General features: G+C 35.2%; 6 protein-coding genes and 1 pseudogene across 11 annotated transcripts; 4 read left to right on the top strand and 3 right to left on the bottom strand.

The window, feature by feature from the left end:
- Positions 1 to 16,083: 16,083 nt before the first annotated feature.
- Positions 16,084 to 20,213, top strand: LOC143194887 (trypsin-1 pseudogene; annotated as a pseudogene). The gene is made up of 2 exons (XR_013005402.1): positions 16,084 to 17,214; positions 20,076 to 20,213. The product of XR_013005402.1 is annotated as a trypsin-1 pseudogene (transcript).
- Positions 20,214 to 23,920: 3,707 nt separating this feature from the next.
- Positions 23,921 to 29,633, top strand: Erk7 (Extracellularly regulated kinase 7). The gene is made up of 5 exons (XM_076401662.1): positions 23,921 to 24,323; positions 24,380 to 24,586; positions 27,586 to 27,726; positions 27,782 to 27,921; positions 28,769 to 29,633. Exons 1-5 carry the CDS (start codon positions 24,064 to 24,066, stop codon positions 29,515 to 29,517), a joined length of 1,497 nt encoding a protein of 498 aa, XP_076257777.1. The 5' UTR covers positions 23,921 to 24,063; the 3' UTR covers positions 29,518 to 29,633.
- A 1,959-nt stretch (positions 29,634 to 31,592) lies between these two features.
- Positions 31,593 to 33,384, bottom strand: LOC143194875 (ribitol 5-phosphate transferase FKRP). The gene is made up of 2 exons (XM_076401636.1): positions 32,637 to 33,384; positions 31,593 to 32,580 (listed from the first exon to the last, which is right to left on the bottom strand). The coding sequence occupies exons 1-2, from the start codon at positions 33,345 to 33,347 to the stop codon at positions 31,798 to 31,800; spliced, it is 1,494 nt and encodes a 497-aa protein (XP_076257751.1). The 5' UTR covers positions 33,348 to 33,384; the 3' UTR covers positions 31,593 to 31,797.
- Positions 33,385 to 33,720: 336 nt separating this feature from the next.
- RpII215 (RNA polymerase II subunit RpII215) lies at positions 33,721 to 53,743 on the top strand. The gene is made up of 10 exons (XM_076401627.1): positions 33,721 to 33,864; positions 36,847 to 39,765; positions 42,936 to 43,161; positions 44,967 to 45,181; positions 45,238 to 45,484; positions 47,691 to 47,902; positions 47,956 to 48,138; positions 50,059 to 50,314; positions 51,472 to 51,714; positions 52,335 to 53,743. The coding sequence occupies exons 1-10, from the start codon at positions 33,787 to 33,789 to the stop codon at positions 53,447 to 53,449; spliced, it is 5,694 nt and encodes a 1,897-aa protein (XP_076257742.1). The 5' UTR covers positions 33,721 to 33,786; the 3' UTR covers positions 53,450 to 53,743.
- A 221-nt stretch (positions 53,744 to 53,964) lies between these two features.
- Positions 53,965 to 64,446, bottom strand: SMC1 (Structural maintenance of chromosomes 1). The gene is made up of 21 exons (XM_076401628.1): positions 64,058 to 64,446; positions 63,851 to 63,971; positions 63,686 to 63,791; positions 63,357 to 63,505; positions 63,129 to 63,297; positions 62,896 to 63,071; positions 62,735 to 62,843; positions 62,534 to 62,683; positions 62,229 to 62,473; positions 61,704 to 61,917; positions 61,414 to 61,644; positions 61,218 to 61,361; positions 61,009 to 61,131; positions 59,186 to 59,317; positions 58,940 to 59,123; positions 57,921 to 58,235; positions 57,734 to 57,861; positions 57,559 to 57,680; positions 56,999 to 57,360; positions 56,618 to 56,937; positions 53,965 to 54,169 (listed from the first exon to the last, which is right to left on the bottom strand). Exons 1-21 carry the CDS (start codon positions 64,167 to 64,169, stop codon positions 54,107 to 54,109), a joined length of 3,675 nt encoding a protein of 1,224 aa, XP_076257743.1. The 5' UTR covers positions 64,170 to 64,446; the 3' UTR covers positions 53,965 to 54,106.
- On the top strand, positions 64,242 to 70,109 carry Nsun2 (tRNA (cytosine(34)-C(5))-methyltransferase Nsun2). Of its 3 annotated transcripts, XM_076401634.1 has the most exons (14): positions 64,242 to 64,280; positions 64,988 to 65,128; positions 65,181 to 65,261; positions 65,313 to 65,687; positions 65,738 to 65,977; positions 66,030 to 66,142; positions 66,195 to 66,382; positions 66,432 to 66,576; positions 66,692 to 66,841; positions 66,897 to 67,196; positions 67,256 to 67,422; positions 67,481 to 67,648; positions 67,707 to 67,806; positions 69,897 to 70,109. In XM_076401634.1, the coding sequence occupies exons 2-13, from the start codon at positions 65,066 to 65,068 to the stop codon at positions 67,802 to 67,804; spliced, it is 2,088 nt and encodes a 695-aa protein (XP_076257749.1). In that variant the 5' UTR covers positions 64,242 to 64,280; positions 64,988 to 65,065; the 3' UTR covers positions 67,805 to 67,806; positions 69,897 to 70,109. The 3 variants fall into 3 exon arrangements, with proteins under 3 accessions (XP_076257749.1, XP_076257747.1, XP_076257750.1); XM_076401632.1 differs by lacking the exon at positions 64,242 to 64,280 and having other exon boundaries at positions 64,641 to 65,128; XM_076401635.1 differs by lacking the exon at positions 64,242 to 64,280 and having other exon boundaries at positions 64,641 to 65,128; positions 69,894 to 70,109.
- On the bottom strand, positions 68,207 to 82,832 carry LOC143194873 (centrosomal protein of 104 kDa). 3 transcript variants are annotated; one of them, XM_076401630.1, is made up of 13 exons: positions 82,696 to 82,832; positions 82,473 to 82,637; positions 82,198 to 82,421; positions 78,996 to 79,212; positions 78,730 to 78,941; positions 78,389 to 78,672; positions 75,592 to 75,939; positions 74,669 to 74,806; positions 72,244 to 72,375; positions 71,907 to 72,120; positions 71,518 to 71,843; positions 69,794 to 70,041; positions 68,207 to 68,511 (listed from the first exon to the last, which is right to left on the bottom strand). In XM_076401630.1, exons 1-13 carry the CDS (start codon positions 82,733 to 82,735, stop codon positions 68,354 to 68,356), a joined length of 2,706 nt encoding a protein of 901 aa, XP_076257745.1. In that variant the 5' UTR covers positions 82,736 to 82,832; the 3' UTR covers positions 68,207 to 68,353. The 3 variants fall into 3 exon arrangements, with proteins under 3 accessions (XP_076257745.1, XP_076257744.1, XP_076257746.1); XM_076401629.1 differs by having other exon boundaries at positions 82,473 to 82,831; XM_076401631.1 differs by lacking the exon at positions 72,244 to 72,375 and having other exon boundaries at positions 82,473 to 82,831.
- Positions 82,833 to 118,396: the final 35,564 nt, after the last annotated feature.

Raw genomic sequence — 118,396 nt, 5'->3', positions numbered from 1 at the left:
TATAATCGCCATGTCTCCAAAAATATGCGAAAAGAAAAAGAAAAACGATATTATATAATACGATTACGATAATAATATAAAAATTTAGTATTATGCTGTATTTTTCTTTTTACCTCCTCTAAAATGTTTCGTAAATTAATGTCATGTTCTTACTGTTTTTTGTTAAAGTCATTTTTACTATATATACATATGTATGGTATATATAGCTTAATATAAAACTTATGAACATTACCCTTTATTTTAATAACTGATGTATGCCGATATCAAAAGTTTGGTTATAGATAAGACACAGCCCTACTCATTACGTCCCAAGCAATAGTGAGAACATTCAAATATTTCAAACACTGGGGACGCGCACGAAAGCACAGTATAGTCAATCTATCGGACCACGATGATTTTTAATGTATCCCGTTACAGTCGGTCCTTGACGGAGCAACAATAAAGCTGTCCGAACAATAAGACTAAGCCATAAAGACATAAAAATCGGTCGCTGGTCTTAGAATCGGCTACCGTTTGGGCCCTACGGCTTAGTAGATTGATGAGATTTTTTTGAAATGTTTTTTTATGGCACAAATATTTACAACTATTCGGAATATTTTCGTTCATGCTTCATATTAGGGCTAATATAGTTTATTATTTGATACTTACATTCGAAATGGAAGTCTTACATAGTCCGTTCAATAACACAGTGATAATTTCGTTTTAAACGAAGTAGAATTACATTTATATTTGAATGTTCTGTGGATCTGCAGAAAGGAATGTAATTTTTCTATGAAATGAAATAATACCAACACATGTTTTATCGTATTTTAATGTGTTAATTGATATTTTGAAATAATATACTATAATAAATATAGACAATACAATATAACTTAAAAAAAATAAAAACTAAAGATGTACAATAACCGTAAATACTAAATAAAAATTAAATATATATCTAATCATAGAAAAATCTAATTTATGACATAATTAAAAATGATAGCACAATAACTACTTCAGCATTTTTAAATAAAGTAAATGCTTTATTTATTATTTTTTTATGGTATAAATATTTACAACTCTTCGGAATATTTTCGTTCATGCTTCATATTAGGGCTAATATAGTTTATTATTTGAGACTTACATTCGAAATGGAAGTCTTACATAGTCCGTTCAATAACACAGTGATAATTTCGTTTTAAACGAAGTAGAATTACATTTATATTTGAATATTCTGTGAATCTGCAGAAAGGAATGTAATTTTTCTATGGAATGGAATAATACCAACACATGTTTTATCGTATTTTAATGTGTTATTTGATATTTTGATATAATATACTATAATAAATATAGACAATGCAATATAACTTAAAAAAAATAAAAACTAAAGATGTACAATAACCGTAAATACTAAATAAAAATTAAATATATATCTAATCATAGAAAACAACTAATTTATGACATAATTAAAAATGATAGCACAATAACTACTTCAGCATTTTTAAATAAAGTAAGTAGTAAGTTCGGCATATTTTTGTCAAGGTCGCGGCTAGGGCGACAGAGTTAGAACGTAAAAAATCAGTCGAATGAAACTAGTAGAACCAAAAATAGTAACTAAAAGTACACGACTGAAACAGCCAATAGTAAATAGTAGCAAAATCAGTAGGACCGAAAATAGCGACTGAAAACTGTCGGCTGAAACAGTCACTGGTAAAAAGTAGTAAAATCAGTCGAACCAAAAATAGCGACTGAAACAGTCGCTAGTAAAAAGTAGTCAATGAATAAACAATCGATTGTCGATTTCGTTCGATAGTTCCCAACACTAATTATAGTACATCTAATGTATATATTATCGAAAGACTTAAAACTACAATTAATTACACACAGTGTTTTATTATATTTACATTGAACTCTTTTCCATACCACCTAGGAATATGAGTTCTAGGTGCATTTTTTATGTAGTGGTATCCTCTAGATGCCTGTTCTACTTAATTCAAGATAGTTATGTTGTCGCCGAATTTATATACATCATCATAACGCTGTGATATAATTTCGCAACATTGCTAAAGGAATGGAGTTATAAGAGATTACTGTTGTACAGGATTTTGAAGGCATAAAAGAAAGAAAGCCGCAGACATGTTAACGACATATATTTTTCAAAAAATACAATATATTTTGAGTATATATAATACATATAATACAATGAATTCCGAGATCGAGATATTCTTGACAAAAAACCGACGATAATTTTAATTTCAAAAATATAATTATAAATATATACTTTTATTTCCGTATATTTCATAAAGTTATATAAAACGTATACCCTTATTGTGTTTGTTCTTAAAATATTAGATAATACTTTGCAATATTGGAAATGATCGGAAAGGAAAATAATATACATATCAGATATAGGTATAAAAATTTGTTGATAAAATGGCGAAGGAAATATTAGTATTACTAGTTTTTATTAGATTTACAATTTTACTTTACAAGAATAATATTAATATGTAATTGGCAAAATTCTTTATTATAATTATGCAATTTTAATTTTTTTTATCATTATATATTTATTTAATTAGGACTGTGATATATATTTTAATTTATAAAATTTAGTGGACAAATATGAAATAAATATCTGCAAAATAAATATACGATCCAAACACAAATTGTATTTAAAAACTAAAATATAAAATCAAATATATATTGATAATAATATAAAAATATAGTTCATTGTATATAATATATTAATATATTCGGACAAAAACAGTAGGTAAAGTATAATGTAAATGTCATAAAAATAAAAGAGTCTGGTTCCTCGAAAATAAAATGAATTATAAGATAACTTGAATTAAATATAATATTTAATTTTTTTGGTTTTGAAATTTCTGAGTACGTTATTACTAGACCATATTTACTGGTCCACAATGATCACACAAAGAAGGAACATCGCCAGTCCTAAGACCTATTTATTTTAGTTGTAATAATAGTAGGATATATAGTCTATTGAAAGTTTTTTTTGTACATACGTCATCAAGATGTTTAATGTATTGCCTGTCGTAATTTGTAAATTTGTTTTAGAATAAGGCAATATTTTTCTTCTCATTTTATTCTAGTTAAAAAGAGACACAATGCTGCCTGATTAGTTCGAACGCGTAAACGAATGAGTCTGTCAAAGTCGTCCGGTTGTCAGATGTATGCAAAATTATTGAAAACAATAGTGATAAGAGGTTATATCCCTAACCTATAAACTATTGTGGCTGTATAATTAACTGTGGTTTTTCGATGTACTATCATGTTAAAATTAATTATAATTGATAACATTTTTGTTCAGTTATTTTATTTAGGTTAGAATTTTGTTGTATTTCAAAGCCAAACTGAACCAAAATTCATAGTTGATGCGGCAACAATGCGATGTTTTGAGGTCACAAATTTAGATGACGTATGTATAAAATAAGTTTGAATAGACTATAGATCCTACAATATGGGAAACTAGGAATGTCTCTGCTCTTTAGAGTCGCTTCTTTAGCTGCGGAATCCACTCGTTCATTATCTTCTCTACCCACATGACTGGAGATCCAGACAATTGATAGTCTTCTTTTCCATCCAATAAGAATGTGGTAGATGTTATAGATGCGGATGATAAGGAGATGGGGTGTATGAAAGTTTAAGTGGTGTGTATTTATACATTCTATGAATATTCCGTCTTAGTCCTGCTCATTCCGTTTTTTTATATTTCATTCCGTTTTTAATAGGCACGCTGTTATTTATTTCCAAATTAAACAAGATATAACCGCAAAAGTCGCAAAATATAATTTTTCCAAAATTTGTTTATTACATTGTTACTAGTTACATTTACTAGTTATACTGTTACGTTGTCTGTTAATAACCTACAATTGGTCTTTACAATAACTTAAATCTAGGTATTCATCTAGGGGGACCCATCGGCCCTATCTCAGTGTCTTGTGTAATAATGTATATGTATTAACACTGTTATATTTTTGACTCGTGAATGGAGTTTGTCCCTATATCTCCTTGCAATTCTCTTGATTTCTTGAGTGACAGTCGGTATATGAAGGTCTTGGTGTATGTAATCAGTCCTGCAATATCTGGGAGCACCTACAATACTTCTCTGGACTTTGTTCTGGAAAATATGAATTGTATTTATATTACTTTTCGCGAACTATCTCCATAATTGTATTCCGTATATCCATACAGATTTTAACACTTGCTTGTATAATGGCAATTTATTATGTACTGATAATTATGATATTCTTCCAGTTAACCATTACAGGGAAATGTATTCGAGCTCCAATTCTTTCCTTTTCTTTTTAACATGTTCTTCCCAGCGAAGTTTTGTATCAAGATTCATTTCGAGATACTCAGCATTGTTGCTGTATGGAATGATATTACTATTTATTATTGTTGGTGCTTGTGTGTTTACTTTCGTTAATTTTTGTTTGCGAAGGTTTTCATCGCAATTATTTATATTTATATTGTTGTAGAGTAGTCTTCCTCTTGTTTGACTCTAGACATTCTAGCTGTAATGTAAGATTTCAGTAGCTTATGAATAGGGTCGTAATGCCACTCCTGTTACATCTGAACATACTTTTTTATCTTCAGAGACTTTTTCAATTACAGTCCTGTTCTATGAACCTGGTCAGTTGTTGAATGTTTGTTACTAACACGAAACACGAACTAGTGTGTAGGTATTAGGTATTAGGTTGTTTCTATCTATAAGAATTACAAAAATAATCAAATATGTCTTAATGAAATGCATATTGTCTCTAATAATATAGTATATTAGTGTATAGCTAATATACAGTATAGTACGAAGCCCAAATCAGAAATAAAACTGCCGGCTTGATTGACGGAGTGGTAAAGGCGACAGGACGGTCCTCCCGCTGTTGCGATAGTCGCGGGTTCGAATCCTGCTGGGGAATGGTCGTAAATTTATATTTGTGATTTTCCTTAGGCAAGACTGCAAAATCCGACAAGGAAAATGATCCCAATCACGCCAGTAACCAGGCTGTGTAAGAGCGGATGTTTTTTAGGATGGTTCCTAAGTTGGTCATTCGCCACACGGTAGACTTAATGCCGAGGATCTTTGTTCGGAATCCACCAGTCATGATAATTCTCGTTGGTAAAAAGAAGAATTTAAATAAAATATTTTTAACAAAATATTGAACCAACTTTTTTTAAATTTTTAGTTGGTTCCTTATTTATGTTTTGAAATCAGTTCAATTCTTTTATAAAAAATATTGTATTTTTCTCTTTTTAGTGTCAGATGTTTAATCAATAAATTACGCAGTTATTTTATTAAGTATTACAATGTGTAGACCAAGTAAAACTGCAGCCTGTATCAGGACAAATAGGGATAAAGAAACAATGATTCAAAATAAGGAGCTCAGGCCCCGGGGTTAGCTGCCTAGCCTAGGTGATTTGACAAATGTTCTAAACGTGTCTAACCAATTAGAAGATAAAGGCTTTAACAATTACATCTTAGAAACAATTATCTGCAATATTTCTACGACATCTTATATGTTATAGTTAGTGCTTAAAAAGCAAATTGAATGGCTTTTGCACTGAATGATTTCTGATTTTCCATCATCCATGACATCAGCTCAGCAATAACATTATGCCCAAATATCTGATTATTTTAGATATTAAATTGAATATTGTCCTCGATTTCTCCCCTTCCCCCCAACAGATCCAGATATATGTATTTGTGTATCACACAGATACACAAATACATATATACACCCGAACATGGAACCTTCTCCTTTTTCGAGTTGGTTAAAAAAATTACAAAGTGACGAAAAATCATCAAAACTGATTTGGACAACCAATAGGTTCGCCATCCCTGGTGCTCCATAATATGACAATTACTTCCAATAGATGGCATTGTTAATAAATTATTTCTAGTCCTAATATATTGACGTTTGTTAATTCTCGCAATTATCCGTTAGGAAACGTGTTTTGTTTGTATTCACCCAACGAGGAAAATCAAATTAATTTATCGGCAACTGTTTCTTTTGAATATTCAGCTTCACATCATCGAGGATGCCAGCTTTCTACTATAAATGATTCAAGACACAAACGCGCTAAATATGTATGGATAATTGAAACTGTCCAAAATTAAATCGTCCTTTTGATTATCGGCGCTTTTTTAACGAGTATACAACGATGAGAAATCGACTGTTTATTTAAATTTGGCTCGATTTGCATACAGTCCGACAACTTCCGACCTTACGATTTTTAGCGAAAATAATAAACTGGTCGTTTTATGGTAGAACGAAAGAACTTTTACTTTTCGGTGTTGTTTTAACGGAGAAGTACCGGATTGTGACCCATAGCCGCGGCGCTGTCGCTTCTATAAAAATAACGGAATAATTCGTAGAAAAACTGAAAGTCTTTCCGGAATGATCAACATTTCTTTTTGTTCGATCTGTTTGTTACAGGATGAACGTAATACGAATTCTAGTTAATAAAAATATTGAGATTTCAATCAACTTTTTGTGTAAAATTGTATTTATCTTGTCTTTATTATATCTCGATTATACTGAATGATTTCTTTATCTGTTTCTATAGAAATGAATTGATGTTTTTAGTCTCCTCTAGGGAAGGTATATGTCGTGACAAAATATGGAGTAGCCAGCTTGGTGGCACAGTGGTAAAGGCAATAGGACGTTCCACCTATTGTTGCGACAGCCCTAGGTTCGAATCCTGCTGGGGCATGGTCGTAAATTTATGTTTGTGTTTGTTGTTCATCCACGCCACTAACCGGGCTGGGTATGATCGGATGTCTTCTGGGATGATTCCTAAAGTTGGTCACTCGCCAGTCAGTAGGCTTAACGCTGAGGACCGTGGTTCGGAGCCCACGTTAAACTGTAGGTCCAGTCCAGATAAACCCATAGTTGGTAAAAGGAGACTTTTAAAATATATATATAAAAAAGGAATAATCTTTAAAAATTAATTACATCTTACATTAGTTATGCTTAGTACAATTTTAATTTATTACTACTATTATGTTGTACTTACATCATAACACAAAGAAAGCGGGTACGGGATTAATACATTAGTACGTACTTCCCAAATAAAATAAAACCTAAACTACTTAAACTAAGTTAAAAGTGATACTTATAAGTAACACACTATACAAGTTCGTGTAATTTGATTTGCTTCAATCTTATGGTTTCCTAGTTCGTGTAATTTGGTAACCTTATCTAGTGTTTTAAGGCTAAATCTTGGATAACTTCGGAAATCCATTTAATTCCGAGGTCATCATGCAGCATTATGAATGACTGATAAACTAAACCATTTGATTTTAGCTCAAGTTGAGAGTATCTTCCGACTATCCAGTACAGTTGCTTGATTTTGAGTTTAATCTATTCTGCTTCTTGTCTAACATGATGTTTACAGTATTTAGTTAATTTGACTTTTAAATTGATAATAGATAATATAGTTTGTAATTTTTTTATTTACACAATAATTAAACAATAATTCTTATTACAAACAATAACAAAAATAGTAAGTAAGAAATACATAACTCCGTTTTATTTTATTTAATTAATATCGTTTTCCATTCTTTTACTATTTATTTATTTACATTATTTTATTTATTATGATACAGTGCCATATACAAATTGAAGTACATTAAATTATTTCGTACATCCTTCACATGTCGTGGTTGTAATACAGTGTTCGTCACAAATAGGGTTCTCACATACCCGAATATATTTTTCTAGTTTTGCGACGTTTTTTAAATTCAGTTTGGAGACATTCATAGCATACACCAGTAATCTTTTTCCTCTCAGTTGAATCGAGCTGCGTCTGAGGTGTCAATGATACAGATGTTCGCTGATGCGCATTCGGATTGATAGCTCGACCAAGAAGAGATTCAATCGCCACTTTCGTTGAGAAATGCCTCATAATTTGTGCATTATTCGAACGACTTTCAACGAATGGAGTACATAGCTCTCTGCCCAATTGCCGATAAAATAATCGTCGTTCATACGATTTTTTAACAATCATTTTATTATTCTCATAATACAGAATATATGATGCAAGGCAGGCAACATCGAAAATATTGTAAAAAAATGCTGGAGGCCACCTTTGAGTTGATCTTTTTATAGTATATCTACCAAGCATTTTATCCATCGTGTCTACTCCAGCTTTAGACCAGTTATAAAACTCAATAATTTCGGGTTTTTTCTTTGCACTATCACTAATATTAGCTTCATGATGCACTGATGATAGCATAATTACTACCTTGTTTTCTATTGGAACATAACTACATAGGGTAACTTTTTCATGAAAGCCAAACACAGTGGATAATTCTTCTCGCGTTTTTGATACAGCCATTGCTGGTGGAATGTATGCTCTATATTTCTTCAAGGTGCCAACAATTGTCAAGTTCCAAGATAGTAAAAATTTTGCCAGTGAAAGAGTAGTGAAGAAATTATCCATTGTAATGTTTTTACCGGATCCTCTATACGGTGCCACCAACGTTTTTCTCACGACCATCTTTCGATTTTCCAGTGTAAAGCTGTCCAGTATGTGGTTTCAGCATCACATATCTACCATACTTTAATTCCATATTTAGCTGGCTTTGACGGAATATATTGAGTGAATCTAGTTACCTAAATATCGATTGGCTTGGCATTCCGCTATTGTTATTTCTATGAGGATTATAAACTGTGTCCCTATAGCTATTTGATATGCCACATAGCCAGTTTACACAGAAAAAAAAAATTCAGTACACTATTGACTTGCACATCTGCCACGCTATAGGTGGGTACCAGGGTACCCGGTAATTGAACGAATGGTGAAAGTTTGGTCAGTGACCGGACTGTTAACTTGCGAGATGTATGCCGAGGTATTTAGCTAATTCTGCTTGAGGAATTGATTTGCCATGATAATTTTGTCATTGGCAAATACTCCAAGAACTGTATCTTTTGTTGTTGGTATATCAGCAGTGTAGAGCTGGTCCCAATAGAAGTGGTCCCAAGATACTACCCTGAGAAACTCCTGCTGAGATAGGTTTAAGTGTTAAGAATGTCTCTTCATACAATACTCAAAATTTTCCAGCAGTTGACAGTAGTTCCGATGTAGTAATTTTCTCATCTTATAGATTAGTATCAAATGCCATACCCAGTACAAAGCTTATGAGACGTCCAGTTATAGTGCGGAGCAGTGTTTCTATTTTTCAATTAATCTTTTCACCAACCATTGTTACTCTGTACACTTGGTCGATTGCTGAGTGGTGATTTAGAAATCCAAACTGAAAATTTGGTATTGTTATAAATGGTTAAATACGTTTTAACACCCTTTTTTTAAATAATTTTGATATCGCAGGTAGCAGTGAAATAAGCCCACAAGATCCGACTTATTCTGGCGATTTGTCAGATTTTTTTAGAATCTCAAAGAACTCTAAAAAAGGCATTGTATATGTATGTCAGAATGATGATTGTTTTTCGTGGCAGCTCTTTCGATAACCCAGGTAAAATATCATCAATACGAGCAGCCTTTTTGGGATTGAGGTTGAGTAAACATTCAACAAGAATAAGTTGAATTTAATTATCAATGTGAATTTAATTTTGATCTGTCATTTTATTCTGTGATTACAAACAATTTTAATTTTGCTCACACATTTTTTAAAATGCCCACCACAAAAATAACTACTGTGGCAACATATGCAGACGATACAGCAATCTTAGCATCCCATGAAGATCCAGTCACAGCATCAATAAACCTACAAACCCACCTGGAGCAAATACAATTATGGTTGAAGACATGGCGCATTAAAGCCAATGAATCAAAATCCACGCATATAACGTTTACCCTGCGTAGAAGAACATGTCCACCAGTAAATATCAATCATCGTCAACTCCCCCAAGCAGAGCATGTTAAATATCTTGGTATGCATTTAGATCGACGCCTAACCTGGAAGAAGCACATACTCTCTAAACGGAAACAACTAAATGTATTGGCTCATTGGGCGCAAATCCAAGTTATCATTAGATAACAAGGTATTGCTGTATGAGTCTGTACTCAAGCCCATTTGGACATATGGAATTCAACTATGGGGTACCGCTAGCAAATCTAATATATCCATCATTCAACGGTTCCAAAATAAGGTGTTGCTTGCCATTGTTGATGCTCCATACTATATTTCAAATAAAGTGATACAACGCGATATTCCTCTAGAACCTATAACGAGTGTAATCCAACGTGTTTGTGTGAAGTACTTCGAAAGAGTGTCAGTGCATCCCAATGTACTCGCTAATCAGCTAAATATGCGACGTGATAGTGAAGTGCGTAGACTAAAACGTTTAACACCACCTGATCTGATTACTGGACATATGTAGAGTTTAGAATAAGCATTAGAATAAGACTAATTAATTAAGATAATATTTTATACAGAAGATTGCTTAATGAAGTGATTTTCTACATGCCATGTATATATAATATAAACAGAAGAAATACTTATTGCCAATAGGGCAGATTGTGGACTCACGAAGAGTAATAAAAAAAATTTAAAATGAAAAAAAAAATTAACAAATGAAACAAAATGAAAAAACAAAACAGTAATTACGCTGTTTTTTTCATTGGATATCCAAACTCATACCAAAATAGCCTTCATCATTATCAATAATTCAACCTCTAATACAACAATACACTCAGGCTAATAATTAATAGATTTTTCAGCAATATTTTATAATTTATGACTTGTTCATTTTTACTTGGTTCTATCCCAGCACCCAAATTTTTTCTTTTTTTTTAATTAATCTCCTAGAATCTTTTTATTAATCTCCTAGTGGGCAATTGATAGTATTATATGATTTCAGTTCTATATAACTATCCTAATATGTAGAAGATCAGTAAGTGATCTACTGTAAAACTTATAATCCAAATCTTATTCTAGATAATATTCTGAACTTATTTTAAAGTTTATCTACTATTCTAACTTATTCTAGAGATTATTAAACTAACTCTATGTGTCTATTAATCAGTTCGTATGGTAATTTGCGTTAGAGCCTACGCACTTCACTGCCATCACGCACATTTAACTGTTTGGTGAGTGCATTGGGATGCACTAATAATTTTTCAGAGTGCTTCGCACTAACTCTCCTTATGGGTTCTATGGGGATATCGCGCTGGATCAGTTTGTTGGACACGTAATATGAGGCATCGACGATGATTCGCAACACTTTATTCTGGAACCTTTGGAGGATATCTATGTTAAATTTGCTAGTAGTATCCCACAGTTCAATACCATAGATCCAAATAGGCGTAAGTATTGACTAATACAGCAAAACCTTGTTATCTAATGATAGATTTACGCCCTATCAGCCAGTACATATGGTTTAGTTTAACCCCAAACTGTTTGCGTTTGGTCGCTATATGTATTTCCCATGTCAAAAGTCGATCGAAATGCATTCCCAGATATTTAACGTTGCGGAAGTTCATGATTATTCAATTTTACTGAGGGACATGTTCTTCTACAAAGGGTGAATGTCACATGGGTAGATTTTGTTTCTTTGAGCATACAATGAAAAGAAAATTGTTTATTTCCAACCCGGTATTGTTATTAACCGAATATCCTTTTCTCAAGTCAGTGGTCTGAAGATGATTCAGTGAAAGTTGTATTGTATGTTATAAAAATTTGATTAATAGAATTAGAATAATTCGTAGAAAAACCGAAAGTATTTCCGGAATGAGAGATATTGTTTCTCATCTAAATAACATATTTCGTCTAACGAAATGTTTGCTTGGACTTTTGTAGTAATGTTTAATAGATAGGAATCATGTGACTATACCCCGATGGTAATATTGTTTATCAGTTTTATCAATTTTTGGATAAGAAATTTTAAAAAGTTTACGTTGCATGTGAACTTTTGCAAATTCTTCGATTATGGGTATTATTTATGTTTATTTTCAGCGTTAAATTTCTCTCGCTGTTATTTTTTATCATTCTCCTACTGTCCACTTGACATTTTATATTGTTTTTGTCCTTGATTTTGTAGTTGGTCAGAATTAGTGTTGGGAACTATCGACTGTTTAGTAAGTGACTACTTTTTACTACCGACTGTTTCAGTCGCTATTTTTGGTTCGACTGACTTTACCACTTTTTACCAGTAACTGTTTCAGTCGACGGTTTTCAGTCGGTATTTTCGGCCCAACTGAGTTTGATACTATTTACTATCAACTATTCAGACAGTCGTACTTTTAGTTACTATTTTTTGGTTCTACTTGTTTCATTGGACTCATTTTTAACGTTCTGGCTCTGTCGTCCAAACCGCGACCATGACAAAAATGTACTCAATTTATGCTTATATAGATTTATATGTAATATATATAGTTTTATGATTTTTTGGTAGTTTGCTTGTAAAAAACAATGTATTGTATATTAATATTATAGCATTTTGTTACAATATTACAGTATTTATGGTTATTGTACATTTTTAGTTTTTAGGTTTTGTTTAAGTTCTATTATGTATATTTATTATAGTATATTATTTAAAAATAGCAATTAAAATACGATAAAACATTTCTGAGGTATTATTCCATTCTATAGAAAAATTCCATCCCTTTTTACAGATCCACAGAACATTAAAATATAAAAGTAATTCTACTTCGTTTAAAATTGAATTATAAATTGAATGTTATATATTATTGTTATTATAGTATTCAGTAATTATTTTTTCCTTTACTTTCTTGGAGTTAATTCGTAAAGGAATTTATTCATCTCCGTCTCGCTTATACTACTTTTGGAAAATATAACCACATTTAAAATTAACTGCAATTATCTCCGTTCTTTCCTCTCTCTCAAATTATACAGGAAACGATTCGTACATCTTCGCCTGATATTGCAAATTGACAAAAAAAAGTCGAACCATACAAAGTACCATACAGTCGAAAAGAGTAATTACTATTTTCAGTAGCTAGTTTTTTGACTATCGACTTTTTCGACTGTTTTGCGACTGTTTTCAGTTTATAGTTCCCAACGCTATTCAGCATGCACTGAAAAGACGGCAGTGCTGTCAGCGTTGATTGCTGTCATTGTGTCCTTACTAGTTGTGTTAAACAGGATCGATCTTCTGCCTTGTCCTAGCCCTTCTTATATTTTGAAGGTTTATGACTTCATGTTGTTTACAATGGCGAAATTAGTCAGTATCCTGTATATTCTTTTAATTATTCTTACAATTTCATCACTTACCACTGCTTGTTATATATATTATATTATATATATTTATATATATATATATATATATATATATATATATATATATATATTATATATATTATATTATAATATAACCCATAATGTTGCCTTTCTACTCTGTCAAATGCATTTTCCAAATCGATAAATGTTATGTATGTCTGTTTTATTTTGTTAAACTTTTTCCACTATTTGACTTGTACCAAATATATGGTCTTGTATACTTGTTTCCTTCCGTAATCCACTTTACGCCTTTGTAATCCTCTTATTCACTACAGATCTTAATCGAGCTTCTATAATTTGCTTGTAAATAGTGAGTAACAGCTACAATGCTGGGTCTCACGCTGTTATATAAATAAGACGGTTCGTTTTCTCCTTACACAAGAAATTCCTCAGCAGGTTGTATGGAACTCTCCACCAATTCCCATATCAGATCCCTGTCAGAGGTGTTCTCAATCAGGTAACCCCGAAGACTATCCCCCCAAAAGCGGTTCTTCATGCCACCAAAGGTTCTCATACCCCAAAGAAAGCGCCTTCACGGGCAATTCTCTCTTATAAATTGAGTTAACATCAGCAAGGAAACCTTTTCAGCTGGCAAATAAAGTGCGTAGTCTCAAAAGCAAACTACCAGACGAAGGGATTAATAGTCACATAGAACGAGGTATAATTATCTCTATAATAAGTTAAAATAGTCTTTAGAATATCAGATCACTTCTGAAGCGATCTTCTACATGTAATAAACACACTTTTAACACAAATTGATCAAAATACGTACAAACACCTATTAAATAAATTATACCATTATACCAATGCGTCTTTTTAAGTTCTAAAATTCAGGTGGCCCCTTAAAGCTATAGCATCCTTGAGCTACAGTCGATTAAGCAAAAAAGAATCTATAATCATTGTTTATAATTTCACTGACAATTAGTGCATAAAATTAACATATCCGAAGAGCTGTTGCCTTGATACTCATTGGCGCACACCAGCACTTAATATTCGTTTAATATTCAGAAAAAAATACTTTCCCAGTCGTCAACGATAACCCAGTTCTACTACCATTAAGCTGTCATATATTATAGATGAGACGTGACGTAGTGGCCTGAATGTAACCTTGGCCACTTTCCGATTGATTTTCCGACGGGCTAATTGAATAGTTGGTCCGAAACGTTTCCATTCCCTACGAGACCCTTTTAAATTATTTAAACGTTTGTTAAACAGCTGTCATTTTTCCTAGTTTTGCCTACCAGGGAAATGTTAAAAATGTTGAGTTAGTAACGAAGCAATGGTTCTAGTTCTGACACATTTTACTGAATATCTTTATTATACATTAATTTGTATCCCAACAACAAAAGAAAGAGTATTTGGAATATTTGCCGACGACACAGTTATAATGGCAAAAGATGTAACATGTCAATTGAAAAGTCCCCGGCCTACCATAGTAAAACATATTTTTTGGCAAAGTTTTTTTTATTCAATATAATTCCCTTCAAGGGTGATACACTAATTATAGCGACCCTCCAACTTTTCGATACCATTTTTGCAGTACGATTGCTTTGCTTCAAGACAGGCCTCAGTTTCAAAGATCACCTCTTCATTCGACGAACATTTCTTCCCAGAGAGCATTCTTTTGAGAACTGAGAACAGGAAATAGTCGCTGAGGGCCAGATCTGGAGAATACGGTGGATGAGGAAGCGATTCGAAGACCAATTCATGGATTTTTGGCATAGTTTTTACTGCCTTGAGATACGGTGCATTGTCTTGGTGAAGCAGCACTTTCTTTTTCTTCAAATGCGGCCGTTTTTTGGCAATTTCGTCCTTAAAACGGCCCAATAACGCTATGTAATAGTCGCTGTTGACGTTCCTTCCTTTTCAAGGTAGTCAATAAAAATTATTCCATGCGCATCCCAAAATACACACGGCATAACCTTGCCAGCCGATTGTTGCGTTTTCCCACGCTTTCGAGCGGGTTCATTATGTGCGGTCCACTCGGATGACTGTCGATTGGACTTCGGAGTGAAATAATGGAGTCCATATACATTGTCACATATCGACGCAAAAACTTGGGTTTATTACGCTTGATCAACTTCAAACACTGCTCCGAATCATCCACTCGTCGCTGTTTTTGGTTATTTTAATCGGGTTAAAATTTAAAATTTTCACAATAACAAAAGTTGCTTCACTCAAAATGCTGTAATTCACAAACTAATGATCCGACAGCTATCAAATTTATACACGCATCTTTTGAGCGTTAGGGCTAACTAAAAAACAAGTGAATTTAGTTCTAGTAGCGCCATCTATATGTTAGGCCTAGGAGTTTTCAATTATACTGTTACTTATATTCATTATCATTAATATCAAAATGCTTCTGTTTCCATCTATTATCTGTTTTCTGTGGATGCTGTGTGGGTGCTCATCAGTTGATTTTATTATATATTCTCCTTTTTCCCAATATATTCCTTTTAAAAGGTGAAAGAATGTGCTCCGAACACATGGGAGCACCTAATATTGATCCCTAAACCAAAAAATCTCAATTTTATTGCCGATTTCTAATAACTAATGAAGCTTTATGACCGCCAACAATGTAACGTGTTATAGATCACTCGTTAACAGAGCGAAAGGGGTCGCCAGTCAGATTTATGTACCACCTCTGCGAAGATTCCGACAAGGCTCGGCGGTTCTTTTTTTTTAAGTAAAATCGGTGAAACGCTCACCATATTTAACGATTTTCATCGCGTAACCTTCTCGATTTTCTCGCCAATCCGTGGACCGCCGCCGTCGACGCGATGTTTCTCGTCCCGTATGAGATAAGAAAGTGCCTCCGAATCGGTAGAAACCGAAACTTATTGCAAAACAAACCAGTTTCACGGGACGAATTATGTCGGTTCGACGTATTTTTCGACGGTTCCGTAGAGAGTTGGATTTACTTTCTTTGAAGGCCAAGTGAAAGAGAGACGCGCACACACAAACAAACACACATACCGACCGTCGGTGAAATCAGCCGATAGCACGACAGTCAGTTGAAGCCAATCATGCGGTCGGGCGTCGCGTTCCTCGTCTACGTGCTGCTCATCCACCAGGTCGGAGCGCGGCTTCATCACGACAACAACAACACGACGACGGCGCGTCAGGGTCGGATCTTCTTCAACCAACTGTTCGGGGGTCTCTTCGGCGACGGCGGCGGCTTGATGACGGAGGTCCAGGACGGCGGGCTGATCGACGACGACGACGATGAGGACGACGGGGCCCGGGAGTGTGCCTGCGAGTGCGGGGTTTCGAACCACGAGAACCGGATAGTCGGGGGACGTCCCACGGGAGTCAATCACTATCCGTGGATAGCCAGGATAGTGTACGACGGTCATTTCCACTGCGGCGCGTCGCTTGTGTCCGAGAACTACGTGCTGACGGCGGCCCATTGCGTCCGCAAGCTGAAACGGTCGAAGATCCGCGTCATCCTCGGGGATCACGACCAGTCCGTCACCACGGACGTTCCGGCGAAGATGCGAGCGGTGTCCGCGGTCATCCGACATCGGAACTTCGACACCGACACCTATAACCACGACATAGCGCTGCTGAAACTTCGAAAACCCGTCGAGTTCACCAAAAACATCCGCCCCATCTGTCTCCCGACATCGGGAAAAGACCCCGCCGGTAAAATGGGTACTGTAGTTGGTTGGGGACGTACCAGTGAAGGAGGAATGTTACCCAACATCGTCCAGGAAGTCGACGTCCCGATATTATCCCTGACGCAGTGCCGAGCTATGAAATACAGATCGTCCAGGATCACTTCCTACATGTTATGCGCGGGGAAAGGTGCCATGGACTCCTGTCAAGGCGACAGCGGTGGACCCCTGGTGGTGCACACCGGGGAGAAGTACGAAATCGTCGGCATCGTATCGTGGGGAGTGGGCTGTGGCCGACCTGGTTATCCTGGAGTATACACGCGAGTAGCCCGCTATGCGAACTGGCTGAGGATCAACCTCAGCGACAATTGTTTGTGTCGCTAAAAGATCCCAGTAAGTAGTTATCATCGAAAGCGTCTTATAATCACAAACAAACAAACATCATCACTATTTAAACCACTTTCTATTATTATTTTTTTATTTTGAGAAAAACAAGAACTCTCTAATAATTAGCAATTTTTATTTTAAAACATAACCGAATTTACTTTCTTGTCAATACACCAGAAGACAAACATATCTCGATTATAGAGCTCATAGATTGAATAATATTACTAACCTAATAAATAATTGAAGAATGTTTTAGCCAACTTGAATTTCGCAGGATTGAAATGAAAATTTAAAGTTGCAAAAATTATTTTACTTTTCCTGGAACTATTAACTCCTTGCTTTGATGAAACTCTTTTTCCCCGAAATATTTTTTTTTAAATAAGAGAAGAGCTGGAAGTTAGAGGAAACAAAATCTGGCGGATATTGAAGCAACAACAAAAAATATTTTGTCTTGTTAAAAAATTGTTTTCTCTTCTCTAAACTAGGTCTTTTTCAGCTAATTGGCTCAAGCGGTTATAATAACATTATTTTACCAGTTTTTAAGTAATCCACGAAATGTTCTTCGCATCTGCTTCTTTTAGCTTCCCAAAACGCTTTCTTCAGCAACCACTAAGTTGCTAGAACTGAAGCCGGATGGGCAGCACTCTTTTAAGCTCACTATTTTAGTTCAGAATCATGATAATATACTATCACCGCCAGAAATATCATTCATAGTGATAATATATTAAAACAGTGGCAAAAAAATTGTTTAGTTCTACTATTAACAGATGGTACTCCTCGAACATACTGAATAAACTAAAATCCAAATTACAATAAAACTATGACTAAGTTATAAAATATTTTAACACTAACATATATCATTATCATATTTCATAAATATACACCTTAATGATCGACAATCTACTAAACATATTTCTTGAAATATTGGAATAATGTTATTGCTTGTGCTTTAAAATGTAGGATTGAACGAAATATATGATGACCAAAGAAGTACGTCACATAATTTTTTAAAAAACTATTTTGTTGTATTATTTACTTATATTATTGATGAATGTTATTAAGCCATCTAGAATTCTAGGAGATACTCAAAAAATGTTCATAGATATATCACTTAAAATGATTCTTGAAAGTTTTTGCTTTTCTTGTTTGGTGAAAAAAGATGTATCGATTTTTTTCATTATTTTTCAAAACAAACTTGTTCATGTAAATTTCAAATATTAATCAATGATGTATGTGCTATAATTGATGACCTTTTGTCACTCTTCTGGTAAAACCACAATTAGAAGTAATTATAGAACTTCTGAGATATTGAACTAAACCAAGTGATTTTCACAAGCTTCTTTCGAAACCGACTTTGTCTCTCTCTCAATCTGTCCCCAATTCTGACTGGCATTAATTTAAGCACACATAACAATAAAGATCATATAATTTCAATGGGTCTACACTGTATTCTTCACTTTCGGACGTTGACAAACAAAATATAAACATAATGAAATCTTACAATCTCTATTTTCAAAACCCAATAACGCTCTAACAGGGCGATACTAGAATTAAATCCATATGCTTTTCAGTTAGCCCTAACCCTCAAAAGGTGCGTGTATAAATTTGACAACTGTCGGATCATTAGTTTGTGAATTATAGCATTTTGAATGAAACAATTTTTGTTATTGTGAAAAAAATGGATAAAAAGGAATTTCGCGTGTTGATAAAATATTGCTATTTGAAGAGAAAAAATACAGTTGAGCAAAAACTTGGCTTGATGCCGAGTTTCCGGATACTGCCCCAGGAAAATCAACCATCAAGGATTGGTATGCTAAGTTTAGACGTGGGGAAATTAGCACCGAAGACGGTGAACGCAGTAGACGCCCAAAAGAGGTTGTTACCGACGAAAACATTAAAAAAATCCACAAAATGATTTTAAATGACCGTAAATTAAAATTGAATGAAATAGCAGACATTCTAAAGACATCAGCGACTATTACATCGCGTTATTGGATAGTATGAAGGACGAAAGCACCGAAAAACGGCCGCATTTGAAGAAAGAGAAAGTGCTGCTTCACCAAGACAATGCGCCGTGTCACAAGTCACTGAAAACGATGCCAAAAATCTATGAATTGGGCTTATTTGTTATTCTCAGATGTCAAAAAAATGCTCCCTGGGTAGAAATTTTCGTCGAACGAAGAGGTGATCGCCGAAACTGAGGCCTATTTTCAAGCAAAGAACAAACCGTACTACAAAAATGGCATCGAAAAGTATGGAAAACGCAACAGTCGGCTGGCAAGGTTATGGCGTCTGTATTTTGGGATGCGCATAGAATAATTTTCATTGACTACCTTGAAAAAGGAAGGACCATCAACAGCGACTATTACATAGCGTTATTGGACCATTTGAAAAAAAAGAAAGCGCTGCTTCACCAAGACAATGCACCGCGTCAAAAATCCATGAATTCCTCATTCACCGTATTCTCCAGATCTGGCCCCCAGCGACTATTTCCTGTTCTCAGATCCCAATGAAGAATGAAAAGGTGATCGCCGAAACTGAGGCCTATTTTGAAGCAAAGGACAAATCGTAGTACAAAAATGGCATCGAAAAGTTGGAGGGTCGCTATAATCCGTGTGTCACCATTGAAGGGAATTATGTTGAATAAAAAAAAAACAATTTTGGCAAAAAAAATGTTTTACTATGGCAGGGGACTTTTCAATTAACCTGTTAAGTTAAACTTGTTGAATAACTAACACAAAAATTTACTTAACAAGAAAGTATTTTCGATTATCACCCAATAATTTGTATGTAACTAAACAAAATCATAATTATTTTCTTACTAGCCATATAATGAAGATAATTAACATACATTTTGAATTTTACAGGAAAAAATCCGACTACAACAGCCTCATTACTCCTATAACTTAGTGAGAGGATAACAAATTTGTATTTATTATATATTATAATACACAGTGATAAATGGAGATGTTAATACAAAAAGAGAATGTGAGTGAAAAATAATTAATATAATTAGTTGTGTAAACGATATCGGACATCGTTGTATCTGTTTCATAACTATTAACACATATCCACGCCTATGCTGAAGATGGTTCAGTGAAAGTACTGTTACATGTTTGGCGATCGTTAATCATACGTGCTGAGTTTTTATATTGTCAATCTATGGTTGCGTTTAGTTGTAGTGCCTAGAGCTAGATTAGATCAGACCTGACAGTCACTGCATATTTATATATTTATTTATTATTATGTTAGTTAGCTAAACGACAATGTAAATATATTTGATGAATGTTGTGTCTTTTATTTCTTCCTATCAACCATGTATCATTTATGTGAGTCGTGAATATAACGTCTTTATGTGATAATACATAGAATATCTAAACCAACAAATGAAAATAAGAAGGAATTATATCTGCTAAATATAGCGTTCATTATAAGCCCCATGTAGTCTTCACACAAATAAATGCAGGAAGCAACGGAATAGCAATATGTGCATTATGCAATTTTAAAGGGTATTTAGTATACCAGAAAAAAATTAAAGAAATTCAGCCAAATAAAATGACGGCGGTACAATGGTTAAGACCACTCGGCAAAGCCCAAAACTCTTCAAAGTCGTTTGCTATTGAAAATAAAAAAAGAACTTGAAGAAACAGCTAACGGCAAAAAATATATGCGACAATAAATATAGCGATAAACAAATGAAAATAAAAAAGCAGGAATCTGTAACCAACGAGCCAACCAACGTCGACATGATGAAATAGCTCAGTAAATTTCAGACACATAAAAAGATTAAAGAACAACAGATTTGCTTCCAAAAATATGTAAGTAAATTGAGCTCAGAAGCAGGCAAAGATTACTGGCTATGGGAAGTAAGATATTTCAATGTATCTCCAAAAGACGATACTTCACCTGGATTATTAAAAGATCTGCCACGAAAAGCAATAATCATGTTGGCATACATATTCAATGCTTGTTTGAGAGTGACTCATGTCACAGAATATCTTAGAGTTGCTCGAATAATTATGCTTAAAAAACCTGACAAATCGACAGAACAAGTTGGATCTTACAATTTTAAAAACATAAATATTGCTTTGCAATATTCCCGGACATCTCACTAGCTTTTGACCGAGTATAGCACTTGGGATTGGTCTACTAAATGAACAAATTATTACCGCGTAATTGCTGCTAACTGCTGGAATAATATATTTTCGGAAGAAAATTTAGAAACAGTACTTGACAGGAAGTACTGGTCGCACAGTAGAGATTGGAAAATACAGCTAAATCCAACCTATCCATGTTAATCTTGCGTTTAGACAAAAAGACAAAAACCTAATTATATCACTTGATGGATGCGCGATTCCTCAAGCAGAATCAGCTAATCATCTCAGCATCCATTTGGTAGTAGGTTAAATTGGAAACACCATGTTAGACAAAAATCAAACATATTGGTTTATCACTCAATCATAAAGCCAATTTGGACCTATGGGGTGCATATATGGCATTGAACTAAACTATCAAACCACCTAGTAATCCAACGCGAACCAGAACAAACTTCTACGATTAATTGCCAATGTTTATTGCTACGTAATCAAGGAGGAACTGCACGATGACCTCGAAATCAAATGGATACACGAAGTGACTCAACATTTCGGCTTAAAACATGGTAAAAATAGTAATATATCAACGTGTAAATTAAGATTATAACAGGTCAATTGAAAAGTCCACGGCCTGATACATAGATGGCGCTACTAGAATTAAATCCATATGTTTTTCAGTTAGCCCTAACACTCAAAAGATGCATGTATAAATTTGACATTAGTTATTCATTAGTTTGTGAATTATAGCATTTTGAGTGAAGCAACTATTGTTATTGTGAAAAAACTGGATAAAAAGGAATTTCGCGTGTTGATAAAATATTACTTTGTGAAGGGAAAAATACAGTTGAAGCAAAAACTTGGCTTGACGCCGAGTTTCCGGACACTGCCCCAGGAAAATGAACCATCAAGAATTGGTATGCTAAGTTTAGATGTGGTCAAATGAGCACCGAAAACGGTGAAAGCAGTGGACGCCCAAGAGGTTGTTACCAACGAAAACATTTAAAAAATTCGAAAAAAGGATTTTGAATGACCGTAAACTGAAGTTGAATGAAATAGCAGACACTCTATCTCACACTATCAACTGAACGTATACATCATATCATTCACGAATATTTGGGTATGAGAAAGCTCTGTGTAAAATACGTGCCGCGCGATCTCATTTTTGACTAAAAACAACGACGAGTTGATGATTCGGAGCAATGACAATGGATGAAAGCCATGTTAGCGATCATTTCACTCCGAAGTCCAAACGACAGTCTTCCGAATTGACTGCACACGATGAACCCGCTCCAAAGGATGGGAAAACGCAACAATCGGCCGGCAAGGCGTCTGTATTTTGGGATGCGCATGGAATAATTTTCATTGACTACCTTGAAAAAGGAAGGACCATCAACAACGACTATTACATAGCGTTATTGGACCATTTGAAAAAAAAGAAATCGCTGCTTCACCAAGACAATGCACCGTGTCAAAAATCCATGAATTCCTCATCCACCGTATTCTGCAGATTTGGCCCCCAGCGACTATTTCCTGTTCTCAGATCTCAAAAGAATGCTCGCTAGGAAGAAATTTTCGTTCAATGAAAAGGTCACCGAAACTGAAGCCTATTTTGAAGCAAAGGACAAATCGTACTACAAAAATGGTATCGAAAAGTTGGAGGGTCGCTATAATCAGTGTATCACCCTTAAAGGGAATTATGTTGAATAAAAAAAAAACTAATTTTACCAAAAAAATTTATTTTACTATGGTAGGCCGGGGACTTTTCAATTGGCTTGTTACTAAGCATATCTAATGTGAGATATAAAGAAGGAAAACCATCCCAAAAGACGTTCAGTTTTACCCAGCCTGGTTACTAGCGTGAAGCACAATCACAAATACGAACATACAGTCGCGTTCATTTTTTCAATTAATATTAACGAAAATAAAGGTGATTTTTCATTCGATGAGCTAAAACACAAACTTAAATTATTCCCAATCGGTAGCTTCGTGTGCCAATAAAGTACGTTCAAAAATAAACGAGATGTACACAAGACAAGTCATATATTTCTCCCAGCAATGACAATTCTAAATCCACATCCCCCAACCCCATCGACAGCCCCGATGAAATAAAAATCAACCACCAGACCCCGAATACTTAAACTCACCCTTTCCATCGGCTGTACGTGACTTTTTCATAGGCAACCCCCGTACACGAACCCGGCGTCTAATAAATAAACAAACGCCGACCCATTTACCCACATACGCGGCGGCAGATGTCGCCCCGCCGCTCGGCGCCGCGACTGTCCAGCCTGACACCGGTACAAATTCGTCCGCGTCACCATGGTAACGCAGTTGCATGCCTACCGCGATTAATAAACAGGACGATTCATAATGATAAAACATTCGCCGGCCCTCTTCGATGTCCCGTGTACCTGGAACGTCATTCCATCGACTACTAGATCCAGTTGATATCTGATGAAACGGCCGATTGGTTGTCGATCGCCGTTTGACATTGTTTTACGGGAAATCGTGGCTTGTTTATTCGAATCTTTTTTGTATCCGTGTCGTCACGCCGCTGAATACATATTCTCGATTTTAACGTGGACGTTTCGTTCGAGATTGGGGTTCATCATCAGTCACCGTGTCGAGTGAATTCGAATTGTCTCGCGACCGGGACCGTCGTGTGACAATGTCAGTGACAGTAGTGTCAATTGTCATGTTGATGTAAGATGCACGTTTACAACGGTTTTATATAAGAAAAAGAGCGGTAATACACAAGACGATGGCACAGTCGAAGGACAGGATGTCGGAGATCGACGATCACATAGCGAAGCGTTTCGACATCCAGAAGAGATTGGGGAAGGGAGCCTACGGGATCGTGTGGAAGGCGATCGACAGGAAAACCAAGGAAGTGGTGGCCGTGAAGAAGATCTTCGACGCCTTCCGGAACCAAACGGACGCGCAGAGGACGTTCCGCGAGATCATGTTCCTGCAATCGTTCAAGAACCACCCGAATATAGTGAAGCTTCACAGTATACACAGGTATTTGAACCGAGCATCGTTCCCCGTCGTTATATGACGATTCTTACGATATTTAGGGCTGCCAACAACAAAGATATATACTTGGGTTTCGAGTACATGGAGACTGATCTACACAACGTGATTAAGAGAGGGAATATCCTCAAGGATATCCACAAGAGGTACATCATGTACCAGCTGCTGAAGGCGATGAAGTATATACATTCCGGGAACGTGATTCATCGAGACCTGAAGCCTAGCAACGTTTTGTTGGATAGTTTGTGTCGGTAAGCAATAAATAAGCTCCATATGAGGTGTTAGATAGGCGAAATAATGTTAAAGGCTTGCATGTACTCATTTTAAAAGAAATATATTGAGAAAAATTAGTAGATTATGTCTCGATCAAAATATTCGCCATCATATCCTGCGTTTCTCCATATTTCTAGAAATTTAGCGATACCGTGAGGAAGAACGCCTTCTTAAGAACTTACTTCTTCGGCGTTTCAGTGGTTGTCAGGCAAGAACACCTTTGCTTGCTGCAGTTCATGGTATCTTTCGAGAAAAGTTTCGCTACATCCAATTGCTATATGAGGTTATAGTGGCCCAATCTACTAATTCTATTGGTCAGTTTAAATCTCCATTATAGGCACCTGGAAAGTAAGGAAAGGAAAACATTTTACGATGAACGCATTTGATAGGTTCTTTGATAAAGTAGATACGGCGCTATGACAGCCCTGGCGTTTCATTGACCAATTAAATTCAAGTAAATTTTAAAAAATTAAATACAATATTGTCAATAGGGCAGATTGTGGACTCACGAAGAGTAATAAAAAAAATACAATATAAAAATAAATATATTTATTAAAGAAGAATCTTTGATATATGGCAAATACAATTCAAAATGTTCATATTCATATTTTTCATATTTGTTTAATCAATATAATTCAATTTAATAATTTACTCTAATATGTCTAGAGTTCTATCTTCTTGTTTTCTTATACTGAAAGCAAACTTTGAATCGTTCCCTATTAAAATTAAAAGTATACGGCGCATGTTGTTATTATTTTTAATATTTTATCTAGAAGATCATTATGTACTATGCAATTAAAAGATTTTAGATTCAATTTTTTACGATATCTGACCAAATGTGTTATCGACGTGTTAACTCCTAGTTTATTTAAATAATAGGGGTACACATAAATGTATAATAAACTAGCGACCCGCCCCGGCTTCGCACGGGTGCAATGCTGATACTAAATTAAATAAACTACAGAAAAAATATGAACGTTCTATATAAAAACATAGCGGCCCGCTCCGACTTTGCACGGGCATAAAATATATATGCCTATGTCACTCAATGAAAACATGATTAAAATCGATCCAGTATTTTTGGTTCATTCATTACTGCTCTTGGCCTGCACGCATTAAATTTGGAGTAAAACAATTCCTCTTCCCCTATACTTACTATGAAGATTTCCTGCTATCTTTGGAATATCTAAATTCATACAATTTTTATTACATTACACATTTTTAAACGCAAATTTTAAATTTGTAATATCTCCGAAAATATTTCTTTAATTTACATGCTGTAAGGAACCATATTGATCTATATTAATTGCACACTGTATTTAAGGTACTTAATTCGATAAGGATTAATGCCGTATTGCTTAAAATAGCTTCGTAAATAAGCCATTTTCTCACGTAAAAAGTAAACAATAAAAATGGTTAATGTGGGTTATCCCTAAAAGATAAACATATACCATCGCGGACTTTTTTGTAGACCTTTTTATGGTGTACAATACTGTAGTACATTAATTTGATCTAACTCGTAGGGTTAGGCAGCGTTTTTGCTAATTGCTAAATAAGCCTAAAAATAGGTTAATTTACAACATCACGTTAGAAACCTCTAAAATTAGCAATGTTGCCTTAGTATATTATGCATGTATTATACATATAAACCTTCCTCTTGAATCACTCTATCTATTGAAAAAAACCGCATCAAAATCCGTTGCGTAGTTTTAAAGATTTAAGCGCACATAGGGATATAGGGAAAGAAAAGGCGACTTTGTTTTATACTATGTAGTGATAATACAGTTTAAATATTCACCGGCTTTGTTGGCGCAATGGTCAAGGCAACAGAACGGTCTTCCTCCTATTGCAATAGTCGCGGGTTCCAGTCCTGCTGGGATATAGTCGTAAGTTTATGTTTGTGATCGTTCTTAGATAAAAGTGCAAAATCCATAATGGAAAATGATCCCAGTCACGCCAGTAACCAGTTTGGGTCAGACCGGATGTTTTCTGGCATAATTACTAAGTTGGTCACTGGGCAATCGGTACGCTTAATGCCGAGGACCGTGATTCGGAGCCCACGTTAAGCTGTAGGTCCAGTCCAAATAAAAACCCTCGTTGGTTAAAAGAGGACTTTAATTATTTTTTTTAGTTCAAATATTCGATATGGTCTTGTCCATTTTCAACGAATTTACGGATTCTTCCTTTGCAGAATTTGATTCATCTTCAATACAACAACTGATAAAAACAAATGATGATCTGTAGACGCAATGTTTGGTTGATATGGTGTCAGGTTTCACTTCTGATCTGCTTGATATTTTTGAACAAGTCGTATATTGGAAGATTTAAGGTCGTCATGATAACGATGTATCCTCGTCCTTTTTCCTCTATAACTCACTTCAAAATCATTAAATGTCATACATGGTGTCCAAAAGTAACATAATACTTTCAAAAACTCTTAATAGATCATCAAATACAGCTTTTTCCAATTATTATTTCATTCAATTTATCTAGTTATCTGTAGCCCATCAAATAAAACAGTTGATGTGTCGCAACTTTGTACAACTTTTATCGCTTTATAACATTCTTATTTTATATAATACTAATTATAATCACTAATGTTTTGAAGAATTTTGGAAACATTTGGCAACATGACCCACAATCCGCTGCGAGTTTAAAACGAATGCAATGAATCAATGATGTATATTCATAAATTTATATTTTTAATATTTTTTAATAGAGAGTAATGTAGTTCATAAGATATTAGAGTAATCGATATAATTGGAGAAATAAATAAATAAACGAAATAAACTACTAAAAGAAAAAGAAGAATTAACACATGACGTATATGACAGATAATTTCGATCACTAAAATCGATATATCACATATTTTACCATAATAATATGTCATAATCTCATCACTCCGAATCGATTAAAACTAATACAAAGCCTCACAGCCGCCTACTTTTATTAATTTAGAGTTTCCGAACGTTTCTAGATGTAAAATAGCCGATTTTGGATTAGCACGATCCCTGACCCAAGGATCGGAGAGTGCCTTGAGCGACAGCGACCCCACACTGACTGATTACGTGGCGACTAGATGGTATAGAGCTCCGGAAATCCTCATAGCGAATAGAAGGTAACTAAGCCGGGCAACCAAGATTATTTGTCGATATTCTCGGTTATTTTTCCAGATACACTAAAGGTATTGATATGTGGAGTCTTGGGTGTATATTAGCCGAAATGTCCGGAGGTAAGCCTGTTTTTCCTGGTTCCTCGACGGTTAATCAAGTGGAAAGAATTATGGCAGCCATACCGACGCCATCATCTGAAGGTTCGTAGTTTTAACTTTAATCATACGTACTTAATTTACTAACTATTTCATGCATTCTATAATAAATATCGCATTTTCAATATGACAATAGTTTTTCACAATCTCACATTTAGGTTAGGTACAAGTTCCAATAATAATTTTAATGTCAAATGAAAAGAAGCAAAACGAATTTATTTCATTCAAAATAGTCTCGCCGAAACTTTATATGGCCGGTCACACAGTGCACATCATAAATGACGTCGAATATAGTGTCAATCACAGTATAAACTCTCACAGTAAAAACATAAAATTCGTTTTATATCCGGAGCGGATTATTCCTTCTCATTTTATCCTTGTTAAAAAGAGATAGAATGATGTATGATGCTTCCGAACATGTAATTGAACGAGCTGTTGCCAAATATCTGCAAAATTATTTAAAACCTTACCTAACAGGTAAATTCAAAAGTCCCCGGCCTGACACATAGATGGCGCAACTAGAATTCAATCCATACGCTTTTTAGTTAGCCCTAACCCTCAAAAGAAGTGTGTTTGTCAATTATAGCATTTTGAATGAAGCTACTTTTGTAATAAAATCAAAACAAATACAAAAAAATTCAGTTGAAGCAAAAACTTGGCTTGACGCCGAGTTTCCGGACACTGCCCCAGGAAAATCAACCATCAAGGATTGGTATGCTAAGTTGAATGTACATGATGAAATGAGCACCGAAGAAGGTGAACGCAATGGACGCCCAAAAGAGGTTGTTACCGACGAAAACATGGGCCAGGGACTTTTCAATTGACCTGTTAACAAAAACCATAACAAAGAGTGTTTAAGACAATCACTAATTCATCCAATGTCTTGTTTCAGATATCAGCCAAGTCTGCATATCGGGTGTCGGTTCCTCGATGATCAAGAACGCCTCATCCGTTTCCAAAGTGCCTCTACAGTCCATGCTCGGCTCGAGCGTGCCCTCGGATGCCATAAGCCTCATCAATCAGCTACTAGTGTTCAACCCCCACAAGAGACTCAAGGCTGACGAGGCGCTCGAACATGAATACGTGGCCAAGTTTCACGACAAGGATCTGGAGATAGCGATGGCTTCGAACGTCGTCATACCGTTGAACGACGACATCCGACTCTCCGTGGACGACTACAGAAACAAGCTGTACGAACTGATGTCCGGACACCATCCCAGGACGCATCCCAAAGCCGTCATCAAGCAGAAATTCATCATGCCGGACGTTTACTCCAAGGTGACTAAGAACGCGGAGAAGTACATAAGATCCCACGTGAACCAGCGCGAGAGATGTCAGATAATGTCACAGTCCGAACCGAAGATCAACCACAAGAACACGAACATCGTGCAGATGGCCCACATGAACAAATCGGACTCCAAGGTGATTTTATCGCGAGGCCCTTCTGTCGTCGACAGGAGCAGCACGACAAAAGCCGGAGGCGACTGCCGGATACCCATGAGGTCAAATTCGGAGGTGCCCAAGCGAAGAATCACTCCGCCCAAAACGAAACTCTACGAATCGTTCAATAGCTACAACAAATCCCACGGAATTATCACGCAGAGCGCTCTGATGGAGCTCAGAGCCGCCGGTTTACGATAAACGAAACAGTATTACGTTTTTTCTATGTCATTTTCTATTTTGATGATTTTTACGATATATATTTATACACAACTTTATGTACGGTATACTTTAAATACAACAAATTGCCAATCACATGCTCCTATCTACTTATTTTAAGTTTTCGTTTTGGTAATAATAGACTAATACTCTATTATATTACAAACTCAATGTGTCGGTATACTGTCCACTACACATACAGATATTCGTTAAAATAGTAATATCTATGGTGGCGCCATCTATTGGCAAACAGTTATACATTACAGATGTACGATGCAGGTGCTTTTAACAAATCATTTTTCTAAATCCCTAAACAACAGAATATAATATATAATCTATTCATAATAAAATATTACAGTGCCAGAATACTCCATTAATTTAATATTTTGGAGAAGACTCTGTATAATAAATGTATCTTAAAAATCAAAACCTGTTTTACAATTATGAATTATTTAATTAACAACTACCAAATTCACCCATTTATTGACTAAACTATTACGTACAATGCAAAAATTTTAAGGATAACAACTAGTATCTGAAAAATTTGAATGAGAACATCTAAAAAGAAACTTTGCTCATAAAAAAATGTACAGAAATTTTATTTGCTAATAATACTTTGTGACTAAAACTAATTCATGTATTTAGTAACTTAATAATGATGTGCAACGGATTATGCCATCCATTGGTGAATAATTAATAACATACATACTTAAACATAGAAGAGTTGTTGCATATCTAACAACTATTATCTAACAATACCTAAATATGCATTTTAGTTGTTCTATCTGAATTCAATAATTATAGAGTACACAATAAAACTTCAAAAAACTAGCAACGGGAAATGATGTAACCATAAACATATAGCATTTCATTAACTGTAGTTGTTGAAATCCTGAATATGGAAGAGTGTTTGCATAACAAGTGGTAACGACTGAAGTTTACCTTCTCTTTTTTATGTACGCCTGTTATTAGACCGAATTTTCATAGAATATAATTTTGTATTAAGATCCTATAAATTATAGGAGAAATACGTTATTTATTTAATTCTTAAAAAAAACAAACTTGTAAAAAGTTCTTTCTTTCTTCCTTCCTTCTTCACACAACATCTTCATCAACTACATCGTAGAGATTTTTTGAGTAAATTAGCTGCACTCAACCTTTGGAGCCGTCCATTTTGGTAGGCTTCATAAATTTACATTGTGGAAACAATCGAAACCATATTTTCTACCAGGAGCGCATAAATCAGAAGAGCTATTATAAACCTCGCCATAAGATACGGCAAGCAACCAAGCAAACATTATATACCTCTTCACAATAGCAATCAATTTTGTTTCGGCAATGAATAAAATAAAATAAAAATCACTATCAGTAAATAATTGGTAAAAAAGTGTTCGAATCTTTATCGTTAATGCCGATAAAAGAAAACCAGTGGAAAGAAATTTTGATATAACTGATATTATGAGTATATAGTAGAACTGGAGAATATGATTTTGAATCAATCGCACTTTTATTTTAGAGGAAAAAGTCCAGATAGTAATTTAATTTAATATGCATCTTTCTTAAAAATTAATATCATTGTAGGGTTAAATGATCTACAATTATTTTAAAACAACATTAATTTAAACTGCTTTATTAAGGATCAGACAGATTCAAACAGAAACAAATGAAAACTTTCAGGTATCTGGATTACGTAACTTAAAAATAATTCAGTGAGAAAACTTTAAACTGTAAAGTCTAATTTCTTTTGGCTGAAAAATTAGAAATAAGTTTCTTATAAATATTGATTAGTGCAAATGCAGGATTAAATTAAATTCATTTACTTTAAACCAACGTTTATTTAAATTGCTTTAATAATAACAATGATTAGAATTTATTTTAAATAGATTGATACACTTTGAAAAATAAAAAATATTTTATTACAAATGAAAAATAAGAAATGAGAGTGTTCAGGTATCTAGATCATATATTGATCAGGATTTGAAACAATTTATCAAGATTAATCTACATACATAGTTTATTGGCACAAATTTAGAGATAAACCCGTATATAACTACACAATAATTCTATTTATACAGGAATTTCCAAACTGAATAATACTGTTCGCCATTTAATACTGTTTTTTTTTTATTGAGATTTTGTGCTTTATTAAATTTTTGTAGGATCAAGTACAAAGCTCTCTCCATCTTTGGCATCGTCTCACTGTCACAACCTTAATTTTTTCTTTTTATTAAATGAACATGCTCAATTGTTGATTCAAACTCTCTATGGAAATTTTATTTTATTTGGATCGGGATATTCGGGGTTTTCTATACAGCCTTTGCCATATTTTAACTCTAAGAAATCCCTGATATTATTCGGACTGGGAACACTACGACCTACAAAATCTATACTAGACATGGGATGTAGAAATGATTCTGGAAATTCCATATTTCTGTGACTGGTGAACCATGCATCTTTGGCCATGGTGCCATTTTTCGAGTAAAACGGAAATAGATTCACATTAATCCTGTTTATCTTACTGTAAAATACTCTGAATAAGTTTCCTTCAGTACCCTTCTCCCATAGGAAACCCTTCTTATCCACAATAGGTTTGGTTTGAGCTTTTTTCAACCACCTACATCTATTTATATCTTCACGAACAAAGCCAATATCTACATTGTGATCCCAGGGAAGAATATCACCACTCCTCATGGCACCTAACAAACTACCTGCTTCCAACCAGTATCGTACACCAGCTTCATCTAGCATTGAGAACACATGGCGAGCTGTTTTCCTCAAGTTGGAAATGCAACAAGGTGGTGTCCATTTCTTTTCATATAAATATGAAGGTATGGAGTCTAACACTGTCCCAAAACATCGTGGAGTATCCTTGGAACAACCATACCATTCATTCATCCCATTTTCTTTAATTACCTGTTTGATTTTAAATATTTTGTAAAACTTTCTCAGCAGCTCTTGATCACTCTGTTTCTTCTTGAACTGGCTATGATGAGATCTTAACACTGGCTTGCCCTCATGTAATGAATTGGCTTTTAAAATTGTGGCCTAAGTAATAAAAAAAGATTAAACAAATTATCAACATTACACATCTATCACATTACCTCAACTTTATGCACAGAAGTTTGAACATAGAGTGAATGAGGAAAGGGATGTAATAAAGGGTCATAAAGTTTTGTTAATAAATCTTTTTCGACCATAATTAATTGTTTCCCAGACACTTCATCACAACGATTCTCTCTAGATAAACTGTATTTAATAGTCCATTCTCTTTGATTTATGTTGAGCTTTAAACATTTTAAATTCTTTGACTGTCCTACAGGAAGCACCGCTATACTATTCGGCTTTTTGCTTAACTCATTTGTCATGACATGTAGGGGATGTTGGGACGTTATCCTACTCGAGTCTGGTACAAATAAAACATATTTCGTCTTAATTTTAGCCAGAAGATCTTCCTGATGTTTTAAATTCGGTGACAAATTATACAGCTTTACATTTGATAAAGAATTGTTAGTGATGGCGAGATCCAAGGGAGGATAAGGTATTTCATTATACACAATCCACAGCATAATATTTGGGAACATATTTATGAATGACTGGGCGGTTAATGTTACATCGTTCTCGTATAACTCAAATTGTCTGAGAACGATTGTTACCAGCTGACTAGTTCGTAACTTAGGGGGTTTGGTCACTGCCCTGCTAGCAGTCAACCGATTCAATTCATGATTCAGAATTGTCACATTAACATAGAATCTATATGTTAAAAAACACAAAACAACAACCAAAAACATAACCCTTCCTAATCTGTATCGCATTATACAAAAACGTCCAAATTATTAAAATAAAAAAAACAAAAAACTTACATGATGAATAAATAAAAATCAAACAAACCCAAGCACTTATTCATTTCTTTTGATTTTGTATTAATAATTTATCTTTTTATTCAATTAAACTTTGTTGGTCTATATACGTTATATACATTTGAACTACTGCAACTGTCATTGTGAAACAATCCACGTTTAAGATATTTATCTAACTTTAAAAAAAATAAATTTTTATTATTTAAATGAATTTCTTAAAGGCAGAAAAAAACATCTTTCATCATATAATCTTTTACTTTGTAATAGGCGTGATACAAAAATTATAATTTGGCAACGCTGTGTAATAGGCTCGTGACGATAGCTATGAGTGTTGCAGAAAGATCGCGGTTTATTTCGACCGCGAGCGCAGCGAAATACAGATGGGGTGGCCAAGATGGCTACAAGTGATAGTAAAGCTCCCCTTCGAACGGTTAAAAGGGTGCAGTTTGGTATACTTAGCCCCGATGAAATTGTAAGTAAAATGCAGCTATACCACTTAAGCTTTAGTTGACTGCATTTTCTTGTTTCCCCACAAACAAAAACAGAGTAGGTATTAAATATTCCCTCATTTCATACATCCCCATTGTTCGAAATTAAAGGATTATGTTTTAACAATAAATATTTTTCATTATGTATGTTATGTTGTTTTTTTATCACGAAAAAAGGTTTTAACAAACATTGTGTTATGTTTCAAAATCATTCGCAATTCATCCGAATTATCATTGAATTCTGTGTTGGTAATAAATTATATTCATTATAGTATAAATGTTAATATAGGTACGACTTTGGTTAATATCTTCAGGTTTAATGTTAGTCATTTTTAGTGTTAATAATTAGTATATTTTTAATTTTGCTGATATGTAAAGGGTATATTTTAATGTGTATAATTGGTTGCGTATTCAATTTACATATCAATTATAGAATAACCATATTATTAAAACTAATTTAAATTACAGTGTTAATATTTTTTTACAAAAAATATTTTATTTATAGATATAATGAAATCTATATAAATTAGAAATTTGAATGTCCCTAAAAAATGTCTAATATTATAGATATTTTATTTAAAAATGTGTAAATAATATTATTCGATGTTGCCATATTTATTTATTAGTTACCAAAAAAATATAATTTTAAAAATGCTGAACAATATATTGTATATTTCATTTATTGTGTATTGCTGTTTTAAAATATTTAGCAAACAAAATTTAAAACATTCAGTATAAACATCTATAGTAATATAAATACAACCTTGGAAATAGTACAACTTGGTAAAAAAACAAAAAATTGCGTTGATTGAAAGTTATTAGTGTAATAGTAATTAGTGTATTACTTAAAGCATAATAACTACATTCTGTAGTATTAAAAAATATATATATGTTAAAGCTTGGGCCTTTAATCAGAATACTTAGAATCATGGAAATAGAATATAAGCTCGTCTAAAAAAACGCCCAATCCGTACGTCTCAATGTTGCCGCATCAAATTTTTGGTTTGCCATTTTATAATCTCTAATTATTATCACTAATGTTTTGAAGAATTTTGCAGACATTTGGCAACATGGCACCAGTATAAACTAGAATAAAATGAGGAGGAACAAATCATCTGGTTTAAAATGAATATTACATTTTTACAAATTGCAATTGGTAATATATTCGACGTCATCTATAAGGTGCATTTGATGTTTAATTGGATGGGGTATAGGATTTTGGTTTGATATAATATACATGATTAAGTTCCATTCAAATCTCCATACTGTTAGACTAATAATAATCTAAGAATTAGTTTTCATCGTTTCTCTCGCTGAAATACAGATTTAATGGGAAACATTGATTTTATTCTAACTTTCTGTATGAAAAATAAATAAAATTTATTAAGGATGTATATTGTCACTTATGGCAGAGAAATGTCAAAACTATTGAATATAACAATCATGCTTAATACTTTTACATGGAAAGGTTAAATTTACGAACACTAACATGTCAATAGTGAAATAACATGAATTCATTTTCACTCTTATTACTTACAGTTTTTTTAATATATATGGTTATTATTGCGATAAATTAATTATACCTAATTATTGTTGAAATAGAAGCGTGCGGTATATGATTGCAAAAATGTTCTTCTTATAGTGCTGTTTGTCAGATATTATTGTAATATATTAATTAAGCCCAAATCTAATTGAAAATTTTGTGTCGTATACACGGTTGCATATAGTTTCTTTTTATAATACCGGATGTAAGTTATTATTGTAATATATTAATTAAGCCCAAATCTAATTGAAATTTTTGTGTCGTATACACGGTTGCATATAGTTTCTTTCTATAATACCGGATGTAAGTTATTATTGTAATATATTGATTAAGCTCAAATCTAATTGTAATACCTGCTTCGTGTCATTCGCCGAATGTCACTTATCATTGAAATATACCAGGTGTACAGGAAAGTTATTACAGGTTTTTCTAACAGTCGCTAGGCTGAAGTATGCATTGTTATGATTTGACACATATGTCATCTTATTCTACTGACATCAAGCTTCAGACTTATACATGTTATATTTTGCGAAATTACACAATAACACCGTCACTGATTTACACCTGTTTGAAATTTTTAAATTTCGTGTCTAAAAAGTAAGAATTAGTATTCTTATTTAATCAAAAGAAAAAAATTGCCGAAAGTTATTGTTTGCTGGTAAAACCGTTCTGGTAGACCGAAAAGTTTGAAGATGCGAAACTGAAGGAGTTATTGGATGAAGATCCAACCCAAGTTCAATAACAATTGACAGAAGTGATAAATATTACCCAAGGAACGATTGGCGGCCGATTACGAGTAAAAAAGAATATTCAAAAAATAGGAAGATGGGTGAAAATGTGATTATCGGAAGCCATGTGATACCAGAGTCGCATGGTGTATTATGAACTGTTAAACCCCCAGTAAAACAGTTAATAGTGATCGCTCTAGACAATAAATGATAAATTCGTACCAAGCATTGATCGAAAAACGTCCAAAATGTGGCCGAAGACACGGTAAAGTGATTTTACAGCATGATAACGCGCCGTCTGATAAAGCAAAACCGTACAAGAAAACGTTGCAAGCACTTGGAACATATTATGGCACCCGCGGTACTCTCCAGACACTGACTAGTCTCCAGACTATCAACTTTTCGCGTCAGTAAGGCACGCGCTTACAGAGCAGCACTTTGCGAATTTCGAAGTTAGAAAATGGCTCGATGAATCGTTTTGCTCAAAGGAGAAACAGTTTTTTTTTTGGATAGCATCCATACATTGCCTGAAAGATGTATAGAATTAAATGGCCGGTACTTTGAATAAATAAAATTTTTCCATTTTCTTGAAAATCATGTCGCTTTTTGTACTTTCCAGTACACCTGGTATTGATTAAGCCCAAATCCAATTGAAATACATGTGTCGTATGGTTGCATATGTTTTCTTTTTATAGCGCCGGATGTCAGTTACGGAGGGCGGTATCCGCTTCCCGGAGACAATGGAAGCTGGCCGCCCCAAACTGGGCGGGCTGATGGACCCGCGTCAAGGCGTCATAGACCGTCACTCCCGATGCCAGACTTGCGCGGGCAACATGACCGAATGTCCCGGTCACTTCGGCCACATCGACCTCTCCAAGCCTGTGTTCCACGTTGGCTTCATCACCAAGACCATCAAGATCCTCCGCTGCGTCTGTTTCTATTGCAGCAAGCTGCTGGTCAGTCCGAACAATCCGAAAATAAAGGAGATCGTCATGAAAACCAAGGGTCAACCGCGACGTCGTCTGGCCCACGTGTACGACCTCTGCAAGGGGAAGAACATCTGTGAGGGTGGTGACGAGATGGACGTGGCCAAAGACGGAGAGGAACAGATAGCGAACAAGAAAGCGGGTCACGGCGGTTGCGGCCGATATCAGCCCAACATCCGGCGAATCGGTTTGGATCTGACGGCGGAATGGAAACACATCAACGAGGACTCGCAGGAGAAGAAGATTTCGTTGACCGCCGAACGGGTATGGGAGATCCTGAAGCACATTACCGACGAGGAGTGCTTCATCCTCGGCATGGACCCGAAATTCGCCCGACCCGACTGGATGATCGTCACCGTGCTACCGGTACCACCGCTACCGGTTCGACCGGCGGTCGTCATGTACGGCTCGGCTCGAAACCAAGACGACCTCACCCATAAACTAGCCGACATCATCAAGTCCAACAACGAGCTGCAAAAGAACGAGGCCGCGGGCGCCGCCGCTCACATCATCACCGAGAACACGAAGATGCTCCAGTTTCACGTCGCCACCCTGGTCGATAACGATATGCCCGGCATGCCCAGGGCGATGCAGAAATCCGGTAAGCCCCTGAAGGCGATCAAGGCCCGTCTGAAAGGGAAAGAAGGGAGGATTCGAGGCAACCTCATGGGTAAGCGCGTCGATTTCTCGGCCCGAACCGTCATCACCCCGGATCCGAACCTCCGCATCGATCAGGTAGGGGTTCCCAGGAGTATCGCACAGAACCTGACCTTTCCGGAGATCGTCACGCCGTTCAACTTCGAGAAGATGCTCGAGCTGGTACAGAGGGGCAACTCCCAATATCCGGGGGCTAAATATATAATCCGGGATAACGGGGAACGTATCGACTTGCGGTTCCATCCCAAACCCTCGGATCTTCACCTGCAATGCGGTTATAAGGTCGAACGACACATCCGTGACGGCGATTTGGTGATTTTCAATAGGCAACCGACGTTGCACAAGATGAGTATGATGGGTCATCGAGTGAAGGTCCTTCCTTGGTCGACGTTTCGGATGAATCTGTCCTGCACGTCACCGTACAACGCCGATTTCGACGGGGACGAGATGAACCTCCACGTCCCCCAAAGTATGGAGACCAGAGCGGAGATCGAGAACCTCCACATAACGCCGCGTCAGATCATCACTCCCCAGGCCAACAAACCTGTGATGGGTATAGTGCAAGACACGTTAACTGCCATTAGGAAGATGACCAAGCGCGACGTCTTCATCAACAAGGAGCAGATGATGAATCTGCTGATGTTCCTTCCGATCTGGGACGGTAAGATGCCAAGACCGGCTATACTGAAGCCGAAACCCCTCTGGACCGGTAAACAGGTGTTCTCGTTGATAATTCCCGGAAATGTCAACATGATGCGTACCCATTCCACACACCCCGACGATGAGGACGACGGGCCCTATAAATGGATATCACCAGGTGACACCAAGGTCATGGTGGAGCACGGAGAATTGATCATGGGGATCCTGTGCAAGAAAACGTTGGGTACCTCGGCCGGTTCTCTTCTGCATATCTGTATGTTGGAATTGGGTCATGAAGTGTGCGGTCGCTTCTACGGTAACATCCAGACCGTGGTCAATAACTGGCTGCTGCTGGAGGGTCACAGTATCGGTATCGGGGACACCATCGCCGATCCCCAGACCTACCTGGAGATCCAGAAAGCGATCAAAAAGGCGAAGGAGGACGTAATCGAGGTGATCCAGAAGGCCCACAACATGGAACTGGAACCGACGCCAGGTAATACCCTGAGGCAGACGTTCGAGAACCAAGTGAACAGGATCCTGAACGACGCTCGTGACAAGACCGGCGGTTCCGCGAAGAAATCCTTGACCGAATACAATAACCTGAAGGCTATGGTGGTGTCGGGCTCCAAAGGTTCCAACATCAACATTTCCCAAGTTATCGCCTGCGTGGGTCAGCAGAACGTCGAAGGGAAAAGAATTCCTTTCGGATTCCGGAAACGTACGCTACCCCATTTCATCAAGGATGACTACGGTCCGGAATCCAGAGGTTTCGTCGAGAACTCCTACCTGGCCGGACTGACACCGTCCGAATTCTACTTCCACGCCATGGGAGGTCGTGAGGGTCTCATCGATACCGCCGTGAAGACCGCCGAGACCGGTTATATCCAACGTCGTCTCATCAAAGCTATGGAATCCGTCATGGTGAACTACGACGGTACCGTGAGGAACTCCGTGGGGCAGCTCATCCAGCTGCGTTACGGCGAGGACGGTCTCTGCGGGGAGATGGTCGAGTTCCAATATCTACCCACCATTAAACTGAGCAACAAGACGTTCGAGAAGAAATTCCGGTTTGATCCGAGCAACGAGCGATATCTGAGGCGGGTGTTCAACGAGGACGTCATCAAACAACTCATGGGATCGGGCGAGGTCATCTCCGAGCTGGAGAGGGAATGGGAACAGTTGCAGAAGGACCGGGAGGCTTTGAGACAGATATTTCCCAGCGGCGACGCGAAAGTGGTACTGCCATGTAACCTCCAGCGGATGATATGGAACGTACAAAAGATTTTCCACATTAACAAGAGGGTTCCTACCGATCTCTCACCGATCAGGGTAAGTTAATAGATGTACAACTGTGCTTCCAGCGTTTTCCGAGTTTTTAAGTCATCGATATTGTACTCAGTTGCGTCAGTTGTAATCCTCAATCACTTTCATATCTTTGGTGTAAAAATAATAGTTCTCTAAAGGGAAATAAGATGTAGTACATGACTGGTTCGTTTATTTCCATAACTAAATATGGTTATGTTTGGTATTGTCTGAATTCTTAGAGAGCTATATACAGTTGTGAAATTTTTATTCTAGTTTTTGAGATCAAATTTTTTTATTGGTAATAGAGGAAATTAATAAATTATGGCGAAGGCGTGAGGACAAATTGGGTTTATGAATATATTAGTGTTGGGAATTATCGACCGAAATCGACTATCGACTGTTTAGTAATTTACTACTTTTTACTATAGACTGTTTCAGTCGCTATTTTCGGTTCGACTAATTTTACTACTTTTTACTAGTGACTGTATCGGTCGCTATTTTCGGTCCGACCGATTTTATTACTGTTTACTATTGACTGTTTCAGTCGTTAACTTTTAGTTACTATTTTTGGATCTACTAGTTTCATTCGACTGATTTTTGACGTTCTGGCTATGTCGTCCTAGCCGCGACCTTGACAAAAATGTACGCAATTTATGCTTACATAGATTTATATGTAACATATATATATATATATATATATATATATATATATATATATATATATATATATATATATATATATATATATATATATAGTTTTATGATTTTTTTGGTAGTGTGCTTGTAAATAACACTATATTGTATATTAATACAGCAGCATTTTGGAACGATAGTTCTCAAGATTGTTAATGTAATAGTAAAATTCTTTTGACTGTTTTTATAGCAATAATAGGTAATATTTAGATTACTCTCTCGATTTTTGTTCAATCATTTTTAATTATATTTTTTTCTATGATTAGGTATATGTTTAATTTTTATTTACTATTAATTGTTATTGTACATTTTTAGTTTTTAGGTTTTGTTTAAGTTCTATTATGTATATTTATTATAGTATATTATTTAAAAATAGCAATTAACATATTAAAATACGATAAAGCATTTGTAGGGTATTATTCTATTTAGAAAGAAATTATCTACATCTTCGTGTGACATCAGGAATTCATAAAAACAGTCGAATCGTGCATTTGACTGAAAATGGTAATTACTATTTTTGGTGGCTAGCTTTTTGACTATCGACTGTTTTGTGAGTATCGACTGTTTTCAATCGATAGTTCCCAATGCTAGAATATATATTAATCCCAATAAATATATATTAGTATACTAAATATAATTAATACAAAATTCATTTAAAAATCCATCTAAAATTATAACATACCTTAGATATGTTAGTAGCAACAAAATCTTGATTGATACAATTTTATTTTTCAACTAATTATCCTAAAATATTCGAACATTGCGATGAATGAAACAATATCGTTAGCTAAATTTACTTCTCAACAAAATAAGAGCCTGTTAGTTATCAAAACGTCAAACATAACCAAACTAAATTGAAACTTCATTTGAGTGCGCATGCTCTGAACTATTTACTCATATACTACATCTTGTTTTTCACTGTAGTCTCTCGTTGAACGTTAACTACAAATTCTTTCATATCAAAGTAGCAAATTAAAACTTTAGGCACAAACTCTCATTTTCACCCAAAATATCAAAATTTATGAGGAACAGAAACTTTTACGTTATTTATTGTCTGTGCTTGTCTGGCTTTACGTTATTTATTATTTATATTAGCATATGGTCAATGAAGCGATGATAGGAAAGAGAAGGAATGGTAAAGAACAAAAAGGTTCATGTTGAATATATTTGTGAAAGTGGCGGAGGTATTATTGTTGTGATTTAGTTCAAAACTAGGTAAACATCTTATGAGCCACAAGTTATTTTAGCCGTTAAATATTTATTCTAATGAATAAATAGCATTTAAGCTCATATTTTTTAAGTACACATAAGAACAACTGAATAAAAATCATCAAAATATCTAATATCAATTATTTGTTAACTTTGGTAGTACACACGTAGATTAAAAAAAAGATAATTGTTAGGTTATGTTCTCTGTATTCTTTATAATATTTTATTACAAATGGGGGCTGAAACACGCCAATACAAAATTAGTTCTATTTTGGCTGCCATTTTGACTTTGTGGGAAAGAAATGGGATAATGATAACACTAATTATCTATCAGTGTTTTAATAACATTTGAAAAGCGGAGAAGTACGCAGATTAAAATAAATCTTACATTATTAAAGAAAATCGATTTTTTCAGTTTTGATTTTGATAAACAATGAAATTTATTTACCATCTCTAGGAAAAGCTTTTATAAATTGTTTCATTAAGCTGAAATGTATATGTAGTAGTGATAAAATCTTTTTGGGATCTATTGTATTTATGTAAGAAATATGACATAGATTCTAAGACAATTCATTTATATAGTCTATTCAAAGTTTTTTCGTACATACGTCATCAAGATGTTTAATGTATTGCCTGCCGCAATTTGTAAATTCGTTTTAGAATCAGACAATATTTTCCTTCTCATTTTATTCTAATTAAAAAGAGACACAATGCTGTCTGATTAGTTCGAACACGTAAACGAATGAGCCTGTCAAAGTCGTCCGGTTGTCAGACGTATGCAAAATTCTTGAAAGCAATAGTGATAAGAGATTATAACTCTAACCTATAAACTATTGTGGCTGTATAATTAACTGTAGTTTTTAGATGTACTTTTTTTAGATTATATTTGATAACATTTTTGTTCAGTTATTTTATTTAGATCAGAATTTTGTTGTATGTCTAAGCCAAACTGAACTAAAACTCAGAGTTGATGCGGCAACATTGCGACGATTTGGCGTCACAAATTTAGATGACGTATGTACAAAATAACTTTGAATAGACTATAGATAGAATATCATATATAAGATGAAACATTCAAATGAATTGATTCTATACCTTTGAATCAATCGATATTTCGCAACATTACTAATTTAAAGAATTATTAAAAAGTGTATTTAAAAAAATATATACAAAAATGACAAAATTAACTTGGAATTATATTTGCATAGCCAACGCCCCGGTTGGTATTGTTTGTTGCATAACCGCGGAAATACTAAAAGTAAACAGATAATCTCTTTGTATGTGTTTTTCAGGTAATTCGCGGTGTCAGAGATTTGCTCTCCAAGTGTATCATAGTAGCCGGCGAGGATAGATTATCGAAGCAGGCCAACGAAAATGCTACCCTGCTGTTTCAATGTTTGGTGAGGTCTACTCTTTGCACGAAAGCGGTATCTGAAGAGTTCAGGCTCAGCACCGAAGCCTTCGAATGGTTAATAGGTGAAATCGAGACGAGATTCCAACAAGCTCAAGCTAATCCAGGTAGTACGGAGTTGTTTTAAGATCGTCTGTTGGTTTTGTTTGGTCATAGATGATTTTAACCAAGTTGGCTGCGCTGTGGCCCAACAAACAAAATGCGTCATATTAATATTTGCCTTTTATCCGCCAGCAAATCGAAAATGACTTAAAATAAATCGAATGACACGATGTTAAAGTCATAAAATAAAAAAAATGGCTTTATGAAAAAGTTTATCTTTCAGAACGGCAGTCTTGTAACCAACTAAATCTCCCTATAAATCAGAATCGTTAAGAATTATTTATTTAAGATAACAAATCGCTAGTCACACTCTAACTAAAACTAAACAAATAAGCATCCCATAACTTGTCAATGTTGTGAACACAAAATAAAAAGTTTTATGCTTCTATAGTACTAAAGATTGATTCACTCTCTGGATGGGTGAAATATTTATAGCGGGTTATTTAAAAAGAGTTTTTCATATCAAAAGCCGTATTTAATTTGACAAATATTGGACTTAACAAATATGAAAAATGTAGCCTAACAATATCACATAATTTGAAGTGGATATATTGACATTTTTATTTTTTGAAAACATTAAATAAAGGATGCGGCAAAAGTCCCGCTACCATTTTGCTTTAACCATTGTGTTGCGCAGACGTCCAAATGTTATTATGGATAAATATACGCCACAAGAACGAGCAGAAATAATGATAATATATATTGAAAAGCGGAAATTGCGTCAAAAATATCCTAATCGTCCAGTGCCTCACAAAATCACAATTTACCGTTTACATGAGAGTTTTCGACAGTACGGTATGACATCAGACAGGCCTCGTTCTGTAAGACAACGGACGTCTCGTAACGTTGAAAATGTGGCTCAGGTGCGTTTGGTGACGTGGTTCCTAGTTACACATTTCTGCACGCAGTTTAAGGCGAATTTTGAAAGCTGATTTGAAATGTTCCCGTACAAAATTCAATTTCTCCAGATCCTGATCAATAAGTTGAAAAGATTATATGTTCCAATTAAATTATACACATCGACCATAACAAAATACCAATTAAATTACTATTAAAAATTACGTGTTGTCTAAGCAACATTTTTCAACAACACATTCATTGTCCAGTTTTGAAAGCAAACAAAATCATCATTATTTACTTTTAGAACAGTGTTTGGTCTTGTGCACCATTCTTTACCAATAAATGCACTCTATATGACGTCAAAACATTGCAATGTTGCCGCATCAACTCTGAGTTTTAGTTCAATTTGACATACAAAAAATCAAATTCTAATCTAAATAAAATAATTGAACAAAAATGTTATCAAACATCTAATACATATATTATCGAAGGACTTAAAACTACAATTAAGGACACAGTTATAATAGTTTGTAGGTTAGATTTGTTTTTTTTTACATTGAACTCTTTTCCACAGCACACTTTTTTATGTAGTGGTATACCCTACCAACAACTAAAACTCAGAGTTGATGCGGCAACATTGCAATGTTTCGACGTCACAAATATCCATGACGCATTACTGAAAAAGCTTTGAATAGATTATAAATCATATCCCAAAACACATATTTATTTCATTTTTATATGCAAATGCTATAAAAATATCATAACCAAACGAATATTGATAAAATTATACACCAAAAAACAATTGAAACTAAAGATATTCTATGAAATTTCAATCCAAAAAGACCAAGTCGCAAAGCTTGACCATACAATTACGCGCATCTCTGCTATGAACATCAGCAAGTACGGACACTTCATCTGAACAGCAGTGAGTACCATAAATTATCCAATTATGATTAACCACGTGTTTTAGGTGAAATGGTGGGGGCATTGGCCGCCCAGTCATTGGGAGAACCCGCCACCCAGATGACCTTGAACACATTCCATTTCGCCGGTGTCTCGTCCAAGAACGTAACCCTCGGAGTGCCTCGTCTTAAGGAAATCATAAACATATCGAAACGCCCGAAAGCGCCATCACTCACGGTGTTCCTGACCGGTGCCGCAGCAAGAGACGCGGAAAAAGCTAAGGTAAGTTCGTTTTTTTCTAACTCTAGTTCGGCAGTGATGGCGATTTCCTTTCCCAGAACGTCTTATGTCGTCTGGAACACACGACCCTAAGAAAAGTCACCGCCAATACCGCGATATACTACGACCCTGACCCTCAGAATACCGTCATACCGGAGGATCAGGAGTTCGTTAATGTATACTACGAGATGCCGGATTTCGATCCTACAAGGATTTCACCCTGGTTGTTACGTATCGAGCTGGACAGGAAACGAATGACTGATAAGAAGCTCACCATGGAGCAGATCGCTGAAAAAATCAACGCAGGTACTTGAATTCTGCATAACTACATGCAAAAATAATTGTTGTAACTCTGTATTTATACCACGCGACAAAACTTTAGCACACTACGCGTTTACAGCTTGTAGACTTTAGATTCTACAATAAAGACGATAATACATATAATAAATAGTTCTAGAAGTCATCGTGAATTAATTAAAATATCCAGAAAATTATATTTAAAAATGTATTTTTAACAAAACAATTGAACCAACTTCAAAATATAAATAAGAAACTAACTAAGAAGTAAAAAATAACCAAACTTAGGCTTTTAACAAAAAGAAAACGTTTTAGAATAAAATATGTACATAATAATGGTTGTAATAACTAAATAAAAATAAATAAAAACCATATTTAACCTATTTACTATACGTATTCACTTTGATGTCGGTGCCAAGCCCAAATAATACAAAAATAATAATATAATTTTGTGACGTTTACAAAAAATTTAATTACCAACAAAACAAATCTAAATAGTTGTATTAAAACTGTTCGGGTTCGGCAACGACTTCAAAGTAATCAGTTGGTAGTAGTTAAAATAAAATTGTAAATAGAAAATAGTAGCGTTGGGAACTATCGACTGAAAACAGGCGATAGTCAAAAAACTAATAGTCAAATGCACGGTTCTATTGTTTTGTTCAATTCGTGATGTCAGACGAAGATGACCGTACCCTCTATGGTATAAATTGTGAGAGAGGAAAGGACGGAGATAATTGCTCGGAACAGTTAATTTTATATGTTCTTATATATTCTAATGGTAGTATAAGCGAGACGGAGATGCACATATTCCTTCACGTACTAACTTTAAAGAAAAAAAGTAATAACTGAATACTGTTAATATGAAATTAATAATTTAATTTTAAAGGAGGTAGAATTACTTATATATTTAAATATTCTGATCTGTAAAAAAGAATGGAATTTTTCTATGGAATGGAATAATACCCAACAAATGTTTTGTTGTATTTTAATATGTTAATTGCTCTTTTCAAATAATATATTATAATAAATATAGACGATACAATTAAACTTAAACAAAAGCTAAAAACTAAAGAAGTACAATAACAATAAATACTAAATAAAAATTAAGCATATACCTAATCATTGTTAAAAAAAATTGTTAAAGACATAATTAAAAATGACCGCACAATATCTACTAGAGCTTTTTTAAATAAAGCAAATGCTGTATTTATTATTGAACGGAAATGTTTTTTAACAAAAATCGAGAGAGTAAGAAAAAGAGTCAAAAGTATTTTACCAATCGTTCCAAAATGCTGCTATATTAATACACAATATATTGTTATTTACAAGCAAACTACCCAAAAAACATAAAACTATATGTATTACATATAAATCTATCTAAGCATAAATTAGGTACATTTTTGTCAAGGTCGCGGCTAGGACGACGGAGCCAGAACGTTAAATATCAGTCGAGTGAAGCTAGCAGAACCAAAAATAGTAACTAAAGGTATACGACTGAAACAGCCGATAGTAAATAGTAACAAAATCAGTTAGACCGAAAATAGCGACTGAAACAGTCGATAGTAAAAAAGTAGTCAATTACTAAACAGTCGATATTTCCCAACACTAATAAATAGTTTTAGGCAGGTATTAAGCTAAATTGTGTGTATATAGTAAAATATAAAATACGTGTCGTAGTAGATACGTTACATAAGGTTTTTGTTTGTTTTTATTTAGTTATTGCAACGATTATTATGTACATATTTTATTTTAAAATATTCTTTTTGTGTTAAAAATCTTTGAAAAAGTTTCATTACTTTTAAGAATCGTAAAGAAAAATTTGTAGTGTGCTAAAGTTTTTTTGATGGATTGTATTACATGATACACAAATTCATTACCGCACTAAACATTATTTATTGAGAAACAACATTATTAGATGATACAAGTTTACAGATTTTTTTACAATGATGAGCGATTACTGTTGGATCCTAAGGCTTGAAACAGATCCAGCAATATAAAAGGCTTAGTTTAACCTTTGTTTAATATTTTTTAATATAATAAATGGCTCTCAATGGTCAAAACAGTAAAATAATGAATTTATTGTATATTTCGAAAACTAGAAGCAATTAAAACAAAACAGACTGATGATTTGGATAAACAGCTTTTAGTTACTCAGGTGTAATGCATAAAAAAATTACTTTATATATTATAAAATAATCATTTTGTATATTCCAAGGGTTTGGAGATGACCTGAACTGTATTTTTAATGATGACAATGCCGAGAAGCTGGTGCTTCGCATCAGAATCATGAACAGCGACGATGGTAAATTTGGAGACAGCGGTGGAGACGAGGACGTGGATAAAATGGACGACGACATGTTCTTGAGGTGCATCGAAGCCAACATGCTCAGCGACATGACCCTTCAAGGAATCGAGGCCATATCGAAGGTTGGTACCGCCTTTTTTTCTTCGCGGTAATAGTACCGTTTATTTGACTTCAGGTGTACATGCATTTACCTCAAACCGATTCCAAAAAACGGACTGTCATCACCGAAACCGGCGAGTTCAAATCGATCGCAGAATGGTTGCTGGAAACTGACGGCACCAGCATGATGAAGGTACTATCCGAACGTGACGTCGATCCTGTACGGACGTACTCCAACGACATCTGCGAGATATTCTCGGTAAAACATGTTAACATAGAGTAGCGCTGGGAACTATCGACTGAAAACAGTCGATAGTTAAAAAACTAGCTGAAATAGAAATTATTATTTTCAGTCAAATGCACAGTATGAAACAGTCACTGGTAAAAAGTAATAAAATCAGTCGAACCAAAAATAGCGACTGAAAGAGTCGATAGTAAAAGGTAGTCAATTACTAAACAGTCGATAGTTCCCAACACTAATATAGAGTATGGTGGGCCATCTGTAAATTTTTATTTAGAGTATTAGGAAGATCAGGCTGGTACTCATTTAATTGATCGAATCTCTATAATATAATTTGAATTAAAGTTACAAGAATTTACTCATAGGAACGCAAGACATGCGCACGTTGCCAGTTCTTATATATTATAGGTATATTTAAAGAATATAACAATATCCTTTCTTTCAGTTTACCTTTAAATTCAACTTAAATTAAATTATGATAAGTTTATTGGTGATATCAAGAAAACTTTTGTCTAAAATATAACGAATTGACCATAATTGATTCCATTTTGCAAAACTAAATTAAATAAAAGAATAGGAAGTTGGATAGAGTTTCTCCAAATGTATGTTCGAACGTACTGGTACAATAAAATAATACTAACTATATTTCAAATAAATGAATATAAATAACATAAACCGTATATCTATTCACATCAAAACTTCTTAACCCTACTTACAGATTAAAAGTTAAAATAAATAATAACAATATAAATAAACGCAAGTAATATGAACCTATAGTCTGTTCTTCAAAGTTATTTTACATATACGTCATTTAAATTTCTGACATCAAAACGTCGCAATGTTGCCGCATCCACTCTGAGTTTTAGTTCAGTATGGCTTTGACATACAACAAAATTCTAATCTAAATAAAATAATTGAACAAAAATATTATGAAATATAATTTATTTTAACATTATAGTACATCTAAAAACTACAGTTAATTATACAGCAATAGTTTATAGGTTAAAGTTATAACCTCTTATTACTATTGTTTTCAAGAATTTTGCATACGTCTGACAATCAGACTAATCAGACAAAATGATAAGTAAAATATGGTGTAATTCTAAAACGAATTTACAAATTGCGGCAGGGAATACATTAAACATCTTGAAAAAAACTTTGAATATACTATATATGCAAAATAACGATAAACTGATAACACACAATATTGAACATAAACAAGCTAATAGTATACAAATCACAATTTTAGCGTCAAAACGAAAACGACGCGAAAACTGCCGAAGTTAACCGAGTACTAACAATGCGCCATTAAAAGTGATTACTATAGTCCTTCCAATAAAACAGCCACTGCACGTCATCAACACAGTCGAACGTATTACCAAATTCATTTTATAAAAACATAAAATCCCTTTTGAACTCGGAGCATTTTAGTAATCGGCATTACACCAGTTAAAAAGAGTCAGAATGAAGTCTGATGCGTCCGAACATGCAACCAAATTGGTTTATAACATTCGATTTTTGTTGGTAGTGGTCGATATGTCATATGTCAATACAATAAAACAACTCTAACCTATAAACTGTTTTGGCTGTTTAACTAACTGTAGTTTAAGTCCTTCAATACATGTGCATTAGATGTTCCGTAAAGTTAAAGTAAATTATATTTTATAACGTTATTTTTGTTTCATTATTTTATTTACATTTGTATTATGTTTTAAGGTATAATTTGGTACAGCAACGTTGCATTATAAATTTTGATGACGTACATTGGCTGTTTTATTCGAAGTTTACAGTTTCTGTTCTGCGTTTGAACTTCATTTGAACATGATTTTCCAACGTTTTCAAAAAAGCAAAAGAGAGATTTTCAGAAATAAATACACAGTTGATCCACTCTATATGTTTATCATTTCTTTTCACAATATATCGATTGCTTTTTTCCAGGTACTTGGAATCGAGGCTGTGCGTAAATCCGTAGAGAAGGAAATGAACGCTGTTCTTCAGTTCTACGGCCTATACGTGAACTATCGCCATCTGGCGTTGTTGTGTGACGTCATGACGGCTAAAGGCCACTTGATGGCCATCACGCGTCACGGCATCAACAGGCAGGATACTGGCGCCCTCATGAGATGCTCCTTCGAGGAAACTGTTGACGTGTTGATGGACGCTGCGTCTCACGCCGAAGTTGATCCAATGAGAGGTAATAGTCATTGACTTTTACTTTTATAAACATTTATAGGGTATAGAAATAAGTGCTACGGGTTAGTCTTTTGAGGCGATCCAATGATTTCTTGTAACAGCTAAAGTAATACACCATCAATTACATTATATTATATCAATGATTGGTTTGTAACTTTCTCCAGTGATGATTTCGTTAGGCAGGCTGTTGTTCGTCAAATATTATTGGCCTCTCCTCGAGCTTTTTATCTAAGACTCATATGATGATAATTCACTAATGGAGCATGTTCTCCATGTACTATACATAGCAATCGAAGTCCATCGGCCGCACTTATCTTCAAATTAATTAATGTAAGTTTGACATTGTTAGAGCATAAAGAAGATTTTTCTTCTCATACAGCGAAAAGACATTCGTGTCCCGTCACGTATACCCATCAATTTCAGTCTTCACTACCAATACCATCAGATGGCCGTTTTTCCGCAGAGTCGATGAAATAATGCGAAAAATCTTTAACACGTTACTTGAATTGCATTTATTGATAGAATAAATTAGGTACAATCAAAAGATGTTCATGAAGTATCCATCATCAATAACTTAAAGAAAAACAGTATCAAGTCCGGTAAGTATGCTGGATGCGCGAGACCTTCCCGTGATTCCCACAGACTAATGTGATTTTTTCGCCTAGTAGATCCAGTGTTTATCATCAGTCATAAACGTTACTCTTCTTTTTTATCTGATGAGTATAGAGACTGTAATGGTGAACCAATTAGTGCAGTGTTGTTATCAGCCATGCGTGTAGTAATTTTCCTTACTTTCTCTTTTTTGATTATTGACTGACTAACTCAAAAAATCGGCAGCTTATCAACTCAATGATGCTTGCCTTTATGTGCTTCTCTTGCTCCTTGAGATAACCAATAACCAAACTGGATTGTTAATATATCATGGTGCAGTTTCAAGGGCCTGATGAGCTTACATCATTGATCAGAGCTATTGTGATCAAAATATTAGAAGTATGACATTATCTGCAGCGCAGGTCTATGCCAATAAGCCATAATGGATGGATGCCCTTAAAATCAACATGGCTTTACTGTGACAAGCAGTAGCGGACATTGGAACGATCTTATAGTTACATACAAAATCACACGTTCTTTGTTTTTAACATCATTTCAATATTTCAGGTGTTTCCGAAAACATTATTTTGGGTCAGATGCCGAAAATGGGCACCGGTTGTTTCGATCTCCTTCTGGACGCCGACAAATGTAAACTCGGTATACCGATACCGCAAGCGCATGGCGGCGATATCATCTCCTCCGGGATGTTCTTCGGATCGGCCGCTACGCCTGGCATGAGTCCCGGCGGCGCCATGACGCCTTGGACTCAGGGATCGACCCCTCACATCGGCAGCGCATGGTCACCACACAGTAAGTATAGTTTATCCAAAGTAGCAGTGAACTCACGTCATCAAGATGTATAATGTATATAAATGAAGACGATATTTCCCTTCTCATTGTATTCTAGTTAAAAAGAGATACAATGCTGTCTGTTCGAACATGTAACCGAATAAGCCTGCAAAAGTCGTTCGGTTGTCAAATGCCTGCAAAATTCTTCAAAACATTAGTGATAATAAGGGGTGATAAACCGGCAAACGTTGTTTTCGCGCTTTGATTGTTTTGAGAAATTTCAAATCGCTAGTTAAAATTTTTAATTACCCTGGTTGAAAATGCCCAGGCCAAATAAATGGTCAGCAAGAAAGAGATTACGTCTCTAATGAATAACTTCAAACAGGAACGAGGTACTGGGAGCCCGTTCTTACCACCAAAATGCGTTAGGGGTAAATATTGATACTATCAAAAGTTAAGCTGCTGGTATTTTTAGAAATATGTATATCGTGTTGCAGCCTCAATGAATATTAGTATGGACACTATATAAATTGATATGACACACACATAAATTGAAATGACGTGAGTTTACTGCTACTTTGGATAGTCTATAGTTAATTTTCTACGCGATAATATTAAATTGTACATTATGTGACTTTTAGATTTGTTGGGTAGCGGAATGACGCCAGGAGGACCGGCGTTTTCTCCCTCGGCGTCCTCCGACGTATCCGGCATGTCTCCAGCATCGGGGATGTCTCCAGGTTACGGCGCTTGGTCCCCGACTCCGCAATCTCCCGCCATGTCGTCGTACATGGCTTCTCCGGCATCTATGCACGGGACATCGCCCTCGTATAGTCCCTCGAGCCCGGCTTTCCAGCCTACCTCTCCCTCCATGACTCCCGTGTCACCGGGATACTCACCAAGCTCCCCCGGGTACTCTCCCACCAGCCCGAATTACAGTCCAACGAGTCCAAGTTATTCCCCGACCAGTCCGAGGTATTCCCCCACGTCGCCGTCGTATAGTCCAACGTCGCCGAGTTACTCGCCCACTAGCCCGAACTATTCACCAACTTCGCCGTCTTACAGTCCCACTTCACCCAGTTATTCGCCCACAAGTCCGAGTTACTCCCCCACGTCGCCTTCATACAGCCCCACGTCCCCTAGTTATTCGCCCACGTCTCCCAGTTATTCTCCTACGTCGCCTTCTTACAGTCCCACATCGCCAAGTTACTCTCCAACAAGTCCGGGATACTCGCCGACGAGTCCTAGCTATTCTCCGACATCCCCAAACTATAGTCCATCCTCGCCGAATTACTCTCCGACATCTCCCAGTTATTCTCCCTCGTCGCGAAGATATACACCCGCGTCGCCAAGTTATTCGCCCACATCACCTAGCTACTCGCCGTCTTCCCCACAATATTCCCCAGCATCCCCCAGTTATTCACCCTCATCGCCCAAATATTCCCCAACGTCTCCCAGTTATTCTCCAACGTCACCGTCATTCGTCGGTGGCAGCCCTCAATATTCGCCAACATCTCCAAGTTACTCACCGACTTCACCGAATTACTCACCAACTAGTCCACAGCACACACCCTCAAGTTCGAGGTACTCGCCCACTTCACCGCAATATTCTCCTCACAGCACCAAATATTCACCCACATCTCCCACCTACACACCGACCAGTCCCAGTTACTCTCCAGCCTCACCCACTTACTCTCCACAGCCTCCAAGATACTCGCCATCGTCGCCAAGCTATTCCCCAGGCCCCGACGAGTGAATTTTAACATCTCACTGATTATTAAAACTTATTTTTAGTATAAACTATGTTATTTTGATGAAGGTTAACATTGATTTGGAATGCCTGAAATGAGACTGAGGTTCTTTTGAGCCAAATACTGAAGCTGCGATATGGAAAAAATATACTGAACGGAACCAAAGAATAAAAAATGACGGATAGGGAAAGGATATTTACTGTTATTACAGAAATATTATATACACGTATTTTTAGATGATTTTAGTTTTGAGTAGTAACGTTGTCTGTTATGATTTGAAAATAAACTATAATTTGGAACTGTTCCTTAGTTTTATTTCATATACTCTACTCGTATGTGAATAAGGCCCGAATGTATGAGTCAAACTTTCGTGTATCAATCTTGCTTCCATCATACACCGACCCATGTCCCGCTTGTTTCGCAGAACAAGATGAATTAGAAATTTAGTCTACTAAAAATATAGTAGTATAAAAAGTTAGAATTTATCGATTCTGTTTTCTGAACACAAAATAAACTATAGTTTAGAACTATTGTCTAGTTTTATTTCATAAACTCTTACAGTTCAAGTATAAACATTAATATTAGCACAAACAGTGTTTTTTTAATCATCATAACTTATAACCTATGATACCCTTTTCAAAATATGTCGTTTGGACTAAAACTTACGCTATATCATATTTAGACAAGTCCACGGTTAATACTTGACTGATGAGACAGTCTCCAGGCTGGAAACGAAAGCGAAAACTGTTAATATCAGAAATTGCAAACAGCTGCTATACGAAGATCAAGCTACATTTATTGAAAAAGATAATATAAGTAAATTTTTATTCTAAATTGATCTAATGTAATTACGGTTCACCATAATATAGTTTAATAGAATCATAAAGCAGTTACTGAACTGGGATGTAGTTACATGTCAATAGGAAAATCAACTTATAAAACTCCAGACCTGGTACTATTTTTCATAGCTAGAAACAAATATAATCTATTCAAGGTTTTTTTTTACATACGTCATCAAGATATTTAATGTATTGCCTGCCGCAATTTGTAAATTCCTCTTAGGATCAGATAATATTTTCCTTCTTATTTTAGTCTAAATAGTAAAAAGAGACGCAATGATGTCTGATTAGTTCGAATATGTAAACGAATGAGCCTAACAAAAATGTCCGGTAGTCAGACGTATGCAAAATTTTTGAAAGCAATAGTGATAAGGTTATAACGCTAACCTATAAACTATCGTGGCTGTATAATTAACTGTAGCTTTTTTTTATTGATTTTATTCGATAACATTTTATTTAGATTATAATGTTGTACATCAAAGCCAAACTGAACTAAAACTCAGAGTTGATGCGGCAACATTGCGACGTTTCGACGTCACAAATTTAGATGACGTATGTACAAAATAACTTTGAATAGATTACAGATATTTTTGATCTAGCAGCTCAGATCATTTAGCAGTGATTCAACCAGAAATATTTTACTAAAAAACTATATTTGCTTCTTAAATTCATTCTTAGTTTACTGTTAGAGTTCTTGTGGTTCATTCTATTCTTCTTTTTCTTCGTGTTTGAATTGTAGGTGCCTTTTCTTATTCTTTATTTCTGTGTCTCAGTTTCTCTCTTGTTTTATGATTTCCATGATTTTGCTTTTTATTGATTCTTGGTTTTTCATTTATTGTTTCTCTACTTGAAAATTATCATAAAAATATCCTTTCTCTTTGTACTTTTATGTTTCAAAGAATTAATATTACCAATATTTTTGAATATCTTGGATTTATAGCTTCAATCAATGGAGACGAATAAAAGTCAAATTTATAACAATAGAATATATGTAAACAAATGATAAAATTATGATGAAAACTAAAGAAACTAAAGGTTATAGAAAGAAAAATATTAAGATTGGTAATACTGGTATTAACAAAAAATAATTAATTAGGAATATAGAATAAAAATTAATTAAGAAATATAGAAATAGAAATAAATATAATAAACTAGACACAGAAAAGAACAGGGTTGATGCCGGGAGCTGTCACGAAAAGCAATAATCATGTTAACAAATATATTCAACGCCTGCTTGAGACTGAAGCATATTCCTAAGTGTCTTAAGGTTGCTCGAATAATTATACTAAAAAAACTTGACAATCTGGCAGAAAAAGTTGGCTCTTACAGGCCTATTTCGCTGCTACCTACGATATTAATATTATTTAAAAAACTGTTGTTAAGACGTATTAAATTATTTATAGAAATACCTGATTTCCACTTTGGATTTCGAAACCACTACTCAACAATCCACAAGCGGTTGTTGAAAAGGCATTTGAAGAAGAAAAATACTGCACATCTCACTAGATATTGACCGGATATGATATTTGGGGTTAATCTACAAAATGAGCAAATTGCTGTAGACTGCTGATATCATATCTTTTCGAAAGAAAATTTAGTCTGGAAGGGTAGATTTTTGGGACCACTCCTGTATCTCCTCTACACTGCTAATATCCCAACAACAAAAGAAATAGTACTTGGAACATTTGCTGATGATCAGTTATCATGGTAAAAGATATATCTCTGTTGTAGGCTGCTGAAGGTTGTAGAAAAAGTACAAGTAGCAGTCAAAAAGATCTACAAACGGACTAGACACTAGAAAATACAGCTGAATAGCACCAAATCTGTCAATGTTAATTTTGCATTATGGGGAAATGATAAAAACCTATTTATTTCACTTGACTTGATTAATTACCAATGCTTATCGCTATATAACTAACGAAGAGCTGTATGATGACCTCAAAATCAAAAGGAATATACGAAGTGATTGAAGATTTCGTCTTAAAACATGAAATAAGGTTGATAAATCACAGCAACATGGAAGCAATACAGCTACTAGACAACACGCAGGAAATAAGAAGATTGGAGCCAATCAAATCACATGAACTTGTATAGTGAATAAGTTTATTCTTAACTTTAGCTTAAGTAGTTTAGTTTTATTTAAATGTCGGAAAGACATGCTGATGTATTAATCCCGTACTCGCCTTGCTTGTGTATTAATGCAAGAACAACAGAACAGTAGTAATAAATTAATTTGTAAATTAAGATTGTATTAAGAGGTAATTAATTTTAAAAAATGTAACTTGATTATCATATAGTTTAAAAATATATAACGGTAGAGGGATTCCCGCTTACCTGTGGACATATTCCTATCAAAGCATCCGCATGGGAGTAAAATTCTTCTTTCAAAGATATCACGATGATCTGTAACGATTCCGTCTTTTCCGTTATGAACTTGGCTACTTTTCCGATGTTGGTATTGTCCAGAGCCGCGTCGACTTCGTCCAGAACGAAAAACGGAGATGGTTGATAACTGTGAATGGCGAACAGCAACGCCAGGGCGGCCACGGTTTTCTCCCCACCAGATAAATTGGACATAGGCTGGAATCTCTTTCCCGGCGCCACGCAGTTGTAATTTATACCGTCCAGGTAAGGTTCTTCGGGATTCTCCGCACCTGAAACCGACACCACACGTTCAAAGCTCGCTCGTTTTACCGTCAGTCGGATTAGTCTCACCGAGAAACGCCTGAGCCGACTGATTCTGAGCCAGCGACTTATAAATGGAGTCTATCTCGTTGACGACGTGATCAAAGCAGGCGGAGAATTTCTGATATCGCAGCAGTTTAACCTTCTCGAACGCGGCCTTCGCTTTCTTATTTTGTCGTCGTAGGTTTTCGAATTCCTCATTCGTGGATTGTAGCTTCCCTTGGGCCAGCTCCAATTTCTCCAGTGCCTTCATGTTGGGCGCTTGGATCTTGGTCAGGGTGTCCTGGAGCGAGTTGATACTCTTCAATAATTTGTCTTCTCTTTTCTTAATTTCATCTTTACCCTCAAGACATTTCAGGTCATCCGACAACATATCATAATCCAACTGGATCCTAGAACAGATTAGTAAAGTTATAATAGCTCCATTGATACTATAATAAGTTATATGGTTATAAAGTTGTAGAGGATGTGTTCCAAGGCCCAAAATAAATAATAAAATCCGATTTTGGTATTCAAAAAACTTGGTAATTTTTTCAAATTTGATTGATATTCAGTTATGACATTAACAATATGCCCTTTCAGGTATTTACCTCGCTTCCTTTTCATATTGCTGTATGGTGCTGTTGGTATCACTTGAGGTGGATTGGGAAGGGTCAGCTGCAACAATATCCTCAATGTTACCTACTAACATCGGTATAGCGATATCGTCCATCTAAAACATAAAACTGTATAACCTCTATGTTTATGACTTTCAATGAATCTTACTTTACACTGCATCAGAACATTGTGACGGTCTCCTTTCAGACTTTCAATCTTCGATTCTATGGAGACGATCGATTTCTGCGCTGACTGCACGTCTTTTGCTACAGCTGATACTTCTTTGCGAGCCTTGGCTATATAAGTACAAACACTTGTTCAAGCATTCAAACAAATGTACGGAAATATCTCTTACCAACTTCCTCCTCCATCTTCTCTACCTCTTTCTTTTTTGAACTTTTCTTCTCCTGCAACTCGTCGAGGTTCTCCCTCTCCCTCTGTATGTCTTCGTGCTGTTTTTTTTCCTGTTTCTTCGCCGTCTCCAATTTCTCTTCCTCGTCGTTAACGGTCCGTTCCCAGCGGCTGACGTTGCTCTGGGTATCCCTGCTGCGCTCGAACTCCAAATTGCTGGTGATGCGATTGATTTGCTTCTGGAACTCGAGACGTTTCTGTTTACGTTCCTCCTGGGCTCGCAGTTCCCGATCCTCGTATTGCCTGATATTTTTCACTCCTTGATTTAAAAAAAAAACAATAAACAAATTGGAATAATTTTTTTTAATGTTTATGAGAATCTTAAAGTACGTCATGTAGGTCAACATTCCGCCTGTAACAATTTTTCAACACACAAAATTCTTTTAGTCATTATTCTAAAATTTTGCTTCTATTTGTGATAAAATAATATAGTTAGAAGATGATGGTTTTGAGACGATTCATCTATTCCTTTCACATTTCTTCAACATTTCGAAAGAGTGAATTAACTAGAGCATGATGCATCGATCTGAATAAGTGAAGCCGACAAATCTACTGCATATAGTTTGTATTCAGAAATGGTTTATTAGTTGGCCAACAGGCTATCCATAAGTTAGTAGTTCTAAGTTTAAAATGAATTTATGATTTTGGTTGTGATGTTAATGTTTATCTGAAACTAACCATGGTTCATTCCCAGATACAATACGCCACAGACAACTATTATTTTCTTGCAAAAGGAGCAAAGAAGACTATAATGGTAACCAATTTGCAACAAAAAAATTTAAAATCACCTTCCTCAAGTCGTGAACGGGAATATTATAAAAATGAAGAAAGCTCCCGACCATCCTGCAAGTTACAGTGATCTGTAATTTTTGGTATAAAATATTGCAATATAGAAACAGGTTGTTTTTGCAACGGTTTTGGATATATTGCCTCAGTGTATGACGAATTATCACAAGTACTTACCAATCTCTCGACAGAAATCGGAAAATACATCATCTTCCACGTTGTTCATTCTTAGCTTGATCTCTTCGATTTGCAATTCTCTGCTTTGCATGCTCTTTTCGATGGCCTCTACTTCCGGCCCGTACCTCTTCATTTCCTCGTTCAAAGTGGCTATGTCCTTCTCCACGGTTTTGATTTGTTTTTTCTATGGTGGAAATAAAAAGTCTCCGAAAATAAAGTAGCCTCTTTCACGCGCTCGCAACTTACGGTAGCTTCCATGTCGCCCTTGGCGTACCTCAACCTGGTCTCCAGACCTCTGATTTGAGAATCGACGGTGTTCATCTCGGATTCCTGCCGTGATTTCTTCATGGCTTCCCTCAACTCGTTGGTTAGTTTTTCCTGTTCGTAATATATTTAGGTGTGTGAAAAAGTAATCCATGTTTTTTTTAATTGCATTTAATTTGTTTAAGATATAGTTTTTATATTTATTTCGGATTAAAAATACTCATAATGCTCGTCTGTTTGAATCTACTCTAGTGTTTTCGGCCTGGAAAGTTAAACCTAATGTTTTATACATTAGACCTTGGTGGACCTCTCTCTGTGGTCTTGATCTTAAAGGCTTATTAGCGACCCACACGAAGATCTTTTATCAGTTAGCCAAACCAATTATTTGCAGGCATATTGTGAAAAAAATTATCGATAAAAAGGTGCTTGTCCATGATTGCCTCACTAACAGGTCAATTGAAAAGTCCCCGGCCTACCATAGTAAAACACATTTTTTTGGCAAAATTTTTTTTGTTTATTCAACATAATTCCTTTCAATGGTGATACACTGACTATAGCGATCCTCCAACTTTTCGATACCATTTTTGTAGTACGATTTGTCCTTTGCTTCAAAATAGGCCTCAGTTTCGGCGATCACCTCTTCATCCTTCATTGAGATCTGAGAACAGGAAATAGTCGCTGGGGGCCAGATCTCGAGAATACGGTGGATGAGGAAGCAATTCGAAACCCAATTCATGGATTTTTGACATCATTTTCACTGAATTGTGAGACGGTGCATTGTCTTGGTGAAACAGCACTTTCTTTTTCTTCAAATGCGGCCTTTTTTCGGCGATTTCGTTCTTCAGACGGTCCAATAACGCCATGTAATAGTCACTGTTGATGGTCCTTCCTTTTTCAAAGTCCTTCAATGTAGTCAATGAAAATTATTCCATGCGCATCCCAAAATACAGGCGCCACAACCTTGCCAACCCACTTTTCCAACGCTTTGGAGCGGATTCATTACATTGTCACACATCGAAGCAAAAACTCGGGCTTATTAAGCTTGATCATCTTCAAACATTGCTGTGAATCATTAACTCGTTGTTTCTGGTCAAAAGTGAGCTCGCGCGGCATCCACTTTGCACAGAGCTTTCTCATACCCAATAATGAATGATATGATGTACACGTTCAATTGATATCTTTAGAGTGTCAATTTACGGTCATTCAAAATCATTGTGTGGATTTTTTAAATGTTTTCGTCGGTAACAACCTCTTTTGGGCGTCCTGTCCCGTCTGCCTTCACCGTCTTCGGTGCTCATTTCACCACCTCTAAACTTAGCATACGAATTCTTGATGCTTGATTTTCCTGGGGCAGTGTCTGGAAACTTGGCATCAAACCAAGTTTTTGCTTCAACTGTATTTTTGCCCTTCAAAAAGCAATATTTTATCAATACGCGAAATTCCTTTTTATCCACTTTTTTCACAATAATAAAAGTTGCTTCACTCAAAATGCTATAATTCACAAACTAATGATCCGACAGTTGTCAAATTTATAGACGCACCTTTTGAGGGCTAACTTAAAAAAAAACATATGGATTTAATTCTAGAAGCGCCATCTATGTGTCAGGCCTGGGACTTTTCAATTGACCTGTTGTTTAAAATTAGGAAAAATAAAGTGTTAAATATATTTTACCAAATCCACTATTAACAGAATTATTTGAGTTTGATATTTTCTCCGCTTCTAAAGACTTTTATCACGTAATATCACACAATTTTTATTAAAAAACGTGAATTACTTTTTCAATAATTCAATATTTCGAACTTACCTTTTGAGCTTTTAATTGAGATACGTGTTTCTCGTCCCATCTCTTGGCTTTACGGGCCAGATCCAAGCTACCTCCGGATATTATACCAGATTTTTGATAATACGTCCCATCTAATGCAACTGCCTGTATGAAATATAATGTTCCATTAGGAGTATTCGTGAATTTGCTCTAAGATAGTACAGAGGAAAGGGTTATAATAAAAAACATACATCATATCTTCCGCCAAGTTCGTAAGCGACCTTGCTGGCGTCCTCTGGTGTCTCACAAACCAGCGCGTTATTGGTGGCGAACATTACGGCGTTAGCGATGTCCTGCGGTTCGAATTGTAGCACGTCATAAACCAATTTCACTCCCTAAAATTTCAGGAATGATGATTGGATTTTACTAGCCGAAGAAATATCGTACCTTAGGATCGGTGATGTTACGCAATCGCTCTTTGACAGGTTTTGTTTGCAGATATGTTAGAGGCAGAAATGTTTCCGGATCCAACATTTGTTCTTTCAGGTATTTAATGCATTGCCGTCCAGTGTGTTCAGTATCCACAACAATAGCCTCCATATATTTACCCAGTACTTTCGTAATGGCCACGTTGTATCTTTTGTGGATGGGCTGACACATGTTGATCATTCGGTCGAACTGGTCAAAAACATCATTAAGCTTTTTATTTTTATAAAAGCATAACTTCATCAGCTTACCACACCGGAATAATTGGACTTAAACCTCTCAACAATCTCCTGTTTCTTTTTCCTCCTGGTGTCCTCGTGTTTATCAGTTCTGGCATCACCTAACTGTTCCAAAACGTCATCCATCTGCTTTTGAATCTCTTGGACTTGATCCTTGGATGACCCGACATCGGACTGTAGATTCTTGAGAAGCTGTTTCTGATCCTGCAGTGCTTGTTCGCTTGATCTTTAAAGTACGATGGAAATGTATGAAGATGCGAAACTTGAAGCTTTAACCAATTTTTTTCCACAATAAATTGTCAAAAACAAAAGTTTCAGGTAACTTTATTGTATTTGATTCTTCGATAATATACCATTTTGGTGCTGATCACACCTGATCAATAACTTTACACTGGTAAATATAATATTTGCTTAATCCAATTATATATTAAATTTTCGGTACTCTCATCTCATGTACAATTATAAATAAAAAGATGATAACAAAATACAAACAGCAAAGCTACGATATACAGCAAACATATCAAAAAAAGTACTCACTGAATGTGGTCTGCTAATTTCGCTATTCTTTTCTCCATTTCCTCCTTTTCGTGGCATTTCTGTAGGTGTTTATTTTCAGCGTCAGTTCTCAATCTGGAGACGTTATCCAACCGATCTTGGTCGGCTTTCTGTTCCCTGTTAACCGAATCCAGCTCCTGCATATATCTGGCAGATCTTTTTGCTGCTTCTTCCTTCAACCTGTGATATTCTCGAACTTGAGCGTCTTCCAAATGGACGTCCCTACCCTACATGTAGAGGTTTTTGAAATAATAGCTTGGTTTAAGATGAATTAGCAACAGTTGTACCTGACTTTGAGATTCCCCAGCAATTTGTTCCTCATATTCTGCCTTTAAACGCTCAACCTCCGCCAGTTCTTTTTCAAGCTTTTTAATGTCGTTCATATGGGCTTCATGTGCGTTTTTAGCTTGTTCTAGAGTTTTATGGGCACTTTGAACCTATCCAACATCAACATAAGAAAAATAAAATTTAAACATTTTTGTACATACTTTTTTCTCCATATGGGTAACTCTTTCTTTAGTTTTGATAAACATTGGTTGTTTTTTCGATAACTCTACATCAACTTCTCGAATTTCCTGCTCCATCTTAGCCAATTCCCTATAAATGTAGTTTATGAAAATCAACAGTTAAAAAAAAATAATTAATATACCTATTAATTTTTCCTTGATCTTTCTTCTTTTCTTTAAGGATTTCTTCATATTTTCCTTTTTCTTTTTCAATTTTCTCCAGTTCTTTTTGTTTAGATTTCAACTCTTGTTCCTTATTTTTCATTGCTCTTTCATTATGGAAAGCTTTGAAGAGTTGGTGTTCAATCAGTTTGTCATTCTGCAAAATATTGCCATTAAATTGATAAAATTAATATTTTTGTACGTATTATTATACCAAATCATCCTTGAGACGGGCATACTTATCTGCTTCTTCCTTTTCCATTCTTGCTTCCTTCCTTTCTGCATTGATACCTTTCTTTTTTTGTAGAGCAAAGTTTATTTCTTCTTGGGCTTTTTGCATCTGCTGCTTCAATTTTTCATATTCCTCTTTTAAAGAGCCAGATCTAAGAGGTGATGCATTATTTAGTAATAATTAATAAATCAATATATTAATGACACTGACCCACTGATTTCTTCAAATAAAGCAGTCATTTCTTTAGGATTTTTCATAGCGATTGATTCTACAGCTCCTTGAAACACCAAGAAGTTTTTAGCTTTGACATTAATTTTTAATTTTTCCAGTTCACCCAAATAATCATTAGATGTAACAATCTAAAAATTACACATTTTTTATAACAATTAAAAAATAATACTAGTGAATTGAATGTTCCTACACTGTAGCACATTATCGGTAGGGTATTTATGTATGTGCTTGCTTAAACAATACCATACAACTTTTATGGTCTTGTTCTGAACAGCACACATAAATGTGTGATTTACTGTATGACTTACACTGCCATTTATTTTATATTCAGAAGAAGATCCCTGAACAGATCGTTGAAATGAAATCTCTTTCTCCGGTTCTCCTCCTAAACTGAACACTGCAGTTACTGAAGCACTAAAAAATCAATACATCTTGTTATTAAAGGTAAATAAGCAAGAAGATATAAACTCTACCTTCTCGATACTGGTTTACTAATAGCTGCACCATGTATCAAATCGCTTAATCTTTTTACTCTCAAACTGTGTGTTTTTTCTCCCATAACAAAACTTATAGCGTCCATAAAATTCGACTTTCCTGAATGAAATTTAAAAATGACCACAAATTAACACAGCTTAAAATTATTTCTAATTCATAATTAATATTGCATATAGTACACAGACCTGATCCATTAGGGCCAATAACAGCATTGAATGGTTTTAACGGTCCGATAATACGACGCCCCTTGTATGATTTGAAATTCTCAACTTCAATATGTTTTAATCGAGGACTCATATTTCTTTTCTTTTAGAAAATTTGATTATACTCGATTATTTGGTGGTTAAGTTTTTCAAACGACGACAATAACAATATGGCGGATTAGCCGCCAAAGTGCCTAAATTCTAGGTATGATTTAGAAATACTGTATTATACATAAACAATACATTTGTGGAATCGTTACGAGTTAAAATTTTATTGTGAAATTATTTTAAATAAAACGTACGATAAATAAAAATAAATTTCATACCACTAACCACAAAAATAAGAAAAACTGAAACTAAAATAATGTCATCTAACATGTAAACAATTACAAAGTTGTCAAATTTCAAATATCATTATTCGTGTTTAGAAATGAATTTACATTTAAATTAATTTTTATAACATATGCATGATGTTATAACCTATTTATTAATTTTTTATATACCTGGAATTTTTATATTTAAATAAATTATACTAGGGATGACGGCTGCAATATCGATATTTCATAGATCAAAAAAAAAATATTGATATAACGGTCCAAAAAAATGTCAATATTCTTTAAAAATTTTAAAAAGTAATGATATTTTTAATAAACCTTAAAATTGAAGTCTCAATTTTGAAGCTTTATTAAAAATAATTAGGAGGTTTCCTAAAATGTTTAAGAAATATGTTTAATTTTTCTGAATAACTATCTAAAAATATCATTTAACAAGAATATCGATATATCGTTCAAAAATATATCAACATTTTTTCATGTTCCCTAATTTGTAGTTCAAATAATGTTTTCTTTTTCCGATAGATAGATGACATAACCTCTGAAAACTGAAACCATATTTACATGTGTTATTTTTAAGGTTTTCTAGAGAGAATTATACAGTTTACTAGCGGTAACATTATTAAAAATTTTGTTATTACGTGGGTTTGTTTTAAAAATGGGCCGTCGTAAGCCAGGGTTTAGAAAGAACCATTATTTCACACATCAAAGAAATCAAGTGGTATCTGTATAAACTGTAATATAGAATTTTTGTTTAATAAAATTTATTGTAGGATAAGCCCCAAGTTAAGGATGAGAGGAAGCCTTATAATGACATTATTAGGGAAAATGAAAAATTCGTTAAATATTATGAGGTAAACACTACAAAGCGTTTATATGTCCATTTTTTATTTAAACATATTTAGATACAAGGTGTATGCAAGAAAGAGGAGTTTGATGAATTCATATCTGTGATGAAAACAGATTTGCCTTCTACATTCCGAATCACTGGTTCGAAAGGTGTTGCTCGTAAAATGCTTGAGGTGGTTGAAGAACAGTTAATTAAGGACTGTATTCAGCAAGAGGGAAATGAGAAAGCTCCTAATATATATGCTCTACCATGGTACCCTAATAAATTGGCTTGGCAGTTAGAACTGACTCGAAAGGATATTAGAAGATGTGAAGCATATTATAAGTTACATAATTTTCTTATTGCTGAAACAGAGCATGGCACAATTTCTAGACAGGAAACTGTTAGTATGATTCCTCCTTTAGTTCTTGACGTTCAGCCTCATCACAAGGTAATTAATATAAATTTATATTAATAATGTTTATTTATAGTGAATTTTAGATATTAGATATGTGTGCTGCTCCAGGTTCAAAAACTGCCCAATTACTTGAAATGTTGCATAAAAATGATGATCCTATTCCATCAGGATATGTTGTGGCAAATGATGTTGATAATAAAAGGTGTTATATGTTGGTACACCAAGCAAAGAGGTTAAATTCCCCTTGTGTTGCTGTTATTAATCATGATAGTGCGTTATTACCAAATATGTTTGAAACATTATCTGATGGTTCAACTCAACAGGTACATAATAATTATCTTTAATGAATATTTTTTACATTATTGTTGGTTGCAGATTCAGTTTGATAGAATTTTATGTGATGTGCCCTGTTCTGGTGATGGAACTCTAAGAAAGAATCCAGATATTTGGATGAAATGGACTCCAGCAAATGCTTTGAATTTGCATGGGTAATGCAAAATATTTAGGTGTGATATGGTAAAAATTATAGTTGTATTTTAGTATACAGTATAGAATATTAAGAAGAGGAGCTGAACTTCTTACTATAGGTGGAAGGATTGTTTATTCGACTTGTTCTATAAATCCGGTTGAGAATGAAGCTGTTATTCACAGAATATTAACTGAAGCTGATGGTGCATTGGAATTAGTTGATGTTAGTAGTTTGTTGCCTGGATTGAAATACACTGAAGGTATGTAATTGTTGATAAAGTGTAAATGATACAATATATGATTGTTCAGGAATGGAAAGTTGGGCAGTTTCAAGTAGAAATCTAGAATTTTATGATACCTTTGATGAAGTAGATGAAAAATGGAAAACTACAATAAGACCACAAATGTTCCCACCTAAACCTGAAGATAAAGAAAAGTTAAATTTGAAAAGATGGTAAGAGATAGTGGTTATTGCAAAAACGATAGTTATTTCTTATAAAATCAAGTAGCTTATTCTTATTCAAGTAGCCTGTTATTTAATTGATGAACTTATTTGACTATGTTTGTAGCATTAGAATTTTGCCTCATCAGCAGAACACTGGTGCCTTTTTTGTAGCAGTGCTACAAAAGGTGAAACCATTTACCGCGAAAGAAAAGAAATTCGAACACGAGAAGCAGGAGTCTGATGGAGAATCAAAAAAGAGAGAATTTGATGAAAGGTATTTATAATATTTTACTCTATATTTCAGCAGTACAAATATAGCATTTATTTAGGTTGCCTCAAAATCAGAGGAAACGACGACGTAAAGATGTTTACAGGGAAGACCCTTACGTCTTTTTCAAAGATGACGAACCTGTTTGGAAAGATATCCAGTCTTTCTATAATATATCGGATGGTTTCGACGCTCAGTGCCTTTTAACTCGTTGTCAGGAAGGAAAAAAGAAGAATATCTACTTGACGTCCGCGGGAATTCGTGACTTAGTTATAACGAATCAATCCAATATTAAATTTATTAATACTGGTGTTAAGGCGTTCGTCAGGTGTGATAATAAAAACATGAAGTGTCCATTCAGGTGATGCATATTCTTTTGAAAGTCTAAAACAGTGTTGCTGATTTGGTGATATGTTTTAGAATCGCGAATGATGGCTTGGAGAGTATATATCCGTATATAGGAGAAAGTAGAAAGGTCAACATACCCAAAGATGATTTAATTGTCTTGTTGACTAACAATGATCCCCAACATTCACCTCCAATAATAACACTATCAGAGTCCCTCCAGAATCAGGTCAAAGATTTAAGTATGTTGTTTTTTTAATGCACCAGCATCATTGTCTTATAAAATTATATCCTGTTCAGGTCCAGGAAGTTGTGTTTTGATCTACAAGGAGGAACTGAAGGACAGTACGGTTCCAATGGTCATACATATTAGTGGATGGAGAGGAACCACTTCATTGAGGTGCTACACCACTCAGCACAGTACTGTCCATCTGTTGAGGTTGCTCGGGGGAGATCTATCAAAATATGGTGAGTGTTGTGCCTTTAATTGATCGAACATCGTTTGTTGATGTAATATTTTTTATAGTCATCAGTAAATTTAAAAAGCCCGAAGATGACGAGCCCAAGCCGGAAGCAGAGGGTGAGGATATCAACGGAGAAGATGGCGAGAATCAAACTAATTAAAGGTTTGTATAAACGTTTATTTTAGGCGAAACAGACACGGTTTCGCGGGCAAGATTCAGCGGTTTGAGTGCCATTGCCCATTACATTGTTCTTATTTGTCACAGCCAGTTTCGTATGTTACGAATTAAAAAGGTTTTTAGATGCGTCCGCTGAATGTTGCTCGCCGAAACGCGCCCACTTACTTGACTAATCACCAGCGAACAGTTCGTATATCTTAACTAAATCGCAAACCATTTCGTGCTAATAATTTTTTTAGGTGAAGGTGTTCTTTGAGTCTTCAGAATATGATTTTCTTTGGAAGGGATTCACATCGGTTTTTCTTTATTGATGCCAGACGCGAAATAATTTTGGCACATTATTCAAATTGATCAAAACGACGAGGAATTTAGCGGAATCATGCGAGTTGTCGTGTGAATCGCTTCCAAATTTGATAATGTTTTCGTGGACAGAATGATTAAAGTTAATTGCATCATTTTTAATACTAGAATTTAAGCATATATATACGACAAAATGTTGCACGGCCCCATAATTTAACAACAAAATAAAATATTACAGTTGTATCTTCACTTGTTTGTTGTTTGTGCTGCTCTTTACCCTCATGTTCTTCTGACATAGATCCTCGCCCATCAGGTGGGTTTTCCAGCAGGTCTCGTTCAACTCCAAGTTTTGCTCGCACAGGGGACACTTCACGTGACCTTCTGGTACTTCTAAGGAATTTATTCGCGTGATGTTCGCATTTTTTTTTACCTGTAGGGTTTTTTTAAATAAGGGTAGATCGATGTTGAAGTGAAAAATATCTTTTATTCAACATTTAACATGGAATTTTAAAATTGTCCTGAAAATGTTACCATCTTGTCTTGTTCTCTGATTTAAATGTTAGAAAGGCATATGAATTTAGATAATCATTTAGATAAAAAAAAATATTGGGTATTAGTATACATTATCAACCGAGACTAATAATAACTAATGGTCTAAGCATTACAACCTTCAGGCCTTCATTTAGCCGTTTGCTATTTGTCATATTTATTATTAATGCTGATTCAGATGATGATTATGATGCAAATGTGCAAACAAGTCCATAAAGCGGCTTTTTCTTCCAAAAGATGGAAGACACTCATTGATTGGGAAACGACGTGGTATAGCCTCTTTAAAATGCTTGAGCGGAAGTCAAAGAATTAGATTTTCGATTCATCATTTGGATAATTAATTAGATGATTAATCGTTTGGTGCCAATTTACGCACATATCTTCACAATGCCGTCTTGGTAGGCGCAGTGGTCGAGGCGACAGGGCGGTCCTCCTACTGTTGCGATAGTGTTAAGTTCTAATCCTGGCTGAGTCATGGATGTACTTTATATTGGTGATTGTAGTTGCAAATGCCTTTGTAAGCAACAGTGGAAAATGCGACAATGAATAACCATCCCATTGGCGCCAGTAACCAGGCTGGATAAGACCAGATATCTTCTGGGATGGTCTCTGGATAGTCGGTAGGCTTAATACTGAGGACCGTGGTTCGTAGCCCACGTTAAACAGTAGGTCCAGTCCAGATAAACTCTTGTTGGTGAAAAGGAGACTTCAAAATATATATAAGAAAAGTTTTCAAATCCAAATAGTAAGATGAAGAGTTTATAAAAGAGCATTTTGTTCATTAAAAGAACGAACATAAAAAATTAGAATGAAAAGGAAAATATGGCAATTAAAGCTACCATTTCAAAGCTTCAGTAGGAACATTCAAAGAAACGGATTTTAGTACCGTATTCTGACTTTTTGTACAGTTAATCTTCTAATTATGGCTTATTGATAAGGAAAAACTCCATTCCATGTTAGTATCGTTCGGTTTGGGTCACAACAAATCCGTTATCACTGTTTTGTAACATTCGCCGTTGATGGGACGAAAAAACATTGATTAGATTAAATAGACATAGCCAAAATAACATTGTATCGACCCACCCTTATTAAAAAACTACATACCAATTATAATTAAACTTACCGTTACAAACTGACGAATGTTTTTGATGTTTGTTTTTGTTTATCGATAGTAAACATCGCGGGCACTGTATGAATTTCTCATTTTGTTCGCATTCTGTCAGCAGATGTTCGGATAGACTGGCCACCTCGATCACCTGGCTACAGTGTCTGCACCGCACCAGCATCGGACACGATCTCCAATAGTGAGAGTTCATGGAGTTGCTCACTAAGAGGATGGTCTTTTCGGGCTGATTACAGAAGATACAGTGTCTAGAATTAAATGTAACAGTGTATGTATTTAATTTTTTTAATATAATATACCGACAAATTTTACACAATTGGTTTTATTTTTAATGATTTAATAACTAACAGAGAATAAAAAAAAAGTGTTTATAAAATATTTCTAGATCAATTTACCTAAATCTTTATACAATTATCATCCTATATGTATTTTTGAGTTCTGTAAGTGTATTTTTTATTAAATTTTTATCTAGGATTCTCCAACTATATGACATCGATTATATATCTCAAAAAATAGGAAAAATTTTATGTATTTTTACAATAGCTATAGTATTACTTACAATAATATTATATTACTACTACCAGAATATTAGGTTTTATATTTAATTTCCATTGTCGGGTAATTTTCTTGCAAAACTTTTTGTCTAATGTGATGTATTTTACTGTTTCTCTGCGAAGTGACCATAAACTGTAATAACCCATCATGTTGATATTCCATTGTTCCTAGTATTGTTTCTCCATTCATTCTATGTCCTGATCAAATCATTGCCTTTGCTTGAAAAAGTCAAGATGGTTGTGCAAGAGGTGGACTTATATACGGCTCATTATACATCTAACAGTTTTGATCTTTTCTATCATATGTATCAATTATGATATCAATTTATTAATGTCAGGTCCAATGAAATTTCTTTTTAATCTATCGCTTCTGATAAATGAGGAAAATTTCTACCCATATCACCGTCTAAATATATTCTTTTGGCTAGACTGGAACTCCAACAATGTTTTGTGTTCTTCGAAATCCAAAGTTATTGTTACAATCAAAATTGAGATTTAAATGCTTGCTTCATTGCTTGAAAGAAATCTTGAAGAGATTTACCAAGTTATTGAATTAATTGAATTATTTCTACTGTTATTGACAATGTATGAATGACTAAATTGTTTAAAAATCTATGAAGGACCATTAATGTTTTTAAAGACGTTTTTGAAATTTATTGTTTTATTTTTACATCTTCTCCTTTTCAGTCTTTTTGTTTTGTCCTCTTTTGTTTATTTCTCCAATAAAGCATTTTTTATTTCTATCTCTTCCTACTTTTGTATATTTTTTTCACAGGTATAAATTCTGTTATTTTATGTATTTTTATAAATATTTTATGCTTCTTATGGCCTGGTCATGAAGGAAAATGCTTTAGACCTAATAGTTTGCGGGCTATCGACAAAAAATCCCAGTCTTCTCAAAACCTTTCTCAGTCCTTTTATTTTTTGTTGTTACATTTCATTTTGACTACTCTTTTTTCCTTATTTTATTAGATACATTCTTATTGGGTCCTTCATTAAATTACGACGCGTTAAAGACTTTTTAAATACCATGAACTTTATTAAAGAACGGGGAAAATTGAATTATTTGATTAGCAAACACTAAATTGACCCATTTATTAATATAATAAATACAGGCGATGAAAAATTGATTAATAAAATGTGGACTACTCTCTCATACACCTAATATACCTTCCGTCTTCTTCTTTTTGTGAGTTATTGCTCGGTGTTGATACACCGCTGGCTGAACTCAAACTTCTTCGGTCGTTCTCGCTTTTTTGGTGCCCGTTAGTCTGTCCTATGTTGCCGCCACTTTGACTCTTGGCCAGAGCGTAGTTGGTCTTGTTATTGGCCTCGTTAGCACCAAAACTGTTCGCCATATTCTCGATGTTACCCGAGCTAATACATTTACTGATCTCACTTTTGGTTTCTGTGGGTTCCGGGCTGAAACAATCCGGTTTCGCGTTGACGGGTGCCTGTTGCATCAGTCTGTTCTTCTCCAGTACCTCCCTCTTTCTCTAGAATATTATATAGCATCGATTATATTATTTGACATCGTGGTGAATATGTTGCGGATTTACCTGGAAATCTATGTTGTCGAATTCGTGAAACAACTGCCGGTAGAGGAGGTTCCTCCTGGTGATGTCATCGTCGGGGGGGAGTTGTTTCCTGACCATTCGGGGGTTTACCTTGTAGACCAGCACCAGGATCCGTTCGGAGACTTTACGAACGGCCTCGGCCGGGTGGTGCAAACCACTGGATCCGAATTCGGATAAAGTGCGACAGGTTAAACCGCTGAAAAACACGATTAGTAGTTCGGTTTATTAAACGAGATCTGGCTAATGAATCTAATGAAAACTTCTAATACTCTAGGATACGGTAAGTAGAATCGTGACTAGGTGATGCCTTAAAGTTTACCTTTGCTTGTCGGTTGATATCCCGTGACTTAATATAAGCTGTTCCACCATTTCTGCCCTACTAAGTGCTAGTCTAGGATGAGTACTGCTACTAACCGGTCTACTCAAATGTACCGGTATTATATGAAGCTCTCTAAAAAAACAGATTTAGCTCTAGCCAGTTATGTTCTAACGACACCCTAGCAGACATAATAGGTTAGTTTACTGTGCGCCATGAATTCCTTTGACTGAAGCAAGTTTTTAATTTGGTTTGATATCTTTTTTTTGAAACAAACTCAAAATAAAACAAACTTGTGTGTTAATGGGTACTTATTATGTTGTTTTAATTTACTAATATACCTTTTTGCTTATTAAATAACTTAATAAAATGAAAATAAAATTGAGGTATTCTTATGGAGTGCATATATATATATATATATATATATATATATATATATATATATATATATATATATATATATATATATATATGCACTCCATAATAATGTTAGCGTTGGGAACTTTCGACTGAAATTGATTATCCACTGTTTAGTAATTGACTACTTTTTACTATCGACTGTTTCAGTACTGTACTTTTAGTTTATTTTTGGTTCTACTAGTTTCATTCGTTTAATTTTTAACGTTCGGGCTCTGTCGTCCTAGCCGCGACATTGACAAAAATGTACCCAATTTATGCTTACATAGATCTATATGTAATATATATATAGTTTTATGATTTTTTGGTAGTTTTCTTTTAAATAACAATATATTGTATATTAATATAGCAGCACTTTGGAAAAATTTAAAATTAAAATAATTAAATTTTAATAATTAAATTAAAATTGTGAATTAAATTGAAATAGTAAAATACTTTTGACTGTTTTTATGGCAATAATAGGTAATATTTCGATTTTTTGTTAAAAAAATATTTCCGTTCAATAATAAATAAAGCATTTACTTTAATTTTAATTAAAGATTCATTCATTCAATTTAATTTAAAAGCGCTAGTGGTTATTGTGCCATCATTTTTAATTATGTCATGAATTTTTTTTCTATGATTAGATATATGTTTAATTTTTGTTTAATATTTGTAACCATAAAATAACCATTGTACATCTTTAGTTTTTAGTTTTTTTTTAAGTTCTATTGTATTGTCTATATTTATTATAGTATATTATTTTAAAATAGCAATTGCCGGCTTGGTGGCGCAGTGGTGAAGGCGATTGGACGGTCCTCCTACTGTTGCGATAGCCGCAGGTTCAAATCCTGCTGGGGCATGGTCGTAAATTATTTATGTTTGTCATTGTTTAAAATTTGTGATTGTCCTAGGCAAGAGTGTAAAATCCGACAAGGAAAATGATCCCAGTCACGCCAGTAACCAGGCTGGGTAAGACCGGATGTCTTCTGGGATTTTTCCTTTTCTTTTTTATAGTACGTGAAGGAATATGTACATCTCAGTCTCACTTATACTACGGTTGGAAAATATAAGCACATATAAAATTAACTGGTCCAAGCAATTATCTACGTCCTTTCCTCTCTCACAATCTATACAAGAAATGATTCATACATCTCCGTTTGACAGCACGAATTAAAAAAAAATAACAGCGGAACCGTGCATTTGACTGAAAATAGTAATTACTATTTTTTTTTTCGCCTGTTTTGCGACTATCGGCTGTTTTCAGACGATAGTTCTCAACGCTAGTTATGGTTATTTGCTAATTCTATGATTTATTAGTACTAGTTTTCAGTAAATTGTTTTGTCATCTTTTGCGGGTTCAAGTTTGTACTCCTATATTATTTATGATTGGTCTCCGTCTTATTTCTTTATCAAAATGTTTACATATTTGTAGTATTTTTACAGCTTGTGTTTTGCAAGTGTCAAACAATTTAAATTTGTAGGTTATATTTCAAATTCGATTTAGTAGAAATCTCTGAAAATTCTACAACCGATTTAAGCATGCGCAGAAAACTCAGTGAACGAACCTAATGATAATTGGAACGTGTGACGTTTCGAATGAATAAATAAGGCACTATTATATTACTATGATGTAGTGTCGAGTATGTTGGCAAGAAAGTAATTTCGTTTTAGTCATGTCGAATAAAATTAGTTTTTATTATATATTTAGTAGCTATTCCATTTCAATATTTTATGATTCCCCAAGTTCTTCTTGAGTTTGACTTGGATGGCCAATGAAAGATTAACTTCTAAATGAATAATAATCGCATAGAGAAATATCTGGAGTATATAGTGTGAAGAAAATTGATTCGTTGAAATTACTTTTTTACCAACTGCAAGTTTGAGAATACCTATAAATAATTTTACTAGATATGTCGTGATAAAAAACTGAAAATTATGAGTCACTAATGAGTATTTAAGCTATCTGACTAGGTTTTGATTTTGTTTAGTTATATAGATTGAAAATTGTTGAATATTCTCCCTTTCATACCTCACACTTTTAACATCAGCCATGGTGAGGATGGTGTGGACGGCCATATGGTGAATCCTGGCGCTAGTGTCGCCGGACTTAGTGAGCAATTCGGGTAATAGCTTATCCACACTTCGAGATACTTCAGCTGGTACTACTCTACAGTGAATACAAATTATAAACTATTTTCGAGATAATTATATTGTATCAGAAAATAGTTCTAATCAGTGCCAGTTATTGGTCGTAATTTTAATGTAATAATATTATAAGGCATTATACAACGTGGGGCAAAATTCCCGCTACCATTGACTCAATTTCCGCTGGGTGGCAATAACGGAACGATTATTTTCAATAAATATTGTCACTATTTCTGCTCGTTCTTGCGGCGTACATTGACCCATAAAAAAATTTGGACGTCTACACAACCATTGAACTGAACGAAACTGAGTTAAACGTCACATAACCGAGATGGCGCGCAATCAAAATGGTAGCGGGACTTTTGCCTCACCTGTTATTAGACTACTCGAGTTTATTAATTAATTTTTCATTTTATAAATGCTAGAAAGTGACTTTGGTTTTTGTTATGGTGATGTTTATATATAAGTAAATAAATTATATTTGTTATTGTATATATTGTTTTGTTTTCCTTTTTTCTTCTATAATAAAAAATATTTTGAAATTCAATATTCAATTCGTTGAAAGTTTATTATAAGTTCTTTGTAATACTTTGTAATGCAATGGTTATAAATTGGTAAAAAAATATTTGTTATCGCACATATTCTTTTTTATTTTTTCCTATAACAAAAATAATTATAGCATTAATTTTTTTATATTATAAGATGACGTTTTTACCACTACACTTCAAAATTTTAACTTGAATTTAATGGGATATTTTATGTTAAAATTAAGAGTTAATTTCTGATTTTAATTTTAAAAGAACATACCGGCCTGGGACAAACTGCACGAAGAACAATCGTATAACCTCGTTGGCCAGATTGTAGACGGAGAAAACCTTATCTCTGAGCGCCCGATGAAGCAGGAAGATGGCGGCGCGCGCCGTCTTGTTCGCCGTGTGCATCTTGTTATTATCGTACATCAGCAGCTCGTCCTTGAGCTTCCGCAGTCCCTCCTCCTTGTCCGTATAGTGTTTGGAGTAGAATTTCTCGACCAAATCGTTTCCGAACACCAGGATGGGTAGACTAGCCTGTTTTTTTTCTCTCTCCGTTAATTTTGACGTCGTCTTGTAGTCCGTTTCCAGTTGGCATTCCCTCAGGAACTCATTAGTTTGAGAACTGTAAAAAAATGATGATGAAGAAGAAGTGCGCGTTCATATCTATTCCAAAAAGACCAAAACGCTGTTCCCTTTTGAATTTTATTTCATTAATCTAAGTCGAACGTTGCCAAGTTGGTAAAAGGTTTGCAGTTAAGCCACCACCAAAGGTCAACAAATAGTTGATGTTTAAAGGATCTGTATTGGACTTTATAAACATCGAAGCTTTTACAATTGGCCCTAGTTTATAGATTATACAGGTCTACAATGAAAATTACAAGGATGCGGCATCACTATCTAGTCCTAGTTTTTTGAAATTTTCCATAGAAACATCACAGTTGAAAATACATAAGATGAACCGAAGGGAAAACTGATCTGAGAGGGAGGAGAAGGTCATACGAATACTACACAGTGTGTGACACAACGAAACTCAAGATTCAGTCTGTCGTTTAAGAGGCGACCACAGAAGTCTGATCACTCTTGTAATATTAGACTTTTACCCAAGGAAAAACTGTTTCCATCTCATACTTATGTTAGTCTATAACCTAACAGTAAAACTTCATAAACATCATTGACGAACAGTTACATGTCGTTCTACTTTCTGAAGATACTGCTTTCGTTGTTTTTAATTTATACATTCGCTTTTCCCAATTGTTAATGGGTTAGTTTTATTTTATTCTATTTTTAGGTTTTTTAAGAGTGTCGGTTATAGTTTATCCAAAGTTTTTTTATATCTACGTCATCAAGATGTTTAATGTACTGCCTGTCACAATTTGTAAATTCGTTTTAAAATCAGATAATATTTTCCTTCTCATTTTATTCTACTTAAAAAAGGACACTGCTGTAGTCCGTTATAATAAGTAATAATAAGGTAATAATAAGTCCGAACGTGTAACGGAACTAGCCTGTCAAAGTCTTCCGGTTATTTTATAATATTTTATATTTAATTTATATATTTAGATGAGACATGGATATTTTAGAATGGAATCCAATATACCCTACGGTTACTTATCGCAAGATGATGATAGAAATAGTGTTATGACAACAAAAGTTGATGGAAAAAGGTAAACGTTGGAATAACAATTGATTAGATTTTATTAGTCATAACATTTATTAATAATTCATTGTAGATATATTGTACTTCATACTGGAAACAGAAATGGTTAATGACACCTTAGGTTTGAATGAACTCAATCGGATACATTGAAGAAAAAATTGACGAATGATGGAATTGTGAAATTAACAGCTTAGTTACTCACCTGAAGGAAACTTTCTGCATATGATATGATTCAATGCTGCCAATTCCTAAGATAGGATGATGAAAATGGAAACAAGTAAAAGTGAGTATATAATTAATATATGATAACTGTAGGAAATTTTACTGTATAGTGTAAAATATTTATGTGCATAGATATGTGTGTAATTGTTCAGAATATACAAGAGCATTTCGTTAAAATGGGTCAGGAGAGAAATAACAATAAGTGTTTAGCAGATACGGCAAATGAACTAAGGAGAATGCAGTGATTAAATGTAGTTTTACCAAGAAAGATGTATCCAGGTAGTAACAGAACAAACTAAGGAGAAATATAGTGATAACAAAATGTTTTTACAAGGAAACTGTGTACCGAAGGAAAGCATGAAAGGTAAAGAGTGAAAAGGTAAAGATGATCTTTAATGAAAGTAAAATATATTACTGGGATATACAAATGTTAATTAGGCCTCCATGGAATACAACTACAAATGCGACTAGAACTCTAACTCATAGGTGGTATGGAAAAGAGTTCAAACACAACCCTAACCTTCAAACTATTCTAACTGTGTACTTAAATTATATTTGATAACAGTATTTTTGTTTAATTATTTTTTTTAGATTACAATTCTGTTGTATGTCAAAGCCAAACTGAACTAAAACTCGAATTTGATACGGCAACATTGCAAAGTTTTGACGTCACAAATTTCGATGACCCATATATAAAAAAAACTTTGAATATAAATATGTGAAATGTGATTTCGATGATTTAAATGCGATTTCAACGTTCAAGACAAAGAACTGTTGGAGTTATATGATGAAGGCCCAACACAAACTAAATATATTAAGTTGATTTTGCAGAAGCAGAACTAGACAAAAATATGTTGAAATCACTTGAATAGGATGTTTTTTTCGCACCCACTGTACTCTCCAGACCTGTCTCCACCCAACTACCACCTTTTCGTATCGGAGAATACTTCGCTGATATTGAAGAAGTTAAAAAGTGACTCGATGAAGTTCTTTTGTAGTGGTATCTATAAACTGCCTGAGGAGTCAGCAAAATTTATAGATCAAAGGGCCAATTCTTTACTTTACTTTACTTTACAATAGTGATATGTTAAATGAGATGAAGAGATAGGCGACTTTGAAGTCATATATTCGTACTTCGTCGAAAAACCGAAGTCATCTTTCGAATCATCTTAATATTATTATATTTTCTTACTGTCTCAGTGCCGGTAACGGTTTTTCTTCGTACATCTCGTACGTGGACTTGACAGCGGCTCCCGCCGACTTATTTCTTCTCCTGAAAGATCCACGGTTCATCGTCGGACTACCCATCGACGGAGACCCCATCTTCGGACTCTGGTGCCTGGGGATATGCATCGGGGATTGGTTGCTGTGCGGCTGATTGGGGGAACTGGACCGCCTGTCGATGCGCACCATCGTGGGCGACAGGAGGTTCTTGTTTTCCGGTTCATCCATGCATTCATCGTTCTTGGGGCATATCTGCGTATATTTCTGGGGATTATTATCAAAGTTTGTTGTCGTTAAGGAAATACTCACCCCATTAGTTTCCAATAGTTCGTCAATACTCAGTTCTTGAAAGGTCTCGCGTCGAAACTGTTCGATTTGATTCTTTTTGTGCATGGCCTTCTCGTAATCCTCTAGTTCGATGGCGTGACGCTTCTCCAGCTCATATTTACCCAGTTTCTCACCGGCAGTCCTCAGCGTCAACATGGCCTGTTTCAGTTTCCGCGCGTATTCGAATCTTTCATCTAAAACGGACGGTGTTGATGAAAGAAGTTTTAATTCCGATGATTTGGTCCTACTTATCACAGCCAGATACTTCTGAATCTCCATATCCCGGATAATTTTGGCGATGTCCGTCGCCACGTACATCTCGAAAGCCAGGTCATCAAAGGGTGAGATGTACTCGGGATTGTTGATGATGTCGTGCAGTTTTACCATTTGGGGGTCGTCGTTTTGGTTTGGTGTCGTTTTTTGGTCAATTTCGGACCCTATCACGTTAATGGCAATGATGCTCACCTAAAATGAGATCATTATTCTTGTTTTGTTATGAACACTGTGTAAAAAAATTGTTTTAATTAATCATTTATTTATTGCATTGTTACTAATAGGTCAATTGAAAAGTCCTCGGCCTGGCACATAGATGGCGACACTAGAATTAAATCCATATGTTTTTTAGTTAGCCCTAACCCTCAAAAGATGCGTGTAAAAATTTGACAGTTGTCGGATCATTAGTTTGTGAATTATAGCATTTTGAGTGAAGCAACTTTTGTTATTGTGAGAAAATGCATAAAAAGAATCTTGCGTGTTGATAAAATATTGCTTTGTGAAGGGAAAAATACAGTTGACTTGGCTTGATACCGAGTTTCCGGACACTGCCCCAGGAAAATCAACCATCAAGAATTAGTATGCTAAGTTTAGACGTGGTGAAATGAGAAAAGAGGTTGTTACCGAAGAAAACATAAAAAAAATCGACAAAATGATTTCGAATGACCGTAATTTGAAATTCATTGAAATAGCAGACACTCTAAAGATATCAACTGAACGTGTACATCATATCAGTCACGAATATTTGGGTATGAGAAAGCTCTGTGCGAAGTGGGTGCCGCGCGAGCTCACTTTTGATCAAAAACTGCATTTGAAGAAAAAGAAAGTGGTGCTTCACCAAGACAATGCACCGTGTCACAAGTCAGTGAAAACGATGGCAAAAATCCATGAAATGGGCTTCGAATTGCTTCCTGATTCACCGTATTCTCCAGATCTGGCCTCCAGCAGCCATTTTCTGTTCTCAGATCTCAAAAGAATACTCGCTGGTAAGAAATTTTCGTCTAATGAAGAGGTGATCGCCGAAACTGAGGCCTAGTTTGAGGTAAAGGACAAATCGTACTACAAAAATTGTATCGAAAAGTTGGAAAAAACAAAAAGAGGGCCGCTATAATCAGTGTATCACCCTTGAAGGGAATTATGTTGATTAAAAAAAACTAATTTTGCCAAGAAAATGTGTTTTACTATGGTAGGCCGGGCACTTTTCAATTAACCTGTTACTCCTTGCCGACTAACCTAGAATTTGTTTTTACAATAATTTATAATCTAGGCATATATCTCTCTACCAAATGTATTGTTATCATTAGATAACAAGATATTATTGTATAAATTTACACTCAAGTCTATTTGGTCATAGAAAGTCTAATATATCAATCATACAACGATTCCAAAATAAAGTGTTGCGTATCATTGTCGATGCTCCGTACTATGTTTCAAATGAAGTGATACAACGCGATATTCCTCTAGAACCAATGGCGAGTGTAATTCAACGTGTTTGTGTGAAGTACTTCGAGAGAGTGTCAGTGCATCCCAAAGTACTCGCTAATCAGCTAAATATGCGAAGTGACAGTGAATTGCGTAAACTAAAACGTCTAACACCATACGATCAGATTGTTGGACATATATGGACTTTATAATAAGATTTACAGTAAGATTAATTCATTAAGACAGTATTTTGTAGAGGAGATCACTTAATAAAGAGATTTTCTGAGATTTGCCATGTAACATATATATAATATAAATATAAGAAATACTTATTGCCCTCTGGGGCTACTAGAACTACTAAGAGTAATAATAATAACTAAAGGGATATATCTCGGTTCTATTTTAATCTCTTTTTCTATTACATGCTTTTCACTACATTACACAATTCAGTATCAAACGGTTTGATTATTTTGTAGTTATTATTTAGTGACAATCGGCATCTGAAGGTGTAAGTAATCAGTTCTGTAGTATCTGGATCGCCTACAGTACTTCTCAGAACTTTATGCTGGAGAACTTTTATTGTATTTATTTAATTTTTGATGGAACATATCCATAATTAAACTCTGCATGTTCATATAGGTTTCAATACTTGTTTGTATAGTAGCAATTTGGCGATTTTCTTCCAATTACAAAAAGAAAACAAAAAATTGGACAAAATTCTGCGTCAAAATACATTCCGAGGTATTTAGAGTTGTTGCTACATGGAATTGTGTGGTCTGATTATATATAAACTGCACATGCACAGATTTACTTTCGTTGATTTTTATTGTCCATGTCTCAATCCAATATTTATGTTATCACTTGTCTCTTATAATTTTGCAAATGCGGCATATGTAGCTATCTTTATATTTTCCATTTGTGGTATATCACATGTGTTGAGTAGGTCAAGAATTGGCCTCAGTACACTTTCTTGTGGTACACCTGTTTTGGCTTCTTTCGTTTGATTCCAAACATTCTGGCTGGTAACATTTTCTCTAGCTTTTGAATAAGACCGTCATACCATTATCGAAGGCTTGTGTCACATCTAAATATAACTGAACATATCTGTTTACTTTCATGGGTGTTTTTCAATTACTGTTATTCTATGATTTACTTGGTGAGTGTTTGTTAATAATCCCAAACTGGTATGAAGGTTGTTTCTCTCTATAATATTAATCATTGATGATAAACAGTATCAACTTATTGCGACACAAACGGTGTTCCATGATGTTGGTGTTGTGGTTTAAGAAATGGAAGTTTCGTTCTATTAAACAGAGCTTTTTAAAAACAGCGCATTATTGTAAAAATGTTCCTTGTTAACGGTTTGACCCGGAGAAAATAATTCATAATAAATAAATCAATCTGGGTTTTCTTTTAGTATTATTGGTCGTTAGTCAACCAATGCTATGTGTGAATCCTTCGGTTAGATAACGTTTGTATAATCAGATATCAGAATCAGTAGCTACTAAGGCAGTATCATCAGCAAATGTGACCATTGTTACGTCTTCACTTTAAGGAATATCACTGGAATAAAATCAGTCTTATATTGTTACAAAGACACTATTTTATGGTACGCCCACATAGATGGGTTTAGTAACGATTAGAAATACTGAATTTGAGAATCTGGGTCATCTGACAAGACAATTTGTTTGTTAACTTGATGTCTAGAAATAATCCGAAAAACTTACAACTTACTTAATTAAACTCCGTATTTACCTGGTTATATTGGTTATGGACGTTTTCATGATTGTCATGAAGGTGCAACTTAATAAAAGTGGCTTCGGTTTTAGGAACGTTGGCTGATTTGAGCTCTCTGCTTTTGAACTCCGTACTGTCATTGCTGGAGAGCGTGATGTAGCCTATGTACTCCCACGAGATCGAGCTGACATCGTTCACCAAGTTGCTATCCCCATTGTTTGAAAACAATTCGATTTTTGACGCTGCAGATAATGGTAAGTGAGTCGGAGTAGGATTATGTTGAGTGTTCTTACGAATTAAATACTGATGGGCTAAGATCTGGATCTTGTTGAGGATACATCTCTTCTCCAGTCGCAGCACCACCTCCTGCGGGTACTGACAGTCCCTCTCCGACCTCCAACCCTTGACGGTGGGTCCATGTATGTTCAGCTCTGATATCCTGTACTTTGCCTCCTCGCCTGTAATGTAAAATAGGAGAATAACACGCGAAAATGTCAACGTTACCGTGTCACTTGCTTGTAGAATGAATGACGGAGAATTTAAATCGTTTAGGCATTTAAACGACACGTCTGGGATTGCTCGAAAAAGCGACATGGAAAATCTGTTGTTTCCAAATCGCGGTCAGATGGTCGAATCGATGAGGAATATATGATAACGTGGCGCATATTTATTGATTAGAGGGACAAAACGCCGTGGAAACCCTTTTCCAAGCGCGGTGGTGGTTTTAGCGGCTTCGGGGTCATCTGGTGTTAGTCACGAGAAATAACGGCCTTAAAAGAGAAATCTGTAGTTGCTTGTTGGTTACATAACTAGTAGATGGCGCCATAAGTATCAGAAATAATATATTATAAATATGGTACTAATTAATAATAAATCATAGAGTAATATAATCTATGTAATAAATATACCAAATATCAAATTTGGACAGTATTTGTTATTGAATTACTTGTAATTAAAATACGTAATTAATATACAAATATATATTTGGTGTTTGTAAAGAAAATACTTCTTAAAAATGTAATTTGTTGGTATTTCAATTACCTGACGCTCAGATATTTTGTTATTGGCATTTCAATATACATATCAAAAAATGGCGTTAAGAATTTGTCAACTTCCTAAACAGTAATAACAAAATGCTTATATAAATATAAAAAATATGTTCCTACAAATATAATACAAGTTTGTGTTTATCAGGGCCTGTAGAAATATTGTTTTTTGTCTGACAGTACATTTAGAAAATTTAATTTTCATAAAAAAAATCCTTTTTTTTACTGAATAGGCTGGGCTGGATTAATTATTTTGTATTTACCTAACCTAACACCTGACTATTCACACTTTTGTAAACGACTTAAGAATATTTTGTATTTTGTATTTTAGATATACTATACTTAATGATAGATATAGGTTGTTCAAAACATCATGTTAGACAAAAAGCAAAACACATTAGAACCAAAATAAAACAACTATACTGGTTAGCTGGAGGATACTCTCAACTTGATATAAAATCAAACAGGTTGATTTATAAGACAATCATAAAACCAATTTGGACCTATAGGGTGCAAATATGAGGTTGCACTAAAAATTTAAATCAACTAGTCATCCAACGCTGTCAAAACAAAATTCTCGATTAATTACTAATGCCTATCGCTACGTCACCAACGAAGAACTGCACGATTATCTGGAAATAAAATGGATTTGCGAAGTCATCCAAGATTTCGCCTTGAAACACGAAAGATTACTAAATCGTACTAACGTGGAAGCAATACAACTGCTGGACAGCGCGTAGAATGTCAGTAGATTGAAGCGAACTAAACCATACGAACTTATATAAAGTGTATACCTTTAGTATAAACTATAGTTTAAGTTATTATAATTTTATTATTGAGGAATACATATTGATTTATTTTCTTGCACTTGTCTTGCATGTGAATTAATACAAGTAAAACTGAAATGTAGTAATAAATTAATTTATAATTAAGATTGTACTAAGCATATCTAATAAAGATGTTATCAAAAAAATAGGTTGTTCAAAAAGTTTTGTCGCTAGATCAACAAAATACAATTTTTTTGGTCTTCAATACATCTGTCTTGACTACGAATTTTTCAAGGAAATAAATGGATTTGATTTCTGAATTGAGAATCCAAGCGAAGGCCGAAATACATTCTCTCGTTCTGTTCGTTGGCTGACAACCGTTTTGCATTCGTACATCCTCTGAGAGAACAGGCGGAGGTAAAAGGGATCTAAATTTGGTGAATAAGGTGGTTTGACATGTAATAAGTAATATTGTATCTCAATTTCGTACTTACATTTGGTAGTTCTGGTAAGATTTCGATTTATTTTAATTGCCTGAGATTTTACATTACCACGAAAGTTAGTACTCACAGGGAGGCGTCACATTACGCATTTCTTATAAATTAAATAGTCTGTTCAAAGTTATTTTGTACATACGTCATCTAAATATGTGACGTCAAAATGTCGCAATGTTGTCGCATCAACTCTGAGTTTTAGTTCAGTTGGGATTTGATATACAACAAAATTCTAATCTAAATAACAGGTCAATGGAAAAGTCCCCGGCCTGACAAATAGATGGCGCACTAGAATTAAATCGGTATGTTTTTTAGTTAGCGTTAACCCTCAAAAGATGCGTGTATAAATTTGACAGCAGATTATTAGTTTGTGAATTATAGTGTTTTGACTGAAGCAACTTTTGTTATTGCGAAAAAATGGATAAAAAGGAATTTCGCGTGTTGATAAAATATTGCTTTTTGAAAGGAAAAAATACAGTTGAAGCAAAAACTTGGCTTGATGCCGGACACTGCCCCAGGAAAATCAACCATCGAGGATTGGTATGCTAAGTTTAGAAGTGGTGAAATCAGTACCGAAGACGGTGAACGCAGTGGACACCCAAAAGAGGTTTTTACCAACGAAAATATTTAAAAAATCCACAAAATGATATTAAAGGACCGTAAATTGAAATTGAATGAAATAGCAGACACTCTAAAGATTTCAACTGAACGTGTACATGATATCATTCACGAATATTTTGGTATGAGAAGGTTCTATGCAAAGTGGGTGCTGCGCAAGCTCACTTTTGACCAAAAACAACTACGCGTTGATGATTCGGAACAGTGTTTCATTATTTCACTCCGAAGTCCAATCGACAGTCATCCGAGCGAACCGAACTGCACACAATGAACCCGCTCAAAAGTATGGGAAAACGCAACAGTCGGCTGGCAAGGTATGGCGTCTGTATTTTTGGATGCGCATGGAATAATTTTCATTAGCTACCTTGAAAAAGGAGGGACCATCAACAGCGACTATTGCGTATCGTTATTGGACCGTTTGAAGGACGAAATCGCCAAAAAAACGGCGGCATTTGAAGAAAAAGAAAGTGCTGCTTCACCAAGACAGTGCACCATGTCCCAAATCAGTGAAAACGATGACAAAAATCCATGAATTGGGCTTCGAATTGCTTCCTCACCCACCGTATTCTCTAGATCTGGCCCCCAGTGACTATTTACTGTTCTTAGATCTCAAAAGAATGCTCGCTGGGAATAAATTTTCGTCGAATGAAGAGGTGATCGCCGAAACTGAGGCCTATTTTCAAGCAATGGACAAATCGTACTACAAAAATTGTATCGAAAAGTTGGAGGGTCACTATAATCAGTGTATCGCCCTTGAAGGGAGTTATGTGGAATAAAAATAACTAATTTTGCAAAAACAATGTGTTTTACCATTTAAAATTTAAATCAGTTAAACCCGCTGGAGTATTCGCTTCTATTTTACATTTCTAACTATATATCTATATATTTGGCGAACAACATCTTAATTAGCATGCTGAATATTACTTGGAGCGTGAATTGGGACGAAATCCGTAATTCATAAGACCATTTTACAATTTTGGCCTATATGGAAAGACAGAGCCTAAAATATAAATTAACCTAAAATGTAGATTAGTGAGCATGTTCTTTTGTTCATATAATATGGTATTCTTATTTCAGATCATTATTATTATGACCTATCGATATTTTTTCGCAAATATTGATAACAAATTTTGTAATACCATTAATAGTGATAAACTCAAGCTAACATCGTTGGAAATTGCGATGCAAACGACCGCAGTTCCTGAAAGAGTCGTCCAAACGAGTTCTGAATAACTTAATCAATCTCCGACGGGCAACGAAAGGGTTCTTCGCTCGACTCATTAGTACCCGCTCTCAATTTAGTTTCATCAACCATGGGCCGATGTCTTTTTGTAGCCGACGCGGCCGACAGAGAAGATAAATTGCGACGGAGGCCAATAATCGCGGCCGCAATCATTACCCCGGCAATCTGGCTAATGTTACGTTGCTATGACTCGATTACCGAGCCTACACGAAATAAACAGATTACTCTTGCAGGATGGTACTAGAAAAAATTCATTACGAACGCTGGCAAGGCCCTCCAAATCTAAACAACGAAGAGACCATTTATTTTTTAACCGACTTTAAAAAAAAGAAGGAGGTTCTATGTTCGGATGTATATATGTTTTTTAATTTATGTTCGCCGATTTATCCGTCAGTTATGGACCCATTTTCAAAATTCTTTTTTTATTGGAACTTTCTGAAGTGGTCCCATTGCAACCAAATTAGTATCAGATGAAGGAAGGAGGGAAATCGAAAGAAATCCTTAAATTTCAAAGACACGTACAATGTTTTCACCTATTTTTTAACAAAATTAATCAGATAATGCTGATGTGACAAAAAATCGGCAGTAGTACGTATAAACAGGTGGGAGGAGATCGCCCTATTCTTGTTCTTTCTTACATAGGGTTCTAAAACTGGCAAAAACCATCTTAAGTAATGCCACCACATATAATTATCAAAATTGTTTTAAAGAAAAACTCCTGATTTTAAAATAATATGAACGTCAATCCGCCCCTGTGCCTGCGCATCACGATATTATGAGGGCTCTAGAGAGGAAAGAGGCGTAACGGTTGGGCCAAAGGCGCAACCTGTCTGCTTGATGTCTTCATTAAGCGTCTCGGCTCGCGATGGACGATGGTCAGACCCGCAACCTCCGAGCTAAACGCTACGGTTCGGGTACCTTCTTTTTTTGATTTCTCGAAAACAAGCAGGTGAAATGTGGTGAAGAAATTAAAAAAAAGGGAAATACTCATGCTATCGACCGCGTAATTGTATTAGGTTGTTCGAAAAGTAATTTCGGTTTTTAATTATCAAGGTATCTAAAATAAACCGTCAAGTTAATTAATCAAAACCAAAGCAATACAATGAATAGACCAGGTACTATTTTAACGTAGTCATGATTTCTAAAAAAAATCACGCAAGAAAATACAGAAAATCTATTTAGTATGATGTATTTTTGTTGTTACTAATCATTGCTGACTAACCTACAATAGAATAACAGTTTTTACAATAACAAAAAAATTATAGTATATCCAGAGTTGTTGTGAACATACGTCATCAAAATGTTTAATGTATTTCCTGTCGCAAGATTTTAGAGTCGGACAATATTTACTTCTCATTTCATTCTAGTTAAAAAGAAACACAATGCTATCTGATAAGATCGAACGTGTATCCGAACCAGCTTATCAAAGTCGTCCGGTTGTCAGACGTATGCAAAATTCTTGAAAGCAATAGTGATAAGAGATTGTAACTCTAACCTATAAACTATTGTGACTGTATATTTAGCTATAGTTTTTAGATGTACTATAATGTTAAAATATATTATATACTAGCGACCCGCCCCGGCTTCGCACGGGTGCAATGCTGATACTAAATTAAATACACTACAGAAAAAATATGAACGTTGTATATAAAAACATAGCGGCCCGCTCCGACTTTGCACGGGCATAAAATATATATGCCTATGTCACTCAATGAAAACATGATTAAAATCGATCCAGTATTTTTGGTTCATTCATTACTGCCCTTGGCCTGCACGCATTAAATTTGGAGTAAAACAATTCCTCTTCCCCTATACTTACTATGAAGATTTCCTGCTATCTTTGGAATATCTAAATTCATACAATTTTTATTACATTACACATTTTTAAACGCAAATTTTAAATTTGTAATATCGCCGAAAATATTTGTTTAATTTACATGCTGTAAGGAACCATATTGATCTATATTAATTGCACACTGTATTTAAGGTACTTAATTCGATAAGGATTAATGCCGTATTGCTTAAAATAGCTTCGTAAATAAGCCATTTTCTCACGTAAAAAGTAAACAATAAAAATGGTTAATGTGGGTTATCCCTAAAAGATAAACATATACCATCCCGGACTTTTTCGTAGACCTTTTTATGGTGTATAATACTGTAGTACATTAATTTGATCTAACTCGTAGGGTTAGGCAGCGTTTTTGCTAATTGCTAAATAAGCCTAAAAAAATAGGTTAATATACGACATCACGTTAGAAACCTCTAAAATTAGCAATGTTGCCTTAGTATATTATACGTGTATTATACATATAAACCTTCCTCTTGAATCACTCTATCTATTGAAAAAAACCGCATCAAAATCCGTTGCGTAGTTTTAAAAATTTAAGCGCACATAGGGATATAGGGACAGAAAAGGCGACTTTGTTTTTTACTATGTAGGGATGATAACATTTTTGTTCGATTATTTTAACAGGTCAATTGAAAAGTCCCCGGCCTACCATATATAAAACAGATTTTTTTGGCAAAATTAGTTTTTTTTATTCAACATAATTCCCTTCAAGAGTGATTATAGCGACCCTCCAACTTTTCGATACCATTTTTGTAGTACGATTTGTCCTTTGCTTCAAAATAGGCCTCAGTTTTGGCGATCATCTCTTCATTCGACGAAAATTTCTTCCCAGCGAGCATTCTTCTGAGATCTGAGAACAGGAAATAGTCGCTGGGGGCTAGATCTGGAGAATACGGTGGATGAGGAAGCAATTCGAAGCCCATTTCATGGATTTTTGCCATCGTTTTCACTGACTTGTGACACGGTGCATTGTCTTGGTGAAGCAGCACTTCCTTTTTGTTCAAATGCGGCCGTTTTTCCTATATGGATATGATGGAGCCATGTTTCATTATCATATATCGACGCAAAAACTCGGGTTTGTTACGCTTGATCAAACACTTCAAACGCTGTTCCGAATCATCAACTCGTCGTTGTTTTGGTCAAAAGTGAGCTCGCGCGGTACCCACTTTGCACAAAGCTTTCTCATACCCAAATATTCGTGAATGAAATGAAGTACACATTCATATCTTTAGAGTGTCTGCTATTTCATTCAATTTTAATATACAGTCATTCAAAATCATTCTTTCGAATTTTTTAATGTTTTCGTCGGTAACAACCTCTTTTGGGCGTCCCCTGCGTTCATCGTTTTCGGTGCTCATTTCACCACGTCTAAACTTAGCATACTAATTCTTGATGGTCGATTTTCCTGGGGCAGTGTCCGGAAACTCGGCATCAAGCCAAGTTTTTGCTGCAACTGTATTTTTTCCTTAAAAAGCAATATTTTGTCAACACGCGAAATTCCTTTCTATCCATTTTTTTCACAATAATAAAAGCTGCTTCACTCAGAATGCTATAGTTCACAAATTAATGAGCCGACAGCTGTCGAATTTATACACGCATCCTTTGAGAGTTAGGGCTAACTAAAAAGCATATTGATTTAATTCTAGTAGCGCCATCTATGTGTCAGGCTGGGTACTGCTCAATTGACCTGTTATATCTGTGACCTTGAAACAATTTTAAATCAATTATCGAGATTCTGCCATCTCGTCGTAATTAAACTTTTTATTTTCTTTTCTCATTTTTTATCTCTAGTGACAAAATTGAGTAATTTTATGACCACTATCAAAGTACTATACCATTAGTTTCTTGTTAACATTAAAATTTGTCACTTACTAGGAGCGCTATTATCACTACCAGATGCAGATTATCGACTCTTCAACAATTCAATAGTGAAGCGAAGAACTACAAGATCAATGATTTAGTAAAATATTTTAAAATAACATTGTATTGGATCTCATCTGACAGCTTCACCTTGAAAACTTGTAAGATGGATGTAGGTGGTACGAAGTTCACCGGATTGTCTAGTATTTAATATATATTTCTATCGAATTCAGCACATCATCTAAATACTGTTGCCCTGGAATTTAATGCATTCTTAAGAATATTGCAACACCAACACAAATGGCGTCGATGAAACGCGATCACAACCGTCATTCGACTGCGATCGGACAATGATTTGAAATAAATAAAGGGTCCCGCAAGAAACCAGACCACCCAAAGGCGAGGATATTTATTCACCCACATAACTTACGCTACAACTACCTCTTTATGTCCTGGCGAAATTTTCATTGTTGGACGACGGCCCATATGGGTTCTCTCATGGTAATTTTTATGGTAATGGACCCATTAACGCAGAGAAAACCATATGGGAGGTTAGATTGTGTAGTTTATCTCATTTAAAAGTATAATACGTAATTAGGTGGAAACTAAGTCTCTTGAAACATGTCCGATAGCCGTGTGAAAGGTAGAGCCATATAACATATATATATATATATATATATATAACATTTATATCAAAAACATTATGAAGAAATGAATAATAACTTTCAATATTTATATTAGGTACTTGTATATAACAGGTCAATTGAAAAGTACCCGGCCTGACACATAGGTGGCGCTACTAGAACTAAATCCGTATATTTTTTAGTTAACCTTAACCCTCAAAAGATGCGTGTATAAATTTGATCATTAGTTTGTGCAATTTTTTTGACCGATATATCGATATATCAATATTTTTCGATATTTTGTCAAAAAATAAAATATATTTCTTAAACATCATAAAAAACCGTTTAACTATTTTTAATAAATCGCATATTTTGGTACTTAATTTTAAAAGTTTAGTGTATTTTGGTACTTAATTTTAAATATTTGGTATATTTTGGTAATTAATTGTAAGGCTTTATTAAAAATATCAGTATATATTGCAAAAAAAATCTTTTTCTCCGCTTCAATCTTCTGATTTCCTAGTTGGTTTGATGAATTAGCTTTATGATTGACTGATATACCAATTTCTTTGATTTCAGCTGAAGTATAGATTATTTTTTGACTAACCAGTATAGATGGATCGAAATGGATGCCGGGGTATTTAGTTGATTCTGATTGAAGAATTGGACATCCGTCAATTGATTAGGTTATATGATACAATATATTATCATGAAAAGTGTTACGTCGGCAAATGTTCCAAGTATAGATATCAGCACTGTAGAGCAGATAAAGGAGTCATATCAAGACCAGACCAAACCCCATCGAAATAGTAAATAGTGAGTAATAGTTAGTAATCATATTGTAGATGAATCCCAAATGTCCTATCCGGTTAAAAGCTTGTAAGACGTCGAGGAATATTGCAGGGCAGTATTTATTTTCTTGAACTGCCTTTTCAACTACCGCTGTTACTTTGTGCATTTGGTCTATTGCTGAGTGGTGACTTCAAAATCCAAACTGGAAATCTGGTATTTCTATAAATGGTTTAATAGGTTTTAACAGCAGTTTCATTTTTCATTTCAGTTTCTCAAATAATTTTAATATCGCAGGTAACAGCGAAAGAGGCCTATAAAATCCAACTTGTTCTACTACTTTGTCAGGCTCATACGAGGGTCACTATTTATATTTCGGGAATTGGCAACACTGTTGTCATGTGAGTCCATCTGACGGTTCCATCGTAAAGTTTAACATTTTTGACGATATACGTACTCAGAACATTTTGTCACACGGACGCTATTTGTTGTTTTTTATTTAGTTGAAAGTTTCGTTTCGGTAAAAAATGGAACTGAATCGTGAACATTTTCGTGCGATGATTTTTTTACGATTTTCGACGTGGATTATCAGAACAAGAGTGCATCAATCAACTTACTTTGACATTTGGCGATAAAGCTCCATCAAAAAACGCCATGTATCGCTGGTTTAGTGAATTCAATCGTGGTCGTATTACGTTGGCCGTTACGTAAATCGGCTGTTGTGTTAGAAAACATCGATGCTGTATACGAAATGATTAAGCAAGATCATCATGTCAGCTATTGTGAGATTGAGGCATCCCTGAGCATTAGTTCCACCAGCATATATGCGATTTCAATCGTTTAAAAAAGGCTCGTGTCGATTGGTGCAAAGAAATTCTTAAGAAATTCAATCGCGGTGCTTCGAAAGACGTTCGAAATTATAACTAAGTAAATGTCATAAATACAATCGTGACACATGACCAATCATGGATATATTCGTATGAGCCTGAAAGTAAGCAGAGTCGACTGTATGGATGTTTCAAGATGAACCAAATCCAACAAAAGTCGTTCGCGCACGAAGCATTTCAAAGAAAATGGTGGCCTGTTTCTTCGGGAAAACTGGTCATATTACAACAGTGCCTCTAGAGGATCGTAGAACAGTAGATTCGTAGATTGGTAACACAACCATTTGTTTGCCAGAAGTCTTCGGTGAAATAAGGAAAATATCTCTCACACAGCTCAAACAAGAGACTATTTGAGCACTCAAAACATCGAATTGATGAGTCATCCGCCGTACAGCTCTGACTTCGCATCCAATGACTTCTTTTCATTCCCATCCGTGAAGAATAAACTGCGTGGTCAACGATTTTCATCGTCCGAAGTAGCTATTGAAGCGTTAAAAAATCATGTTTTGAATATACCTCATTCGGAATGGAATAATTGCTTTGAAAATTAGTTTCAGTGTATGCAAAATTGTATCGATCATCGTGGCGAGTACTCTGAAAAATAATAAAAATATATTCGCAGCTTAACTATTTGTTTTTTTCCTATTCCCGAAATATAAATAGTGATCCTCGTATATCTATTAGAAGACACTATTACAAGCTGTATTTTATATATTTTCTGCTGTGTCAATATCTATTTTGACTTCATTCTGTGTAGGTTTTCCTCTAACTAGCAACCAGTTAGTTCTATAAATCAAATTTGAAGTACGGTTTTAGTTAGGTGGTCCGACATTACCGCTCTTCCGCGACACAGGTCGTATCTGACTATTGATTTACTTTGCTGGGTGTGACGTATCAAAAAGATCATCAGCGATAGGACAGCGCGATCGATCAAAAACGTGTCCCGGCTACGGTTCGTGATAGAAAAACCGATGACCCGGGCCTGATCGTTTATCTCGTCCACGCCAAATTTCACTCTTCCGTCGTCAGAACCGGAAGCCCATCTTATCAGCCCATCGAAGCTGTGGCTGGGAGAGACGATGAGAAAGTCCCTTCGATTATCGCCCGCCTCTCGTCTTATCTTCCGGAAACTCTATACGGGAAACGATCTTTGACCAGCATCTAGTGGATGGCGCGTATTGTACCGTTTTGTTATTGGCTCTTGGAAGGGATAACGTGGATTGTCCGCACCAACGATATCTAATAAGCTTGATTAAGAGTTTAGTGTAACATTTCCTCCCCTTTCTGGTCTACATCATCTCTCTGGTCTACTTTTTCGTCCAATTTCTAATTTTTAAATTTTAGAACTTCTACAAATTGTTCATATTTCATTAATTCTTCAGTCAGTCATATGCTACATTTCTAACTCTTACTACAAGATTACAGCTTTACTACAATTCAAACATGTAATATGAGGTTCTAGACTAATAATACAAAAAGGCAGAGGATTGGTCAAAGCAATGAAGGAACATAATTTACAGCATATTTCTACTGGTGAGCTAACATATTGGCCGTCAGATAGAAATAAAATTCCCGATACCATAGACTTTTGTGTTAAAAAAAATATTGATACCAAAACGTGCAAAGCTGACGCATGCTTCGATCTATCACCTTATCACTTACCAGTTATTATAACAGTGAACTCAAATATTCTCAACAAAACAAAATCACCTTCTCTGCATAACACTAAAACCAACTGGCCATTATTTAAAGAGAAATAAAAAAAATGGCAGCAAAAAATATAACAAAAACTATATAAGAGGCCGCATAGTACGCAACACCTAATAGATCTACATATAAAAAGTTTAATTATAATTATATTTCATATACAATTACTGATAGTTAGCATCATGTTAGAGAAAAAGCAAAACACATTAGAACCAAAATAAAACAACTATACTGGCTAGTCGGAAGATACTCTCAACTTGATCTAAAATCAAAGAGGTTGATCTATAATACAATTATAAAGCCAATTTGGACCTATGGGGTGCAAATATGGGGTTGCATTAAAAATTCAAATTAACTTGTTATACAACGCTGTCAAAACAAAGTTGTTCTATTGATTACCAATGTATATCGCTATGTAACCAACGAAGAACTGCACGATGACCTGGAAATCAAATGGATTTGCGAAGTTATCCGAGATTTCGCCTTGAAACACGAGAGAAGATTACTAAATCATACTAACGTATGTAACGAAGTATGCGTAGTAGTACGTATGCGTAAAGAAGCAATACAACTGCTGGACAGCGCGCAGGATGTCAGGAGATTGAAGCGAACAAAACCATACGAACTTATATAAAGTGTATATATTTAGTGTAAGCTATAGCTATAAGTTAATAATTAATAAATAATTATAATTTTTAATTGAGGAATACATACTGATGTATTTTCTCGCACTCGTCTTGCTTGTTAATTAAACCAAGTACATAGAAAAAGTAGTAACAAATTAATTGTAAATTAAGATTGTACTAAGCGTATCTAATAAAGATGTTATAAAAAAATTACTGATAGGGTGTAATCTAAATTATCATTAGATAACAAGGTTTTGTTGTATAAGTCAATACTTGGGCCCATCTGGACCTATGATATTGAACTGTGGGGTACTACTAGCAAATCTAACATAGATATCCTCCGGAGGTTCCAGAATAGTGTTGCGGGTCATCGTCGATGCTCCATATTACCATCACGAGTGTGATTCGAAGTACTTTGAAAGACTATTAGTGCATCCCAATGCACTCGCCAAACAGTTAAATGTGCGCGATGACAGTGAAGTGCGTAGGCACTGATTAATAGACACATAGAGTGAGATTTAATAATCTCTAGAATAAGCTGAAATAGTTATTAGAATAAGTTAGTATAGACTTTAAAATAAGTTGGAATAATATCTAGAATAAGATTCAGATTATAAGTTGTACAGCAGATCACTTACTGAAGTTTGTTTGTTTGTTCTATATATCTTTCTTGATAAAACTAGTTTTAATTACCGCATTCTTCCTAATGAAGTTTGAAGCAGGCGGTTGCTAAAACGACCATAATTGATCAATGGGAAAGATACGGGATGTCTTCCTTCACACACATTCTTAGTGACTTAACAAAATTTTAAAGGGAAGTTTTGAGGCATTATATAGACCGGACCTTACGCCGCCCGATTACTGTTTACTTCGCTCTCTGCAAAACTATCTTAATGGTGCAAAGCTAGATTCAAAATAGGAGCCACCATCTTCGTAGAGTGTCTGAATCATTTCCAACGAAATATTTTCACATTATTGTACCAAAACATCCGCCAATTACTTCAATGATGTTGAAGATGAATATCTACTCCCCATTCTGCGTTCTAAAACTTCTCACAATAGTTCAATTATTTTGGGGTCTGGCAGTTGTGCTGGCCAGGAAGATATTCGATGATATTCTGACGTTTTTTTTTGTTCTGGTCTAAAACCAAACGGTGGAATTCATGACGCATTCCTTATCGCGGAGACTTGCCCTGGAGTGACAAGTTGGACCGGGTTATGTGGGACTGTCTCTGGACTTACCAATACATTAAACCGAAACCACCGCATAGTTGACTCCTATGTGTTATTCGGCAGGAGTACCCGGCGAAAGAACAGATAGTGAAAATAATTATAAATTTGCGAACTTGAGTTAACATACGACTAGGTACTGTCGTACGGGGACAAAATTTATGACTGCACGGACGGACAAGGTCGTTTGAGCCTGGAAGAAGGGGATGTTAGTGGTGACGTGGAGTTAAGCTCTCAGTATGTCGACCAGCTCGCAAACAAGCGCATTTTCAAGGAACTTGAGCTGAGTTGATGTTTGTGGCAGAATTGAGATATGAAGTTCTGGATTTCTGGAATTTCTGTTTCCCTGTGAATTTGATTATTTCTGACAAACCATGGAGCGTTTAAGATTCTCTTAAGGAGCTTATTTTTTAAAACTTGAAACAGTTCCACCTGGTTGAGTGTAACAAACTTGAAGTAGACATAAGATCCGTAGAGGAGAACGGACCGAATTAACATCTTGTAAAATAATCATTTGATGGAGATGGTAAGTTTGCTAGAAGGGCAGATAAAAGCGCAGTGTCTGACGCTTCTTATGGAAAATGATAGAGTGTTTTCACTTGACCGCATGATCGAGCTGTTTCTGTAAACGTCCTTGAATCGTACACTCGAGCACGGAGGCCGTGAAGAATGCAGAGTCGTCAGCGTAAAACGCGACGTCAATGTGTTCTTTTCTCAACCGATCTGAAATAAAGAGGATAAACAAGGCTGTGTTTTCCTGATGTTGACCTTGATTTTCTGATGTTCCTCCAACCCAAATTTTTGGTTGAATGATCTTGCTATATGACAGTGTTTGGCAGCAATATATTAGTCATTGTTACATCTTTATCATTGAGCATGTTGAGATATTCATTCGTAGTACTCCTGGCAGTTATGTGAATGAGAAAATCAGATGATTACTAGATATTGCCTCGGAAATCATAACAGAACCTTTTCCACACTTGGCTGTAGGAGTCCGGATCGCTCCGGACTTCTTTCGGGGTTTTTATTACATAAACACGGTTGTTGTAAAAAAAGACCGAAAATACGTTTCCAACAATAATTTTGTTTGTATATGTGTCGAAACCACCAAGATATTGACAGACGCTAGTGCCAAAGAAGGGAAAGCAGGCATAGGCATCGTGATACAGACAGGAACAGACGCCAAGGAAGAGATGAGTCTTAGAATAAATGACGAATCGAGCTCCAGAGCGGCAGAATTCGTGGCGATACAGAAAGCCATAGAACTGGTACGGGACAGAAGCCTCCCGGGTCCAACCATCGTACGAACGGACAGTAGGATGTCCATATGGTGAGCTGAGTACGCGAACACACGAAACAAAGACATAATGCAAATCAAAACAACCTTGCTAGATTTGCAGAAAACCGGCAGTGAAATATCGCTAAGACGGTGCCGGAGGATGACAACGGAGGAAATGCTAACCGCGGACAGACTCGCGAGAGAAGCCACGAAAAAGGAAGAAATACGGCTGGAAAATCACGGATGGATCAGCACCAGAACCATCAAAAGGATCAAAGAAGGAGAGGTAAAAAGAAGGTGGCAGATATATTGGGAACAATCCATTAAAGGAAGAACCCTTTATTAATACTGCCAACAAGTAGGGACAGGAAACATAGGACAGAGTAGGAAAGCTGTGCAACTGATGACAGGCCACGGGAATATGCAAGCTTACCTGCACAGAGACATTACAAGCGCAGTAACGTCGGTACCGAACAGGCGCTCGGAGACTCGTTCGTGAACTGTCGGATATTTTATGTAGGAATGACCAGCTCAGAGCTTTAACAAGCACCAGAGCCAATGACAAATAGTCTACAATTCAAATTGTATATGCGACTGAATTGCTGTCAAAATGTGTGGTGCTGTCAGACCACGAACTGAGGGCTATACACAATCAGCTGATCGACCTTGAGGGCGACCCAGTGAACGATCGGTCGCCCAGGGCGTCCAGCGGCCCGCCCATCGATGCCGCCTCTCACGGGTGGTCCTTCTCGAGCGATCGTCTTCGTGTGTGGCAGGCCACGAGTCTGTCACAGGCCGAGCGTGCAGCAGCTCCGGGGAGAGCGCGGCCCTCAGAGCAACCCTACCGACGATTTCTAGCGTCCGACCGTAATCTAGGGGTGGACAATTGACGAAACCCCGAACGGAATACCGTCTAATCAAGCCCGAAGTCATTACGGAGCCGGCGACGCCGTAAATATATATTATTTCGTTAGATACGCTATCATTTGTGAGTATTTAAATATAATTTATGCTGTATAATAATTATTTTCGGTGAGGTTCCTACTTTATGGGTCTACGATGGTGGGCAACAGCTTGAGATGACGGGTTCCGAAACACTGGCTTGTGATTATTTCTCTTTTTCCTGTTGAGTATTAGCTTTGATATAGATCGATTATTGTGGAGATATACGTTTTTCACGTTTCTTTAATTTCTAGGATATACATATCGCGCAACATCTTTATTAGATACGCTTAGTACAATCTTAACTGTAAATTAATTTATTACTATTTTTCCTATGTACTTGGATTAATTAACAAACAAGACGAGTGCGAGAAAATACATCAGTATGTAATCCTCAATTATAACATTATAATTATTTATTAATTATTAACTTATAGCTACAGTTTACACTAATAATACACACTAAATGTTCACATAAGTTCATATGGTTTTGTTCGTTTCAATCTCCTGACATCCTGCGTGCTGTCCAGCAGTTGTATTGCTTCCACGTTAGTATGATTTAGTAATCTTCTTTCGTGTTTCAAGGCGAAATCCTGCACAACTTCGCAAATCCCTTTGATTTCCAGGTCATCGTGCAGTTTTTCATTGGTTACATAGCGATAGGCATTGGTAATCAATCGAAGAACCTTGTTTTGACAGCGCTGTATGAGGATGGATTAGTGCAAACATTATTTGGGCGCAGTAAATGTTAAAAATTAAAGAGTAAGTAAAGACATTTTAAACAAAAAAATATTTGATTTGATTATTTTGCTTCACTATTGACTCTATATTTTAATTCTATCGTACAGTTCAATGTACAACTATTTATTATAACTATTTCAAATACTTTTCTTACCTTACTTTTTAGATTTGAGCTGAATAGGCGTCATGTGGATAACTTTTATTGTACTTCCATAATTATAGAATAGATTTGTACATGTGACAGCTCGACTGCTTTTAAGATCATATGATAATGTTTAGTTAATTTTTAATACTCTTAGCATTTCCACAATGTGCCCAAAGGCCACTAAATATTTGTTGTGTTTATATTATATATGCATGCCATCACTTTATTAAGTGATCTCCAGTATAATATAATATTTTAATTAATTAGTCTTATTCTAAAGCTTATACTAAAGTCTATATATGTAAAATAATCAGATCGGATGGTGTTAGATGTTTTAGTGTACGCACTTCACTGTCACTTCGCATATTTAGCTGATTAGAGATTACATTGGGATGTACTGACACTCTTCAGTACTTCACACAAATATATTGAATTACATTCGTTATTGGTTCTAGAGGAATATCACGTTGTATCACTTTATTTGAAACATTTGTGGAGCATCGATAATGACACGCAACAGTTTATTTTGGAACCGTTGTCTGATGGATATATTAAACTTGCTAGTGGTTCTCCATAGTTGGATTCCATATGACTAAATATGCTTGAGTATAGAATTATTCAGTAATATCGTGTTATCTAAGGATAAGTTAGCACCCGATAAAACACATTTGGTATAGTTTAAGTCCAAGTTGTTTCTGTTTGGTGATGTATGCGTTTCTTTCAAGTTAGGCATCCCTCTAGGTGTATACCAAGATATTTAGCAACCCTTGTTTGTGGTAGTTGGCAGTTATTGATATAAACTGGTGGATATGTTCTTCTACGGAGCGTAAAATTTATATGACTGGATGTTATATGTTCATCGCTTTGTTTTACAGTAAAATGACGATCTGTGAAGTAAGATTTCAGTAGCTCATAATCCAGATGAGGGAGAAGTTTCTTTAATTGCAGCTGAACAATATCCTTTGGCGTTTAAATCCATATTTTGTTGTTCCACATGTTCTATTGTTCCATGTTCCATTGTTCCAAGGTTCTAAATTCCACAATAATCTAAATTGGTATTCTGGAATGAGCTTTTTATTGTTTTTCAAAATACTCGTCACGATGATCGATACACTTTGCATACGCTTAAACCAATTTTCAAAGCCTTTATTCCATTCCGAAGGAGGTATCTTCAAAACATGATTTTAGAACGCTTCAATAATAGCTCCTTGGGGCGAGGACAATCGTTGACCACGCAGTTTATTCTTCACGAATGGGAACAAAAAGAAGTCATGTTTTGAGTGCTCAAATAGTCTCTTGTTTAAGCCAATGTGTGAGAGCTCACATCATTGTCATGATGAAGAACAATCCGGCGTCTCTTGTTTGTTTTTCTTATTTCATCGAAGACCTCTAGAAAACAAATGGTTGTGTACAATCAGAATTTACTGTTCTACGATCCTCTAGAGGCACTGTTACAATATGACTAGTTTTCCCGAAGAAACTGTCCACCATTTTCTTTGAAGTGCTTCGTGCGCAAACAAGTTTTGTTGGATTTTGTGCATCTTGGAACACCCATACAGTCGACTGCTGTTTACTTTCGGGCTCATACGAATATATCCATGATTCGTCACCTGTCGCGATTTTATAAATGACTTTCGAAGCACCGCGATCGAATTTCTGAAGCATTTCTTTGCACCAATCGACACGAGCCTTTTTTTGAACGATTGTTAAATTGTGTGGGATCCAAGGTGAACATAATTTTCGCACAGCTAAGTGTTCATGTAAAATCGCATATATGCTGGTGGAACTAACCCTTAGGGATACCTCAATCTCAAAATAGGTGACATGAATCTTGTTTAATCATTTCTCACACAGCATCGATGTTTTCTGGCACAACAGCCGATTTTGGAAGACCTTCGCGAAACTCGTCGGACAACGTAATACGACCACGATTGAATTCACTAAACCAGCGATACACGGTCGTTTTTGTTGTCGCTTCATTGCCAAAAGTCAAATTAAGTTGATTGATGCACTCTTGTTGTGATAATCCACGTCGAAAATCGTAAAAAATCATCGTATGAAAATGTTCACGATTCAGTTCCATTTTTTTCCGAGACGAAACTTTCAACTCAATATAAAATAAACAAATAGCGTCCATGCGTCAAAAATGTCAAACTTTACGATGGAAACGTCAGATGGACTCACAGGACAACAGAGTTGCCAATTCCCGAAACATAAATGATGATCCTCGTATCATTACAACGGTTCCAAAATAAAGGGTTGCGTGCCATTGCCAATGCTCCGTACTACGTTTCAATTGAAGTGATACAACGCGATATTTCTTTAGAACCAATAACGAGTGTTGTTCAACGTGTTTGTGTGAAGTATTTCGGAAGAATGTTAGTGACAGTGAAGTTCGTAGTCTAAAATGTTTAACACTATCCAATCTGATTATTGGACATATATAGATTTTAGATCAAGCTTTCAAAATAAAACTAATTAATTAAAATAATGTCTCGTACAGGAGATCGCTTAATGAAGTGATTTTCTACATGCCATGTATATATATAGATTGTTCTATGAGCAGATTGTGGAACTACTAAGAGTTATAAAAACTATATCAGCATAATAATACTTAACATGTCAAGTAAATTAAGATTTTCACAAATTTTATAATCTATTGTAAAATCCTCAGAACGAATTTACATTCCTAGGATATTTAATGATTTAGTTCTTGTCATACGTATAGCTCCATTCAATCTCTGTCATAAAACTAACAGTAGTCTCCATTTACCGTTAGACTGATATGAATTCCTATCGTCCGAAACGCTTTCTTGAGATGAGAAAAGGTCGACATTTCACGACAGGATGCATATTAAGGCGGCGATTGGCCGATTACCACTCTGTTGTCTTTCTGGTATCGGACGTTCGTCCAACAGAACCTTTTCGATGGTCTCGGTCGAGCCTTTCTCCTCGCCGTACATCGAAAATCAATCAATCAATACTCCAATATGGAATAGAGATGTCTATCAGAAATAATATAAATTGTTTTGTATTTTTTTCTATCGAATGTTGTGGGTTTTTTATGGTGTAGCTTGAAAAAATCATCGAAGAATTGGTAAAATATTATATCAGTCTGAAGTCTGAAAATGTCTTTCTTCTTAAAAGGCCAATTGAAAAGTCCTCGGTCTACCATAGTAGCATATTTGTAGTACGATTTGTCCTTTGTTTTAAAATAGGCCTAAGTTTCGGCGATCACCTTCGACGAAAATTTCTTCACAACGAGCATTCTTTTGAAATATAGGAACAGGAAATAGTCGCTGGGGGCCAGATCTGAAGAATACGGTGGATGAGGAAGTAATTCGAAGCCCAATTCATGGATTTTTGGCACGGTGTATTGTCTTGGTGAAGCAGCACTTCCTTTTTCTTCAAATGCCGCCGTTTTTCGGCGATTTGGTCTTTCAAACCGGCCAATAACGCTATGTAATAGTCGCTGTTGATGGTCCTTCCTTTTTCAAGGTAGTCAATGAAAATTATTCCATGCGCATCCCAAAATACAAACGCCATAACCTTGCCAGCCGACTGTTGCGTTTTCCTACGTTTTGGAGCGAGTTCATCTGGTGCAGTCCACTCGGATGTCTCTCGATTGGACTTCAGAGTGAAATTATGGAGCCATGTTTCATTAATTGTCGCATATCTATGCAACAACTCGGGTTTATTACGCTTGATCATCTTGAAACACTGATCCGAATCATCAACTCGTCGTTGTTTTTGCTCAAAAGTGACCTCGCGCGGAACACACTTTGCACAAAACTTTCTCATACCCAAATATTCGTGAATGTCATTCAAATTCAAATAACAATGTCTTTTGGGGGTCCACTGCGTTCGTCGTCTTCGGTGCATTTCACCACGTCTAAACTTAGCATACCTATCCTTGATGGTTGATTTTCCTGGGGCAGTGTTCGGAAACACGACAAGCCAAGTTTTTGCTTCAACTGTATATTTACCCTTCAAAAATCAATATTTTATCAACGCGTGAATGTCCTTTTTATCCATTTTTTTCACAATGACAAAAGTTGCTTCATTCAAAATGCTATAATTCACAAATTAATGATCCGACAGCTGTCTAATTTATGCATGCATCTTTTGAGGGTTAGGGGTAACTGAAAAATATATGAATTTAATTCTAGTAGCGCCATCTATGTGTTAGTCAACTTTTCAATTGACCTGTTGTATATTTTTAATCTTTTTTAATCTTTCGATTTAATATCTTTAATTGTATATATTTTTATAGTATTCATTTAAGTATACTCGTCTTTGTGCCCTAATTTAAGCAAATAAGGGAAAAACAAATTGTATTTCATTTGCAACATTAATATCATGTTAGACAAAAAGCAAAACACATTAGAACCAAAATAAAGCAAGTATAATGGTTAGTCGGAAGATACTCTCAACTTGATCTAAAATCAAAGAGATTGATTTATCAGACAATAATAAAGCCAATTTGGACCTATGGGGTGCAAATATGGGGTTGCACTGAAAATTCAAATCAACCAGTCATCCAACGCTGCCAAAGCAAAATTCTTCGATTCTTTAACAATACCTATCGAAGGTAACCAACGAATAACGGCACAATGATCTGGAAATCAAATGGATTTACGAAGTTATCCAAGATTTCGCCTTAAAACACGAAACAAGATTACTAAATCATACTAACGTGGAAGCAATACAACTACTAGACAATGCGCAGGATATCATAGGATTGAAGCGAACCAACCCATACGAACTTATATAAAGTGTATACCATTAGTGTAAACTATAGCTTGAGTTATTATAATTTTATAATTTAGGAATACATATTGATTTATTTATCTCGCACTCGTCTTGCTTGTGAATTAATCCAATTGCAAATGAAATGTAGTAATAAATTAATTTATAATTAAGATTATACTGAGCATATCTAATAAAGATAAAAAGAATTGCAACATTATTTTCTCTCCTTAACAAGTCAACATCCTCGCTACGTTTGTTGAAGTTGAAGAGTCAGTATTTCTTTCTATTTTATTGTCGTTTCTAGGAACACCTGCACCTAGTACCACGCCAAATCAGGAACCTTTGCACCGTTGAATTTTAACTTCCCCAATTCCAAACAAGGCCTTTAATCCGATCTTCCTCGACGAAAAAACAAACTGGTCATCCGGACGACGGCGAACCCTTGAGGACGTAAGAACATCGCGCTAGGAAATTTATATCTCCATACCGTGCATATAAAACCGTAGATTTTACATCGCCGGTGGTCTACTACTTGGTTTTTTTTTCGCTTTTTCGTCTTTCTTCTTCCTCGTTCTTTTTTAAACCCTCGCTTTTTTTCCCTTCCACCTTAGACAAATAGACGAAAAAAAACGGCCGATACCTAACAGCTGCTTCTGTCTGCGAATAATGAATGGGACTCGTACGTGAATGAACATTACAACTGGAAAAATATGCAGGGTGTTTTTTTTCTTTTCTTGATCGCGTGTTTTCTTTAGGAATGAGGGTGTTTTTATTTTTACATGATTAGATATCGTTAAACATTTTAGGCTTTTGGTGAGTAAATATTGGGTAAGTGAATTATTAATTCACGTTAATTAAACTGCGTTTGTGTTATCAGATTAGTTAATTTTGACCTGAAGTGAAAAGACAGAAACCTAATTATATCACCTGAGGTATGCCTGATTGCTGCAGCAGAATCAGAGTAATATCATCTCATTGATAGGTTAAATTGAAAACATCACGTTAGGTAAAAAGCAGAATAGGTCAGACTCAAAATCAAAAACTGCACTGGTATGTTGTAAGATACTCCTAATTTGATCTAATACCAAAAATATTGGTTTATTAGTAAATTAGAAAGCCCATATGGATTTATAGGGCGCAAGTACGGGGTTTTACTAAAACACCAAACCAAATAATAATTCAAAGCTGTTAAAACAAAGTTCCTCGATTATTTACTGATGCTTATCTACCAGAAATCAAATAGATCTACGAAGTTATCCAAGTCTTAAAACATTTTTTTTATTACATTATTACTATTTGTTTCCGTCTTTACAATAACTTAAATTTAAATATATATCTTTTTTTCATCAACTGAGGCTGTGGAAAGCAACAAAAAGCTTAGGAGATCCTAGTAGCATAACCCACCTATTAAAATAAACGAAAATATTTGGGCGAGAAGCAATAAAGAGAAGGCCGACATTTTCTCAAACCACTTAAAAAATGTTTTTAAACCTTTCCAGTCTCAGCTACATAAAGATGAGGAAAATAAAATTACTAGCTTTCTATATTCGCCATTTCAAATGGATTTACCGCACGAAAAATTAACGGTCAAAAAAGATAAACAAACAATAATGAGACAGATTAATATTAAAAAAGCTCCTGGTTATGACTTAATTACTGGCAAAATTTTAAAAGAACTATCAGAAAAGGGTATAAAGCTATTAACATTTATATTTAATGCTATGCTACGAATTAATTACTTCCCTAGTATCTGGAAAGTAGCTAAAATATTAATGATTCTTAAACCAGGAAAAATACCAGAAGATGTGATCTCCTACCGACCTTAAGTTTACTACCGATAAACTCGAAAGTTTTCGAGAAATTATAGATAAAAAAGCTAAACTATATAATAGAAAAAAGAGAAGTTATTCCAGAACATCAGTTTGGCTTTCGCAATAAGCATGGGACTATAGAACAAGTGCATAGACTTGTAAACAAAATAAACGCTGACCTAAATGCCAAAAGATATTGTTCGGCTGCTTTTCTAGACATATCTCAGGCTTTTGACAAAGTATGGCATACGGGCTTGCAGGTTAAAGTAAAGAAACTTCTCTCTAATCCGGACTATCAGTTACTAAAATCGTATCTCACTGATAAACATTTTATTGTAAATCAAGGCGATGAACATACCGAATTAAATCCCATATATTCAGGAGTTCTGCAAGGTAGTGTACTGGGTCCAGTGTGCTGTATCTTCTGTATACGGCTGCCCACCACAAAAATAACTACTGTGGTAATATATGCAGACGATACAGCAATATTAGCATCCCAAGAAGATCCAGTCACAGTATCAATAAACCTACAAACCCACCTGGAGTAAATACAATTATGGTTGAAGACATGGCGCATTAAAGCCAATGAAACAAAATCCACGCATGTAATGTTTACCCTGCGTAGAAGAACATGTCCACCAGTGAATATCAATCATCGTTAACTCCCCCAAGCAGAGCATGTTAAATATCTTGGTATGCACTTAGATCGACGCCTAACCTAGAAGAAGCACATAATCTTTAAACGGAAACAACTGGGACTAAAATTATATCAAATGTATTGGCTCATCGGGCGCAAATCCAAGTTATCATTAGATAACGATTCTTTGAAATTTTTGAAATTCATCATTTCACTCCGAAGTCCAATCGGCAATCATCCGAGTGAACTGCTCACGATGAACCTACTGACTACCTTGACAAAAGAAGGCCCATCAACAACGACAATTACATAGCGTTATTGAACCGTTTGAAGGACGAAATCGCCGAAAAACCGGTCGCATTTGAAGAAAAAGAAAGTGCTGCTTCACGAAGACAATGCACCGTGTCACGTCAGTGAAAACGATGGCAAAAATCCATCAATTGAGCTTTGAATTGCTTCCTCATCCACCGTATTCTCCAGATCTGGCCACCGGCGACTACTTCCTGTTCTCATATCTCAAAAGAATGCTCGCTGGTAAAGAATTTTCGTGGAGTGAAGAGGCGATTGCCGAAACTGAGGACAACTCGTACTACAAAAGTGGTATCGAAAAGTTGGAGGGTCGCTATAATCACTGTATCAGCCTTGAAGGGAATTATGTTGAATAAAAAAAAAACAATTTTGTCAAAAAATGTGGTTTAGGTAGGTCGGGGACTTTTCAATTGACCTGTTATATTAAGTTTTGGTTCGTTACATTACATACACAAGTGAGACGAGTGCGGTATAACGAAATCAGTGTGCATTTTCCAAATTTAAATTCGGCTTTATAGGGTTAAGTCAAGAGTAAATTCTTATACACTGTACAAATTCATGTGGTTTGGTTTGGTTTAATCTTCTGATTTCCTGCGTCTTGTCCAGTATCTATATTCCTATCACGTTGATGTTATTTTGTGACATTATTTCATGTTTTAGTGCCAAATATTTAATAACTTTGTAACATTGTGTGGTTCTTCGTTAGTTATGTAGTGATAAGCATTTTTAATTAGTCAATTACTAGTCGGTTTGATGTTTAAGTGAAACCCCTTAATTGAAATAGGGTTTACAATTGACTGATAAACCAATTTTTTTATTTTACGTCAAGTTGATAGTTGATAGTTGACCTTGCAGTTTTTTTGATTTTAAACCTGATTGTGATCTGCTTTTTATCTAACGTAGTGAATTGCTTGTCGATGCTTGGCTTTTATTTATTGAGTGTTTAAAATTTTCCTGATAAGATGCTGGACTGGATAACATTTTGCGAAATTAATACGATCGGAACTATTTTTAGTCGATAGGTGTTAATAGAAAACCTGGCTAGACTAATTCAAGATGTCTCTCTTTGTCGTTAGAGAACTTCTTAGTAGCGAACTACCGTTGGAGCTCTTTTATTTGTTGCTGATTCCTATGAACTCTGATTGCTCACAGCTGATAACTTCAGCTAAATTTTCTTGCGAATTAATATAACACTTTACTTTACACTACTTAATTTATTTGCTCTAATTACAATTTCAGTAAGAAATACGGAGAGCGTTAAACGCCCAAAGTTCTTCTTGTTTTATTGCAGTTAAACAGTCACTATATTTTATTTAAAACGTTTTAAACACTATTTTTGGTCGTGTTACGTTTGCTACAGTGAACAAACACCAAGCGATCGTTGTCCGTCACGCTAACGGCTCCACCATCTCGGCGCAGCTTTATGATAGCCACCAAAAGGTCCCCATAAATCTCATCTGCGTGCCCCACACGTGGATGCGGCGGCCTGCGGTCATTCAGCGGCCGGGCCCGCACGTAATACCGGCAGCGCTAATTATTTCGATCTTCGATGGGACCCGTGAGTTGATCGTCCTCGGCGATGGCGGTGACGTAGCGGAATCGCCGGATCATTCGCGTATTTCGCGTAAACGTGCATCCGTTTACGCGTCTGTGGAGAAGTCTGGGTTATTTACTATAGATGCCGTGTTAATATTTTATCTTTCATAAGAATATGACGAAAATTTCATCATTTTTATTAAATTTAATTTTACAGACCACTGTCGTATTTATTAACAGTGGAACAAAAATTTTTGGCATTTTATATATTTAATTTTATATTATACAGGGTGTCTGTATAAAAAACTGCATGGAAGTTTGATTTATACTAACACAAAAGTATTGTATCGTAATAAAATCATTTTTGTTTCAACAGATTCTCCATTGTGTTAAGTTTCGACTCTGTGGTAGCTCATTTTGTCGTGTTTTTAGGATGTCGAACAAACGTAGTGCAATTTTGGTCAACAGCACTTCAGCGATACGAATTGGATGTTCCAACACCGTAAACGGACTTTATCACGTCGACAGAATGGCCTCCCTATTTGCCAGATCTCAGCCCGATAAACTACATATGCGGTTTATTTTAAAGTCCAGTGCCTGGGCTACATGCCACAAAATTTTGGAGCCTCTGAAGCAATCGCTGTGTCGAGAATGGGACCGATTGTCGCCAGAAGACCTATGGCCCATTGCCGAAAATTTCAGTTACCTTTAAACCTTTACACTGACTTAAAACTGGGTACTTATCCATGAAAACCCTTGCCCTTAGTCTTACTTAGCCATTATTAATAAAACATAAAATATTTTTAACAAAAAAATTGAACCGACTTGTACCGACAAATTAAATATGTAGCTAATAATCGTTGTAATAACCAAATAAAAATAAACAAAACCTTATTTTACCTATCTACTACACTAACTTTATATTCTAACTAGCGACCCGCCCCGGCATCGCACGGGTGCAATGCTGATACTAAATTAAATACACTACAGAAAAAATATGAACGTTGTATATAAAAACATAGCGGCCCGCTCTGACTTAAAATCGATCCAGTATTTTTGGTTCATTCATTACTGCCCTTGGCCTGCACGCATTAAATTTGGAGTAAAACAATTCCTCTTCCCCTATACTTACTATGAAGATTTCCTGCTATCGTTGGAATATCTAAATTCATACAATTTTTATTACATTACACATTTTTAAACGCAAATTTTAAATTTGTAGTATCTCCGAAAATATTTGTTTCATTTACATGCTGTAAGGAACCATATTGATCTATATTAATTTCACACTGTATTTAAGGTACTTAATTCGATAAGGATTAATGCCGTATTGCTTAAAATAGCTTCGTAAATAAGCCATTTTCTCACGTAAAAAGTAAACAATAAAAATGGTTAATGTGGGTTATCCCTAAAAGATAAACATATACCATCGCGGACTTTTTTGTAGACCTTTTTATGGTGTACAATACTGTAGTACATTAATTTGATCTAACTCGTAGGGTTAGGCAGCGTTTTTGCTAATTGCTAAATAAGCCTAAAAAATAGGTTAATTTACGACATCACGTTAGAAACCTCTAAAATATATTATGCATGTATTATACATATAAACCTTCCTCTTGAATCACTCTATCTATTGAAAAAAACCGCATCAAAATCCGTTGCGTAGTTTTAAAGATTTAAGCGCACATAGGGATATAGGGACAGAAAAGGCGACTTTGTTTTATACTATGTAGTGATATACACACATAATTTAGCTTAATACCTACCTAAGCTGCTTCAGAGCTGAGTCCGCTGAGTCCTGTACCTAGTATAGGTGATTTGACAAATGTTTTTACCAAACTACACGAAAAAAGTTATTGTCCTCGCCGGAAATCGAACCCGCGATTTCCGTTTGGGATCTGAACTTAACCACTGCACCATAGAAACAGTTGCGTACAATATTTCTACGGCTCCATATATAGTATAACATAGTTTTCGCTTAAAAAGTAAACTGAATGACCTTTATACCCAAATATCTGATTATTTTAGATAAAAAATATGTGAAAACTTTGTACGTGCTTTTGAAATTTGAGCGTTTCCCTTTGATTAGATTTCTCCTTCTTCCCCCAACAGATGGACCACCACGGAAGGGTAGTCTGTCGAATAAAAAAACTGTCAATTGACGGAGAAATCAGCCAACATAACAATTAAGAACAAAAATATATACAGCCGAATATAGAACCTTCTCCTTTTTCGAAGTCGGTTAAAACATATAAATATGCAAATATGTTTTAAATTTCGAAACCTATATATCCCCTAACTCATTATTAATAATAAAACGTGGAACTATATCGAGTGGGTTTTCGAACGAGCAAAATAGAGACGTGAACGCAGATATCGTGCTGCGATTAACAACCTAGGAAAGGCACCACCGGCGTCCGTCGCCGTACGCTAATCAATCTTGCGAGAAAAAGCGGTCACGTCCCCACGTGATCCACTTTCTATTCCGCTCCAATTAGGGATCGAAAGGCTTTGAATTAAATTACGCGAACCCGCGTCAGCTCGGATAAGATCGTTTCTGCATACTCGTGACTTGGCTGCCGTACTGCTGCACCCACTGTGTGTGCTCGACCATTCGGAAACAATGAAACGCCCAAGAGAGAAAAAAACAATCTAGATATACGATTTCTATTTTTTTGCTTCAGTGACTGCTGATGCAGAAGCGAAAAAAAACTGTAATCTCACCAAAATACTAAAATATTTTCTATTACTTAAATATTTTATATTAATTATTATTTTATATAAAATATTAAGTATTAAATATTTCTACTACCAAAAAACATATCCAACTTAGCATTCGCGAATTCTTGTTGTAATATTTTTTAAATTAATCTCTTAGAACGTCTAGACATTTCTAACTTATTCTAGAAATTATTAAATCTCACTCTATGTGTCTATTAATCAGTTCGTATGGTAGTTTGCGTTTGAGCCTATGCACTACAATATCATCGCGCACATTTAACTGTTTGGCGAGTGTAGTGAGATGCACTAATAGTCTTTCAGAGTACTTCACACTCTTCGAATGACATTCGTTTTTGGGTTCTAGGGGGATATCACGCTGAATCAGTTTGTTGGAGACGTAATCGACGATGACTCGCAACACTTTATTCTGGAAGCTCTGGAGCCTCTCCACAGTTCAATATCATAGGTCCATAGTATTGACTTATACAGCGAACCCTTGTTCTCTAATGATAATTTAGATTTATGCCCTATCAGCCAGTATGTCGATAAAACGTCGATAAAAATGCATTACCCATATATTTAACGTTGTCTGCTTGCGGAAGTTTATGATTATGGGACACGTTCTTCTACAAAGGGTAAATGTCACATGGGTAGATTTTGTCTCATTTGCTTTGATACGAAACGTTTTCAACTACAATTCTACTTTGTTAAGATGAAGTTGGTGGTTTCTTGTGGCTGATATTGGATCGTCGTGTGATGATAAAACCGCTGTATCGTCAGCATATGTTGCAACAGTAGTGTTTCTTGAGGTTGGTAGGTCAGCTGTAGACAATATATATATATATAACAATAGGCTAAGAAAACTGCCTTGTGGAACACCCGAATATATTGGGTGTAGGGCAGTGTATTCGTCACCCTGTTTGACAATAAAATGTCTGTCTGTGAGGTATGATTTCAGCAGTTGAAAGTGCGTATGTTTTTTTTCAACGTAACATGCAGTCTAGTGTGCCGCACCTGGTCGAAGACCTGAGAAATATCGGGAAATGCAGCGGAGCAATATTTTTTATCGTTTAATTTTTTGTTAATTTGGTTGTCTAATCTGTGTATTTGTTCTATTGTTCCGCGCTTATTACGGAAGCTAAATTGATGGTCTGGAATAATATTTCTCTCCTCTGCTATTATTTTAATGTATAGTTTTTCGAAAAGTTTGGAGATCACTGGTAATAGGCTTATAGGACGATAAGAGGAGACGTCTTCTGATTTTTTTTTTTTTTGGTTTAGGAATCATAATAGTTTTAACCACTTCTCACTTTTTTGAGAGACATCACCAGTAAGATAGTAAACATAAGTAATCACTTGGTGCAAAGTTCGGATTATAAGGTAGATAGATAAGAACTGTCTAATTAAGCTCCTGGAGCTTCTGGCGAGCTGTAATTGATGCGTGTCGCCTGTCCTTGTCTTGATGAGACAAAATTCTTGTCCTAGTGTACAAAGTTTGTCGCTACTGGTCGTTTTAGCCGCAGGTAATCAACTCGAAATATCTCCATAAAGACAGCAAAACCTTTCTGATTTCTGTTTGCACCGATTTATTGTGCCTTGAATTTGCTGACAACAACCCATTTCTTATTGGAAGCCTTTTCTCTCCAGAAATATATTGCGATTCAACAGCAATTCACAGAAAGAAATTCGGTCCATCAGGTTTTTTAAATTCGTGTAGTGCCCAAGTAATATATTATGAAAGAGTTTTAAATAAAAACAACTATTATTGTACTTAAAAACTGATTTATATTAGAAAACAAGAGGCGACTGGTTGAGATTGATATATATATATATATATATATATATATATATATATATATATATATATATATATATATATATATATATATATATATATACAATTGAATCGTTGATCGCAATTATCGGAATTAATTAAATCAAAACTGAGCTTAATTGGCTATTTAAAAAACTATCAAATAAGTTTTTAGTACTAAATATCGGTATTCTGATTCCATCTGCATAAGCATTTCACTATGAGAAAGCTCTGTTCAAAGTGGGTGACGCGTTTGTTGACTGTTGACTAAAAAAAGTGTTGAAAATTCTGAGCAGTGTTCGACCATGTTTAAACGTAACAGACCGGTAAACATTTTTGCATCGATATGTTCCAATGGATGAAAGATGCATCCATGACTTAACTCCGGAATCAAAACGATTGTCATCTGAGTGCACAGCAGCTGGTGAACCTCGTCCAAAGTGCCCGAAAGCACAACAATCGGTTGGAAAAGTTATGGCCTCGGTATTTTACATGTTATGGTGCTCAGTACATCTACCATATTCGCCAGATTTGACTCCTAGCCACTACTGGCCGATCGCAATCCCCAAAAATATGGCGACCGGTCAGAAATTTCGCTCGAATGAAGAGGTTACCGCTGAAACTGATAACTATTTTGAAGCAATAGATAAATCATTCTACAAAAGTGGTATTGAAATATTACAACGGCGCTGGAATGATTGTGTGGCTCTTGATAGAGATTACTTTGATGAATAAAGCCAATTTTGAATAAAAAATTGTGTTATCTTTGTTACGCCCGGTATTTTTCAGCTCATGTGTTAGTTTAGGATGGATGTTGCTTTAATGATCTATCTGGAGGTTTTCAGTCTCTATACTATAAGAAAAAATGGCGATATAAAAAAACGCGATTGAAATTTCAATTACGGCCAAAGTAATTCTCGGGATACGACGAGGAAAAAAGTGTTTCTATACAAGAACAAGATTATTAGTGAAAAGTGACCTTGCGCTTTTCAGCGGACGTACACATCTGCGTGTCTGCTCAGTTATTTAATAACATTTTAATGGTCCATCGGCGATGTCGATTAAATGTTCATTTGGCGGACAAGGTAAAAAAGCGCACGTAACTTGCGAATCACGGGTGCGATGAAAAGCAATTTCATGAAAATTAATACTACAGAAAGAAGCGGTTTTGGTTCGAAATACGATTTTGATGGATTTTTTATTGCCATTGTTATACTTAAGAACCGTGTGTGTGTTCAATTATAGTGGAAATAGAGTAATTAATGCGTTTGATACAAAGAGCCTTTGTTCTCATTGGGGTTTTATAAATACTAGTGATCACCGTGTGGTTGAAATTCGACCACAATTTGTAAAGTTAATTATGTTTCTCTCGTAATAGGGTAACAGGTCATTTGAATAGTTCCCGACCTGGAACATAGATGGCGCTACTGGAATTAAATCCATATGTTTTTAGTTAGCCCTAACCGTCAAAAGATGTGTGTATAAATATAACAGCTGTCGGATCATCAGTTTGTGTATTATAGCATTTCGAGTGAAGCAACTTTTGTTATTGTGAAAAAAATGGATAAAAAGGAATTTCGCGTGTTGATAAAATATTGTTTTTTGAAGGGAAAAAAATACAGTTGAACCAAAAACTTGGCTTGATGCCGAGTTTCGGGACACTGCCCCAGGAAAATCAACTATCAAGGATTGGTATGCTAAGTTTAGAGGTGGTGAAATGAGCACCGAAAACGGTGAACGCAGTGGACGCCCAAAAGAGGTTGTTACCGACGAAAAAATTTAAAAAATCCACAAAATGATTTTTAATGACCGTAAATTGAAATTGAATGAAATAGCAGACACTCTAAAGATATCAACTGAACGTGTACATCGTATCATTCAGGAATATTTGGGTATGAGAAAGCTCTGTGTAAAGTGGGTGCCGCGCGAGCTCACTTTTGACCAAAAACAACGACGAGTTGATGATTCGGAGCAGTGTTTGAATGTGACAATGGGTGAAACATGACATATAGGACTCTTGCGATAGTCGCGGGTTCGAATCCTGCTGGACCACTGTCGTAAATTTATGTTTGTGATTGTTTAACATTTATCATTGTCCTTAGACAAGAGTGCAAAATCCGAGAAGGAAAATTATCCCAATCACGCCAGTAACCAGGCTGGGTAAGACTGAATGTCTTCTGGGATGACTTCTAAGTTGATCACTCGCCAGTCGGTTCGGAGCCCATGTTAAACTGTAGGTCCAATTCGGATAAACCCTCGTTGATAAAAGGAGACTTTAAAATATATACAAAAATATATTCACCAATTTACTGTTAATAATTCATAATTTCTTATATTTTTCCCATGTATTTCATCTAGATAAATTTATTTATGTTAGTTTCATTTTATCTACATATTATCTACATATACATATTGAATAACAATAAATTTAATACAAAACCAGGCTCATTTGATAAGAGAATATTTTTTTATCTTATTTTAAAATAAAATTGCATAATTCTTTACTTTTTTTTCCACTATTCAATCTTTAAAAGAGTAGCTATTAAATTTTTCCTGTTAAGTAAACTTATTTGTTTCAAACTATCATTTTATGGAACATTCTGTAATCTCACCATTGCAGATAGCTCATTTCTAATTTGTCTTCTATGGCTTTCTTTAATCTACTGCTTTCTGCTTTGCCAGTCTGACGTCATACATCAAATATACATCACAAATTAATGTATTTATTACCTGAGATATTTGGTTACGGCTTTGTTACGTAATGTATTTACTAATTAAATCAGAAATGGATTAGGAGACCAATGAAATTTACAGAAAAATCTTAATAAATTTTACAATTACTCCTAATATAACTATATGCTATATATCCAGAACCTTATTAATTATTATCAGTTACTTAGCTGTTCTGAGCTCACCAGATATCAAATTAATAGAGATTTCTAAAATTAAAAATATATTTTAAAAGTAACGAATAAAAAAATGTTAATTAACCCATGAATAGCCTTTATTTTTGCTAGGGACGTTTCTCCGTATCCATATTGTTTACTTATTGGTCCTTTTGTTCGGCATTACCGAAACTAAAAGTCACGAGAGCCAATTACCATCACGCCGGGCTAAGATGCCGCTCCAGGAAGTGCACTCGATGACTCGAATTTACCGCTTGGTAGTAAACAGTCAACAATCAATGACGGTGTTGCCAATTTTACTAAAAAATCTCGATGATCGGATGTATGGAGGAAAATTGGTCGGGAAATATATTTATAAACATATTTTCCATTATTTTCTATACTTTTTCCTATTTTTCTGACAACATGGCGATATCGTGTCGAGAGACTGATGTTGTTTAGGCAGCGATCTATTTTCGTACTTCTTACGTTCTTCGTACGATTGCATCGATCCGAACAAGTAGTAATCAGCAGGCGCTATGTCTGCTGTGTACGTAGTGTTTCTATCCCAGCTCCCCATTCACATTGTATCCTAACACGTTTGCAATCTGTGGCCGAGTATAGTCATTCAACCGTATTGCTTTGTGTCTGTTATTTAATATTGGTGGTCTACTTTGCAAGAATATGACAATTGACATCAATAGACACTTTATTAGCAGATCTTAATATACTAGACCTTATTGGTGCCACTATATGCACATCAACTTTTTATGGCCATGAATATTACGCTTCCCTGGCCATGTGAATGATTTTCCTTGACTAACACATGATATTTTGCTCTTTGGCATGTTGTGGTAGATCCACTTTTGATCGGCGGTCACAATACCCCGCATAATACTCTTCTGGTCTCTTCTTTCTGGTAGTCATTTTTCCTCCTTTTAAATCTTTCCCATCGCATGTGAACATCCGGAGATAGCTGATTCGTCACTTACTAAATTGCTTGAAAGTTTAGTTTGCGTTTAATCCTAGGTGTACCGGAAAGTAATTACCGATTTTTTTCGAAGGAAAACTGTTGATGATTTTCAAGAAAATGGAAAATTTATTGGACATTTGATTCTATTCATCTTGATCATATTTCAAGCAATTTTTGGATGCCATCCCAAAAAAACTGTTTGTAGATTAAGCAGAACCATTCAACGAGCCGTTTTCTAACTTCTTCGAAATTGGCGAAATGCTGTATTGCAAGCACGTGTCCCATTGATACAAAAAGTTGATAATCGGACGGGGCAAGGTTTGGAGAGTACGGGCGATAATATGTCCCATCCAAGAGCTTTCAAGGCTTCCTTGACAGGGTTTTCATTCCATTCCAGTCCATTTTGGACGGTTTTCGATCAATGCATGATTCGAATTGATCATTTATTGTTGGTAGTGATTACTATAAACTATTTCACTAGGTTTCAACAGTTCGTAATACACCATGCCACTATGGTCCCACCAAACACAGAGCGTTATATTGCGACCAAAACGATTTGGCCTTGTAGTTTCAACTGGTTCGTCCGGTTTCATTAATTCTTATTTTCCAAGCTTGTGTCCAAGCTGCTGTAATAAAAAAGCTATAACAATCTCTGGACATTATTAAAATTAGGATAATGTGTGTTGAATAATGTTTTTGTATCTTTTATGACATTTTGTCATATCATGTGTTAAAATTACATAGTTTTGTCACCATTTTAAAGGTCATTTTATTGTACTTTAGACACCATAAGCCCAATTTGTTAATTCAATTTTTTTTCAAGAGTTTATTCATCATACTGTACAAAATCAAATAATATTTCAAAATAATTTTTCCTGCATATTTCATAAATTAGAATTTTGATTGATTTAAATTTTTATGAACATCGATACTTTTATTACCGTGGAATTTTATTATTTTTAGAACGTTGGCAAAAAGTTGAGTAAAACAAAAACTTAGATTAAACTTTCTCACATGTCTAGTAAACTGTGTTTTATAATAATTCTATTTTAGTACGATATTTTAGTACGATTTTTTAGAGATAATTTACGTAACAATTCAGGCTCAACAATAGGTTCAAGCTGAACGAAAAAATTGTTGTTAACGTTCTGTTCGAGAAATCGGCACCTCTAATAATCTAACAACAAATACTAATTAAAACAGTATTAAAAAGCAACCGAAATATCCGGTCTTGATCTTCACCATCTGAGAATCATATACTGTAATAATACACAACTTAATTGACCAAGGGGACCACCTTGGAAGAAGTTCTTTCTATAACAGATTCAGGACCGGCGCGATACAATCTCGCTAGGTCGATTAGTCTTTTAGCAAATACAGAAAATGTTGAATTAATTTTTTTATTATGATCTATAACATAATATGCATTTGAGATATTTTTGTTTGATTCTGGTGAAAAAAAAAATGTTTTATATTTTATATACAACATTTTATATACAATTAAAATAGAAACTGAGATTAAAATATAAACAATATTTGTATGGATTAAATTTAAGGATTATTTTTGTAAACTCAAATTTTTCTGGGAAAAAATCATTTAAAATTCATACTTTTGCTATAGTGATAAAGAAATAGATATTTCTGCTGTTCAAATGTCTGAATAGTGATCAGATTAAACCATTTCTGGTGGGTACGAGGGTCACTATTTATATTTCGGGAATAGGAAAAAAACAAATAGTTAAGCTGCGAATATATTTTTATTGTTTTTCAAAGTACCCGCCACGATGATCGATACACTTTTGCATACACTGAAACTAATTTTCAAAGCATTTATTACATTCCGAATGAGGTATATTCAAAACATGATTTTTGAACGCTTCAATAGCTTCTTCGGGCGATGAAAATCGTTGACCACGCAGTTTATTCTTCACGGATGG

Source organism: Rhynchophorus ferrugineus, unplaced genomic scaffold (genome assembly GCF_030347505.1).
Source record: "Rhynchophorus ferrugineus isolate W39M unplaced genomic scaffold, kcgeb_rfMv2 rfM4, whole genome shotgun sequence".
NCBI classification, from domain to species: Eukaryota; Metazoa; Arthropoda; class Insecta; order Coleoptera; family Curculionidae; genus Rhynchophorus; species Rhynchophorus ferrugineus.
The sequence above is the reverse complement of the archived record's forward strand: the minus strand, read 5'-3'. Positions and strand labels throughout refer to the sequence as shown.

Bases quoted from the DNA above. Each gene is read 5' to 3' on its own strand.
- Erk7 (XM_076401662.1), top strand. From the start codon at position 24,064: ATGGCACAGTCGAAGGACAGGATGTCGGAGATCGACGATCACATAGCG. The intron at 24,324-24,379 runs GTATTTGAACCG...TACGATATTTAG, and splicing joins AAGCTTCACAGTATACACAG to GGCTGCCAACAACAAAGATA. The intron at 27,922-28,768 runs GTTCGTAGTTTT...GTCTTGTTTCAG, and splicing joins ACCGACGCCATCATCTGAAG to ATATCAGCCAAGTCTGCATA.
- LOC143194875 (XM_076401636.1), bottom strand. From the start codon at position 33,347: ATGCGATACAGATTAGGAAGGGTTATGTTTTTGGTTGTTGTTTTGTGT. The intron at 32,581-32,636 runs GTAATGTGATAG...TTTATTACTTAG, and splicing joins CTTCTGTGCATAAAGTTGAG to GCCACAATTTTAAAAGCCAA.
- RpII215 (XM_076401627.1), top strand. From the start codon at position 33,787: ATGGCTACAAGTGATAGTAAAGCTCCCCTTCGAACGGTTAAAAGGGTG. The intron at 43,162-44,966 runs GTAGTACGGAGT...CACGTGTTTTAG, and splicing joins ACAAGCTCAAGCTAATCCAG to GTGAAATGGTGGGGGCATTG. The intron at 50,315-51,471 runs GTAATAGTCATT...TCAATATTTCAG, and splicing joins CGAAGTTGATCCAATGAGAG to GTGTTTCCGAAAACATTATT.
- SMC1 (XM_076401628.1), bottom strand. From the start codon at position 64,169: ATGAGTCCTCGATTAAAACATATTGAAGTTGAGAATTTCAAATCATAC. The intron at 59,124-59,185 runs GTAAGTTGCGAG...TTTCCACCATAG, and splicing joins AGGGCGACATGGAAGCTACC to AAAAAACAAATCAAAACCGT. The intron at 54,170-56,617 runs GTAAGCGGGAAT...TTTCGTTTCCAG, and splicing joins TGATAGGAATATGTCCACAG to CCTGGAGACTGTCTCATCAG.
- Nsun2 (XM_076401634.1), top strand. From the start codon at position 65,066: ATGGGCCGTCGTAAGCCAGGGTTTAGAAAGAACCATTATTTCACACAT. The intron at 66,842-66,896 runs GTATTTATAATA...GCATTTATTTAG, and splicing joins AAGAGAGAATTTGATGAAAG to GTTGCCTCAAAATCAGAGGA. The intron at 67,649-67,706 runs GTGAGTGTTGTG...TATTTTTTATAG, and splicing joins GGGAGATCTATCAAAATATG to TCATCAGTAAATTTAAAAAG.
- LOC143194873 (XM_076401629.1), bottom strand. From the start codon at position 82,773: ATGTCGCTTTTTCGAGCAATCCCAGACGTGTCGTTTAAATGCCTAAAC. The intron at 82,422-82,472 runs GTAAGAACACTC...CATTATCTGCAG, and splicing joins AGCCCATCAGTATTTAATTC to CGTCAAAAATCGAATTGTTT. The intron at 78,673-78,729 runs GTGAGTATTTCC...AAATATACGCAG, and splicing joins AACTATTGGAAACTAATGGG to ATATGCCCCAAGAACGATGA.